The sequence below is a fragment of the Halichoerus grypus genome, chromosome 1 (assembly GCF_964656455.1).
Source record: "Halichoerus grypus chromosome 1, mHalGry1.hap1.1, whole genome shotgun sequence".
Lineage (NCBI taxonomy): Eukaryota > Metazoa > Chordata > Mammalia > Carnivora > Phocidae > Halichoerus > Halichoerus grypus.
Genome location: NC_135712.1, coordinates 9,239,925 through 9,361,192, shown reverse-complemented (window position 1 = coordinate 9,361,192; position 121,268 = coordinate 9,239,925). Strand labels below are relative to the sequence as shown.

The 121,268-nt window shown below is 42.1% G+C and overlaps 2 protein-coding genes across 6 annotated transcripts; both read left to right on the top strand.

Moving 5' to 3' along the window:
- The first annotated feature begins 12,770 nt into the window (after window positions 1-12,770).
- MORC3 (MORC family CW-type zinc finger 3) lies at window positions 12,771-53,073 on the top strand. 2 transcript variants are annotated; one of them, XM_036075277.2, is made up of 17 exons: window positions 12,771-12,880; window positions 22,447-22,519; window positions 24,454-24,586; window positions 25,675-25,889; window positions 26,478-26,625; window positions 28,074-28,221; window positions 30,676-30,804; window positions 31,218-31,337; window positions 33,901-33,998; window positions 38,503-38,607; window positions 40,402-40,524; window positions 40,631-40,705; window positions 41,705-41,750; window positions 42,905-43,071; window positions 46,486-47,374; window positions 48,758-48,915; window positions 51,574-53,073. In XM_036075277.2, the coding sequence occupies exons 1-17, from the start codon at window positions 12,842-12,844 to the stop codon at window positions 51,725-51,727; spliced, it is 2,820 nt and encodes a 939-aa protein (XP_035931170.2). In that variant the 5' UTR covers window positions 12,771-12,841; the 3' UTR covers window positions 51,728-53,073. The 2 variants fall into 2 exon arrangements, with proteins under 2 accessions (XP_035931170.2, XP_077931061.1); XM_078074935.1 differs by lacking the exon at window positions 12,771-12,880 and adding an exon at window positions 13,648-13,666.
- A 10,454-nt stretch (window positions 53,074-63,527) lies between these two features.
- Window positions 63,528-81,904, top strand: CHAF1B (chromatin assembly factor 1 subunit B). Of its 4 annotated transcripts, none has more exons than XM_036075274.2 (14): window positions 63,528-63,636; window positions 64,411-64,546; window positions 64,982-65,114; window positions 66,853-66,970; window positions 67,606-67,709; window positions 70,281-70,377; window positions 71,890-71,974; window positions 73,517-73,610; window positions 75,802-75,871; window positions 75,969-76,060; window positions 77,986-78,151; window positions 79,355-79,735; window positions 80,289-80,383; window positions 81,120-81,904. In XM_036075274.2, the coding sequence occupies exons 2-14, from the start codon at window positions 64,421-64,423 to the stop codon at window positions 81,209-81,211; spliced, it is 1,653 nt and encodes a 550-aa protein (XP_035931167.2). In that variant the 5' UTR covers window positions 63,528-63,636; window positions 64,411-64,420; the 3' UTR covers window positions 81,212-81,904. The 4 variants fall into 4 exon arrangements, with proteins under 4 accessions (XP_035931167.2, XP_035931168.2, XP_035931166.2 ...); XM_036075275.2 differs by having other exon boundaries at window positions 63,567-63,640; window positions 77,989-78,151; XM_036075273.2 differs by having other exon boundaries at window positions 63,567-63,640.
- The last annotated feature ends 39,364 nt before the right edge of the window (window positions 81,905-121,268 follow it).

Genomic DNA, 121,268 nt, shown 5'->3' with positions numbered 1-121,268 from the left:
TTCCACATTTTAAAACCAAAGTATATTATTTTCTGAAAATAATAATTGCCCATTACCATTGACTGTTTCAGCAGTGGTAAGGGCTTGAAGATATTGCAGTGTATTTAACTCTTAACCATTAAAATCACATGGTAGGGGCGCCTAGGTGGCTCAGTTGGTTAAGCCTCTGACTCTTGATTTCGACTCAGATCATGATCTCAGCGTTGTGAGATCAAGCCCCAGGTCGGGCTTCTTACTCAGAGAAGAGTCAGCTTGGGATTCTTTCCCTCTCCCTCCCCCTCTGCTTCATCCCCACGCTGCCCTCCCACCCCTGCTCTTGCTTGCACTCTCTCTGTCTCTCAAATAAATAAATAAAATCTTAAAAAAAAAAAAAAATCACGTGTTAAGGGGCACCTGGCTGGCTCAGTCGGTGGAGCATATGACTCTTGATCTCGGGGTTATGAGTTCAAGCCGCACATTGGGTATAGAAATTATAAATAATTTTTTTTTAAATCACATGTTAAAATCACAGTGCATCCAGCTTCGAAAGACATACATAGTTTGCAAAACTGACAGCTGTAGCCTTAGTTTTATACCATTATGTGTTCTGCCAGCACTTTCCATCTAACATGAATGAATCGATGTTGTCCTGGAGCCTTTAATGCCTGAGGCTACTGTCTGGGACACTGACCCTTTGGACTCTTTCCTCGCCCTCTGTCCTTTCTGGGATCTCTTTCCCACTTTGTAGACCTCCCCATTCATTAAAATAATCCCTTTCTAAGCACGGACTCCTCTCGCCTGGCAGCAGGTCGCCCCACTCTTTCCGAGCCTCTCTGTCTTCTGCCAGCTACCCTATTTAGAGTCCTGGCTTGGCGCCCCTGCTCTGCCGTGGGAGCCTTCACTCTGCCAGTGAGCGTGGTTTGCCTTCCAGACTTGCCTAACTCATGTCCCCTTTTCAGCCTCCAGAGCACTGCATGGAGTCTCATTCCGGGCCAGATGATGCATACGAGGTCTAATGCGTGCTCTCATGTCCATCCTTTCTGTAAACCAGGGTGTTCTGGAATGAGGCCAGCATTGGTTAAGTTTCTCCTAACATCCTTCTACTTACTACAAACTAGTAAGTTTGTGTGCAGTGCAGAAGAAATGTGCATCATTAGCCCCAATCTAGGATTTGGGGAGCACAGAACCACCTGATTACCTAAGTAAGGGCTGAAGATAAGAATAAAAAAGCACCACTGGAAACATGGGTATTCATACAAATGTGTGTGAATATTACATGAAAATTACGGTTTTTTGCATGTAAGGGGGTATCTTAAAACATTTGCAAGTTGGGTCACTGAAATTTTATTTTATTTTATTTTATTTTATTTTATTTTTAAGATTTTATTTATTTATTTGACAGAGAGATGGAACACAAGCAGGGGGAGTGGGAGAGGGAGAAGCAGACTCCCCGCTGAGCAGGGAGCCCAATGCGGGGCTTGATCCCAGGACCCTGGGATCATGACCTGAGCCGAAGGCAGACGCTTAACGACTGAGCCACCCAGGCGCCCCGGTCACTGAAATTTTAAATATTGAAGTGTAGACTTATAAATCCTGTGTAACTTACACTGTGAGTTAGCTGTAATTCAGATTGTGAGGAGATAACCATCGGCTGATTAATAGTTAACATCCAGGTGGGTGCATGTGTTCATATATCAAAATTTACAACAAAACTAATAATGTCATCATAGCTATTATGCCATGGAAGGCAGTTCTTGTGTCTCTACTTAGATTTACAAATTTTGTTTTTCATTTTTTTTCTCCCCAGTATCTAAAACAGCTTAATGGTTTCTGAAAATATCATATTAAATGGAAATCTTAAAAGACAGGGATTCAACAACACATCCCTATGTTTCTCCTACAACACTGAGGAAGTTTATAAACATGAAGTACATCTAAATCTTTAGTTAGCGTGTACCACAGCAGTTGAGGGTTTAAGCTCCAAAGTCAACTTGCCTGGGTGTGACACTCAGCTTCCCCACATACTAGCTTGGGCAAAACTTTGTGCCTCAGTCTTCTCATCTATAAAATGGGAATATCGAATGTAACTATATCTTAGGGTTGTAGCAACTAATCATCTCCGTGCCGCCTTTGTGATCTATAAACAGTTTTGATCAGGCACCCTTCAGTAAAAAAAGAAGGCTGTGCCCACCCCAATGTCTGGAAGCATGCCGAAAAGCAAGATTGATAGTTCTGATATTTTCTTCTTACTTCCCAAAGAGGCCCTTCTGCACCCCTCTTTGCAGCCAACCGCTCTGACTCCATTCCTCCCAGAGGAAGCTGGTGCTCCGTGTTAATAAGCCCTGAGTCACCGCACGGAGGGCAGGGAGTGTGCTGGGAGAGGTGGGGCTTGCCAAGGGCAGCCACGGCAAAGCGGAACAGACTGGTGCTCTAAAAGCAGAGTTTTGGACACCCAGAGCTGCGGGCAGTGTTGGTGGGAGAGGGGTGCGTGTGCGTGGGGATGAAGTGATCCCCACTACTAGGCTGCTTACCAGGGGCCAGGCATGGTGCCAAGTGCGTTACCTGCCTCATTTGCTTTCTTACCACCTCCTTAGGAAGTAGGAGCTTACCCCATTCTACAAGTTCAGCAGAGCCAGGAAACAAAACCTAGGTCTGTCTCCCTCTAGAGCCCTATGTTCTCAACCGCAGGGCTGAGAAAGTGAGACAGGAAACCCCTGAGGTGGCTGCTGCTTTCTGGTAATGTGTGGAAGACAGTTTCTGAAACTACCCCGCCCATTCATGACTTCCTGTAAAACCAGCTCGTATTAGGGCCACACACAGCTCCTAGCTTTGAAGGGGTGGTGAGATGTGTTGTGGAAGAGAACAAGCCTTATTTCCCATTAGTTGTACATTATGCCCGTTTAAATTAGGAGTAGAAGTAGCTAGATTTGTGGAAATAGTTGATGAAGGTTGTACTTAAAAGTTTAGAACAATTACCCAGGAGACCAGAGAGAATTCTGCGCTGTTGGAATAAAATGCTCCGTTGTAAGACAATGCCCGCTAGGAGGTATTACTTGCAGTTCAGTGAGACAAACCAATGAACAGGCAAAACCAACACCTTCAAACAAGAGAATATGATTCGGAGCAGGAGGATGTGGGCCAGCTAAGGAGTCTCCCCATTCTGCATGAAGGAACAGCTGGGCTTGTGTTACATGAGTGTCCTGTGTGTGATCGTGTGTCCATATTTTGTTAAGTCTTGTTGTAATCATTCCAGACCATTCAATCTTCTTCAACCAGACTCAGTGCTGTCTCTGAAGTTCAGAGTGAAGGGGATCCCTTCAAGCATTTTTGAGAATGGATATGAGTATCCTGAGGTTAGAAATCTGTCAGTTATGGCTGGAATCCTGCAAAGCAACTATGCTTAGCAAGGGTCCTCCCATTCATCTGTGCGGGAGACTCACCTGGAGAGCTTGCTAACTTGCAGAATGCCTAGCCTCCTCCCCAGAGCGTCTAGATCAGTAGGTGGGATGACATTCAGGAATTTGCTTGTGTAACAAGTTGTTTTTGTCGCAGGTGCTTCCTGAACCATTCTGGGAGAAACCCTAGTTTTCAGAGCAATGTATTCATACATATGGTGACTTTTATGGAAACCAGGAGGAAACTAGCAAAGCTGAGCTTGTTTGGTTACTTCTCATCCCATATAGGTAGCTCCTTCCAAGTGGTTCTCCATCTAAATCAAGGAAGTCCACCTTTAAGCCAAGGGGGAAAGGAAATAGACTTTGAAATACTGTAGGTCTAGGACAAGAGTAAGGTAGTGTCTCAAAGAGTTAAAAATAGAATTACCATATGATCCAGCAATTCCCCTAAAAAGAACCGAAAGCAGAATCTCAGAGGCTTGTACATCCATGTTCATGGCAACATTTCCACCATAGCCGAGAGGTGGAAATGACCCAAGTATCCGTTGACAGATGACTGGATAAACAAAATGTGGTCTATACACGCAATGGAATATTATTCAGCCATAAAAAGGAAGGAAATTCTCACACATGCCACAACATGGACGAACCTTGAGGACATTATGGTAAGTATACCAGTCACAGAAGGACAAATGTATAATTCCACTTGCATGAGGGACTGGAAATAGCCAAATTCATAGACAAAGTAGAAGAGTGGGTACCAGGGGCCGGGGGCCGGGGGGGCTGGGGAGTTGGTGTTTAATGGGTATAGCATTTCAGTTTGGAAAGATGAAAAAGTTATGTAAATGGATGGTGGTGATGGGGACACAACAATGTGAGTAAAATTAATGTCACCGGATCATACACTGAAAAAAATGGGTAAAATGGTAAATTTTATGTTCTGTATACAATACAATTTTTAACACAAAAACAAAAATACTGTGAGTTTAAAGTGAGGGCATGGGAGACAGCTGGGGTTCCCCCTTATGTGATGAGCAAACATCTGTCTCATTCTGGGTTTCCCCCGTGAAGTCAACCAGAAGCAGATGGGAGGTGGAAAATAAAGGAGAAACTTGCCCTTCAATGTTTGGCTCTAAAGAAGTCAGTTTACATGTTACCCTAAATTGAAATTGTAATAATGACTCTTTGGACCTGGAGGCCTCTCATCTGTCTCTTCTGTCTCCTCCAACCACTCAGCATTTCTCATCTCTTGCATTTCTTCCATATGTCGTTCCAACTGCTTGATACTATTTTCTCCTCTTCTTTCACCAGGCTCAAGTCATTTATTTAACAAATATATGGGAGCCAGGGGCTTCTGGGTGGCTCAGTCGTTAAGCGTCTGCCTTCGGCTCAGGTCATGATCCTGGAGTCCCAGGACCAAGTCCCACGTCGGGCTCCCTGCTCAGCAGGGAGCCTGCTTCTCCCTCTCCCTCTGCCCTCCCCACCCAGCTCATGTTCTCTCTCAAATAAATAAATTAAAAAAAAAATATATATATATATATATGTATATATGGGAGCCAATCTTTGAGACCCAAACTCCTCAGTCTTGCTCCTTTCTACAGTTCTCAGACACAGTGAGGCACTTTGTCACAGGGCAGCCCTATTAAAGCTCGTACTGATGTCATAGCCCATCACCAGCTTCAAGGCAAGTGCCCCTTTTGTGGAAGAGACAGAGCCCGTATCTTCAGTTCCTTTGGGGTCCGGCATTTACAAGCAGCCCGAGGTAACTAAATGAGAAACATAAAGTTGATTTTTCTGATAAAGATGGGTGCTGGGCATGTATCATATGACCTCACTGATATGAGGAATTCTTAATCTCAGGAAACAAACTGAGGGTTGCTGCAGTGGGGGGTGGGGTGGGAGGGATGGGGTGACTGGGTGATGGACACTGGGGAGGGTATGTGCTCTGGTAAGCGCTGTGAATTGTGCAAGACTGTTGAATCTCAGAACTGTACCTCTGAAACAAATAATGCAATATATGTTAAGAAAAAAAAAAGAAGATAGTAGGAGGGGAAGAATGAAGGGGGGGAAATCGGAGGGGTAGACGAACCATGAGAGACGATGGACTCTGAAAAACAAACTGAGGGTTCTAGAGGGGAGGGGGTTGGGGGGATGGGTTAGCCTGGTGATGGGTATTGAGGAGGGCACGTTCTGCATGGAGCACTGGGTGTTATGCACAAACAATGAATCATGGAACACTGTATCTAAAACTAATGATGTAATGTATGGGGATTAACATAACAATAAAAAATTTTAAAAAAAAAGAAAAGGCAAAAAAAAAAGATGGGTGCTGGAGGAGGAAGAAAGGACAGTAAACCCAAGTTTGAATGAAGTAATTTATAGGACTAGACAGCTGGGGGCTCAAGGAATACTGGGTTTTTCACCCTAAACTCAGAACCCCCTTCACTCTAGTAACCACCTCCCTGAGGCTCATGCTGTCTCACTGACCACCCAGTATTGGCGCATGAGGATGCTTGGCTTGGCTTGCTTTCCCCACCCTTCCCTGCTGGTCCTTGAACTGCCTGATTCCATTAAGAGTCAGCCCAGCCCACCTGAAAAACATGTGAAGACTGCTTTTTCTGTCTTCACTGGGCTTGTCCTCAACTCTTATTGGACACTTTGACAACAAAACACCACTGTACTGTCCGGAGGGTGAGCACTTGACCCTGGGCACTACTGTACTGTATGGAGAGAGCTCGCTGTGTTATAGTAAAGATACTATCTTAACTGATAAGCACGTGATTGTCTATTCTTTCACGTTTCCCTTGTAATTGTTTTATGTTTGTTTCTGAATCTAAGCCAGGTTAACAATCTAATTGTTAAGGAATCTAAATCCTTCAGGAAACAGACAAATGGTTTACTATGATTGAAAGAGGCTTGTGGCTAATTGAAGCGCATGATTAGCCTAAAGGCAATCAAACTCAATGAAAAGTTAATATATATACAAATCAAGGGGTGCCTGGCTGGCTCAGTCAGTAGAGCATGTGACTCTTGATCTTGAGGTTGTGGGTTCGAGCCCCACCTTTGGGTGTAGAGGTTACTTAAAAATAAAATCTTTAAAATACACATATACACATCAAGGCAGTTTTTTGAGATCAACATCTCTATATCTATCTACCTATCTAAATGGCCAGTTATGAGATAGATGAAATCCCACTTACAATAACAACGATAATAAAATATTCAGGAAAAAACTTCATAAGAACTCTTTGAAGAAAATATTTCCAAAGGAGTAAAGAAGACTTGAAGTGAAAAGAAAGGCTTAGTAGGTCTTGAAGGGTAAGATCCAACATCACCAAGTTGTGAATTCTAAGTCAATCTATAAATTTAATGGAATCCCCCAGAAGCAACACTTAGGTTTTTTTTTGAACCAGAAAAACTCATTCTAAAACTTATATGGAAAAAATAGGCAAAAGTAGCCAGGAATTTTCTGAAAAAGAAGAGAACTAAATTGAGTAGATCTTGAAACATATTACAGTGCTAAAATAATTGGTACCAGTGCAGAAATGAACAGCAGATTAATAGAAGAAAACAGAAAGTCCATCAATGGACACAAATGCCAGGAAGAATTTAGTATATAATAAAAGTGACACTTCAGATCAATAGGGAGAAAGAAAGGTGGCTTATTTGATAAATGATATAGAGATGAGTGGGTAACCAACAGAAAAAAAAAATAAATTGGATGTATACCTTCCATCTTTCACCAAAATAAATTCCAAACAGATCAAAGATTGAAACCATGAAAAAACCATAAAAATACTAGAAGAAGTCAAGAGAAGACATCTATATAAGCCAAGAATGGAGATGATCTTCCTTAGATGAATATAAATTCCAGAAGCCACAAGAGAAAGTTCAATAATTTTGACTATACAAATTATCTTTTAAAAATTCTGCATAACAAAAATAATAAGCAAAGTAAAAGACAAATGGTAAACCAAGAAAAATATTTGAGACTCCTATTACAAAGGACTAATTTCTCTAATACTCAAAGAACTCCTATCAAAAAGAATAGTAAATGGGCAAAAGATATGAATGGGGAGTTCTATACACAAGAAAAAACAATAGGCTTTAACATATGTAAAAAGGTGCCCAAATTTACAATATGAGGAAAAAATTAAAATTTCTCTGAAACATTATTCATTGACCGTTTCAGCAGGTGTTAGTAATAGAGGAAACAGGTTCCCTTCTACTTTGCTGTAAGAACTATAAATTGCTACAAGCAATTTCAATCAAAACTATGAATGGATGTATCTTTTGACCCAACAATTCTACTTTCAGGAATTTATCTAATATACATACATATGTGTAAAATGACTTACATACAAGTTTTTCATTGTAGTCTTATTGATAATAACAGAAGTGTAGGGCGCATGGGTGGCTCAGTTGGTTAAGCGACTGCCTTCGGCTCAGGTCATGATCCTGGAGTCCTGGGATCGAGTCCCGCATCGGGCTCCCTGCTCAGCAGGGAGTCTGCTTCTCCCTCTGACCCTCCTCCCTCTCATGCTCTCTGTCTCTCATTCTCTCTCTCTCAAATAAATAAATAAAATCTTTAAAAAAATAAAAAATAAAAAAAATAACAGAAGTGTAGAGACTACCTGTGCCCACAAGCAGAAGGATTGGCTAAAGAAGTTACAATACATCAATAAAATGGAATGTTATTGGGGCACCTGGCTGGCCCAGTAGAGCATGTGACTCTTGATCTCACTGTGAGTTTGAGACCCACACTGGGCATAGCGATTACTTAAAAAACAAATAAATAAATAAAGGAATGTTATGAAGTTGCGAAATAACATGAGGAAGCTCTTTATGTAGTTATGGAAAGATCTCCACAATACACTGTTTTACGTAAAACTCAAGATGCATAAACTGTATAAGTTTGTGAAAGCAACCAGATTTCACGTTGTGTTGATTTAGATCAGGTGGAGGTTTTGTTTTATCTGGCTAATATTCCAACCATTGTGTGGACTTTTAAAAAATTTCTCTTTCCCTGACTTAGTCCATTTGGGCTGCTATAACAAAAATACCATAGTCTAGGTGGCTTAAACAACAAACATTTATTTCTCACAGTTCTGGAGGCTGGGAGTCCAAGATCAAGGCGCCTTCTTGGTTCTTCTTGCCTTGTCCTCACATGGCACAAGAGCTGAGGGAGCTCTGTAGGGCCTCTTTTATTATAAGGGCACTAATATTCATGAGGGCTTCACCATGTGACATAATCACTTCCCAAAGGCTCCACCTTCAAATACATTGGGGGTTAGGACTTCAACATATGAGTCTGGGTAGAGATGAACTTTCAATCTACAGCCCTCCCCAAAGAAGATAGTTTCTATCATTAAAAAAAAAAAAATCACATCGGGGTGCCTGGGTGGCATAGTCAGTTGAGCATCTGACTCTTGGTTTTGGCTCAGGTCATGATCTCAGGGTCCTGAGATCAAGCCCCACCTCGGGCTCCATGCTCAGCGAGGAGACTGCTTCAGATTCTCCCTCCCTCTCTCTCTGCCCCTCCCACTCGTGCTCACTCTCTCAAATAAATGAATACATTCTTTTAAAAAAATCACCTCAAGTTAGCTTTGACTTTTTTTTAAATAAAGATTTCCATGCAAGCTTGGGTTTGTCTGATACAAGCACCAGAGGGGTGTGGTGGAGTATTTACTTTCTTGTAAAATCCCCTTTTATACCAACCTGGTGTAAGCTTAGCCTGTACGTGTTTGCCTCAATTTTTTTTCAATATGAGTAAGCCTTGGGAATGCAGAATTCCACAGTGTGCTCAATTGTGTGAAAAAGGGGGGAGGGGGACAAGAATTTGTATGTTTAGGTAAGTACTTGCTTGTACATGAACATATTGTCTATGCCTTTTGTTGCCCTAACAAATTATCACAAACTCAGTGGCTTAAAACGACAGAAATTTCTTCTCTTCCAGTTCTGGAGGCCAGATGTCTGAAATAAGTTTCACTGGGCTGAAGATGTCTCCTCTGCAGACTCTGGGGGCTCTAGAATGGAGTTGCCTGGTCTTCTCCGGCTTCTAGAGCTGCATTCTTTGCATTCTTTGGCTCCAGGCCCCTTCTATATTTTCAGAATTAGCAGCATAGCAAGTCTCTCTCTGCTGCAGAGGTCAAATAACCTTTCTGTGACCCCATCTCCCTCTGCCTCTGTTTCATAAAGATACTTGGGTTTGCATCTAGGGCCCAGCCACATAATCCAGGCTAATCTCATCTCAAAATCAAAGTAATTTGCTGAACAGCACATAGCTAGTAAGTGAAGAAGTTGGATATAGTCCTAGATTGACATTGCACTATACTATTAAATTAAAATTCTATTTTGTTTTTCACAAAGCTCTAGTAGAGACTCATCAAATCGATTTCACAACTCACAAATGGGCCACAATTTAACAAACACAGCCTTGAGATCATAAATTCTCTATTTTGTTCACCACTAAATCCTTAGAGCCCTGACACTGACAGACACGAAGAAGGCTCTCAATAAAGAGTTGATAAAAAAGCCTCTTACATAATAGTCTTAACGCTGGAGGAAACCAAGAAATTATTCAGTCCAGGGCGTTACAAGTGGTGTTAACTAGCACTTTGACTTAGGTGATTCACATTATGTCATTTGCCCAATGGTGAGTGGCAAGAGTGACAACAAAACACTTTTTTTTTTTAAGATTTTATTTATTTACTTGAGAGAGGGCAAGAGCAAGAGAGAGAGAGTACAGAGGGAGAGGGAGAAGCAGACTCCCCACTGAGCAAGGAGTCCAATGCAGAGCTTGATCCCAGGACCCTGGGATCATGACCTGAGCTGAAGGCAGACGCTTAACCTACTGAGCCACCCAGGCACCCCTAAACATTTTCTCATTCATGTAGATCTTCCTTGACTTACGATGGAGTTACCTTCCAATTAACCCATCATAAATTGAAAATATTGTAAGTTGAGCATAGGGCTCCCTGCTCAGAGGGAAACCTGCTTCTCCCTCTCCCACTCCCCCTGCTTGTGTTCCCGCTCTCGCTGTCTCTTTCTCTGTCAAATAAATAAATAAAATCTTTTAAAAAAAGGAAAATATTGTAAGTTGAAAATGCATTTAATACACCTAAACACACTGACCGTCATAGCTTAGCTTAGCCTCACTTTAAATGTGCTCAGAACATGTTAGCCCACAGTTGGACAAAATCATCTAATGCAAAGCCTATTTTATAACAAAGTGTTGGATATTTCATGTAATTTATTAAATACTGTCTGAAAGTGAAAAACAGATTGTTTGGGTGCAATGGTTGTAAGTGTATATAGGTTATTTATTTTCCCAATAGCATGGCTGATTGGGAACTACAGCTTGCTGCTACCCAGCATCACGAGAGAGGATCATACCGGATATTGCTAGCCCAGTGTTAATTTTAAAAATAAAATAGGGGCGCCTGGGTGGCTCAGTTGTTAAGCGTCTGCCTTCGGCTCAGGTCATGATCCCAGGGTCCTGGGATCGAGCCCCGCATCAGGCTCCCTGCTCCGCGGGAAGCCTGCTTCTCCCTCTCCCACTCCCCCTGCTTGTGTTCCCTCTCTCGCTGTGTCTCTCTCTGTCAAATAAATAAATAAAATCTAAAAAAAAATAAAATAAAATAAAAATAAAAAAAATAAAAATAAAAACTGCCAGTTATTTTACTAGTAAAAATGGACTTACTCAAGAATAAAAGAGGATTGTAATCCGGGACAAACAAGTTGCGGCAAAACCCATAGTCGAGTCCAGGGAATAAAGGGGAGGTACCCTTTTTTAAGGAGAAAAGGAGTAGGTTGGGAAGGCTGTTATAAATGAAAAAGTCCACTGGAGTAGATCGGGAGTTCAAAGTATAGCGGCTTCTTGGCTGAGCTGTTTCAGGGGTGTAGGAGATAAGGTAAGTGTTTTTTCTTTCCCCCAGGGATAGTAAAGTAGTACAAGGAGCAAGGTCAAGTCCAGGTAATGTCGTCGGTCTCTTCTTGTTGGGTCTGCAACTGATAAGGATGGGTAGGGCAGGAGAGGTCACCCTGTGGAACCTCCAACTCCACTTCAGTGAGGTTTCTGGCTATTAATTTTCACACCAGCAAAAGAGCAAAATTGAAAATTCCAAGTACAGTTTTTTTTTTAACATTTTATTTATTTATTTATTTGAGAGAATGCAGAGCAAGAGAGAGAGGTATCTCGAGTGGGGGGAGAAAGGTGGGGTAAGGGCAGAGGGAGAGGGAGAAGCAGGCTCCCCGGTGAGCAAAGAGCCCAGTGCCAGGCTCCATCCCAGGACCCTGGGATCATGAACTGAGCTGAAGGCAGACGCTTAACCGACTGAGTTACCCAGGCGCCCCCCAAGTACAGTTTCTACTGAATGCATATCATTTCCACACCATGGTAAAGTTGACAAATCCTAAGTGGAACTGTGGCAAGTGGAAAGTTGACAAATCCTAAGTGGAACTGTGGCAAGTGGGAAGGCCATCTGTATTGGAAATAATATTTAGTATATCGTAAGCCTGGATTAATGTATACCAAATTGTTTATATGTTCTGGTGAAGAGATTGGGGGTAAATTTCATGTTTTATATTTCCATATTATCTGAATTTTTACAAAGAAAATGTACTACAGTAAAAAACGCAATAGGTGGGGAGTGGGTGGGAGAAATGGGTTAACCGGGTTTTGGTGGATCTTCTTTTTTTAGTTAAAAAAAATTAAAAACAAGTGTTGGAGACCTGACATGTGCTTAAACTTCCCAAAAACCAGGACAAAGAGATAAAAGGAAAAACAAAAAGCAAAAAACCTAAATGGATATTTAAAAAACCCTTTCCATCCTCTGTTTACCTGCAGTATGGAACAGCCCTAGACTTACTCATTTCTATATCCTACTCAGCCCAACATCCGGCACAAAGTGGACACTAAGCGTGCATGAGCGGAAGGACTCAATAAATGTGCACGCAAGAAAGGACTCTTCTCCAGGCCGAAGGATGATAACTTCCAGAGCAAATCCAAAATGCACAAAGTCTGTATTTCGTTAACAAGGTTTCAAATCACATTGACACAGGTGGGCATAGGCGGCTTGTTTTAGTGCAATTCACGTCCAGCCAATCAGGCGCCTCGAGTTCACCTCTCCGGACCCCAGCGCACGTGGGGACAGACTTCAAACTCTCCACCCTCAAGTTTCCAGATCCAGTAAACGCAGCGAGCGACCCTTTCGCGCCCGCCAGTCTCACGCATGCACCCTTTCCCTGCAGGGCCCAACGCTTCGAGCCCAGTTCTCCCAGCTCCTCCCGGGAATTTACTTCCCCCACACTCTTAATACAACTGTGCCTGAGGCGGAAGTGGGCGGGCGGGGCAGCCGCGCGCCCCGCCCCGGAAGTGGGCGGGCCCAGCGGGGCCCACAGTCGTCCAGGCCGCCTCCCAGTCGGGTTGCGGCCGAGGCCGGTCCTGGCTTTGTAGCTCGCTCAAGATGGCGGCGCAGCCACCCAGCGGGATCCGCCTCAGCGCGGTGAGCAGCCGCGAGGGGTGGAGCGGGCCGTGTCCCAGGAGGGCGGGCAGGCGGGCAAGCGAAGGGGGGCCGGCAGTGGGCGGTGGCGACTCGTCGGCGCGGTGCGGCGCCTCGGGCCGCGGTGGGGCCAGGGGAGGGGGCGGCCATCTCGCTCCCGTCGGCGGAGTGACTCGGCGGCGGGCAGGGTCGGGCGGCACGGGCCGGGCTGCGTTCCGTTTCCTCCGCGCTGGGTTTCTGTTTTGCCCCCGCGGCTTTGGGGCGGGCCGGGGCCGCGGCCCCTCCTCCCGGCTCTCTCCTGGCTGCTTCGCCCCTGTCGGTCGAGGGCGAGGCCTCGGTGGCGGGACCGCCCGCCCCTCGGACCGCAGGGCCCCTGACCCTTCCCGGCCTGCGGGCCCGCGGGGCGCCCCGGAGGGGGAGGGAGCGGGAGCGGCAGTCCGCGGCCAGAAATGCCAGGCGGCCTTGACCTCTAGGCGGTGGGACGGGGTGAAGCGAGCCGGGACGGGTCTTCCCGATTCGGTCACATTCCTGCCGCTTCCCTCCAGTTAAGCCCTCGGGCCCAGATCACCAAGTCACTGGGTTCTCCCGTTTCCTCTAGCCTCTCCGTCGTTTCTGTTTTGGGGCGTTCTTGGAAATCCTCCAGCATTTCTTGTATCTAGGAGTCTTAAGTCGTAGGGAGTGGTCACACACAAGAATTGAAATTTCATCTCCTGAAATGTGGGCGTGGCTTTCCTACCTGATTATCCTTAAAAAGTTGGTGTTATGCAGAAGTGTACGTCCTCTGTTGAGGTTGGTGACTCTTGCCAGAGAATGGCTACCATAGTCTTGTTAAATTTAACAATCGAGTGGTAATACCATTGCTTTAAAAATGGTGCACTGCCCGTGACTTCTTTCATTTAATCATTCTTACCCATACCTGATATTGTTGGACTTTAACAATTTTCCTGTATGGTGAATGTGAAATGTATCTGGGTTTATTTTGCATTTCCTTAAAAGTTATTTAACTTTTTTAAAAAAACACCTATTTGTATCCTTTGCCCATTTTTCTATTTTCTCTTGGATCTTTATTGATCTATATATAAGCGTTCTTTACCTATACTGAATAAAGGTCCTTTGGTTACGTAACTGGCCTCTTCAATGAGATAGTATTTAGTAGTTTGAATATAGAGAACAACTTTATTCTTTTACCACTGGGTTTAGATATTGTTTGCTAATGGTTCTCTTCCACGCTTAGGTGAATCTGGGCAGATGTAAGGCTTTCCGGTTAGCCTCAGGTATTGTGAAGTCTGGCCTCATTTAATTTAAAATATCTTATTCAATTTAATGCCCTGCCCTCCCCCCTCCTCAGATTGGGCCACATTCTGTACCAAAATCCTGTAGTGGGGGAAAGGAGTGAACTGGTTTCATCCTGTTTCTGCCCTTGGATTCTCTTCGTTTCCTGCCCCCCCCCCCCTTGTTGCTGTCTCAGGTTCTTCAAGATTGAGGTGAGAAAGGGAGCAAAGATAAGGGTCAAAACAGTGTTAAGAGACCGGTATTGTTGTTAGCTGGCTTTCTGGGTGAAGCAGCTGTCCATGTGCTAAATATTTCTTTTGTGGGTAATACGGGCTGTGTGGAACCTCATTGACGGTAATCTCCCGTCTGCAGCTTCTGGACTGTGTCCCCACCCATCTTTTTGCTTTAGGACAGGAATTGGCAAACTACAGCTCATGGGCCAAATACAGCTTGCCACCAGTTTTTGTATGGCCCATAAGCTAAGAATGATTCTTAAACATGATTCTTAAACAGTTGGAGAAAATCAAAAGAATATTTTGCCATATGAAAATTATGTGACATAGTAGACATTACAGTTTCCATAAAGTTTCATTTGAATACAGCCATGCTCGCTGTTTGGGTGTAGCTATCAAATGCTTTCATTAGGAGTCTAGGAATTAATGAGTTTATGCATTTGTCCGAAGTCATAAACCTAAGACACAAGGGGTGAACCATAATGATGTATGCAAAATTTTAATTTAGGCGGGCAAGAGATCCAAGAACGGAATTCAGAGTGACAAAAACATTTACATTTTTGCTTTCTGCTTTCGTATTTCTAAGTAAAGTGGTGGTACCATTTTGTTGTTTTCCAGTAGTCCTGCTGTGGATTTAGCTGACACGTGCACACTCTTTTCACCTCGTCCCATCCTTCCAATGCACTTACCTCTTTTTTGTTGAATTACTGTATGATTTATCACTCTTACCATTATTCACAAATGAACCAACCAGAATTATGATTGCATTTTCTTTGTTGTACAGCTTTTTGTTTTTCTGAAGTTAATAATTGTATTTTGTTTGCTTAGATTTGCTCTTTTGTCCAAACTTTAACTGGAAAATCTTTTCCAGATGTGCTCAAGCACACCCAATATTTTGTCAGTTTTGTTGGCTCACTTGTGTTTTGGGGATTTCCCTTTATCATCTTTCTGGAAATTTCCTTCCCCTTTCGTTGTGTCTCCATCCCACATATTCCTCTTTCGGAGTTTACTCCCTTGGCAGGCGCAATAGATTAATGACTGAGAGCATGGGCTCTGGAGCCCACCTGCCTAGGTTCAAATCCTGACTGACAACTGGATATGTAACCTTGGCAAATTACTTACTCTCTCTGTGCCTGAGTTTCCAATCTGAAGGATGGGTGGGCACCTCAGAGGGTGGTTTTAAACAGTAAAGGAGCAAATACATATAAAAGGTCTGTGCATGCAGTAAGCACTCAGTAAATATTGTTATTTTTGTTCCTGGTAGTGGTGGAGCCCATCCATCCTTCCAAAAACAGGTATAGCTTCCTGAGAGCAGAGTACATGGGAAGAAAAAAAGTTTATGTCATTTCTTAGAAATAGGTTTATGCTACCATTGCTTGCTCTTTACATATCATTTATCTGGAATTATAATTCTAAATTAGGAATGATTTCTCTTAGAAATTTAAAAGGATGCTTTTAGAGTCCTGTGTATTGTATTGGGCACTTAGGCTGGAAACTCAAGTTCTTAATAATCTGGAAAGATTTCTCATTTATTTGACATATTTCTTCCCTGTTTTTCTGTTTTCTTTTCTCTCCTGTTTTCCTACTCATTGTTTCTTTCCTGTGAGATTTCCTCCACATGTTCTCCTACCTTTCTCCTACTATTTAACTATTATAATTAATAATTATATTGACTATATATAACTATATCTTTTTTTTAAAAGATTTATTTGAGAGAGAGCGTGTGCACACAGCAGGGAGGAGGGGGAGAGGGAGAGTCTGGAGCAGACTCTGAGATCAGGACCTGAGCTGAAACCAAGAGTCAGACACTTAACGGACTGCACCACCCGGGTGCCCCACTGAATGTCTTTTTAAAATCTTCCCTGGAGAGGGGTGCCTGGCTGGCTCAGTCAGTGGAGTGTACGACTATTGATCTCAGGGTCATGAGTTCAAGCCCCACATTGGGTATGGAGCCTACTTAAAAAAATAAAATAAAATGCTATATATATATATACATACACAATCATCTCCCCTGGACAGAATATTTGTTATCACTGGACATATTGATCAAAGTATTTTTCAAGTTTTCTTTTGCTCAGTGCATCACCTCTACTTTCTTTGTTCCTTTTACTTTGTGTTTTCGACTTCTGATCTTACAGTCTCAAATGTCTGGAGATGGTTAACCTGATTACATTTCCAAGTAAGACACACAGCTGACTAGAAGGTATTCATATATGAGTAGAGCTCCTTTGGTGGGCTTCAGTGTTGGGTGATCATATAGGTAGGAATCAGTTATGTTTTGTTGGGGGCACCCTATGTCAGTATTTGTAAGAGCCTAAAGAATGGAAGTGTTAGAAAATAAAATAGGTGTGTTTAAAGTAACGTAAAAATTTGTGATGAGCACCGGCTGTTGTAATGAAGTGTTGAATACTATATTGTTGAATCACAATCACTATAAGTGTTGAAACTAATATTACACAGTATGCTAACTAATTGGAATTTAAATAAAATCTTAAAAAAATAACTTAAAAAAATTTTTAAGTAATTTTTAAAAAGTGGGAACAACAAAAATAAGATGCTATCCAGAAAGGCCTGACACAACTGTAAAAGAAGCAGATGGAACTTTTAGAAATCATTTGGTTTTCCAGAGAGGAATTCTGCATCTAATCTTTTGCCATGGCACAGATAATTCTGGCTGCTAGCTCTTCTGAAAGCTCACCTGGGAGAAAGGAGATGGGAGTATCACGTTGTTCAGTTTGCTGACTTGGTATTTATCTCTTTATTATTGTGGTAAAATACACTTAACATAAAATTTACCATCTTGACCATTTTTAAGTATTTAAGTCAGTAGTGTTAAATACATTCACATTGTTGTACAGTCTCCAGAACTCTTCTCATCTTGCAGAACTAAAACTCTATACCTATTAAAAAATAATTCTCCGTTCTTCCTTCCCACAGCCCCTAGCAACCACGATTCTACTTTCTGTGAATTTGACTACTGTAGGTATCTCATATTAAGTGTAATCATCAGTTACTTGTCTTTTTGTGACTGGCTTATTTCACTTAGCAGAATGTTCTCAGGGTGGTTCATCCAGTTGTAGCATATGTCAAGGGACCTTTTCCTTTTGAGGCCGAATAATATTCCCTTGTATGAATATAACACATTTTGTTTATCCATTCATTGATGGATATTTATGTGGCTTCCACCTTTTGGCTATTGTGAATAATGCTGCTATGAACAGGGGTGTACAAATAATCTCTTTAAGATCCTACTTTCATTTCTTCTCAGTATGTACCCAGCAGTGGAATTGCTGGATCATATAGCAATTCTGTGTTTAATTTTATAGGACCATGCTAATAAGTATGAGGTGGTATCTCATTGTGGTTTTGATTTGTATATCCCTAACGATTAGTGATGTTGAGCATCTTTTCTTGTGTTAGTGGCCATTTGTATACAATCCTTGGAGAAATATCTAAGTCCTTTGCCCACTGTTTAATTAGGTTTTTAGTCTTTTTGTTGATTTGTGCAGGAGTCCTTTATATGTTCTGGATATTAACCTCTTACCAGATACTTGATTTGCAGATGTTTTTCCCATTCTATAGATTGCTTTTTCATTCTATCGGTTGTATCCTTTATTTTTTTAAAAAAATATTTTGTTTATTTATTTACTTAGACTGAGCACGAGCAGGGCAAGGGGGGGCAGAGGGAGAGGGAGAAGCAGACTCCGCACTGAGCAGGGAGTCTGACGCTGAGATGTGGCTTGATCCAGGGACCCTGGGATCATGACCTGAGCCAAAGGCAGATGACAAACTGAGCCATCCAGGCGTCCCAGTTGTATCCTTTACAGTTGATTTTGTTTTGTTTCCTCTACTTTTGGTATCATATCCAAGAAATCATTGCCAAATCCAGTGTCATGAAACTTTTCCCCTGTGCTTTCTTCTAAGAGTTTTATAGTTTTAATTCTTTATGTTAGATCTTTGATCCATTTTAAGATGTTCTTTTTTTCTCTATACGTTGTGAGGTAAAGGTACAACTTGAGTCTTTTTACATAAGGATATCTAGCTTTCCCAGCACTATTTATTGAAAAGGCTGTCTTTTTCCTACTGAATGGTCTTTCCACCCTTGTGGAAAATCATTTGACCATATATGTGAGGGTTAATTTCTGGGCTATTTGCTGACTTGCTTTTAACCCACCTGTGTTCCTTGTCCCTGAACCTGCCATCATCACTTTCTCCAGAGAACAGACCTCCAGTTTTCTGCCGGCTTGCTTCGAGTAGTTGGCAGGGTGAAAGAAGGAACTGGAGGGGAATCTTTACTGCTTCTTTAAAGACTTTGAAGCTATCTTGTTTTCATACAATCTCTAGTACCTTTGACTTTGGAGGCATGAAAGTCTAATTCCTAAGGCTTTCTGGAGTTCTGCCAAGGTTCCTGGTCTTGTTTTGCTTCTTGTTTCGTTTCCCATCTCTTTTAGGTTTTGGATTCCGCTCTTTACAACGGCTGTTAAATCAGTTGTCACTATCTGTGCTTTCCAATTTCCAGACTACTGTTTTATCTCCTATTATCCATCACTTCTCTGATTATTTTTGTTCTTCTGGGTTTATTTCTCTTTTTTTTCCCCCTTCATTAGAAAACAGTTTCAGGCAGGAGCACAGGTAAACATATTGTGAATAATGCTGCTATGAACAGGGGTGTACATGTGTTCAGGCTTCCAAAAAAGTTTTATATTTAACTGATTTTTAAAATGTGTGACTACTTGTTGATTCTAAAAGTTATATTAATTCTTTAAAAAAATCTGTGTAGTCTTCAGAGCATCTCATTTGTGTGTATGTGTTTCCTAACGTTTAGGGGTGGGAAGTGATGTCTAATACTATTGTATCTTGTCTGCTAACATTTTCTCCTGGTGGATTGTTCCTTAAATGATTGTTCCCTTATTTTAGATTTTGTACTCAAATATTCTCCCAAATAATGAGCTAAGAGAATCCTATGTGGTCTGGTTGAGGTTGTGTCTCCATAGTGTTTCCGCAGGTTATAGAAATTGAAACACTTAACCAAAGTGAAGGCATGCCCCTTTTTACAGAGCTTCCTGTTACACTTTTTTTTTTTTTTTTTTTTAAGCATCTAGACCAAAACAGACAAGCTTCCCATTAGAGAGATTCCTGCTGCCTCCAACTTCTTATTGAGGTGTGGAGAGGGGCACTTACTTCCAAATCTCCTATCCCTGAATCACCGTTAAAACCAAAACCTTAAAAAAAAACAAAAACAAAAAAACCTTTGTATTTCAGTTAAGCATCTCACTCATTGCATCCTTATTTTCAAATCTTATTTTTGTTGTTAATTCCTTCTTTACTTGAAGCCCTTAAAGATTTTCCTTTTTAAAATATTTTTAAGGTTATTTATTTATTTGAGCGATCCAGAGACAAAGAGTGCGCATGACTGGGGTGAGGGCAGAGGGAGAGGGAGAAGCAGACTCCCCGCTGAGCAGGGAGCCTGATGCTGCTCACTCCTGGAACTCTGGGATCATAACTGGAGCTGAAGGCGGATGCTCAACTGACTGAGCCACCCAGGCTCCTCTTCCTTAATTTTTATTTTTATATGAGCTGAGTTGTGCCTTTAAGGAATACTTAAAAAGCAAGCACACACACACACACACACACACACACAGTGCTTATTATGTTCCAATTGGTCTTCTAAGCATTTATAAATATTAACTCATTTAATAGTCTTAATACCCTGGTAAGCTGATACAATTATCATCCTCATTTTTATAGATGACAGAACTTGAGACACAGAGGTTAAGCTTTTTGCTCAAGGTCACACACCTAAACATACTCTGCTTCGCGTGCATGTTTGTGTGTCTGTATGTGTGTCTGTGTGTGTATTACTGCTTTGGCCGTTCAAGCGTGTTTTTTTCCCTCCACAGCTAATGACATGTTCTAGAGATGAGAATTCAGAATAGTTGAAAAAGCCACTGTTTACCATTCAGTTATTTCTTATTGATGCCTTCTTTGCTTTGCTCTCCTGGGGCTCTTATGCAAGAACTATGTGTACCATTGTCAATTTGGAATTGATATACAGGATGAAGACATTAAATGAAAATTGACATTCCCACTACCACATTCTGCCAGTACATCTAAAATTCACAGTACCCCATTTCCAATTCCAGATTTCACACCTAACAAAATGCATAAAATAGAGCAAAGACAGATATTCTAAGGGTGTCTTCTCCTTTGGTAGCCAGAAGTTTCATACTCCAAAGCCATGCCGCACTGTAAAATTTATAACAGGTGAGGAGTATGCCATTCTATAAATGGTAGTGTGATAATTATGCAAAGGCAGACGGCTGGGACATAAAGAGCCTCCTGATGGCTGACCCCTGGCACTGTCTCAGGTAGATTAATTTGAGAAAGGCCTCTTGTGCAAGATGAAGATCTGGAAATTGATTTTTATTAAAAAAACTTTGTAACATATGCTGTAGAAAGGCTGAATTAGGGGCGCCTGGGTGGCACAGTCGTTAAGCATCTGCCTTCAGCTCGGGTCATGATCCCAGGGTCCTGGGATCGAGTCCCACATGGGGCTCCCTGCTCAGCAGGAAGCCTGCTTCTCCCTCTCCCACTCCCCCTGCTTGTGTTCCCTCTCTCGCTGTGTCTGTCTCTGTCAAATAAATAAAATCTTTAAAAAAAAAAAAGGCTGAATTACTTCATAGTCATGAATGTGTGCCATACTCCAGTTTGAAGACTGCTCTTCTACAGAATTTCATTTCTCACATGTGTACTTCAGTCTAATGGTGAATGAATGCTTGGGAATTACCTAAAACCAAGTGTGGACAAAGGAAAAATAGACCTCTTTCTGACACCTTGTGGCAGCAGCTGAGCACTACAAACTCAGTTGGTTTCATTTATAATCTCATCACATTTCCAGAGCTCTTCACATTGAATACTTGAAAGTGCCCCCTCTCTGTTTTTTCCTAAATATAAGATAATCTGTTCAAAATGAACACAAAATGCCCATTGCATGGAAACTGTCTGAAATGGAAATTTTTCAGCCTCAGCCTTTGAAGGCCCCTTGTACATTTTTATGTGTTTGATATCTATATTACTCAGGAATTTAGAGAGTTCCCTATAGCATGAGGTTGATTGGCATAGTCTTTCATACTGTATTACTGTGAATAAAATCAGACCTAAGGTCCTTGGATTTGAACTTTTATTTGACATTGTGTAAAGGGTTGATTTATTACTCCACTGCCAAGTTTTAACTATAATGAACTGGGAGTAAATAATATAAAAAGTATCAAATACTGACATTCCAAGAGACCACTAGAAAAGCCTGTTGATTAATAAGTGAAGTTAAGTTTATTAAGCAAATGCACTCAGGAAAAAACACCCCCTTGGCAAAATCTTAGTTGTGTCTCACGGTAATTTTGAGGTAGGCCTTGCAAACTGGGTAACTTTCTGATTGGGTGGTTTATGATATCATGGCTTTGGATTGGTGGACCCAAGGAGGCAAGGGTTTTGAAGCAGGTGTTGATGAGTAAACTATTTAGTTGATTAGCACAGCCTTCTAAGAATCTTATCTTCGAGGTTATAACTTCCAGGTATATCCTGAAGCAAGCAGCTATTATTTTTGCTTGGTCTCAATGTTGATTATTGTATTTTTATTATTTTTATTATTTTAAAATATTTCATTTATTTATTATTATTATTTTTTAAAGATTTTATTTATTTATTTGACAGAGAGCATAAGTAGGCAGAGTGGCAGGCAGAGGGAGAGGGAGAAGCAGGCTCTCCGCTGAGCAGGGAGCTGGACGTGGGGCTCGATCCCAGGACCCTGGGATCATGACCTGAGCCGAAGGCAGCCGCTCAACTGACTGAACCACGCAGGCACCCCTAAAGATTTTATTTTTAAGTAATATCCACACCCAACGTGGGGCTTGAACTCACAACCCTGAGATCAAGAGTCACAGGTTCTACCGACTGAGCCAGCCAGGTGCCCCAGTGTTGTTTAATACAGGGACAGAAAATTATATTGGTTTCTGTTCTCAAAAGTATGACTTGAATTAATTTACATGAATCATTGCTTTGTTTCAGCTTTGCCCGAAGTTTTTACATACAAATTCTACTAGTCACACTTGGCCATTCAGTGCAGTTGCTGAACTAATAGGTATGTAAAATTGACATTTCATGTATAATATGTTGCTTGCAATTGAAGTTTTAAAAAACTTTTCATTGAAAAATAATATGCAAATGTGCTGTTTAATAAAACATGTATTTTGAATGATACCATCAGTAAAGGTTATCTAGCATAACAACTATTCAAATAGATGTCAAATTAATTGCTGCTCAACCTTCTCTGTACTATAAAAGTATTTTGCTAAATTTATGAAACATGTTGAAAATAGTTTTATTCTGATTATAAAAGAAATTGACATACTGCAAAAATGGGAATTGTGTTTTTTAATAGCTGGAAAGTACATATAACAGTCGATGTGTTTTTCTGATGTTAGCAATAGGGGGATTAATGTTACATTAGATTTGTGATAATACATTTTTGTTTCCTCCAATAGAATGATTAGGTATAGAATTGTATTTTAATAGTGTTTCAGTGAACATGAGAAGAGGCAAGGTTGTGATCAGATTTGCATTATGGGTCATGATTTTTTTCTATCTGGAAAATTCATGCATGTGAAATTTTTTTTAAGATTTATTTATTTGAGAGCGAGCAGGGGTAGGGGCTGAGGGAGTGGAAGCAGACTCCTTGCTGAGCGTGGAGCCCAAGGTGGGGCTCCGTGCCAGGACTTGAGATCTTGACCTGAGCCAAGAGTCAGCCTCTTAACCAACTGAGGCGCTCAGGCGCCCCTGATTTTTTTTTTTTTAAGCATGTGTTTGAGAAACAGGTAATAAAGGAAAGTATATTCTTTGGAATTCTTAGAAATACTTTAGATTCTTTGTCAAGAAAGGGTTCTATCTTAGATGTATAAGAGAAAAAAAAGGGAGGCACTTTTGAGCACCCTTCTTTTTCTTTGGCATAGTTAGATTTTCCAAAGTCTCCCAGCTAGCATGTGCTATTCAGCTGGTTTTTTAAAAACCCGGAAATGGGTATAACACTGCAGCTATCTAGAGCCATTCTTTTTTTACGGCAACCCAGAGGAGCCACCCAACCTGGGATTGATTGTTCATTCATATATAGTGATTGTCTGGCTTTGGGTTAGAGCAGCTGAAAGTCATGGTGCTCTTTGTGCTATACCAAATTTAAGTGAAACACCATTTCTCCCAACGTTGTTGATTAAAAAGATGATTTTAGTTCTAGGCTGCCTTATGGAAGGATAGTTTGAGAACCATTATTTATATTTAGTCATAAAGACTTCAAAATATACCTCAGCAAGTATTTTTGGTCAGTTAAGGATATTCGAGTAGAACTTAGATAGTTCACAAGCTGATGTTATTGCTGCTTCTGTTGACATTTTAAAAATTTTTTCGGTGTTTTTTTTTTTTTTTAATGTATTCCTTCCTACTTATTTATTCTGAGACAAACAAGGAAGCTAAACAAGAGTGTTAAATGGGGATCTGTACAGAGATCATAGAAATGTAAAAGCCACCAGAAACTTTGGTTAGATTGGAAAGGGCCATAATTTGAAGAACTGTGTAGAAGGTAGACCTTCATCTGTGTATCCAGCTTAGCAGAAAACATGACTGCTTCCTTGGTTATTCAGGAACTGCATTGCATTCCCTCGGTGTCAGCTTGTAGTGCGAGATGACACTCAGCTCTCAGTTGCACTCTTGATAGCCAGGCCGGTTCTTTGGGCAGAGGAAGACCTCCCTGTCTCATTCATCTCTTTGGTACAGTCATTCTTCTTATTTGTACTTTTTCAGTGTAGTGGGTACCAGTGTGACAAATGGAGGGCTTTGGAAAGAGCTAATTCTGTAATGATCAGTGAATGATGTATAGCAAGGTACAGTTTAGTTTCATGTTTTCAAATTTTAGGAGTTCCTAAGCATTTCAATTTTTAAAAAACATGTTGCTTGTTAAAGGATTGTACTGAACTAATTGCTCTTTAAAATGAAAAATCAAAATTTCTCAAAACTTCTGTTTCCCAGATAATGCTTACGATCCTGATGTGAATGCTAAACAGATATGGATTGACAAAACAGTGATAAATGACCATATATGCTTGACATTCACCGATAATGGGAATGGTATGACTTCAGATAAGTTACATAAAATGCTAAGGTATGTAAAAGTGTCACATTTCTCTCTTTTTTTGAAGATTTTATTTATTTGAGAGAGAGAGAGAGAGAGCACGAGCAAGGTGAAGGACAGAGGGAAAGGGCTCAGCAGCCCGACACAGGGCTCGTTGTGAACTGAGCCAAAGGCAGACTCTTAACCGACTGAGCCACCCAGGCGCCCCAAAAGTGTCACATTTCTTAAAAATATTGCTTTTACCCAGTTCAGGGGTTTCATGTGTCCTACTTATTGCCCATACTTTTTGGTTTTTAAATATGATATGCTATACCCACAGCCCACTCCGTTCTCTTAAGTCTTCCCATCATTTCCTCCTTCTATTTGATTATTAGACAATCCCTGCCATTCTCACCCCCCGCATGTCTGACTTACCCAAAATTCCACCATTCCTTTAGAGTTATAGTGCAGTGATAGCAGTTATTTATACTCCAGTGTTCATTAGTTTTAACCAGTATTTCCAGTAAAACGCCACTTTTGGTGGGAAGTCATTTTAAAGGGATTCTGAGGAAAAGGAAGGAAGCAAGATAAAATAGTCATAAAGCCTTGGGCTCTGGGGTCACAGAATAGGATGTCAGTGTGAAGCCAAATGTGCCTGAAAAGGAAACCAAAGTACCTAGTAGAGATACAGGATAGAGAAAATGTGGCAGCAGAGCCCTTTCTCCTGTCCCTTAAATACTTGTTATTCTGCCAGAAACTCTAGTCGATGCCATTGGTAATCATACTACAGTAGGCTTGCTGAGATCGAGGGGGTTGTTTGCATTTAGAAGAAATATCATGGGGTAAAATCTCAAGGGTCACAGGAGCCCAGATGGGAACTCAGTCATTTTGGCATGATGTGCTAGGCAATGAGCTCCTGTTTTAGTGTGTAATTCATACACCCTACAATGCAGATTTAGTTTTCATTTTAGAGATGGGGAAAAACGTCAAAATAGATTAAAAGTAGTTTGCCTAAGATTATGCAGCTAGAGGATGAGGCTAACGTTTATACCCAGGCTTTTTACTTTATAATTTTTGAATTTAAAAAAACGAAGGTTATACATATTTATTTTTAAAAAATTTTCTTTTTTCCTTTTTAGCTTTGGCTTCAGTGACAAAGTCACCATGAATGGTCATGTCCCAGTTGGATTGTATGGGAATGGCTTTAAGTCAGGTTCTATGCGTTTGGGTAAAGATGCAATCGTGTTTACCAAAAATGGAGAAAGCATGAGTGTGGGCTTCTTATCTCAGACCTACTTGGAAGTCATAAAAGCAGAACATGTTGTTGTCCCAATAGTGGCGTTCAACAAACACCATATCCTTTTGATTTTGAAATAGAAACTATGGAGAAACTGAAGAAATACTCCAAACCCTTCCCTCCTCTTGCCCTCCTCCAGATTCTCGTTTTTGAATCACAGTTTCCATGATAGCTGTTGTTCCTACCCATTGCCTCTTACATCTGAGGCTAAGCCTTTGTCTCTTTCTCTCTTCTGTTGGAATTGTGCCATGGAAACCCTTAACGTCAGGTGGTTGCATTCTGTGTTCAGCTTCCTGTAGCTCTCCCCTTTATTTCAGTTGTGTTATGCCTAATAAGATGTGTGGTCTGCCTTGAAATTTCCCCTAAGCCCATGAAAAGCAAGGTATCTTTAGGAGAATGTCTTCTGTGTATAAACACATTCTGTGTATAAACACATTCAGATATTAGGAACCATTAAATTAGTTAGGAATCATAATAAACTTGCTCATACTTCATCTTCCTTGGTGTTCATCTGAAATCAAACTATAGTTTTAAAACTTAGAAATTAATTTAGGAAATAGTTACCTGTTACTGTTACTGTTTGAGTCTCCATATTGCAATTGTGAAAAATATGTTGTTGGTCTAAGTCTTTAACTTAAGATATACGACAGATGATAAATTTATCAGAATCAAAAGCAAGCCTTGCAGCAATTCTGGAACATTCTCTGTTTTCTACGGAACAGAAGTTACTGGCAGAACTTGATGCTATCATGGGTAAGAAGGGGACGAGGATCATCATTTGGAACCTTAGAAGGTAAATGTGGAACTCAGTGAATGGTTTCTCATTTGGAAAGGAAATTGCTTGTGCAGGAATGGTTTTATTACATTTATCCGTTGTCACACGGAGTAGAAATATGTTGGAAGGTACTCATTTTTTGGCATAGGTAACGATTTGTCTTTTCCAAGAGTGTTTTATTGAGGCCACTTTGGCTTCAATTTGAGATAATTTCATATTATTAAAACTAAATTTCCTAGCCCTGCCATTGAGTAACCATAGAGCTCAGTTCTCACTTTCTGTTATTCTACCCCTCCTCAAATAATAAGCCCTACTTGTGTAAGTTAGGAAGAGAAATCTTTGTCAGTTACTTAAAGCCAAGCATAATTTAACAACTGGTGAGAAAAGTAATGTAGATGAGACCTCTGTATTGCTAAAGATTGTAGTCCTTTATCCTTGTGAGGATAAAATCATTTGCAAATAAGGTTTTTTTAAAACTTAGGATGAATGTATAATGTTGAGAAATTTAGACACACAGAATGATAGGAATAAAGCACAAATTGAGTGGTAAGCCTAAAATACTTTACATCTTTTCTGATTTATATTCCCTTTTTTCCTTGTTTTGCTGTCAAGCCCCACCCATTCTCACTCCCCTTTTTTAAATTTACACTTTTTATTTTGAGATACCTGTAGATTTGTGTGCACAAATCTCATGTACTCTTTACCCAGTTCCCCCAATGGCAACATCTTGCAAAACTGTAGTACAGTAGTGTTGATACCGACATTGAGAGAGTCAAGAGACAGATGTTTTCATCAACCGCGATCCCTCATGTTGGCCTTTTATATCCACACCCCCTCCCTCTGTAATCCCTGACAACCTCTAACATGTTCTCCATTTCTGTAACTTCATCATTTTAAGAATGTTACATGAATAGAATCCTATAGTGTGAAAGCTTTTGGGATTGGCTTTTTTCATTATATTTGTCTGGAGATTCATCTGGGTTCCTGTGTGTGTCAGCAGTTTGCTTCCTTGTCCTTGCTGAGTAGTAGTGTATGGCTGGACCATCGTGTGTCTAACTGTTCACCAGTTAAAGCACATCTGGATTTTTATCATTTTGAGTTATTGCAAATAAAGCTGTAAACATTTGTGTACAGGTTTTTGTGGAAATATAGGCTTTCTTTTTCTAAGATAAATGCCCAAGAGTATAATTGCTAGGTCCTATGGTAGTTGCCTGTTCCGTTTTTTAAGAAACTGCCAGAATGTTTTTCAGAGTGGCTCTACCATTTGACTTCCTGCCAGCAGTGTGTGAATGTATACAGTTTTTCTGCATCTTCCTGGATTCCTTTTCTTTTGTTTTTCCCTTGCTTTCGTCTCCCCCCTCGCCCCCCAACCAGGACGGGTAGGTGTTTTGTTTTGTTAATTAAGTATATTTGCTTATCTTGCTGTGAAGTTAAAATTTAGCTCTTTCAAAAAATTGTTTTTATAGCTACAAAAATGCAACAGAGTTTGATTTTGATAAGGATAAATATGACATCAGAATTCCTGAAGATTTAGATGAGACAACAGGGAAGAAAGGGTACAAGAAGCAAGAGAGAATGGACCAAATTGCTCCTGAGAGTGACTATTCCCTGAGGGTATGTATTCAGCTCTCTTTCTGGACATGAGAAGATCATCAAATAATGGAAATTATGTTATCCACTTGTGTTATAAATGCTGTCAGTGATCTCTAAGTAAAAGTATCTCAGACAGGAACCAATTTATTTCACTTTTCATGAGCGCACTGTCAGAAAAGGTTTTTTTGTTTTTTTTTTTTTTTTTTAAGATTTTATTTATTTACTTGACAGAGAGAGACACAGCGAGAGAGGGAACACAAGCAGGGGGAGTCGGAGAGAGAGAAGCAGGCTACCTGCTGAGTAGAGAGCCTGATGCCGGGCTCGATCCCAGGACCCTGGGATCATGACCTGAGCCGAAGTCAGACGCCCAATGACTGAGCCACCCAGGCGCCCCTGTTCAGAAAAGTTTTATAATTGTAAAGTCATCAGGTCTAACAGCACTTGTAGTTCTTTCACTGGGTGGTTAGATTATTTGCATTAGGAATTCTAGAATCAGTATGTCCTATAGTAGCCATATTGATTAATCCAGGCAAAAACACGAAGTTCAATGTCTCTCTTTTTTAGTTTAAAATATTCTAGAACACCTTAATTTGCATCCTAAAGCAAATATAGACTACAGATCATACACATTAATACAGTTTTGTGATAAATATCTCTGACATTTGACCTTATTAATAAGTGTTTTTGAGATTGAAATTAATACTGTTTAAAATGTTGATATGATAATAAGAATATTGTTTCTTAGTCACTATAAGACATATAATACTACCTTCCCTTTATTTTTTTGTGCTAAGATGATTCCATAACCCCAAGTTGAGGATACATGTGACATTTACACATTTATAACTTTCTGATACCCTAGCAGTTATATACCCCAAAACGTTATTGAAGTATGTCCTAGTTGTTAAGAAAATGTTGCTCAATTACGAAACAGGTCCAGAGGCAGGCCCAGCAGGTGGTGTGGATTTAGTGTACCATGAAGTAAAATGTTTTAAATATCGTTAATAAATTTTATAAATGACAAAACACTAATTCTGAAATCAGGAATCAGGAAATAAAGAGAAATGTTCAAATTTTGTGTTGAATCTTCATCTGTCTTTGTGTTATTCAGTTCATTTCTTTAGAGATATATGATGGCTTGGAGGCAGGCATAGAACAGCATATTTATTTTTTAACATGTTTTAGAATATGGACTTCAGTCAAGATTGTAAAGTATCAGGGCACCTGGGTGGCTCACTTGTTAAGCATCTGCCTTCAGCTCAGGTCATGATCCCAGGGTCCTGGGATTGAGTCCAGCATTGGGCTCCTTGCTCAGCAGGGAGCCTGCTTCTCCCTCTGCCTGCTGTTCCCCCTGCTTGTGCTCTCTCTCTCTCTCCCCCCCACCCCGTCAAATAAATAAAATCTTAAAAAAAAAAAAGATTGTAAAGTATCTAAACTTTTTTTTTCTTTTTTTTAAGATCTATTTATTTATTTGTGAGAGAGAGAGAGTGCATGTGTGAGCAGGGGGATGGGCAGAGGGAGAGAGAGAGAGAAAGAGAGAATCTCAAGCAGACTCCCCGCTGAGTGCGGAGCCTATGCAGGCCTCAATCCCAGGACCCTGAGATCATGACCTGAGCCAAAATCAAGAGTTGGCCGCTTAATTGACTAAGCCACCCAGGCGTTCCAGTATCTATATTTTCATACATTAAGAATTGAAAATACATTTAGATTAGTGCTGATTGTTACAGTTCAATTTTTAAAAAATACTAAGCTTGTCTACTTGGCTTAAGTGTTGGTGTATTTATGATATTTTCCTTTTCAGGTGTAGAACAGGCCTTTCTGTCTATATTGGATTTTGCTTGTTATTTTTGCCTAAATAAAATTTATCATTACTTTTAAAATGCAATAGTAATATATATACTTGACAAAGAGTCAGAAATACAATCCTTTTTTGTACATATGTACATTTTTTAAAAATTAAAATGAAATACCACATATGCTGTTTTGTAACTTTAAAATGTTTTATTTGTAATATAACATATTCATATAGGTCAACAGATTGTTTTCTGCAAACCATTTCTCAGGCTATAGTATATTGAGTATATATATATATTTTTTAAAGATTTTATTTATTTATTTGACAGATAGAGACATAGCGAGAGAGGGAACACAAGCAGGGGGAGTGGGAGAGGGAGAAGCAGGCTTCCCGCTGAGCAGGGAGCCCGATGCGGGGCTTGATCCCAGGACCCTGGGATCATGACCTGAGCCGAAGGCAGACACTTAACGACTGAGCCACCCAGGCGCCCCTATTGAGTATATTTTTAAAGAAAAGCAATCAAATACTAATAACAGCCTTATAGTCTATATTGTTGAAGAGTTCATGGGTCCTTTGTCAAAGCAAAGTGGTAGGTTTCTTTTTAAATACACATATCAGTAATGTTGAACAAATGTGTAGGTAATTATTTGGAAAGGACAGATACTGTTGTGTCTTTGCAGGCTTACTGTAGTATATTATACCTAAAGCCAAGAATGCAGATCATCTTACGTGGACAGAAAGTGAAGACACAGCTGGTTTCAAAGAGTCTTGCCTACATCGAACGTGATGTTTATCGACCCAAATTTTTAGTATCCTTTTTTTTTTAAGATTATTTATTTATTTGTCGGGAGTGGGAGGAAGGAGGGAGGGAGGGCACGAACAGGAGGAGCGACAGGCAGAGGGAGAAGCAGGCCCCTGCTGAGCAAGGAGCCCAATGCAGGACTTGATCCCAGGACCCTGGGATCATGACCTGAGCTGAAGGCACATGCTTAACTGACTGAGCCACCCGGGTGTCCTTTATTTTCCTTTTTACGATGCTGTATAAAAATACATTTATAAAGTGTATTTCTCTTCCCCCTTTCTCCTTCTATCCTGATATGGAGTCTAATCCTCTCCAACTTTGCCTTTTTCTTTACACTTTTGGATTCATTAAAAAATGGCTTGGAAAGGATGATTTGAGGGGAGTGAGGTGGTGTGTTCAGAATTTTCCTTAACATTTAAGACTAAAACGGTGAGAATTACTTTTGGATTCAACTGCAGAAATAAAGACCATTATGGGATAATGATGTATCACAGAAATAGACTCATCAAAGCTTATGAAAAAGTTGGATGTCAGTTAAGGGTAAGCTTTATATCTGAAATGTCTATCTTTTATAAAAAGTTAAAATATCTTATTGGGTCAAATGTGAAATAATATGCTTTGCTTAATGACTTCTAAATGTCAGTGTGTTTAATAATGTTGGTATGGCACTTGAATTTAAAATACTTTTATATTAATTTCCCGCTTGGTTCAAATAATCTTATGAGGGGGACAGAATATTTTATCTCTGTTTTACAGATGAGGAAATGGGGGCTAAGAAGTTAAGTAACTTGCCCTAGACTTAAAATGAGTATGGTTCTTAGATCCAGATGCAGATCTTTTGACTGTATTTGGATATGGATCCCTGATTATTTTTGGGATGAAATTGGTTAGTTTTGTTTAGTCCTGACTTATTAGCCAGAAAAACAGGATCATACAGGTGATTTACTTCTTTGGAGTTAATTTCTAAATATATTGGAGCCTTCCTCCTAAACCACTTCCATTGTTGTAGAATTCAATTTAGGATGATGCACATTGCCCACTCTGCTAGTCTGTTCATCCTTTACATGTTTTCACAGAAAGGTTTTTTTGGAGTATATGTAAGAATTCAGTGATAAATTCTGAAAATGAAGTTTGTTAAAGGTATTAAGTCTAGGCATATCTTGTTTTCCAAGTTTATGGTTTTCATTTTCTATTCATCTTGTTTCATTCTAAGTTCTTTGTAGAATGGTGTGAGCTCTACACAGTATGATAGTGTGGGTTTATCTTGAATATTGCTCAACAGGGGTTGTAACTCTGTTACATGACCCAGAATATAGCATTTTCGCAAAAGTAAGCAAACTTTGTTGGATTCTTCTTGGTAACCACTAATTTCAGAACCACTAAATACAGAAATCTGGCAACCATGGTATGAGGTGTCAATAACTTTTATTTAAAATGCTAATTTTCATTTATAATTGGACTAGTAATTTTCATCAGAAATATTCTATAATTAAAGTTACAGGGAATTTCACTGGTAAAATTAGAAATGCATTTTTGGTATTAAGCCTTGTTTCTCAAGTGCTTTGGGATTCAAAAGAAACAATGTATCTGCAACAGAATGTAAAATATTTTTTTCTTTTATCATTTATGAATCTGACTTAAGATACACAGCCCATTTTTCCAACCCAGTTAAATTTGCATTGTGTATAATTTCTGGTTAAGGTTGACCTTGTTAGAAATAGGCTTTTATAGCCAACTCTTACATTGTTTTTCTTTACCAGGTGATGGACTGGGCATAGTATTTGCATTCTGTGGATTCAATAAACAGTTACTAAATAAGTGTCAGATACCTGGTATGATTTGCCGTGCTTGATGCTCAGAATAAGAAGATGATAAGATACAGAGCATGCTCTCAGAGCTCTGGTGAGGGGAAAATGTGGTACAAGTTGGAAGAATCAGAAAAAGCTTCTTGGAGAAAGTGGTGATTGAGATGAGTCTCAGTTGATGTTACTGTGTTGAAAAGTCTGGCAAGGGTTTTCCAGGCAGAGAAAAATCTCTGCAAAGGAGGGGAAAGAGGCTTCATTAAGGGAGTAGCTAACTGCTTGGGGCATATGCAACTAAGTCAGGAGAGTGATGGGAGAGAGACAAGAAGATGAGGCCGGAAAGAAAGTGAACAGGAACTACAAATTGAAGGGTATTGTGGTTTATTAATGGTTTGAGATGAGAAACCACTGATGGTTTTTAATAGAGTGGGATTACGATTAAATCTGCATGGTTTCATCTATATTTCTGAAAATTTTCACTTTTCTTTCACTTTTTCCTTTTGTAGACTCAGCTATAAGTGTGAACAGAATACACTTGTTAATCACATATAATCAGAATATATGACTCCTATACTTTGATTTCAATATTTTAGCTAGCAGCGTTTTAAAAATAACTTGAATTCAACTGGCCTGGGTTTTTACTTCATCACCATTAGCAACTGGATGTGTAACTTTGGATAAATGATTTTAATTTTTATCTAACAAACTTTTGGAATATCATTGCTAAGGTCTTTGCTAGATACTGTGGATATAGAAAGGAGGTAGTTGTGGTTTCTACTATCTAAGAAATGTATCCCAGTAGAGGTGGTCTTTTTTCTTTTGTATAAAAGTGGGGATGATAATACTTGTCTAAATGGATATTTGACAACAGTGGAAGTGGTTTTGGAGGAAGGCTCTAATATATTTAGGAATTAACTTCTAGAAAAGTAAAATATACCTACCAGACACTATTTTTCTTTCTTTCTTTCTTTTTTTTTTTTTGAAGATTTTATTTATTTATTTGACAGAGAGACAGCGAGAGAGGGAACACAAGCAGGGGGAGTGGGAGAGGGAGAAGCAGGCTTCCCGCTGAGCAGGAGCCCGATGCGGGGCTCAATCCCAGGACCCTGAGCCGAAGGCAGACGCTTAATGACTGAGCCACCCAGGCGCCCTCAGACACTATTTTTCAATCTAAATTTCATAAGAATCATGACATAAAATGTAGGAAAATGGTTCATATAAATTATAAATCTGTGTGGAAGGGTAATTATTTTGAGCATCATGTCTTATGCTTAAAACACTGATGTCATTTTCTTTTTCAGGCAAACAATATGGGTGTTGGAGTAGTGGGAATTATAGAGTGTAATTTCCTAAAGCCAACTCATAATAAACAAGATTTTGACTATACTAACGAGTACAGGTATGTTACCTATTGAAGTTACTTTTTACAGTTTATTTTGGAAATACTTTCATCTCTTTTCCTAAACTGAATTTTTTTTCTGTCTTGTGGATGTTTTTATATTATAGAACTTTAAGAAAATTGGTAGGTGAGAGGCTTGCATAGAAAACACATTTAGCCATCTTCTCCCAACCTAGGAATTATATTTTACTCCATTACTGGTAGAAATTCGTTCTCCCCTGTCTTTATTGATGAAGTATTTCTGAGATTTATAGTAAAAATAGAGGATATTTCTGCTTTCTTGGTGTCAATATTTACTATGTAATATCCTGAAACTTTGTTCTTATTAGGTGGGAACTTGAAGGTAATTTAGTCCTGTGTACATTAGACAGAAATACTCCGATCTTTTAAGAGTGGTTAGAAGTCACAGAATGAATATGACCATCAGTTTCACTTGTAGATTTAGGAGGCACACTTTCCTTAATGAGCACATAATGCAAATGCATGTGAACATTGGTGATAAAGACAAAAATAATGTCATAGGCCCTTTTTTCAAATAAAGAACAAATAAAGTAGAATAAATAATAAAGGTAAGAGCAAATCAATGAATTAGGAATCACATATAATACAGAAAATCAGTATATACTCCAAGACTTCACTCCTGAGGCAGAGACTACTCCTGTTAGTTGAACAGGGATAATTTAATATAAGGAATTATTAACTAGGATAGTAGAGGGTGATTACTAGAAGGGATAAAAGAGTAGGTTCCTAGAACTAGCAGATATAAAAGACTAACATTCCCTCAAGGTTGAAAAAGAGGACTAGGAACTAGGAGAGGGCCCCCTGCCCCTAAAGTCAGAGATTCAGATCTTGTAGCAGTCATGACAAACATAGGAACAAGCTACCTGCAAGTTTCTTGCCAGAAAAAGAAGGCCTGGCCAGTGCTGGTCTGTAGATGTGACCTGCTGTTGCCAGAGGCTGTGGGTGGGCTGGAGCTGTTCTGTAGAGGAGACCTGTTTTTGCCCAAGGATGTGGGCACACTGGAACTGGTCTCTTGCTGGAGGTTGTAGGCTGCTGGAGAGCAGAGCATGGCTAGAGAGCACAGATGGAGCTCCTGGGGGCCACTGGGCTCCAGCCAAATAATAATAATATATACCAGAACCTGAGGCACACATGTCTTGCTGTCACCTAGCAGTTTCATTGACCTGTTAATCCAGTTCAGCACTCCTCAGGCTGCCAAAGGATAAATGTTTACGAGATCAAGCTTCAGAATCACAAAACTGAGCAAAGAAGACTGGGTGTGGAGCTGAGAGACAATAAGTTCATAACTGAAAAAATCAAAAAGCCCAGTTTGTTCTTTGATAAGATTAGTAAAGGGGCAATAAAAGGGGAAAGAAAGGAGAAAACAAATCATCACTATCAGAAACAAAAAGGAGACAGATGCAAAAACATCAAAGGAATAGCATGAACGGTTTTTTACCGTCTTAGATGATATGGCACATTCCTTTATAATTGAGTCAATTTTTAGAAAACTTTCCACATATTAAATTCAAACAGTTAAGAAGGAAGTAGTACCAGTCTTACACAATCTTTAAGATTTTATGAGGACATGTAACTTTGGTAGTGAACATGTGAATACATTACAAGAAAGGGATTTATGTCTCTCATGATCAAAATATAAAAATTTTAATAAGATAATAGCAAATACCATCTAGTGATATGTAAAAAGGATAATACATTAAAACCAATTGGATTATATTCCAAGATGACGTGGTTTTAATATTCAAAAATCAATGTAGTTCATCACATTGATGTTAGAAAAGAAAAATCTTATGGTTATTTTCATAGGTACAGAAAAAGCACTTGATAAATCGCAACTCCCATATGTAATTTTTTTTTTTTTATTTGAGAGAAAGCACACGCACAAGCGAGTGGGGCGGATGCGGGGTGTGGGGGTAGGGTGGGACAGAGGGAGAGGGAAAGAGAGAAGCTTAAGCAGGCTCCATGCTGGGCGTGGGGCTTGGTCCTACGACCCTGAGATCGTGACCTGAGCCAAAGCCTTGAGCAACCTAGGCACCCCGCCCATTTGTAATTTAGGGGAAAAAAGGGAACACTTACAAAATCATTAATAGAAGGGCATATTAGCAATACAGAGCATTTACAGAAACACCAAGCATCATTCCTAATGGTGAATTATTAATAGCTTTCCCCTTAACGGTGAAAATGAGATAAGGATTTCTGCTATCCACCATTGTTCTTGAGGAAATAATCAGTATAATAAGGAAAGAAAAGGAAGTAAAAGTTATAAGGGTGAAAAGGAAGAAATAAAACTTTTCTGTACAAGATAGTATTAAGTATATAGTAAGTCCAGAATAATACGCAAATTCAGAATTAATAAAGGAATAAATTAAATGATATATATTCTAGGGTTGCTGGATAAGAAGTATTCAGAAATCAATTGTATTTCTGTTTACCAACAACTAAAAACTAGAACATGAATTAAAAAAAATTCATGAAAAGTTTAAAAAAAAATCAAGTACTCTGGAGTAAATAAAATATGCAGCATATACACTGAAAACTATGAAATATTGTGGAGTGAAATTTAAGCCCCGAATAAGTAGGCAAACCAGGTTCAAGAATTAGAAGGCTATATATTATAAAATGTCAGTTTTTCTCCAATTAAATACAATTCCAGTTTTTTAAAAAAAAAATCCTTGCCAGTTTGGGTGTTGATATTATTAATAGGTTTATTCTAAACTTTATGTGGAAAGTCAGAAGACCCAAGATAGTTAAGACAATCATTAAAGAACAACAAAGCAAGAAAACTTAACCTACTAAATACCAACACTTGGAAAGCTACGGTAACTAAGTGTGGTATTAATTAAAGGATAAGCAGTCTCTTGAAATAGAGAAGCCAGAAATAACCCCCTACTTTTTATATGTTTGGTGACCTGATTTATGACAAAGATTACATCATGTTATAGTGGGAAAATGATCATCTTTCCAAAAATGCTGGATCAATTGGCTATTTGTATGGTTAATATGATTAACCATACAATATGACTCCTACCTCAAAGGAAGCAAAAAATCGATGCCAGATGGATTTTAGACCTAAATGAGAAAGACAAAAACAGAAAATGAGAACAAGAATATTTTAAAAACCTTTAGTTAAGCAAGTTTTTAAAACAAGATGCAAAAAGTATTGATCATAATGGGCAAAATGGAAAAGTTATTTGAAATGAGTAAGACAGAGAATGTTGGCAAGATGTAGAGCATTTGGAGCCCCTGCACGTGGCTGGTGGGTATGAAAATCGATCAGTTTTGAGAACTATTAGATTATCAAGTAAAACCAAACATCAGTGCCCACGCCTATGACCCTGCAGTTTCAGTCCTCAGTATATTCTCAACACAAATGGGTGCAGTCTCTTGGACTGAGGAATAGTGGTGATGAGAGGAAGAGATGAAGAAGACGTGAAAAAGTGAAATGCAGGGAGGATATGTTTGGGAAGGAAGATTCATTCTCATTTGGACACTTACATGTTATATGTTATGTGGTAATGGAGAAAAAATTAGTGGGAGATAACGGGTGTGGATAGAAATGTCTGATTAATCTGCCAGTGTAGAATTTGAAGTCTTGACATTTGAAAGCCTTATTTTAAATTTAGAATGTTACACTGACCGTACCTTGTACACGTGTGCATAGTTCTGGCAAAGTAGGTGCTTAACTCAGATGATTACTTAAGTGTGGACTTAGATCCCACTGGTTTGCTTTTTACTAATATCTTATTGGGGAAGAAGTGACAGTCTTAACTGTGGGACAGAAGCTATTTTGAAATATACTTGCTGGTGATGATAGCATACTTTTATAAACTTAAAGTTTGAGTTCTAGGGGCGCCTGGGTGGCTCAGTCATTAAGCGTCTGCCTTCAGCTCAGGTCATGATCCCAGGGTCCTGGGATTGAGCCCCACATCGGGCTCCCTGCTTGGCGGGAAGCCTGCTTCTCCCTCTCCCACTCCTCCTGCTTGTGTTCCTGCTCTCGCTATCTCTCTTTCTCTCTCTCTGTCAAATAAATAAATAAAATCTTTAAAAAAAAGTTTGAGTTCTTTTTTTTTCTTTAATTTTTTATTGTTATGTTAATCCCCATACATTACATCATTAGTTTAAAAAAGTTTGAGTTCTAATATGAATTGAAGCTTATAAATTTATCGGTTGGGGTTGGAATTCAGAGAGCCTGTGGTACTCCCACTAATTGGTCTGCAACATACTTTCTCAACAGAGGACACAAAATATTACTATTTGTATCTTCAAAGATGATCCTGGCTCTGTTCTGGGAACTTAAAAGTGTCTTTGTAGAAAATTGCCATTAGAGCATTCTTTACTAACTGTACCTTTGGGAGTCACCAACCTCCCCTCCCCTCTAGTGTCCACATGATCCTTACTAAGTCATTTGTGCTTTTTCTGTGTTTGACAAAGATTTAAGCTTTATCTTTTTTTTTCTTAAATTGATTTTGATTTGCTTTTTTAGGCTGACAATAGCAGCGTTAGGAGAAAAGCTGAATGATTACTGGAATGAAATGAAAGTGAAGAAAAATGCAGAATATCCTCTAAATTTGCCAGTTGAAGATATTCAGTAAGTACATTAAAAAATATCAACCCACTCTAATATCAAGATGTGGTGTTGGAGGGTATAGGGATGGTACACAAACTTTGAACTAAGCCAGAGGAAGAAGTAAATTGTACAACTCCAATGAGCACACCATGAAATGAGCCAGTGAATGTATACATTTATATATACACACAAAAGATTCATGAAGCAGTATTTATCCATACATTCATTGCATGCTGATACTTATTTCTTTTAAAAAATGTAAGTCTTGACCCATTAAATTGATTTCATGATCCACTAATGGGTTGTATCTCATAGTTTGAAAAACTCTGGTCTTGTGTAATAGGATCATGAGTCTAAAGCCAGACCTGAATTTAGATTTTAGTTCTGCTTAAATAATGATGTGACATTGAACATGTTACTTGGCCTTTTATAAGCTTCCTTTTTTTTTTTTACTTGTAAAATGGGAACATTAGCACCTCCCAGAGTTACAAGATTTAAAAACTGTGCCTAACAAGCATTCAGTAACAGGATAGCACACAGAACCGATTCTGTGAATGAATGAATAATAACTGTGTACTGATGGAAAGATGACCAAGATGTATAATGAGGAACAAAAAAGATGCAATTCAGGGGCGCCTGGGTGGCTCAGTTGTTAAGCGTCTGCTTTCAGCTCGGGTCATGATCCCAGGGGCCTGGGATCAAGCCCCGCATTGGGCTCCCTGCTCCACGGGAAGCCTGCTTCTCCCTCTCCCATTCCCCCTGCTTGTGTTCCCTTTCTCACTGTGTCTCTCTCTGTCAAATAAATAAAATCTTAAAAAAAAAAAAAATGCAGTTCAATGTATTAATTTCCCACTTTATTTTTTTAAAGTGTTCATATACACATGCATAATTCTGTAAGCATAGAAAATTCTGCCAGGGTTTAAAAAAAATGAACAATGGTAAGCTCCTGAAACAAGGGGTTTGTATTTACTTCATGAATTTCTGGAGCACATCCGACTTTGACCCTCCAACTCTTGATTTCGGCTTAGGTCATGATCTCAGGGTGGTGAGACAGAACCCTGCGTCATGCTCTGCACTGGGTGTGGAGCCCGCTTGGGATTCTCTCTTTCCCTTTCCTTCTGCTCCTCCCCCCTCTCTAAAAATAAACAAATTTATGGATTGTTTCAAGTTTATGTAACTATGCAAATGCATTTTTAAAAATTTAGATATAAAAAGTTATTGGCATTATTCATATATTCAGTGAATTGTTAATTGTTAAGTGAAATGTTAAATGAATACCTAAATTCTTCATAGGATCATTGTAATTTTCAAATGATAAAACTAAAGCATTTTATAAACTAAAAGAATATACAAATTTTAGATATTCAGAGATACGCTTATGGTAGAGGCTAAAATGTAATAGAATTACTAAAAATGCTTAAATTATAGTAATAACAGCTTGTCTGTTTTCTGTACTTGAGCTAATAAATATACTAGATTGGACATTGCAAATGCTAACTTAATATAAATTTCAGAGCAAAGCGTTTGGAATCTTAAGTTTGAATTTTTATTACCAGAGAACAAATTGAATAGTATGCTATTAAACAAGACATTTAAGTCTCTTTGTTTAAATTGGCCTGTTAGCTTTAACCTTTTGAAGGTAACCAAAATTGTTTTTAAAAATTTAACTTGCTGTACAACAATAATTATGTTGCAGGCATTTCAGGAACAGAATTAAATAATAAAGGCATTTTGCGGTAGAAATGATGTAGAAGATCTAATGAAGTGTACTTCGCATCCGTATTTTCATACTAATATTATGTTGTTTTGTTACAGGAAACGTCCTGATCAGACATGGGTTCAATGTGATTCCTGTCTAAAGTGGCGAAAATTACCAGATGGGATAGATCAACTTCCAGAAAAATGGTATTGCTCCAATAACCCTGACCCACAGTTCAGGTACCATATAGTTGGTAGTACCCTTTTTGGAAAGGCAGAAAGTACTGTTCAAGATGTATGAATAGGCGCTGGTGACGTGTTATTCCCATGTGATTTTTCTGACTAGAAATTGTGATGTTCCAGAAGAACCTGAAGATGAGGATTTGGTGCATCCTACTTACGAAAAAACCTACAAAAAGAAGTGAGTATTGTATTAATGTTTGGTGGGGAAATAATGCTCAAATTATTAATAGTGATGGGTGTGCCACATTAATTGGATGCTTCTCCAAGATCAAGCTAGTACAACCCAGAAAAGATTATGACCCCAGAAAAGATTTTGATGTGGATGCATAATACCGGATGCTTTTGTTGTTGTTGTTGTTTTAACTTTATACTGTGGATGTCTGCTCTTTTTTCACTTGCTATTTATCCTGTTATCTACAAGATAGTTTGCATACAGAATAGTTTGTTTTTTGGGGCCACACATAGGTGAATCATAAATGAGTAATGCCTGATATGAGTTTATAGTCTTAACAGGGAAGGTGAGATATGTGCATTATCAGTGAGAAGTTGATGAGTACTATAGAAGGCAGGATCCAGTCCTGTTGGGAAGCCCATAAGGAGAGATGACTTCTGGCTGGGGATGGGAAGGGAAATCTGGATCAGGAAAATTCATGAAGGATATTTGTGTAATAGGCCTTGAAGGATGGGTTAGATGCAAATGTACGGGAAACTGATTTGTTCAGCTTTAGAGCAAATACGTGAATGGGCATGATGGAAAATGAGGGAGGGAGAAGCTGGGTAATGAAGGATAGTCAGCCCTGGTGAACTGTAGGCTACTGTCCACACACACAGGCTGAGTGCATGCAGAACTTCCAGGTGGTTTTGATTTAGAGTGCACGGTTTTTGAAGATAAATGCAGCAGCAGGACTGTGAGTAAAGAGACCAGTTAGAAGCCTGTGTGATGTTCCAGCTCGGAGGTCTGAGAATAATGCTGGTGAGGGTGGAAAGCTTAAGGCAGACATTGGGCATTACTGAGGTAAGAGGTAGAAAGTATTTCCCTCCTAAAGGCTTACAAATGAAATTGAAGCAGAGTTCAGTGTACATATCTGAGTGACTCAGTAGTGAAATGCCAAGTATGTCATTGAGAAACAGTGAAAAATAATTAAATATGTTCACTTTTCTTTCTTTTTTTTTTAAGAGACAAGGAAAAATTCAGGATCAGACAACCGGAAATGATCCCTCGGGTAATTAATGAAACCTTGCATTTTATAGCTGTGTATTATATTGGGTAGTGGGTAGTTTAACAAATAGTTTTAAAGCTTAGGAGTTGCATAACAAATGGAGGTGATTTTGTTCATTCAGTTCACATACTCCTTTTCTTATACCCCTTCTTGCCTTCTTTCCTAGGCCAACAACTTCATTCAAACTGTTCAGTTTTATTATTTAGTCGGGCATCTTCTGAGGAAAGGCAGGCATTAAGAATCTTACCACCCAGGCATCTGGGTGGCTCATTCAGTTAAGTGTCTCTTGATTTTGGCTTAGGTGATAATCGCAGGGTTGTGAGATGGAGCTCCAAGTCGGGCTCTCTGCAGGGCATGGAGCCTGCTTGGGATTCTCTCTCCCCATCTCCCTTTCCCTCTGCTTCTCCCCCTCTAAAAAAAAAAAAGAGAAAAAAATGATGAATCTCACCGTCACATAGGCAATTAAGGAAAAATTCACAGGAAGCCCTAGGGAGCCGTGTTCTGGTACTAACCTGGACTAAAGCTACAGTGTTTTTCTTGACCACTTTCTTAGTGCTTAATGGTGTTAAGGAGCTTTTTCTGAGTGTATGTGTAGGCAGTTGTACTTCTTGTGTAAGGAAGTTTGGTCTGCTGCAGATGTGTATGTTTGCTTTTAGTTACATTGAAATGTTTTCTTAAGGCAAAGGCTGAGGGTTTGGAGGTGAGGACAGAACTGGGTGAAAAAGAATAGTGGGCGTACTTATTCTAAAGGCAGTATCTTTGACTTTATTTTCTATTTCTTTCTTTGAGAAAAAGAAGTTTTTAATTGTATTTCATTAGGTTCTTTATAGCATAGGGTCAGTAAATCTTGCTATAAAAGACCAGGTAGTAAGTATTCTAGGCTTTGTGGGCCACATGCAGTCTCTGTTGTGTATTCTTTGTTCTGTTGTTTTGTTTACACCTTTAAAAATGTACAACCTTTCTTCCACTCACTTGCAGGTTGGATTTGGCTTATTGGCCTGTTAGTGGCTCTCTGGTAATAGACTAAAGAATTTACATGATTAGGATAGTTCTCAATGTTTTCTGGGATACAGGGCAAAGGGAAAATAGTATCTCGTGTTTTGGGGCATGGCACATTAAAAAAAGTCCTTTAAAGTTGATTTTTTTTCTTCCAACAGATTAATGCTGAACTCTTGTTTCGGACAACCCCCGTGTCAGGTCAAAGCTTTTCTCCTGTGAAGGAAAGTGTTCCAAGAGGACATCTTTCAGAAGTGGCAAATACTTATGCAACAAGACTTATAAATAATCATCGAGGTTCACCCCAGTCTGAACCTGAAAGCAACAAGTCAGTGGCTAAAATGTATTTTTCCAATGGGGAATGAATATTAAACAGAGCCTTTACTTGACACTTCTATTGCAGTAATGCACTTCTAAGAAGTTGTAGTTTATATATGCATGTAAAAAGTCTTAAGGATAAGTTAATTTACTTTTTTTTTTTTTGAGATTTTATTTATTTGAGAGAGCGAGAATGAGAGAGAGAGAGAGCACATGAGAGGGGGGAGGAATGGGAGAAGCAGACTCCCTGCCGAGCAGGGAGCCCGATGTGGGACTCGATCCCAGGACTCCAGGATCATGACCTGAGCCGAAGGCAGTCGCTTAATCAACTGAGCCACCCAGGCGCCCCACTTATTACTTTTTTTTTTTTTAAAGATTTTATTTATTTGACAGAGAGCACAAGCAGGGGGAGCAGCAGACAGAGGGAGAGGAGAATCAGGCTTCCCCCTGAGCAGGGAGCCCGATGCGGGGCTCGATCCCAGGACCCTGGGATCATGACCCGAGCCAAAGGCAGACGCTTACCCGACTGAGCCACCCAGGCGCCCCTAGTTAATTTACTTTTATTATCTAAACTTACTCCACCCCACTCATGCCACCCATTTAAATCAATTTTTAAAATATCAGTTGTAATCATTGTGGAATTTGATCAAATTTTAACCTCTTTGAAATTCTGTATAATATGAAAATTCCTGCTTTTAAAATTACCAGTATCTTAGAAAAACATGAAGCAATTAATAGTACAGCACTATAATGTCAAGTGTGACCCATGAGTTCTTAGCTCGTGGTAGGCTGTTTATTTTGGATGAGTGGATGGAGAAGGAAGGGAGAAAGAAAGGTATGAGGGATAGGTAAATTGGACAGTTAGCTCTCTTGACTGGAATGGTCAGGGAAGGTTTGGGATGAGGTAGTACTTGGTTTGGTTCCTGAAATTCTGAAAGCAATACTCTGTGCAGGTGGCCATTCAGAGGGAATAGAATTGAATACAGGTGAAGAAGAAAACACGATGCCAGTGAACTAGGGAATCAGACTGAACTACGCTTGGTCTTTTTTGTTGAAAGATGAACATTGAAACCAGGTTCCTAGGGATAGTGGGATGGGATTTTCTGAGCAGTTTTATAGCCTTCATTAAATTCTCAAAGGGATTTTTGACCTCCAAAAGGATTAGAAATAACTGCTTGCATGCATATATACATCAGGAGGGCATGTTCTAAAATAGTTTGCTGTTTGTAGCCTACATTTTTGGGGCTGGATTGCTACTCAACTAAGAATTTGTGTGAATTTTTAAAAAATAGTCTCTTTAATGTTCTTGGCTTTTCTTCTTAAAGATGGTTCCAAACAAAGTAAGAAAAAGTGAAATCTGTAAAGTTTACAGATAAAAGATAATGGAATTTATTCTTTTTTTTTTTTTTTTTTAAGGGGAGAGGGGCAGAGTGAGAGGGGGAGAGAGAGAGAATCTCAAACAGGCTCCACGCCCAGGGTGAGCTCTGCGGGGGGCTCAGTCTCACAACCCTGAGATCATGACATGAGCCGAAATCCAGAGTACTACGCTTAACCGACTGAGCCACCCAGGTGCCCCTGAAATTTATTCTTTGAAGTGATTTATTCCGTCCAAGTGGAAGAAGAGAATAGAGAAATTTTTCATAAATTTTTAAAGCCTGAAGATTTTGAAGTTTGAATTTGAGAAAAATACAAGTTTTTTTTGTTTTTGTTTTTTATATATAAGCTTTAAAAATAAAGCCAAAGACTGGAAAGGTGTTCCTAAACTAAGTCTTCAGAAAGACAAATGGGAATTAGCTTCATAAGAAAAATAACAGGGCAGCTCCCAGTTAAGTGATTAACTCCATGGAACCCCAGGCGTGCTCCAAACTCGGAAGCATTTCTTAAGGCAGAAAATGGGTGAGAATGGGAGGCTTGTTTGAGAGTTTAAGGAAGAGTAGTTCTCTAAACCTCTTCATAACCTGCCAGGTCTGGCGATGTGGCTTCTCCTTCTCTGTCAGAAGGTAGGATGTTTTCCTTCTGGAGCAGTTTCACTGCTGAAGATGTGGGTGAGCCACTGTTTTGAAAGAGGAGGAGTAAGGGAAAGTGAGTACTAAATGATGAGAAATCCCCCCCCCTTCCCCTCATTGGGCCCCCAGGGGAAAAGCCCTGGGTGGTGCTGACAGTTTGAGCACCCTTAACACCACAGGGCCAGCCCTCACTGCTTCTAGTCGGTCTCACCCTGAAACATAAAGATAGGCAGAGATCACCAGGAGTACAAACTGAAACAAAGGGAGTAGAGGAAGCCCTGTGAAATTTACTGGGAGGTGGGTAGGTGTGGAACAAACACATTTCTTAGAAAAGATAAGCAGGTAGAGGGTAGAAAAAGGAAAACACAAGGTACAGGAGGGCCAACATCTAAATAAGGGAATTTCAGAATGGGAGATCAGAGAAAACAAAGGGGAGGAAATAGTATGACTTAACTTCCACTAAATACACAGCAAAAATGTCTGGAAAAAGATCCAATCTAAGAAACATGAAATTTTCGAACACCATGGAAAATAATTTTTTCAGGGAGAGAAAACACAAGTTACCTTCAAAAAGATCAGGAATCAGAATGGCAGGAACACCAAATGGTACATAACAATGGAATGATGCTTTTAAAGTTTTGAGAAAGTAATTTCCAACCTGGAAGTCTATATAAAAACCAAGCCAGCAATAAAATTGAGAAGTGAATAAAGATACTTTCATCATGTAACCTTTCACATTTTTTTTATGCCCTGTGTACTGTTTCTCAAGATTTTATTGGAGACTATGTTCCCTCGATATGAGGGAGTAAAGCCAAGAACCAGAAGAACCTTTCCTGAGATGGAGGAAACAGGAGGGCTAACACCTAGGGCCTAAACAATAAACGGCAGATAACCCGCTGAGGGGGAGCAAATAGTATCATCTGGTGGTAAATTCACAGAAAACTGAGTCAATGAGGAAAATGAGGCAGTTTTTAATGCCAGGAAAATGGAAGGAGAGGGCATGCTGGTTTAGTTTGTGGCTCACCTTTGATCATCGAGCATTGATAAAAATGAAAGCAAACTGGAAGGGCAGAGCCATTCACTGAGCGCTGGAATGCAAGGAGCAGACCTGGGGGGGAGGTGGCATTCCCATTTGGCCGTGTATATATTGAGGTGCCCAGAGGACATCAAGTGAAGGGATGTTTGGGAGTATGCAGAGCTCCTACTTTAAGGCAAGCTAAGTAGTCTAATTGTTTCCTCAGCTGTACAGGAGAAAATCCTCTCTACTTCATTAAATCATTGAGCAGTGCTGTGTTAAACATTTTTTTAAATGAACATGGACATTTCTTAGAATTTCAAGATAGATTGCTTCAAGTCATCTATTTTGTTCATTTCAATATTTTATAGTCTTATATTTTATATATTAAATTTTTTTCCAGCCTGAAACGGAGACTTTCTACTCGTTCGTCCATTTTGAATGCAAAGACTCGGAGATTGAGTAATCAAGCATTTGAAAATTCAGCTTATAAAGATGATGATGATGAAGATGTCATCATCTTAGAAGAAAACAGTACTCCCAAACCTGCAGTAGATCATGACATTGAAGTGAAATCAGAACAGAGTCACATCGAGCAAAGTGGTCATCAGGTCGAGCCTGTGGCTGATAAGGGACCTTGTGCCCCGGCTGGTTCATCAGGCATCTCATCATCCAGGTGTGATCAGGGAACCACTGCGGCCACCCAGACTGAAGCCCCGAGTGTAGTTGTTAAAAAGGAAGAGGCACTTGAAGATGAGATAGACGCACGAAATGATGCAGCTGTGCCGCCAGCCTGTGTGGAAGCTGAAGGGAAGGCACAGGAAACCCAGGACACCTTTGATAAATCTGCGGGTGATGCTAGTTGCCAGCTAAACGAACTGAAAAATGAGCTGCTTCTAGTTACCCAAGAAAAAGAAAATTATAAAAGACAGTGTACTGTGTTTACTGACCAGATCAAAGTGTTACAGCAGAGGATCCTGGAAATGAACGACAAATACGTGAAGAAGGAAGTTTGCCATCAGTCTACCGAGACTGATGCTGTATTTTTACTTGAAAGTATTAATGGCAAATCTGAAAGTCCAGACCACGTGGGATCTCAGTATCGGCAAGCTTTGGAGGAAATAGAAAGGCTGAAGAAACAGTGTAGTGCTTTGCAGCATGTGAAGGCCGAATGCAGTCAGTGTGCCAGTAGTGAGAGCAAAAGTGAAGTGGACGAAATGGTTGTGCAGCTTGACGATGTGTTTAGACAGTTGGACAAGTGCACTGTGGAGAGGGACCAGTATAAAAGTGAGGTGAGTGTATCATTCCGCATAATGAGAGTCCTGGGAGTCCCAGGGAGTCTGAGCCACAAAGAACTGCCAGTTGCTAGATTGGAATAAATTACTTAGTAATATTTCCGTGTATTGACTGTGTGTTGCCCTGCTGCTTCTCAGCTGGGGAGTGGTCGTCCTGGGGTATATGGAAGTATGTGTTGAGGAGCTGGGCATTGCTAAAATTTAGTGGGTGGTGACCAGGTATTGTAGTTTCCTGTAGTGTTACTGGAAATTACTGTGTAATGAAGGATTATCCTGCTCAAAATACTGTTCTCGTTCCCATCGAGCCAGTCAGTTGCTAAATATAGGGAACATCACATCCATTATTAATAGGCCTTGCAATAACCATGCAAGGTAGGTGATGATGTCCTCATTTTATAGATGCACCCTGTATTAGTTACGATTAGGTCTATTGGCAGGTGACCAAAAACACCGTAGAGCCATGGCAGTTCCACAGGCATCCGAGACAACAGGCTCCTGCATTGTTGCTTCGCTTCTCAGTGTGCCATTATGGTCCGAGGTGGCCTCCAGGTCCAGTCCTCGTAGATCTGTGTTCCAAGCAGCAGCAAAGAAGAGGAGTGCAATTCCTAAAGTTTGCTGATATTCCACCTGTCAGAACTTAGTCACCTGGCTAATGGGTGCTTTGGAAGTGTAGTCTTTATTCAGGGGTTCTTCTACTGAGGAAGAAGGAGAAAAATGGTAGACGTCAGGAGACAGGTAGTAGCCTCTGCATATATCCTCCATTCAGATTTAGAGAGCTCCTTTTAGAAACATGTATTTTATGTATTGTATTAATGTGGTGTTTGAAAGAAGGGTTTTTCGGCTAAAGAATTTGGAAACAACAAGGTGGTGCTGTCCTGCCCCTTCTTCCTGGAAATAATGCTGACATAACAGCTCATCCAAACATTCATCTTGATGTATTGGCTTAGAGTTAGATGGCAAAATATATAAAAATCAAAACGAGCTTTCGGTTACAACTTAGAGCTGCTGAGTGTGCAAGAAATGAAAGCCACTTTGACGTCGACATAATTTAGGCATTTTTATCTTGGTTTTCCAGTTTTTAGGTACCATTTGTTTTCAGTCAAGCGGTAGTTAACATTTCGTATTCTTTGAATGTGACAAGATGTGGAGGTGAAACTAAAATGAAGCTTTGTTTATAGAAAGCTATTGTGGGTGTTTTTTTTCCCCTTTTTTGATGGTAATTTTCATCAAGCAGGATTTTCTACATTTCTTAGCTTAAATTTGTACTTTGGCATTAGTATTTTTAAGTCTCATTTTAGCATTAGTATTTTTAAGTTTTATTTTTATTAGTATTTTTAATTTTTAAATTTAATTTTACAGTTATGAATTTTTTTTTGTCAGGTTGAATTATTGGAAATGGAAAAATCACAAATCCGTTCACAATGTGAAGAACTGAAAACTGAAATTGAACAATTAAAATCTACAAATCAACAGTTAGAAGCAGATGTTTCAACTTCAAGTAACATTGAAGAGTCTGTAAATTATACTGATGGGGAAAGGTAATATTACAAGAGGCACAACTCTGGGGCTACCTTCTGGTTAGCATGATACTTGCTAGCACACCTCGAACAGATACTGTTCTATCAAAAGAACACGATCCTTCCCTTCAAGGAGTGAACAGTTTAGGTTCAACTTAAGTGAAATAGGAATTTGGAAAGAATAAAGCACTTGATCAGTTAGAGTGGTTTGGAATGCTGTTTGGGGAAAAGTGGAAATTGAGTTAGATATCAAAGAAGGTGGTGAATTTGGCCATGACTAGAAGACAGGGGAATATTTCATGAAACATACTTTTTCACCTGGATTTCTTTTACTTTTGTACTTACCATTTCTTTATGGTTTTCTGTCCTCATTTTACTACACGCCATCCCCATTGTTAACTTTTAGGTAATCACAAAATTACTAGAAATTGCCGTAGTACAGGTGATTACTAGGAAGAAGTTCCTCTGTGAAAATAAGAAAAGAGTAAATGAAGTATTACCCTATCTCAGTAAGATATAAAATGGGTTTGGGGTTTTGTTTCGGTTTTGAGCGTGGGGGAGGCAGACGTTCAGGTGGGAGGGGATGATGGTGCTCCTGATGTGTTGATGACTTACCATCTGAAAGTAGCTATTAAAGGCTAAAACTGGGCAACTCTTCCTGCTCATACAGTATGACTTCAGACCTAAAAGGCACTGTTGTTGAGAAATAATCTCCTGCCATCCTCACTTGACATCAATTATATTATTACCTTGTTTTTTAAGTTAAGTTTTTGAAGGGTTTCCATAAATCTGTTCATGGAAATGGAGTAGAGCAGTACATAAAAGCCTAGAAGGCTAAGGTTAGAAGAAAATCCCAGGTGGTGTTTCTCAAAATGGGAACCACAAGAATCTGTGGTGCTTGTAGAAATGTAGATCCTTGGCCTACAGTGCAGCTTATTAAATTGGAAACTTTTAAACAGTCTCAGATAATTCTCTTGCACACTGACCTTTGGGTAACTGATGATCAATTGATTATTTATTTTACTTATTTTAACTGATAAACCTGTGCTTTCCAAAATAGTATAGGAATATGTGGCTATTGATACTTGAAATCTAGTCTGAATTGAGATGTGCTTTAAGTATAAAATAAATAAAATTTTGAAGCCTTAGTAAGAAAAAGAATGTAAAATGCCTCAATAATGTATTTTGATTTTGTGATGATACAATATTTTAGTTACATTGGGTTAAATATATAACTAAAATTAAATTTACAGCTGCATTTTGCTTTTTACCGTGGCTGTGTGAACATTTTGAACTGCGTATGGAGCTTGCAGTATTTCTCTTGGGACAGTGCTGTCCTGTACATTAAAGATCAGAATCTGTGGCCGGCCCAGTAGATGGTAGAAACTAGCCAGGGACAGTCAGAAGACTTAAAGGAAAGGAGATGTAAGAGGACCATTGGGTCATACTAGTCTTCTGTGTACTTTTCATATAGATAAGAGGTTGTGGTTACAACAAAGGGGACATTCTTGGTAAGGATATAGGATGGTAAACAACTTCTGGAAAGCAAAGCAGAAAAGTGTTTGAACCATGAACTCAAAGGTGAGTGAGGAAGCTTGGACAAAAAATGGCTGGAGTGGAAATGATGTAAAATTTTATCCAGGGGCGAATGGAATCTTACAATCCAAGCTTACAAAACATGTTTTAAATCACCGTACTGTGGATTGTCAACGTAGGGATGAGCATCTTGCCTCTTCAGACATTTCCACCTTAGATCAGTATCTAAGCTAAACGTGGGCTGTTTATATTTGGGAGAGGGGCAGAATAAGAGCAACTAACATTCAGTTCCCATGTTTCACTCAATCTTTGAAGCAAAGGCTGCTGAATAGTTGTAAGTCTTCAAAAAGTCTAGGGTGTTGGGGGTACCTGCGTGGCTCAGTTGGTTGAACATCCGACTTTTGATCTCAGCTCAGGTCTTGATCTCAGGGTCGTGAGTTTGGGTCCCACCTAGCCTAGTGTGGAGCCCACTTGAAAAAAAAAAATAACGTCTAGGATGTTGATATTCAGATACATGTATATAAATTTGGAAGGAATGATAATGATCATTTAATACAGGGATTCCCAGTGTTTTCAGCAAAGCACCATTCCCTGTAAATGAATAGTAAAATGGATCATCAGTGAACTTCAGCATATGAAAGGTTCAGAGAAGTCTTGATTTTAAAAACTGTTTAACATTATTTAGCCCAAAATTTTGTAAGCTTATTTGACCACAGAACTGTTTCTCTTTCACACAAGGGTGTATATCTCATAGAACACGTTTTAGAGAACAGTTCAGTTTTTATTTTCCTCAAAAGCTGAAATTCAGGGAGATGCATTCTTATTCTGAGACCAGTGTTCTCACTAGTATATCACTGCTGTTTTCCAGGTGACAATATTTTGTATTATAAATAACACCTTGTAATTGTATGTATTTTACCAGTCCAGATTTCTCCAATAGCAAGTTTAAATTTTATTAGTTAGAACCAAACAGAGCCACTAGTTTTATGAAACACTCTACTTACCAAGAGATGCATAATTATTAAGTTAAATTATGGATTATTAAAGTAGGTGAATTCATGTTTCACTTAAATTTTAGGCTCCACGTGAATATTGAACTGTGTCATTATGTTCATCTAATAGACGTAATATTTGTATTTGCAGCCTCAAACTTCGATCTCTTCGAGTTAACGTAGGACAGCTGTTGGCCATGATCGTACCTGATCTCGATCTTCAGCAAGTGAATTATGACGTTGATGTGGTTGATGAAATTTTAGGACAAGTTGTCGAACAAATGAGTGAAATCAGTAGTACTTAAAGTCTGTTTTATGTGAGATAATAAAAATACTTGCTCAGTCCTGTGGTTTTATAGCTTTCAGAATGGAAACACTTTTGTTTTATAGATATGACAAGTGACAGACTGAAGAACCCATGATCTTTACTGTATTCTATGCATTCAAGTGTGGTCACAAGTACTATGGGCACACTTAATCACACCTTTTGAAATGCCTGAGAATCATTCTTACTGAACGGCTGAACAGCTAACTCATGATTCTGCTTTGAAGTGTAAATACTTGTAATTAAGTCTGCACATATTTTTTTATTACCCTAGAGGACTTAAGTGTTTTTCACCAAGAGCTTTTCAGGTTGCCCCTAACCTTTGTGCAATTTTTTCTGGTTCCCAAAGTGTATTTTTCTCTGAAGTGAGGGCCGTGCCATAATACAGATGGAAATGTTACCTTTGATTTTCTTACAGAAAAGTTTTTAAAAAATGGAATTATGCTCCTGATAAGTTGTAAGTGAATTGAACATTAATGTTTCTTTTCTATAAATTCTTATCTCCTGAAATATTTTATTCATGGAAACAAGGTAAGCAGAAACTCTCCATCCATTTTATCAGGATTTTCCTTGTGCTGAGATTGCCAATCATGGTTAAACGCAGTGTTTTTATAGAACAAAGAAATGATCTTTAGTATAAAAAAGCATCAGAAATATTAAATGTCCCACCACATTTACTTTGAAGCCCATTTTTGGCTGGTTCTTCAGCATGGAGTGGGCACAATAATTGTTTAATATTTCTTTTTGTGAAATTTCCTGTACAGCCTTTTGTAGGATTACTACAGGTTAAGGAGAGTTGAGGAAGACAATCTTTCTCAAACAGTACAGCATACTTTTCATTATATTACAGAGCTAAGTGTTTTATGTCCTGGAGGTAAGCAGCAAACTGCCCTAGGATTATAGTATTACATGCCATAAAAATTATGCTTTATTGGTCCCTTGTTTGTGCAATTTTAAAGAGATGGCTTTCTATTAAGTATAACTATGTATATATAATTAAGAATCGTATTTTCCACAACTGAAATGTGCATTATTTTTTTTCAAAGTTTTATCATTGCTATTTATTTTTACTTTTGTTTCTGAACATTCAATACATGTTTCTTTTGTATGTATGCTTAATTACATGTCTTTCATATACAATATTAAATTTTTACTGTACATTAACTTCTAGAAAAAGCAAATAAATGAAGGTTGTTTTTATTTGCTTGATAAAGTAATTGAAAGTGTATTTTTGGTATGAAGCTGGTTTTCTGTCCTAATTGTATCTGCCCAAATTTTAAAATATCTTGTAATAAAATAAAAATATATATGATGGCTAACTCTTCAGGTACTACTTTTAAAGAATTCTATATTCAAATTATATTTTGGAAACTGAAACTGTCCATTGAGGAACCCTCAAGTTGAGCTCATTTTAAAATCTATATTAATTACAAGTTCTATTTAGGAGACCAAGACTGTTTCCATTAAGACTCTAAAAACTGAGCTCATCTTGAGAGAGTGTGTGTGTGCGTGCGTGTGTACATGTATTTTACATTCAAGAAGAGACTCTGTAAATCATTTAGCCTAAAGAAACCTTGCTTAAATGATAGCAGCAATGTATAGCATGTCTAAGTTTGTGAATATTTATGTAGCAGTTCTTTCTGGAATTTGCTATTTTTCCCTTCCTTTGGGTCAGCTATATTCTTGCAAAAATACATATTTTACATGGCTGTTATCTTGCTTTTAATGGGAAAGTTAGTCATAGGATTAGTAAATTTGCTTGCTAAATTGATTCTTTGGAAGTACTTACATATTTTTCACCCTTTAAGAAAATATTGCCAAGATACGATTCTTTGAAAATGTAGCTAACAAAATTTAACAGAACAACAACATGGGCTTTCATGTATATATCATATTTAGGTAGAGATATCTATCTTTTGTTGTTACGTTAAGTTTGTAAAAGGCTAGTGGGAACACAGTGATGTTTAATTACTACTTTAAAAACAAAAACAGTATGAGGAGGTAAACCAGCATAGTCCACAATCCCTGCAAACAGGACCCACTGTAATTAGCTAAGCATTCACGCAGCAGGAGTGGTGTGGGGCATATTGTTGTGTCTTTTATTTGGGCCTCGAATTCTTAATGTAGGCAGGTACTGCTGGGGACTCTGCCTATGGCCTCAGACACTTAATTCTTGCGATCAACAGCCCATTAGTTCATTATTTATCATTGGAGAATAATTAAAGTGATACATCTGGTGGTTTTCACCCCTGGCTGTCTATTAGAATCACCTGGGGAGTTTTTAGGACTCCCCATGCAAGGATGCACCCCGTACTCATTAAGTCAGAGTCTGGCTTTGGGCCCAGATACCGGTATTTTTTTAAGGCCTCCCAGTGTGCCATCAGAGCCGAGAACCATTGATCTTTACCTTCCTGTGATGAGTGTTTACAAGTGTTGAACTCAGTTGGCTCCTGAAACAAACACAGGATTTGCACGGCTGCTTTCTCACTGGGGTGAGCAAGGAGGGGGAAAGGGAGGCATAGTTGGTGCCTAAGTTAGAAATGTAAATGGGACAGAATGGTATAAAGTGAGAAGACTTACCCACTGCTTCCCTAAAGTTAACCACTATTGCTTTTTGTATGTCCTTCCAGAAAATATTAGCTGCATACATATACACATTCATATATATGCATTCAGTTTATATTCAATTTTATATCTTTATATTTGATTATATATTTGTATCTCAAGTTTTCACAAAGGTGGTACACCATATAATTGGTTATCTTGACATTTCCATGTTACTTTTTTGAACAGGTTTGGTAACAGTCTATGATCTGCATATTCTCCTAGCACTCATTTATTTCTCATGTTTTGACATTACAAAATATGCTACTGTGAAAATTAACACACACCACACACACTTTTACAAGTATACCCAGAGTGTAAATTCTTTGCAGTGAATATTGATAGGTCAAAGAGTGTGTGCTATGTAACTTCTAATAAATGTTACCATGCCAAAATGAATTTAAACTCCTGTGAAAAAGAAATGTATGAGTGTGTTTTTTTCCTCTATCTCTCCATCAAATTTACTAATCTGACATGTGAAAAAATGACAGCCTGCATTCTTGGTCTCAGTTGAACATGCTTTCATGTTTTATTGACCATTGTAATTTCTTTTTCTGTGTACTACATCATATTGTTTGCTTGTTCTTTTCTATTGGGTTCTTTGTCTTAAGTGTTTTAAAGAAGCTAAACGCTGTGCTAATGTAGCAACAAACACCACCCAGATAGCTATCTTTCAGAAAATTCACAGTAGGTTAAATCTTACTTTGTACACTGTCTCAGAAATACTGGAGAGGAGTTAGAGACCCACTGGATTCATGTTTTTCCATATATTTGTCTTTTGGACATTGGCCACAGTTCAGAAAAGGAATGCCATTAGTATCCATCTGGTGTAGAAGGATATATATATATATATATATATATATATATATATATGATATTTAGAATTAAATTTTGTGATCACAGTTAATTTCCATATCCTGGCCTATAGGGAGAAAGTGAAGATCAGAGGAAAGAGTCTTGGTTAAATCAAGCCATTCAGACACAGATGGTTATTAAATGAGTGCAGTCACAGAGAATGAATTAGCTCGTCTAAAACTGGAGTGTGAGTCACAAGTCCATTAAGTTTTGTACACAAACCTTCTAATGAGTTGTGAGTAAATGAAGTTCCCTACTTCACACATGTACAAGTTTAACCCCAGGCTTCCTTGTTAATTTCTTGCAAAGCAGTCAGGACTCCGTATCATGGTAACAATATATAGAACAAGTTTAAATTTGACTCAAAATAACTTTTACCCCAACCTGACTAATATTTAGATTATGAGTGTCTTCACCATGCAGCTATCCAGAATTCGGCTGTAATCTTCGTAACAAAATGTAATGGTGCTTACATTCACCAAGTATGTGAGTCAGCAGCCTTCCTAATCTCCCATGGGTTTCCTGGTAAATGCTGTTGATAGTTGTGGCGGGTGTTTTGAAAGTCAGTACTGTGATCTAAGCCAAGGCCGACTTAAAGTAGTTTGTGTTTATAATGTGGTGCCCATGGAGGCAGCTGAGCTACTGCAGAGCATTGTTTGCCGTAGGACCTTTGGCAGATCGTTCCAGGGGAGAGGTGTTCATAGACTGCGGAATGGAAACTTGCTGTGAGATCCTGAGTTCCAGGAGTGTGAGTTGACTGACCAGCCAACAGCAAGAGAAGTGACGCAGTCTCACAACTACACCTGTTACCTCTTCCTGGTAGAGAAATACAGGGGTCTAGCACAGTAACTTACATATCATTAAGTAGTCATTATAATACATGATCATGTTATAAGCTATGTAATCCTAGTACTACACACTATTCATTGTAATCACTCTTAACCAATAATTTCTCACTTCCCACTAATTTACTGTGTTCTTAAATTGATTTTTTTCAGTATCAGATATTCTAAACTCTGTTATGGGAATTTCCAAATGTATACAAAAATAGAGAAACTGGGGTGCCTGGGTGGCTCAGTCGGTTAACCATCTGCCTTTGGCTCGGGTCATGATCCTGGGGTCCTGGGATTGAGCCCCACATCGGGCTCCCTACTCAGCGGGAGTCTGCTTCTCCCTCTGTCCCTCATCCAACTCAAGCTCGCTCGCTCTCAAATTTTTTAAAAAAATAGAGAAACTATTCTAATGAACTCCCATGTACCCATCACCATTTCAACATTTTCAACTCATGGTCAATTTTGTTTTATCTATACCCCCATTTACTTAAACCCCTTCCATAATATTTTTCATGTGTGTGTTACAAATATTAACTCATTTTTTTTAACTCATTTTTTTAATTGCAGAAAAATACAAAATTTCCTATTTAACCATCTGTTAAGTATGAGTTGAATTAAGTACATTCACATTGTGCAACCGTCACCACTATCCATTTCCAGAACTTTCTCATCCCAAACTCCACGAAACAATAACTCCATTCCTCCCTGCCCCTGGTAACCTCTGTTTTCAGTCTGTGAATTTGCTTATTCTAGGTACTTCGTATCAGTGAATCATAGGATATTCGTCTTTTTGTGTCCAGCTTATTTCACTTTCCATAACGTTTCTAAGGTTCATCTATGTTGTTGCATGTATCAATTTCATTCCTTTCATTCCTTTTTAAGGCTGAATACTCCGTTGTGTGTACCACATTTTGATATTCATTTATCTGTCATGGACATTTGGGGTGGTTTCACCTTTTTACTATTAAGAATAATGCTGCTATGAACCTTGTTGCATACGTATCTATTTGAGTCTGCTTTTAATTCTTTGGGATAGCATACCTAGGAGAGGAATCGCTGAATTATGTGGTAATTTTTTACGTGTTTGAGGAATTGCCAAAATTTTTCCACAAAGATACACCGTTTTACATACCCACCCACAATGCAGAAGCATTCTAGTTTTTTCACATCCTCTCCAACACTAAATTTCTGGGTTTTTTGTTTGTTTCTGTTTTTACTTAGCCATCTAATGAGTGTGAAGGGTTACCATTATGGTTTTGATTTGCATTTCTCTAATGGCCAGTGATGTTACGCTGCTTTTGTGTGTCTACTGGTCATTTGTATATGTTTGGAGAAATGTCTATTCAAGTTCTTTGCCCATTTTTAGCTTGCTTATTTTTTACTGTCGATTTGCAGGATATGATTTTGTAAAAAATGTATTCTGGCTCTTAGTCCCTTATCAGATATATGATTTACAAATATTTTCTTCCATTCTGTGGCTTGTCTTTCCACTCTTGAGTTTTTAGTTTTGGTGAATTAGAGCTTATTTATTTTGTTGCCCGTGCTTTTGGTATCATATCCAAGAGAAATCCTTGACCAATCCAATGTCATGAAGATTTTTTTTTTTTCTGTTTTCTTCTGAGAGTTTTATAGTTGTAGCTCTTATATTTAGGTCTCTAATCCATTTTGAATTAATTTTTGCATATGGTGTAAAATTTCAACTTCTTTTTTGTGCTGTGGATATCCAGTTTTCCCAGCAACATTTTTGAAAAACACTCTCTTTTCCCCATTAAAAAATCATCTCATCCTTATTAAAAATTGATTGGCCATATAAGTGAGGGTTTATTTCTGGGCTCTGTAATCCACTGGTCTGTATGTCTGTCATTATGCCAGTACCACACCATTTTGATCACTGTAACTTCCTAGTAAGTTTCGAAATCAGGAAGTGTGAGTCCTCCAACTTTGTCCTTCTTCAAGATTGTTTTGGATATTCAGGGTCCCTTGAGATTCCATATGAATTTTAGGATAGGTTTTTCTGTTTCTAAAAAACATGCCATTGGGATTCTGATAGGAATTGCACTGAATCTGTGGATTATTTGGGGTACCATTGACATCTTAACAGTCTTCCAATCCATGAACGTGGGATGTCTTTCCATTTATTTCTATCTTCTTTAATTTCAGCAATTCTTAAAAGGATTTTATTTATTTGACACAGAGAGCGAGGGTGCACAAGCAGATGGAGTAGAAGGCAGAGGGAGAGGGAGAAGCAGGCTTCCCCCTGAGCAGAGAGCCCAACAGAGGGCTCGATCCCAGGACTCTGGGATCACGACCGGAGCTGAAGGCAGGTGCTTAACTGACTGAGCCACCCAGTGGCATCCCTTAATAATTTTTTAAAAAGATTTTATTTATTTATTGGAGAGATAGTGAGAGAGAGCATGAGAGGAGAGAGGGTCAGAGGGAGAAGCAGACTCCCCGCTGAGCAGGGAGCCCGATGCGGGACTCGATCCTGGGACTCCAGGATCATGACCTGAGCCAAAGGCAGTCGCTTAACCAACTGAGCCACCCAGGCACCCTTAATAATTCTTTAATATCAAATCTAGTCAGCATTCAAATGTCTGATCATTTCATAATTATTTTTCCAGGTGGTTTTGTTCAAGTTGGAATCCAAACAAAATCCACAAGTTGCATTTGGTTGATACGTTGCTGAGGTTTCTTTAAATCTGGAGGTTGGTTCTTCTTTCTCTGTTTTCTTATTTTTTAGTTGTTGAAGAAATCAGAACAGTTTTCTTTGATAATTTTCATTTTATATATCATTTAATTTTTAGGAAAATCTTTTTCTTGTATTCCTGTAAGCTGGTAGATCTACAGAGTTAATCAGATTCAAGTTCTTTGGTTTTATTTTGCTTTGTTTGGAAGAATCCTTCTTAGGTGGTACTATGTTCTTTGGGTTGCATCATACCAAGAGGTGCATTATATATATTCATCCCTTTTTGTTATATTAATTATTTGAGTTCGGGTGTTGTCATCTTAAACAGTCCTTTATAAAGTTCCCTATCAGTCTTCACCTAATGATTTTAGCATCCATTAATGATTGCACCTAGATCTATTATTTTATTAGGAGTTGTGAAATGGTGGTACTTATATTTTATCAATCCTTCTGAATTGCGGGACATCTAAAAAGAAAACCTATTTAGTTATCCCGAGACATATAGTTCATATAGGACAGGCAGGATAAATGTTTGGCTCATGCCTTGTTTCCCAAAGGTAACCAGTGAGGCTTTTTGTTGTTAATATCATTATGTATGAGTAAATTTTAGCATTTAATGTGTTTCAATCCACTGTGGCATTTTTCCAATGTTAAATTGTCTCACTTTGGCTACAGGTCTTCAGATTGGCTCCTGTGTCCTTATTACATATTCCTAGTAATCTTTGATGATTTTCTTGCTTTCTGGTATCAGAATAAAGTATTCCAGGCTGGTCTAAAACATTTCCTGTTCTAGACCTGGAAACAGCCATTCCTCCAGGAAGCTGTGGTTCTTTTCAAGGGAAATGCTATTTAGAGACCATAATCGAGGCACAGACATACTCACTGCTTCTGGTTTGGTTATTTCTTCTAAGACTTTTTAGTGGACTGAGCTAGGAAATTCTATTCTTTTTTTTTTTAAGATAAAAAATAAATTGAATATATACCAATACTGCCAATTTAGAGAATTTTTCTTCTTAGATTTTATATATCTAGATTTTTACTCTCTTTTTTGCTGGAAATCTTCGTTCCTAACCACATAATATAGTTATTTGCTTTTCCCAATAAGCTTATATGTGTGCGTATACATATGTATCAATACCACTATCACTTCCAACCATGGGATGACTGAAAAAGTATAAGCTTTCTTTGGGATATTATCACATTTCTGTGTATCACTTGAAGTAATTCCTTCTTGTGCTCATCATAATGCTTCATCCATGCTGTTGCAGTATTTCCTTTTGATCTCTGAATAGAATTCTATTGTATGAATATGGCATGGTTTGGTTATCTTTTCTTCAGTTGATGGATATTTGATGTCTCCAATTTGGGCTATTATGAACAAAGCTGCTATAAACATTCTCCTGCAAGTTTGCTTTCATTTTTTCTTACATATACACCAAGAGTGGAAGATCCTTAACTCTAGGAAACAAGCTGAGGGTTGCTGGAGGGGAGGTGGTGGGGGGATGGAGTAACTGGGTGATGGGCATTAAGGAGGGCACATGATGTAATGAGCACTGGCTGTTATATGCAAATGATGAATCACTAAACTCTACCCCTGAAACAAATACTACACTATATTTTAACTAACTTGAATTTAAATAAAATCTTGAAAGAAAAAAAAAAGTGAAATTGCTGGGCCATAGGGTAGACATAATCTTTGACTTAAAGAAACTACTAAACAGTTTCCTAAAGTATTTGTATCTTAGTTCAGGCTGATATAAAAAAGATATAGATTGGGTGGCTTAAATAACATTAAATTCTCACAATTCTGTGGGCGAGGAAGTCCAAAACTCAAGGCACCAGCAGATGTGGTGTCTGGTGAGGACACTTCCCAGTCTGCAGATGGCTGCATCCTCACATGTTGGAGACCTGGGAGAGGGTGGTAGGTGGGGAGGAAGAGAATTTTGACTTTCTTCATCCCTTTATAAGGGCACCAATCCCATGATGGGGGCTCCACTCCCATGACCTCATCCAAACCTTAATTACCCCCTTAAGCCCCACCTGTAGACACCATCACTTTGGGGATTAAGGCTGCAACATAGGAATTTTGGGGTGGGGGGAGGCCCAAACATTCAGTCCACAGCAATTTGTATCATTTTACACTTGGACCAGCAGTGTGCTCGACTAGATCCTGTGCATTCAATTTTTTACTTTCCTTTTCTCCTATTTTTCCTCTTTTTATTCTGATAAAATTTACTCAATATCTGTTCCTAACCCTGTATTGAACTTTCAATTTCTGCTGTTAAATTTTCAGTGCGCTCCTCTTTCCTATTCCTTTAATAATGTTTTAGTAGAACATATTTGACTTCAGATTTTTATTCTAGAGTAGTCACACTTAGAAAAGGGAACTATAATAAAGTGCATTCAGAGAAATCTTTGTTTTTGAAGTCAGATTAAGATTTGCTCCCTTTATATTAAGTTTCACTATTAAAAAAGTTCTCAGGAGACCAAATAACTTGTGGTCCCCTTAGAGTGATGCACTTGTGCTAAAATCAATGCTTGCGGCCCAAAGTGAAGTTCACTGATTGTTGAGGCATCTAGCTGGAATCACTTGCCATAGATCTTGGTGCAAAAGTCTGAGGTCTCCACCAAACACTTGCCTTCCATCTTCCTTCTCTCCTTCTCCTTTCTTCCCTCTTTCCCTCCTTTCTTTCTTTTTGAAAACATTTGACACATCTCAGATCCCCACTCTGGGCCACCATGTGGCTCACCAGGCGGGCACTGACGTCAAGCGCCCCCCCCCCGCGCTCCCCCCCCAGTTTTCACCAAGAAAGCCATCTCCTTCGTGTATATTTAGTACCTAAACCTATGTCTTTTTTTTTTTTAATCTACAGTCTAGAATCCTGGCACTCTAGGAGATGGTCAGAGGATTCATTTGTGAACCAAGAGCATTGTCAGAAACGGGGAGAAACCTGGTGGTTATGAGAGACATTGAACCCCTGGATCCAAACCAGACTCATTATGAGAGAAAATGCAGCCCCTCCAGGGGCGCCCCCTGCTGGATACTCTGAATCAGTGGGCCTAGATAGGGCCAGGAATCTGTACTTTTAAAACAGCCAGGTTACCTATGTTAGTCATTCCCAGTCCAAGCTCTCTAAATCCTAGCCTTGATTTAAGAGAGAAGATCTAAAAGCTACATATCTGGATTAAATTCTCTTAGTTTACTGTAGAAATCAGGCTTAAGGAGTTTCCAGTCATTCCTGTCAACACAAGACATCCATTTATAGACAACTTCTATAACTTTCATAAAATTGGCTAAAAGAATCAACCAGCATTTATATGAGAATCCAGGTCATTCTTTTTCCTAAAAAAAGAAGAATTGGCTCCTTAGATGAACCTATATGTTCCTTTTATCAAGTAAAAGCTATTCAACCCAAGGTCTTTGTTTCCTGGCTTTCTTGGAAGCTCACTGATAAATTGTCCTATTTAGAAAATTATCCCATTTCAAAAGGCCTGCTGCATCTAGTTCTGGCTTCTGATTTACAACCTTTCTTGAAAATGTTAAATTACGTGTTTAACAAGTGTTTATGACCACATCTGCTTATTGCTTTGAACTCTCCAAAACATTCTAAAAGCCAATATATATAAAAAAACAAAATTCTACATTTTTGTTTGCAAAAGGAAGAAGAAACCTGGTTGAGTTCAAGTGCAATGATATCCAGGGAGGGGGCGGAGGGAGAGGGAGGGAGGGAGGGAAAGATAGAGAACAGAGGAAAGGTGGGGAATGGGAGAGCCACCTGGGGGAGGCTGGCAGGCTCTCTTCTGCAAGGTTGCACAGAGCAGCACTCGTTTTGCAAAGCCCCTTGGTCTTGAAGACCCAGAAACCTGCTGTTTGTCAGCACAAAGAGAGTGTCCACCTGTCATCTCGTCTCAACGAAGCTCCCAGACTAATATATGCAGGATTCCAGTTAATTTAGAATAAGAAAACTGCCTTTGAGACACACATGTCCAAATGACCTGCTCATTCACGTCTAAATGCTTCCGGGGTTTTGCCCCATCCATCCTTTCCCATCGCAAGTCCCACTGCTCCCCCATGTGCCTCTGTTAACTGTGAGTTTCTTTAAGCTTAAATTCCCATTTCCCAGAGCTGATCATCCAAAACTCTATCACTTGAAGCCCATTTTAAATGCCCTCTTCTCTTCAGACTTCCCTTGAGGCTTCAGATCAAAATAACCGAGCACATTGTTCCTTACATACTTTTTTTCCCACACTCCTTTTTAAAATAATTACTTGCGTACACGACTACAGAAGGCCCAAAAAGACTTTGTGTTTCACTGATGCTTGAAGCTCCAGAGACCGAGACGGGGCCTGATGCAGGTTACAGCTCTCAAACACTCGCTGTGAAAGAATACCAGGGACAGACGGGGTGGTCTTGGGCGGGTCTCAGAGATACAGCCTCCCACCTGTCCTACAGGACCGCTCTTTTCCTTTTACCGGACTGGCAACTCCCTGAGGGTAAGTCAGTCTGAGTTTCTCTCTGCACTGCTTGTCCAGCACCGGCATAGGGTCCAGCATCTGGCAGATGCTCAGGAAATGTTTGCTAAAAGAGTTAAGAAGGGAAGAAATGATTGAATGAATGAGACGATGAACTCGCCTTCCACAGAGGCGTCGGTCGGGCACGTAATAAGTGAACCGGCGGGAGCCGGCGGGGATTCCGAGGACTCAGCACCTCTGGACCACTCTCTGCAGCCGGAGGAGGGGCGGAGCGCCACGCAATCCCGCCCACACGAAGGCGGGGCGAACAGAGTCCCACCGACAAAGGGGCGGGGCGTCGCGCGGAGTCCCGCCCACCAGGAGGCGGGGGCTGCGGCGCGCGGGAAGAAGCGCAAGCGGCGGCGGGAGCTGGCGGTGCAGTCGACTGACCGTGTCCGTGCAGGTACTGCTTCCCCGGCGCTGGCTCCGGCGTCCCCACGGTCTCCCTGCGGGGCCGGACGGGGGTGAGAGGATCTCGCTGAGGGCGGGCCCCCGGATCCCGGCATAGCTCCGGAGCGGCGTGCATTCGGACGGCCGGTCCCCGCCCCGGCCCGGTGCGGCCTCCACCGGGCCAGGCCTGCTTTCGGCTTCCCGGCCGAGCGCCCCGTCCCTTGCGGCCTGCGAACGCGGGGAGGTCCCCTCCGGCCCCGGTTCCCTCCTTTGGGCGACCCCCTCCTCCTGGTGGCCCCCGCCCCTGGGAGGTGGGTGTCCCCCGCGGCTCCCCTCCCCCCCCACGCGGTCCCCTCCCCCAGGCGGCCTCTCCCGGGCGGCCCCTTGCCCCGGACAGCCCCTCACCCGAGCGACCCGACCCCTGGCTCTCCGGGAGCGCCCCCCAACCCCCACCAAGCGGGGGCGGTCGCGCAGCAGGGCCCGGCCCCTTGATTTCCTCTGCCTGCGTGTTCCATTTTGCTTTTCCGGACGTAGCAGTAAAATAAACCCAACAGCCTCGGCTCAGTGAAGCTTTTTAGGTGCACCTGCAAGGCGATACGTGAGAGGTCAACACTGGCATCCTTTCCCGGTACGGCGTGCATTTTTAATGATGAGCAGGGTTCCGGGCTCATAATAAGCGTTCAGGACCCCTTTCCTGCTCTGATAGTTCATTACCAGCGATTTTCAGCTTTCCTGTCTTTGGGAAAAGAACGGTGCTGGAGGAATTTGTTTTGCTCCCTCAAGGCTCGGGAGGATGAAAGTCATTACTTGCGAAATAGCCTGGCACAACAAGGAGCCGGTGTACAGCCTCGACTTCCAGCATGGCGCGGCCGGGAGGATCCACAGACTGGCGTCCGCGGGCGTGGACACCGCCGTTCGGGTAAATTGGGAGGGATACAGAGAAGCGCTGCTGAAGCTGCCTTCTCCATTCTTTCCTTTAAGACGAGTGTCAACAAACTCCGACTCTTCTGTCATCTAGCGCAGAGAGAGAAATTCTCAGGGCCTTGAATGAACCATGAAAGCAGAAGAAAGCTTTGCTCCTTGGGGAATGTTTCCCAAATTGATAAGCTGGATGCTCATGAAATTAGAATCTCGAGCCAGTTCCTGTTGGGGAACAGTTTGCACTAGAAAGAGGTAGGAGGGAGGGCAGCGAGCAATGGGACTGTTAGTTTACGTTTTAGAAAGAAGTTCCATTTTATGTAGCAAAAGAAAAACTGTTTTCTTCCTGAAAATTAGCCTAGTGTTGTTTTAGTAAGCACAGTATGGTAGGTGCTCACTATATGGTTCTCTGAACGAATGTTTTGGTTCTCAACAGATCTGGAAGGTGGAAAAAGGACCCGACGGAAAGGCCATTGTTGAATTTTTGTCCAATCTTGCTCGCCATACCAAAGCTGTCAATGTTGTGCGTTTTTCTCCAAATGGGGAAATTTTAGCATCAGGAGGAGATGGTGAGTGTTAGTATTAGCCTTCAAAATTCCTTAGAAACCAGATACCTTTGTGTCTCATGTTAAATAGTGAGATCTGAGCTAAGTATGCTTTTTTATTTTAGAGGTCACTTGACCTCTCAATCCGTCATTTAGATAGTTTAGTAAAATAGCGTTCTGAGGAGCATGAAGGGATGGAGGACAGCAAGCTTAACCTGAGAAGAGCTGTTTGTAAATGCCCACTCCACCCCCCGCCAGCGACTCCCCCTCACCCCACTCTGCTGGTGGAGACAAGTAGGGCGCTAACCATTTTGCCAGTGTTCCAATACAGCTGTCCTAGCCTTGTTTGATTGCTGGCTTGGTATCCAAGTGATCACAGTCTTTCCCACGTCTCTCGTAATTAATTAATTCACTTGGGGGAGAATTGTCTGAATGGCCCTCTAAATTATGTTTCCTTGGGCGCCTGGGTGGCTCAGTCGTTAAGCGTCTGCCTTCGGCTCAGGTCATGATCCCAGGGTCCTGGGATCGAGTCCCACATCGGGCTCCCCGCTCTGCGGGAAGCCTGCTTCTCCCTCTCCCACTCCCCCTGCTTGTGTTCCTGCTCTCGCTGTGTCTCTCTCTGTCAAGAAAATAAATAAAATCTTTAAAAAAAAAAAAATAAAAATAAATTATGTTTCCTTGGTGGGAGTAGATTGATTCATATTTTCTGCTTGTGCTTAAATAGCATAAAACTACTACCAAAAAAGTAAATCTTTTTACCATGCTTTGACACCAGAAGAGTCTAGAAGTTACTAGAAAATAAAACACATCACAGGTTTCGTTTGCAGAAGGAGGAAAGCGACCCGGTGAAGTTCAGTGCCGTGGTGTCCAGGGCGTGTGTGCACAGAGGGAAAGGTGGAAGGTGGGGAACGCCACTGGGGGAGGCCGGCAGGCTGTCTTCTGAGAGGTCGCACAGGACAGCCTTTGGTTTGCCAAGTCCTTTGGCCTTGGAGGCCCAGAAACCTGCCATTAGCAGTGGAGAGTGTCCACCTGCCAATGTCAAGGCTGATCTCCTCTCCACCCGGCTCCCAGAATTCCACACTCGTGCCCATACAGCCGGCTCAGTGACTGTCCTGCTGGCATTCAGAGGGAAGCCAAGGGGTGCTCAGACTTGTGTGGAGAGTTGGGGTCAGAGCACAGGGAGTTGGAGCACCCAGACAATGGATGACATGAGGCTGAGGTATCTGGTGTGTCCATATGAGTAGCTAATGCGTCCATGTGTCACCATGTGCTGGGCATTGTGTTTTAAGTGCTTTATGCATATTAACTCATTTAATCCCCGAGAAAGCCCTATGAGGTAGGTATATGCTGTTATCCCCATTTTACAGGTGAGGTCACTGAGGAGTTAAGATGCTAAATCCTGCTGAGGCTAAGATAGCTGGGAATGATTTGCCAATCCTTGCTTGATGGCTCTTGGTTTTTCCCTATTCAGCCATCCATAGGTAATGCCTTAGGATTTGTTAACATAGCGCTTTGTAGTGGTGTTTTGCCGGCCTAGGGACTCTTCTGTTGCATGTGACTCTGGATAGCTCTGATCTGGTATGAGTTTGATTTTGGAGTTTTAGATCAGAAGGCAAACCTGTTTGTCCTGTCCAAATTCTTAGAAGTCACTCATGGTGACCATAGTGTCTATTGAACAACGTAAATAGGGTTTAATATCCTAAAAGCCCAGAAATGGAGCATGCAAAAAGCATGGCTTATCTTTAACCGAATCACTCCACAGATGCTGTCATTCTGTTGTGGAAGGTCAACGACAACAAGGAGCCAGAACAGATTGCTTTTCAGGATGAGGATGAGGCTCAGCTGAATAAGGAGAATTGGACTGTCATAAAAACCCTGAGGTAACTTGGGGAAGGCCCACGGGAGTGATTTATCTAACTGATCTGAATGCATTCAACTCACATGCATTTTTTTATTATTTAAAAAAAATTTTTAAGTAAGCTCTACACCCAACATGGGGCTTGAACTCACAGCTCTGAGATCGAGTCGCATGCTTTACTGACTGAGCCAGTCAGGTGCTCTGCATTTTGACTTAGAAACAACGATTAAAATGGATCTTCTTTCTTTCTCTTTTTTTTTAAGAGAGAGAGTTGAGGGGGAGGGGGCAGAGGAAGAGAGAAAATCTCGAGCAGGCTCCACAGCCAGCCCAGAGCCCAACATGGGGCTCGATCTCACGACTCTGAGATCATGACCTGAGCCCAAACCAAGAGTTGGGCGCTTAACCGACTGAGCCACTCAGGCGCCCCAAAATGGGTTTTATTTCTGCTATAAAATTTTCTTTAGTCAGATTGAATCAATTATAAAGCTATTATTACCCGTGAAGGTAGCAGATCCTAGCTGCAGCTAATACAGTTCCCATGGAAATTTCTAAAATCCTAATGTATGGTCTCTGAGTTTGCCTGTAAATTTTTGATGGTTTTTCTCTTGTTGAGACAAGATTTGCTTTTTCCCCCTCTTTCTCCTCTTTGGACTCCAGGGGCCACTTAGAAGATGTGTACGATATTTGCTGGGCAGCCGACGGGAATTTAATGGCTTCTGCCTCTGTGGATAATACGGCCATCATATGGGACGTCAGTAAAGGTAGCTGACACGTTTCTCTTATTGTCAGGGGGAAGGAATCTTCTAAGTGGCTAAAAAGTCTAATCTGCTGTATGTTTTTTTATTTTTTAAATATTTATTTATTTGAGAGAGAGAGGGCATGAGGGTAGAGTGAGAGGGAGAAGCAGACTCCCCGCTGAGCAGGGAGCCCAATGTGGGCCTCCATCCCAGGACCCGGGATCCAGACCTGAGCCGAAGGCAGACACTTACCCGACTAAGCCACCCAGGCGCCCATAACCTGCTTTATCTTTAAAGGCATAAGAAGAGTTTCTGAGTGAACTAAAATAGCTGTCTGGCTCAGCAGGTGAGGATGCCCCTGTGTCATGGATCCGACTCAGTTTTAGGGTCCCAGTCCAAGTGCAGGAGGCTTAGCCGTGGTGCCGGAGCGAGGTCCGTCCCACATGCATGGGGATGCAGACGTGTTGGGGGCAGGGCTCACCCCTGTCTTCGTGGAACTCAGGCTCTTGGGTTTAGCACGTCGTCGTCATCGATGGGCCCTGAATTCGCCGTGTTGGGAAAGGTAGGGTCAGGTGTCCGTTTGACAGCAAGGACAGCCAAGGACAACCTCGCTCATTTATAGAACCTGTTCTCTGGGTGGGGAGACAGTAGACATGTGAGAATCTGTAGGAATGGCAGCGAAATGCCAAAAGCCGCTTAGTGGCTAACGCTGGGCCGTTTTTGCCCCCTGCAGACCGTGCTCAGCCTTGATGTTTCCTCGTAGCCTCCTGCCGTGCTCCCGCTGGTGCTCCCGGCCGGTCCTCCCGTGGCCCGAGAGCGCTGGGAGGGAGTCAGGGTGGAGGAGGCACCCCCTCCCCGCCCCCGCGCTGCCTGCACCTCTGGATTATCCACTCTGTGAAAGTCTGTTTGTTCTAGGTCCTGCCGTTCAGCCAGACCCCCCCCCTTCTTGCCCCACCTCTGTCCCGGACTTCGGCAAAATGGAGGGCCAGTGTCCCCGTTGTCTTCTCTTTCCCACATCAGGCCATTGCTCCGGATAGTTTCAGTGTCTGTGTGGACAGTCCACCCAGAAGCCCCCTGAAGCCAGGTGGAACGACCTTGAATGTGGCCAGGTCATTACATCCTACAAGATGGAGGCTGCGTGCCAGTGGGGCGTCAGATAGGGGTGTGATGTCGGGGCGGGTGTGACGCCGGGGGCGAGTGTGACGTCAGGGGGCGGGTGTGACGTCGGGAGCGGGTGTGACGTCAGGGGGCGGGTGTGACGTCGGGGGGGCGGGTGTGACGTCGGGAGCGGGTGTGACGCCGGGGGCGAGTGTGACGTCAGGGGGCGGGTGTGACGTCGGGGGCGGGTGTGACGTCAGGGGGCGGGTGTGACGTCGGGAGCGGGTGTGACGTCGGGGGGGCGGGTGTGACGTCGGGGCGGCAGTGCCAGGCAGGCTGCTCCGGCCCGAGGCAGGGGCGGGCCGCGGGCGTTCCTTCGGGGAGGAGGCTCCCGCCTGTGGGAGCAGCAAGGGCAGGGGCAGCCGCTCGAGCCCCAGGGCAGGTGGCTTCCAGAGTCCCTCTCCAGAAACCCCCGCACTCACACACCGACCCAACGACGCAACTGTGGGTTAAAAAGACTTGTAAAACTCAGAGGGCGTCTGAGGAGGTGCCGTCACCCAGCCCCGGGCCACCTTAATGTCACAGACTCCCCGAAAGGACTCGCAGGAAGGCTGGGGGGTGTAGCCTGAAGCACACTCGCTGCGTTTCACGGACATGGGGGGGGCCAGGGGGTCACGGGCAACTTGTGGAGGGGAGCGGAAGCCAGACTGCAGAGGGCTGAGAGGAGGGGAAGATTGGGGGAGGTGAGTGAGCGAGCGTAGACTCCTTTTCAGAGAAGAGGGTTTTGGGGGTTTTTGTTTGTGTTGAATGGCCAGGGCTTCCTAACTCCCTCCTCTCTTTACCCAGCTAATCTTCATGCACTCCTGGCTTAATCTCTCTCCACGGAGTCCCTTTTCCACCCCTGCTAGCTTTGCTCGGCCCCCGCCTCCAGCCTGGCCTGCTGTCCCCTCCTAACTAGGGTACTGCCCGTGTTCTCTGTGAACCTCGGTTTCATCTTCCTCACGCAGGTCGCTTCCCAGTCGAGCCGCACCTTGGATTCCCAGAACCTTTTCCTTGTACACGAGGGTCGCAGTCATGTACCTCCTATCCTCCCTGTCTTGCCATTTTGGCCCTGGACATGACCCTCTGGAATTCTCCCTTACTTATTGCTCCCTGTGCCTAAACTGCCCTCCCTTCCTGCCGTGGATCTGCTCACAATACCTGCTCCTTCACGACCCCCTTCATCCCGCCTGACCTGGAGAGCTGAACTCGCCCCGTCCCCTTCGTGACCCTCACTGCTGCCTCAGCTGCCCCTCTGTGTCCCATGCTGCCCGTCCATGGGGGTGTCTCTTCCCTGAAGCTGTGGGGTCCTCTTTGTCTCCCCAGAGCCCGACACAGAGCGTGGTGCAGAGGCAGAATGGTGGAATGGGGTAAAGGGCGTCATACCTAAAGTGTAGTTGACGCCACTCGTCAGGTTTGAGTAGGTTTCCATAATGCTGTTGTGTGCTTTATTCACAGGACAAAAGATCTCCATCTTTAATGAACATAAAAGTTATGTCCAAGGAGTAACCTGGGACCCCTTGGGTCAGTATGTTGCTACCCTCAGCTGTGACAGGTACGTAAGTATTTGGCAAGTTGTCTTCTCTATTGGCTTAATCTTTCTGCAGAGGTGTTTTCATCACCACTTAACCAATAATAAAGCAAAGTCTAGGTTTGATTCATCCATCTGTCCATCTATCCATCCATCCACGTTCTTGGTTTCATATAAAGCATTTGGCTTTACTGTTATTCTTACACCATAACAAGAAATTAGAAACTAATTAGGGCAAGTGCCTTATATGTAGTGCTTAGTAAATCTTTATTGAATGGGTGAATGAATGCAGAGAGAGCTTTGAATTACTTTGGAATTTCATGGGCAACTTTTAAAGAAAAAGTGTTTTATGTAACTATGACTTAGGCAAGAAGGGGCACCTAACGGTAGGGTTCGATATTTCTTTCTTCTTTTTTTTTTTTTAAGATTTTATCTTTAAGTAATCTCTACACCCAGTGCAGGGCTCAAACTCACAACCCCTGAGATCAAATCGCACGGTCCACCGACTGAGCCAGCCAGATGCCCCTATTTCACTTTTTTTTTTTTTTTTTTTTAAAGATTTTATTTATTTATTTGAGAGAGAGAGAATGAGAGACAGAGAGCATGAGAGGGAGGAGGGTCAGAGGGAGAAGCAGACTCCCTGCCGAGCAGGGAGCCCGATGCGGGACTCGATCCCGGGACTCCAGGATCATGACCTGAGCTGAAGGCAGTCGCTTAACCAACTGAGCCACCCAGGCGCCCCCTATTTCACTTTTTGATTATAGTTTACTACTGCAGGGATTTTAATGATTCCACTTAAATCAATGTAAACCTAGAATATTTTGTCTTTCTTGGAAGGAGCTTTTGTTGCTGTGTTTACTGGTGTCCTGCATTTAATTGTGTTCTTGAAACAAGGAACTAAACATCAGAGGTGCTGGGTATATTACTCACCGGTCAGAATAGTCTTTTTGAGTATTTACCCGACTACTTTTAATCATAACACCTTTGATTTCAGATGGCCCAGCAATGTGGGAGCGTTAGGAGAAGCTATGAAAAATAAACACCTTTATATTGTATGTGCATTTATTTTCTGATCTGTGTGTTTTATTTGGGCCATCAGGAATATAAGGATCTGATTAGCTAGTGGGAATAATATGAATTAGCACCAACCAAATTTATATGCTGGTGTTTTCCGTACTCTTCCAAATCCCTGAGGGCAAGACCGTCTGAAACAAGTATCACCACAGTCTTAGAAATCACCACTGGGCTGAGTGTCCAAAGCCTGAAAAGGCCAGGCCTAAAGCCCGTCTTACTTGATAAGCTGAAACGTTCAGTAAGAAATGAAGTTAGTTAGGACCTATTTCCTCACTTCATTAGTGACCTGCCTCAGTGGCTTGCTTCTGCCACAGTTAATGTGTGACAGGGTGACAGCCGTTACTACCCGTGCTCTCGCAGGCTCACATGGTTTAATCGGTCTTCAGTTTTGGTACTGGTTGCTTCTGTGTGAACCACTTCATTCACTAGAAGGGACCAGTCAGAGTCGTCTTCTTTCTTTAGGATCCTGAGGGTCTACAGCACCCAGAAGAAACGTGTGGCTTTTAATGTCTCAAAAATGCTGTCTGGAATAGGGGCCGAAGGAGAGGTAGGAAATACTTGACCTTCTACTTTAGCAGGGCTTGCGTTGAGATTCGGGAGGTCATGAGCTCCTCCGTGTCTTATGGCTAAACCGCTGGTCTCAGGCCCCTGACGCTTGAACTACCTTGTACTTCCTCAGATCCAGTCAAGGCTCAGTTAGACCGTTGGGCCGGTGTGCATGGGACTGGGGACATCTGGGGGGGGCAGGGGACAGCTGCTGACGGTGGACAGAGGTGTTCAACCCTGGCTCACTGTGGAGTCCCCTGGAAGCATTAAGAAATATGGGCACCCGTCCCCCTCCCCCCAGATGTCATTCACTTGGCTTGAGGTTGGCAGGGCCTCTGGGATCCTGAGGTGTAGTGAGGGTCGAGAACTTCGGACCTAGGGGGACCCCGGCACTGTGCAACAGGAAGGCAGGTGGGTCAAGCATCAGGTTGTCTGGCAAGAGGCCGTATACCATTGTGGCCGGTATGGAGAGAATGTTGCTAGCGGACTACGGAGACCCAGCCATTGGTCCTAGAAGAATCAAGACTACGGACACAGGCACTTAGGCAAAAGGGAGCAGGTCGGTCACTGGAACAAAAAAGGGACACAGTGCGAATCCCGTCCTCAGGCAAGCGGCTACTGGTGACGCGGGCGAGCTCCCCTGTGGTGAGGAGGGTGACGCTGGGTCTTAGGGTCCTGGAGAGCTAATGCTTAGTGTTCATCAAGTGTCAGTGAGTTGGAGCAAAAACCGTCCCACGCAGGCGTTTAAGACATGTTTGGAAAGATAGGTCTACCGGTTTAGTAGCGGAGTGTTTTCTAAGAAGTGTTCATTAAGTTGGAAATTCTCAGTGGACACACACAGATAACAAAGGGCCCCTGGTTGTCGTCTTGAGTCCCCCCACCCCAGTCTCATTCTCCAGACAAACCACTGCTCACGGTGTGCTGTGTTCTCATCGAGGCTTCGTAAAATAACCGTAGAGCCCCCACACACACCCATGTACACCCACAGCTTTCCTTTTTTTTTAAATTTGAGGGGGGCAAGGAGCAGAGGGAGAGGGAGAAGCAGGCTCCCTGCTGAGCAAGGAGCCCAATGCAGGACTCGATCCCAGGACCCTGAGATCATGACCTGAGCTGAAGGCAGACGCTTAACGGACTGAGCCACCCAGGCGCCCCGACACACACAGCTTTCCTTAACAAACACAAATGGGCAGTTAGTCTTCATGAGACTCTTGCAGTTTTTTAAGATTTATTCATTTTTGAGAGAGGGAGAGTGGGGTGAGGGGCAGAGGGAGAGAATCTCAAGCAGACTCCCTGCTGAATGTGGCCTCAGGGCTCGATCCCAGGCCCCTGAGATTATGACCTGAGCTGAAATCAAGAGTTTGGCGCTTAACCAACTGAGCCACCCGGGCACCCCTACTCTTGCAGTCTTGAGTGATTATTTGATTTGTAATATATTTCATCTATTATTTTGTAATAAATGATACTGTGTAAAATTAAAAAAAACTGGTTAGCCTTTCTTGTGAATGTAAAGATTTGGATTAATGTTTAAACTTGTGTGCCACAGGCAAGAAGTTACCGGATGTTTCATGATGACAGCATGAAGTCATTCTTTCGTAGACTTAGTTTTACTCCTGATGGATCTTTGCTCCTCACACCAGGTGGGCTTAACAAGGTTGTTTTTTTTTAAGATTTTATTTATCCATTTAGAGAGAAAGAGAGCATCCCAAGCAGACTGTGCCTTGAGTATGGAACCTGTCGCAGGGTTTGATCTCATGATCCTGAGATCATGACCTGAACCTAAATCAAGAGTTGGACGGTTAACCCACTGAGCCACCCAGGCGCCCCAAGAATAGTTTTAAAAGTATGGAAAATAATAACACTTGAGCAGGTGTTTGACCGAGTGTCAGCAAATACCTGTTGGTACTTCTACCATAAAGTCAACATGGTTATTAGTATAGGAATAAACAGATGAGTGGACCAGAACAGAAAGTCCAGAAATAGGTCCTGAGATCAAAGGGAATTAAATACTGACTTGGGTGGTGTTTCAGTGGGAAGAATGAATTACTGAGTGAATGGTACTAGGATGTCCAGGTGTCTGGAAGAAAATGATACTGGACCCTTAACTTACATATAAAAAAATAAATTCCAGGTGAATTCAATACTTAAATATAAAAGGTGAAAATGTAGGAGGACATCCTAAGAACAGGGAAGACAAACTTAACACTGGAAACCTGGAATTTCATAAATGATAGGCCTTTTCGACTGCATTTGACTGGGGAACCTTTGTACAGCAAACACCCTGTAAGCGAAATCAGTCAACACATAACAGAACTGGAAAATACTGTTTACGTCACAGGAAAGAGAGAGCCTATGTATATCATTGACAATGGCTCTTCCAAATTGATGAGAAAAAAGGAAAACCCAGAAGAAACAAAATGGGTGAGAGCCTATGTATATCATTTACAATGGCTCTTCCAAAGTGATGAGAAAAAAGGAAAACCCAGAAGAAAAAAAATGGGTGAAAGATACAAAAAGGCAGATCTATGCGTTCAGCACACAAAGGAAAAGGTTTGGAAACTCAGTGACAGAAATAGAAATTAAAGTGACACACAATGAGGTATCTCTTTATTCTTTTCAGACCAGAAAAAAGTGAAAATATCGCTGCTGATGGGCAAGCAGAATGTGGGTATTGCTGGTGGGATTGTGAATGGTTACAGCCTATTCAGAAAACAGTCTGGTCACCGTTAAATGCATGTCCTCGTCAGCCAATCTGCCCCTCACCTTAGACTCAGTCTTTAAGAAATGAAAACCTAGTACGAAAAAGTATATTTTCAACCATGTTTATTGCAAGTATTGTTTGTAGCTGTGAAAAAACAATACTGATTAACAAGATGGGTGAATGAAGTATGGTATCCTCATAGCAGTGAATATTAGGCAGCTAGTAAAAAGGTGCATTACCCAAGTTAGCGTTCATGAGTGGTCGACGGAGCAGACCAACGGAAGGAGGTGTAAACAAGACCCCGTTTCTGTGAGCTGGACTGAAAACCGCACCGTGTGAATAGATACGCAGTTGAGTTGTAACTGGTTGCGGTGGGTTGTGTGAGCGTGGGGGAAAGGAAGTAATGATCCATGGCTTGTTCAAATGGGTTAGGTGGGGATGGCAGGCTGGGCTGGGTGGGGGAGGGTTGAGAGTGCTGACAGGACCTCTGCCCGCCCCGGTGGGGACGAGGTGGTCCCAGGTGAGATTTCGCGTGTGTGTATCAAGAAGGTGTCCAAGGGAGCTGTGGTTGGCAGTCATTCTCCGCCCGGGTCTGACCTGGTTTTCAGGACAGCCTGGGGTGCGTGTGGAAGAGCTCAAACGTGGGCTCTCCCCAGAGCAAGGTCAGCTGCTGCAGGGGGCTGGGAGTGTAGCGGAGGCTGGCCGCCCCCCCGCCTCCCCCGTGGCCTCCTGGCTCCCGCGGGCAGGTGGAAAAGAGCAGGCACAGGCCGCCAAGTTCAAATCCAGGGACCGAGCCGGGGGGTCTAGCGAGAGCGCTTCTGCAGCAGGAAGTAGCTGGTCTCCCTGGCGGAGGTCTTCGTCGCAAGGGCCCCCTGCTCTGTTCTTCCTGCCCAGGCCTCAAGCCGCCCTGGGTGGGTGGGCCGCTCGGGGGAGGGGACAGGTGGGTAGAGCTTGGGTGAGAGCCGAGCCCAGACTGGGACTGTTTGTATTTGTCCTCAGTCACAAAAACATTGTCCAGAGCAGACAGCTAGTGGGGGAGAGTATTTTACGAGCCAGGGATGGATGCTCTTGAGTTTATCTTCTTCAGTCTAATAAAACCTTGCCTCTTCTCCCTCTCCCTGCTTCCCCAGCTGGATGTGTGGAATCTGGCGAAAACGTAACAAATACGACTTATGTTTTCTCCAGGAAAAATCTTAAAAGGTATGCAATTGAAGGCATAGTTGAAACGTTTACCCTTTCTTTTTGCTCTTGGTGCGAAACAGTGCTCTTTCTAAAAAGGTCATGACCCATCTTCCAGGCCTATCGCTCATCTTCCGTGTCCTGGCAAAGCGACGCTCGCTGTCCGTTGCTGTCCGGTCTACTTTGAATTGAGGCCCGTGGTGGAAACAGGTACGTTAGAGCCGCAGTGGTCGTGCTACGGGTTGCGGTTTGGGTTTTATCTTGTGGGGAAAGGTATGTGGGTTTGGTTCAGTTTAGTTACTCGGAGGAGAGCTCAGAACGTGTGTCCAGTTTTTGCATTGTCCAGAATACACCTTCTTCACTTAAACTTTAAAGGAAGAAAGGTACTCATATTTTTCTACTGAAGCAGGTCGAATGTCATTCATCCATTTCCTATGCAGTAAAGTTATGTTTGAATTGGATTTTTGTTTTTTAGGGTTTTTTTTTTTTTCCTTAATGTAAACAGAGAAATCTTGTCTGTGGCTTTAAGCAGTCAGATTATGATGGGCCTTTGTGTGGTTTTCCTCAGGTTTCTCATGCTTGGGGTTCACTGAGCTTCTTAGATCTATGGGTTTATAGTTTTCATCAAATTTGGGCAGTTTCGACCATTATAGCATCACATTTTTTCTGTCATGCCCTGACCTCTCCGCCGGGGCCTCCACCTACATGTGCATCAGGTCACTTGATGTCACCCCCTGGCTTCCTGGTGATCTGCCTGCCTGTTGTGTCTCAGTTTTCTGTATTACATATCCCACGTCTCTACTTAACACGCTCCATCTTTCCTCTTCTTGAACATGCAGAATACAGTGTTTGTACACAAAGACATTAAGAGTTATTACAAAGGAGTGGCTTTGACTTTTTTTCCCCCCACCTCATTGTGGGTCAGAGTTTCTTCTTTGAATGCCTGGTAATTCTTCGTTAGATACCAGACATTGTGAACTGTACCTTAGTGGATGCTGGATATATATATTTTAAAGATTTTATTCATTTATTTGACAGAGAGAGAGAGAGAGAGTGAGAGCAGGAACACAAGCAGGGGGAGTGGGAGAGGGAGAAGCAGGCTTCCCGCCGAGCAGGGAGCCCAATGTGGGGCTCGATCCCAGGGCCCTGGGATCCTGACCTGAGCCGAAGGCAGACGCTTAACAACTGAGCCACCCAGGTGCCCCTGCTGGATATATTTTTATAAATATTCTTGAGCTTTATTCTGGGATGCGGTGAAGTCACTTGGAAACACTGCGCTGCTTCTCTTCTGTAGACCGGACCCCAGCGGCATTTGGTCGACAGCTAATCTCCCCCCTGCTGCAGCAAAGTACGCTCATCTGAGCCCTGAGAGCTAGGTTTTCCACCCTGGCCGCAGGGAGCGCCAGTAATGGCTTTCCTGTAGTTCTTGCTCTGTCCTGGGGTGGTTTCCTCACATGCTCGCGCCCATCAGTGCTCTGCTGGAGACCAGAAAGGGCCCCTGCGCGTCTCTGCCCGTGAGCTCCGGCCGCCTGGGCCTCCTGCTTCCAGCTCCGTCCTGTCGGCTTCCCTCTTACCTTTTCCGGGTCTGGAAGCTCCAGGCAGTAAACTGAGGCAGATGTAGGCCTCCCTCTCACTTCCCTCCCCTCAGGGATCCGTGTCCTTCAGTGCCTGATGGTCGGGGTCTGGAAGGCCATCGTTTGGTCTATTCTGCCTGGTGTTTGTTGCTCCAGGTGGGCGAGTGAATCCAGTCCCTGTTGCCCCGTGGCTGGAAGCGGCTGTTTTTAACTCCTTATTCCTTGATGTGAATGCACATAACGAACTGAAGGACCGTTAAAATGTCACTTGACAGGATGTTTCTCGGTGACCCTTATTTTTCCTTCTCCGAAAGCGGCCCCTCAGCCTGCCCTGTTTCATTCACACGTCCGGTCCCATCTTTTTGGACCTCCTTGGTGCCCCCGACGCTCGGGTGAGGACCCAGTGTCCTCGCCGGTTCCTGGGGGGGGGGGGTTCTCCTTAGAACTGGCCTTCAGTAAAATGATGTCATTTATGTCCCCTTACAGAGGGCTTTTGGGGGGGGAATTTGTTGGCGTTTGCTCCTTGTTTCCTGTCCTTTGTCCCCCCCCCCCCCCCCCCAGCAGACGGACCCTCGCAGGAGCCGGGGGTGGAGCTGGTACGCCTGCCCTACCGCCTGGTCTTTGCTGTGGCTTCCGAGGACTCGGTGCTCTTGTACGACACCCAGCAGCCGTTCCCATTCGGCTACGTGTGTAACATACATTACCACACCCTCAGTGATGTGTCCTGGTGAGTGGCCGGCGCTGAGGAGCTGCAGGGCCTGGGGCCCTGGACCAGACCCTCGGGGGGAGCACGTCAGCACGATAGATGGCTTTTTTGGCCCGTATTTACTAATTTCGTTTTTCTTTTCGTTTCTCCTCTCTCCTCTCCCCTCTCCCTCTTCTCCTCTCTCCCCTCTCCTCTCCCCTCTTCTCTTCTCTCTTTTCTTCTCATTTCTTTTTAAGATTGATTTGTTTGAGGGGCACCTGGCTGGCTCAGATAGTTGAGCGTCTGCCTTTGGCTCAGGTCATGATCTCGGGGTCTTGGGATCAAGCCCTGTGTCGGGCTCCCTGCTCAGTGGGGAGCCTGCTTCTCCCTCTCTCAAATAAAGTCTTTAAAAAATAAATAAAAATAAGATTTATTTGAGAGAGAATGTGTGCGTGCACAATTTGGGGCGGGCGGGAGAAGAATCTCCAGCAGGCTCCCTGCTGAGTGAAGAGCCCGATGTGGGGCTTGATCCCAAGACCCCGGGATCATGACCTGAGCCGAATCCAAGAGTTAGACACTTAACCAACTGAGCCACCCAGGTGCCCCTACCAATATCTTTTTAAAGGAATTAACATTAAAAAGAAAGCCATTTCTAATTTGCTATAATACCACTTCCTATGGTAACAGTAACATCTGAATGATGCCATTCCGATGCCCTGGAGATTCCTCTAATTCTCAAACTGAGGGGGTGCCCCGTGGGCTCCCTGGTTGTTGGGGACTTGCCATCCCCCCAGCAGGAAGCCCATACCCGTGAGCTCCTGTCACCCGGAACTGCGCTTGTTGGTGGTGTCACTTTGCACTGTGCCTTCTGCTGGGCTCCTCCACACCCCCGGGGTCCCTGATTCACCCCTAGCCCCCGCCGGGCCTGCCCACCCACCATCTCTTTCTTGCTCTTTATAACCTTTTTCCTTCTTTTTCTTCTTGGGGGTGGGGGGGGGAAGGTCATCACACCTTTATTTGGGTGATTTTGATGACAGTCCTGAGATGTCACAGTGCCTGAGAAAGTCGAGCTGGGGCTGGGGAGGAAAGGGTAGGAGTGAGGAGCACACAAGCTCTTCTCCCTTTCACACCAAGCCTGTGATCCTGTGTGAACTGGCATTTTCTAACGAATAAAGAGAGCCTTAAGAGGGGCCCCTTTGGACTTTGGTACAGTTTCTAACCTTTTTTCCTGTTCGGGGAACAAAGGTCCAGCGACGGGGCCTTCCTGGCCATCTCTTCCACGGACGGCTACTGTTCATTTGTGACGTTTGAGAAGGATGAACTTGGAATACCTTTGAAAGAGAAGCCGGTTCTAAGCATGAGAACGCCCGAGACAGCAAAGAAAACGAAGAGTCAGCCACACCAGGGGTCTTCGCCGGGACCCAGGCTGGCCGAGGGGACCCCCACCGGCAGAATCCAAGACCCCAGCAGTCCCTGCACACCCCCACCTCAGGCGAGACCGTCTCCAGCCCCAGCAGCACCTTCCGAGGAGAAGGCCCTGCAGCCTAGCACTCAAAACCCAAGAGCGCCCCCATCCCGGAGGGTCACTCTGAACACCCTGCAGTCCTGGAGCAAGACGACACCCCGGTAAGAACTTCCGGCGGAAGAAGAACTTGTCCTTGCAGTTGAAAAACAAAATAGAAACCAGAAGGCCCCAACGTTGAACAGGGGACGTCCCGTAAGGGCTTCATAGTGTGGCCAGAGAGATTTCGGGACAGACCTGAGTGCCACCCCCTGCTTCCAGACCTCTGTGGGGTCCCCGTTTCCGCCTGTCAGGGAGGGCATACGGGCAGACGTGGCTGCAGCCCGCCACCCAGTTTCTGGAGCTTTCCATAGTAGAAACCGTGTCTGCTCGCCTTACATACGTGGCATCCATGGGTGTTCATCATGCCATTGGAGATGAACAAAACACAGGTTTGGGGACTTTTAGATGACTAGTTAAGGCTTGACTTGTAAATGTGATGACTGAACTTAGTGCCCGAACATAGTCCTTAGTTCCTAAATAAGTGGGCACATCAACTTTTAGTGTCTTGCATGATATGATCAACTCCTTGGGGTAGTTTTGAAATTTGGTATCCTCACAAATGATTCCTATGACACTAATGAGCCATGTACCCCTTTACTACTTTTTTTAATCAAGGAGGATAAACTTAATACCCTTAAAGACAGATACTCCGCCGAATTCTGCACCAACCAGTATAATTTCCACCCCGCCCACAGAAGAAATTCAGTCAGGTGAGTGACACTGGTCGTGGTTTAATATAAGTAAAGGTAGACTATTTTCTTTTGTTCTCTTGGAAACTAATCACCTAATCTGAAGTCCGTTTTGAGAAAGCGGGGATGCATCTTACTAGACCCATCGTTCAGACTCTCTGGCTGCCGAGTTCTGCCCAGCAGGGAGGCCACCTTCCCGCGCAGCCACTCACAGTAAATGATAGATGGTGGGTTCGGAGGTGCTAGAGGTCAGGGTTCTCCACCTGCAGGGCTGGATAATTCTTTGCTGTGGGGGCTGTCCTGTGATTGTAGGCTGGCGGCCCCCCTGGATGCCGGTACCCATTCTCCCCTCCCCCACCCACTTGGGACATTCTCAGAGGTCACCAGACATTGCCCACTGTTCCCTGAGAGGCGAGATCGCCCCCCGCCCCCATTGAGAACCACTGGATCCTTTCTCTTATATCCATATAGGACCTTGCTAGGCAGTTCAGTTCTCGTCAGGGCACAAAATTTATTTTGTAAACATCACCTTTAAGATTTTAGTTAGCGCGTGGTGGGGAGGTGCAAAGGGAGAGTCTTAAGCAGACTCCTGCACTGAATGTGGGGCTCGATCTCACGATCGTGGGCTCACAGCCTGAACTGAAACCAAGAGTCGGATGCTTAACCAACTGCGCCATCCAGGGGCCCAGTAAACACCAGCTTTTAATTTTAAAGAAGTGTTCACTTACTTGCCAACCTGTGTTTGTTAACGTTCCAGAGATGCCCGGAGACCCTCAGGGCAGTCCTCCGGAGCTCAAGCGGCCTCGACTTGGTGAGCACGAAGGAAGTCCCCAAGGTCTGGACCCTTGATGAGACCTGTCTGGTGCTTGAGGGCTGCCAGGTCTGGGGGCCCCCGTGCGCAGAGAGCGGGGGGCCGGGCCGGAGACACCGGAGACCAGTGACATTAGGCAGAGCCTGACGAACACTCGGGAATGGATTTCTGTAACAGAAGATACACAGGGACCAGTTTTTCTGCAGAACTATGTTTGCTCTTGTGTTCAAGATACATTTTTACCTCGGAGATGTGAACATTTTAATGGACTAAATCCTCTTTTTGCTGAGTTTCTGAAACTGGAGCAGTTCAGCGTTATCTAGAAACCGTGAATCCTCCCTTAAAAATACTTGCAGGAAAGTAGAGACATGATGCAAGCGGACTCCTTCTAAAGCAGGAATGAGAAAGAGAAAGTTATTCGAGGTTTATTCTGTTGAATTGACCTTCTGCATAACCGATTTTTAGGAGTTAGTTTGCTAGTTTGCTTTCTGATTTTAAAGGTAATAACGCTTGTTCTGGAAAGTTAGGAAGTGAGAATAAAGTAGGAAAACCGGGTCAGAGATGGGACCCCGTTAACCATCAGAAGGAGCCTGGTTGCTGTTCAGGCATATTTATTTCCTTGACTTTTTTCTTAGGGGGAGAGTTGAGATTTCACTTTAGCTACAGCTTGGTATCCAAATAGGTGAACTTTTCAGACTGATTTTTCAGAGTAAAAGAACTTGCCTTAGCAATTTATGCCTCTGCCTTTGCTTTGCCCAGCCCGGGGATGAGGACGTGCGCTCCTTTCTGCGGGGAGTGAAGCAGGGCTGTGGGGTGGGGTGCATGCAGGGCCAGGATGGGGTCATGGGCCCGAGGTAGTTCCTGCTTCTCACCGACAGGAGGTGCTACCGATGCATTTCAGAACGCTCGATGCCTGTCATTTGGGCACAGTGACCACCATGAGTCGTGCAAGTGAGGCTCCCACCACCCCAGATTTTGTTCCAGTCTGGGAGAGCTCACTGAGCATTCAGGAGCCCTGGTCAAGTCTGACAGGAAGTGGCTGAGGAGTGGATCAATGTGTCCCCTTTGAACTCAGGTCAGCAGCGGCAAAGGAAAGAACTGGAAAAAGGATCAATGGGTTGCTTAATCCATAACCTAGTTAACCAGAAAAAGAGCTTGCCTCCCTTTCAGGTGGGAAAGTGGCTCACGAGGGATAATGTACGGTGGTGTAGAGAGCTAGAAGATGAACAGATTCTTAGCTGTGATGACCACAGGTGTGGGGCACATTGAACATGAAGACACTTTAAAAACGTCAGACGGTATCTGTTCTGCCCTGTGATTCTCAACCTTCGCTGCGTGCTGAAATCACCCAAAGAACTGACTGGAGTATTGACGCCTGGGTGCTCACTCCACAGGGCGTGGCCTAACGGGACTGGGCGTGGTCAGGATTCTTTAAAGCTCCAGGTAATTCGCATGTGCAGCCAAGACTGGGAAATCCTAAGAGAAAAGCTCTGCCCGGGTGTGGTCTCTTGTGGTTAAACCATTTCCACCGAAAGCTTCCTCTTATTTATTCTCTGCATCCTCACTGATTGGCAGCCTGAGAAGATAATGGGTGGGAGATGCCCTCAGCTCTTCAGAGAAGAAAGATTTTACGTGTCCTGTGGCTGGAGTGGGGTATTCTCTGGTCACCGATCCCTGTGCAGAGAGGCCTGATCGTGGATCCCGCATTCTGGGTGGGTGAGCCTGCCTTCCTGGCCACACTCCGGACTTGTCTACACCTCTGTCTCTGTGCAGCAACCGTGCGGGGGCAGGGGGCACCTACAGCCTGAAGCAGGGGTTTATAGGCAGAACTAGTTGTCTGTCAGCTGTTACTGAATATGAATTCCCGAATCGTCCGTAAGAGCCCAGGCGATGTCAGCCCCGTGTCCTGATCTGAAACGGTCTGCTTCCATCCGAGCACTTACTGCGGAAGCCTTCTGCAAAAGGAGCCTGGCGTGAGTGTCAGGCGGGGTCCCCTCACCCAATGTCACCGTGAGCACGGCCGCCCACGCCATCGTGCCGGGAGCCCCTGCAAGCGGGGCGTCCGCCGGGGCAAGGGCGCTGCAGCAGACACACGGAGCAGGTATCACTGGGGACAGGGTGGCTGTCCCATCCAGTCCCCTTACTCACATCTGCATGTTCACGGCGCTGAGGACCCTTCTTAGCAAAACAGTTGTCAGCGTCCATTTCAGCAAGTAGGTCTGGAAACTTCCAAGTGGGGAGAGGACAACTGGCCCAGCCCTTCCCACCTGGAGTCTCGAGAGCCTGCAAGTTCCCTTTGTCACCGGACTAGTTCAGCGCCCGGCCTCACACCTGCCATGGGCACACCTCGGACAAATGACGTCACCAAAAGCAGTTTCTCTACAGCTCTACCACCTTTCACTTTGCCCACTGTGGCCGGGGACAGGGTGAAGCGAGAGGGCGGAGATGAGACATCAAACCGAGGGGCTTGGAGGGTCGCAGGAACAGGTCCCTGTACTCCCGCACGAGCTCTCGCGGCTGCTGGGGTCGCTGTCCCCGCTGGATGGCCCGGGGGTCCCTGTCCCCGCCGGGCTCGGAGCAGGCTTGGCCAGAGTGGCCCTGGTGGCTGGTCCTAGAGGAGCACGGCTCAGCAGATTGGGGTGGGGGAGTGTGAAGGAAGGAACGTGAGGACCCATCTCTTCGTCCGTTCAAGAAATGCTTAGCAAACAGCCAGGTACCCGAGCGAACAAGAGGGAGCCCTCCCCCTGGGGCTTACCTTCTGGCTGGCGGAGACCACCGGTCAGCAGGGCAAGCCGTGACAGCCGAGCACCGTGGGAAGAGGAGCGCCGGCGGGGTGGCTTGCCGCCTGCAGCAGGACCGGCCCTGTGAGGGTGAAGCGGCAAGCGGGTCAGGCTTTCCAGCTCGTCCGGGGCAAGATCACCTCCGCTCGGGCACAGGCTGGGCGTTTCGGGCTGCCCGGCACTCAGGCTCCTCCTGAGCGGTGGGGGCGCTCAGGCTCTGGGGACGTGGCTCGGGTGGCCCGGCGCCGGCCACGGGTGACCACTGCCCAGTCGTCGGGGCGGTGGGGGGGGCACCTGCCACGTTCCAGGGGCCACGGAAGCTTCCTCAGTCGTGCCTCGGTCTCTTCCCCCAGGCCAGAGGCAGAGCCATATATCACGCAGCCTTGTCTTCCACTTCCTGCATTTAAGCAAATCCCCGAGGCTGTGACAGCTGATTTGTCAGGGTGGGGGCCATGGAAGGCGCCTCGTTGAGCGCGGCCTCTGCGCCCGAAGTCCTGGCCTCCTCAGCACAAAGAGCAGCACGGAGAGCCTGGGATCCCTACCTTAGTCCTGGTTTATTTCCTTGCATTTTGGCTCAGAGACGCTGTGAAGCAGAAGCGGTGGTGACAGGTGCTTAGTAGCAATTGTGTGGGGTTGAGACCCTGGCCTCGTTCCTTAATACCCCAAATGACTTGATGTCTCCTTCTGTCATTGCTCATCAGCTGGGAAAGGCATTTCAAGTGTAATACCAAGACTTTGGAACAACTTGGGGTCTCACTGCCCTGGGTCAGCGCCCTGGCAGGTCCCTGGAGAAATGCATGCTTGGAAAGAAGTCGGTGCTGTCATCAGCCCTTCCAGACCTTCTTTCCCGCACAGGTCCCTCTTCTGTCCCCGTCCCCACCTACCTGCCAAGTACAAGGAGCTGGCAGCACCGCCACCCCTTCCGGGCCCTGCACCGGAGCACCTGTGGGGCTTTACAAACAAAACAAAGCCGACTCAAATCTAGGCTTTGTCTGGACCCCGGAATCGGCTTCTGCAGGTGGGGAGACACCCAGCGAGGCACATGCATTTTTAAAAGCGGTCCTAGAGATTCAGCGGGCAGTGGGCCTGAGACCTACCACGTGGAGGGTTGTGAGATCTGCAAGACACACGGTGAAGGGCAGTTAAAATTCCTTGAACTTACCGATTGTATAAAGAAACTACATATTCAACTACTCAAGAGGAGGCTGAAGCTTGAAGAAACGAGCAGATGCTGTGTTTCTGAAGCCACCTCCAAGCTAGCCACCCACAGTGGCTTCCCCCCTCGATTTGAACCCGGGCTGTGTGAATTTGGGTTCCGAATGAATGAGTACTCGAATAGGCCACTAGGGGGCGATATTGCTAGCCCTTCGCTCCACGGTCAACTACACGAACGAATGTATTTTTAATGGGAGGATTTTTAATCCCATTGTTATGGAAGTAGTATATTACCTCCTGCAAGACATTTTTCATGTTTATTACTTTCTGTATAATTACATGCTATCTTGTTGTTCCAGAGAGTTCTGTAAATCCACATCATATACTGAATCGGAGCCCTCCGTGAGAACTTCCCATACAAATAGCTAGATTTAAAAGGTGTTTTGGTTAAATGTAGCCAAAGGTATAATGAGTTTGAAGAAGCTAACCTTAAAAGGTTTCTTTTTAAAAATTTTTAAGCCAAAAAAATAATGTCTTGGTGACATTTTTCTACATTAGCTACAAACATGATATCCACTGTGCCTTATAACTATACAAAGACATATGCACAGAGTTGTTGCAGTATTTTGAGATGGAAAACAAGACTGGAAATCCTCTAAGTGTCTACCAACAAGGGATCCATGAAATTGCAGGGCGACCATATGGTGGCACGTGATGGAGCTCTGAGCTGGAGCTGTGTGCTCTGCTGTGAGGAAGGTTCAAGTGCAAGACCAAGGAGCAGGGAAGCCTGGTGTGTATATATATCCTCCTCTCCCCGGTGAGCCACCAGAGAACAGAACCCGCGCCGGACTGATGGGCACGCACCGTGCTGTGACAGGAGGGTTGTCTGGCTCCAGGACCTTATCCTCAGGAGTGGAGTGGGGGCGGGGGGCATGCAGTTAGGCCATTCAAGGCCCTTCCAGTTTTAGATCACAGACCAGCACATAATATTAATGTTAGGTCTTATGTCCCATGCTGGTGTGTGGAAAACCAGGGAGGATGTTGTCCTTGATGGTGGCAGGGGAACTTAGGCCAAGAAGCCCACGATTGTGGGGAATGGTGTGAAGTGGGGTGTAGCGGCAGGGAGTCACCAGGAAGGTGGGAAGGGCATGGGCTTGAGAGCCGGAAAGGGCGGGGTTTTAATTCTGCTGCAACTGCACATTCTGCGTCCCTTCCTAGGCCTCAGTCTCCCCGTCTGTCAAATAGGGGTCTGCCTCCTTTGGTGGTCGGAAGGACTGAGTGAGGTATAGACCTTCCTCTTCAGCTGAGAGCTCCAGCTTCTCACGGGAGAAATTTTGTGATTCCTGGGGAGGTATCTGACCACTGGCTAGCATTCTCCAGTGACACCAAACCAAGGGCACATTATATATATATATATATGGGTGGAGATTTCTTATCAAGAATTGGCTCACCGCACGGTGGAGGTGGCAAGTCCAAAATCCAGAGGGTGGGCTGGCAGCTTGGAGAGCCAGGAAAGCTGATGCTACAGCCCTATTCCAAAGGCCCTCAGGTGGAGACCCAGGGGAGCTGATGGTGCACACGAGATCTGAAGGCACCCTGCTGTAGAATTCCTGTGTGCTTGGGGAGACTGGTCTTTCCATGCTATTCAGACCATCAACTGATTGGACGAGGCCCACTTGCATTATGGAGGGCAATCTGTTCACTGGAAGTTTACTGAACTAAGTGTTAATTTCATCCAAAACCACCCTACAAATTGACACATAAAATTAACCATCCCAACCACCACCACCTCAGAGTTGGGAATTGGGAACTCATGTGGCCTGGCAAACTGACCAACAACTGCACTCTGAACAGCAGTGAGTCTGGATCCCTAATGCATGGCTAATTTGACATTTAGTAGGATGCCCACCCTCCACCAGAACATCCTAATCTACAGAATGAGAACACACGGTACTCTAAGGACCTCTAAGAGAGCAACTCAGGAACTGCCAAGGCAGCACTGAAGTGCTCTCCCGTGAGCAGGAACGACCAGTCACCTGTGATTTAACGTGTTGCAGTGGAACCCAGCAGAACGCAGGTTCTCAACAATCATAGGGTTTGAAAGTCCCAGGCTCTGGGGTCAGCCAGCCTGGGCTTGAATCCTGGCTCCGCCACTTGCTGTGTGGCCAAGGGTTGGTTGCTTAACCTTTCTGAGCCTTGTCTATCTCACCTGTAAAATGAGATGACAGCCTCTGCCTGATGGACTTGCAGTGTGGGTTAAATGAGAAGCCATGGGTGGAGTGCATGGTACAGGGTCTGCCCCATAGTGAGCCTCAAAACACATCAGCCATTATTACTCCTTTCCAGATCTCCATTCCCCTCACCACTAAACAAGAGTTTGGGTCCAAAACCAAAGCCCCAACTTCCATTGCTCATCCTAGTTGACCCTGAGATGTCAGAAGCTATAAAATTAACATCTCAAATAGCTTTCTTGACAATTGGATACTTTGCCATGAGAAGCAGGTGTCAATAGAGCTCACACTAAACTGGGGAGGGAGTTCTCTTTCTGGGATGGAAGGCTTCAAACTGATCACCAAGAAAGGAGCACCTGCCATGAAAGACAGGCTGGGTCCTAGGTGTGGTGGGGGAGAAGGAGATGAACTCATTCTTGACCTATAGTCATTGCTCCCCAGGAGATGGGCTTTAGGAATACCTACTAGGGAAGGCCAGGCCAAGGTGAAGTGGCTGGTGACACTGCTTCTAGAGCTATGACAAGATGCTGAGCAAGGTATGCACATGCTCTCACTCTCTTTTTCTCTCTCTCTCTCTCTCACACACACACAATTGCCAGCAAGCATTTAAGACAGTCAGTGCTTTCTTGCTAGACACATCTCCAAAGGCAAGAAAACAAAAGCAAAAATGAACTATTGGGACTTCATCAAGATAAAAAAGCTTTTGCACAGCAAAGGAAACAGTCAACAAAACCAAAAGACAGCCTATGGAATGGGAAAAGATATTTGCAAATGACATATCAGATAAAGGGCTAATATCCAAAATCTGTAAAGAGCTTGTCAAACTCAACACCCCAAAAAACAAAACAATCCAGTCAAGAAATAGGCAGAAGGTATGAACAGACATTTCTCCAAAGAAGACATACAAATGGCCAACAGACACACGAAAAAATGCTCAACTTTACTTGGCATCAGGGAAATACAAATCAAAACTACTGTGACATACATCTCACATCAGTCAGAAGGGCTAAAATTAACAAGTCAGGAAACAACAGATGTTGGCGAGGATGCAGAGAAAGGGGAATCCTCTTACACTGTTGGTGGGAATGCAAACTGGTGCAGTCACTCTGGAAAACAGTATGGAAGTACTTCAAGAACTTAAATATAGAACTACCCTATGACCCAGCAATTGCACTACTGGGTATTTACCCCAAAGATACAAACGTAGGGATCCGAAGGGGCACCTGCACCCCAATGTTTATAACCACAATGTCCACAATAGCCAAACTATGGAAAGAGCTCAGATGTCCATCGACAGATGAATGGATAAAGAAGATGTGGTTCATATATACAATGGAATATTACTCAGCCATCAGAAAAGATGAAATCTTACATTTACATCACCGTGGATGGAACTGGAGGGTATTATGCTAAGCGAAATAAGTCATTCAGAGAAAGACAAATATCATATGATTTCACTCATATGTAGAATTTAAGAAACAAAACAGATGAACATAGGGGAAAGGAAGGAAAAATAAAATAAGATGAAAATAGAGAGGGAGGTAAACCATAAGCAATGCCAAACTCTAGGAAACAAAATGAGGGGTGCTGGAGGGGAGGTGGGTGGGGGGAGGGGGTAACTGGGTGATGGGCATTAAGGAGAGCACTGGATATAATGCGCAATGGGTGTTGTATGCAACTGATGAACCACTAAATTCTACCCCTGAAAGTAATAATAGAGTATGTTAACTAAATTGAATTTAAATAATTAAAAATAAAACGGCCAGTACACCGGACCCTCATGCCAGGTCTAGGAGGCATGCGGAAACAGGCACAGAGAAGGTAAGACACTTGTTTAGGCTTGAAGGTGCAGCTATAACTGATGAGGAGCCATCTGGCTCTGAAGTCTGTGTCTGGACCCCCTGACTATGTTGTCGGGATTCTAGCTTTACGTAGAGAATGTGGCCACATACCTACCGCCAGAACGTGGTTATCTGGGCAAAGAAGAAACTCCAGGAGGTCAAGCAGGTTTCATCCATCATCAGCACTGGCTTCCCTTTCACTAGTAAAAGAATGAAAGACTCCCCACCTGGCAACCCAGTCAGCATGGCAGGCTCGGATCCAGCTTAGCTTTTCTGAGCCTCAGCTGTGTAAAGAGAGTGGAACAGGGTCATGTCTAACCCATGGGGATGATGGAGACGGCCCATGAGAGGGGCCTAAATTTAGAAAGGAGGGTGAGGGAATGTGTGGCTGAGGTCTAAAGTGAAGGAAAGATTTCTTGGCTTGACCTTGGTTCCTGCCCTGTGGACGTGGTCCCAGGGGCAGCAATGGAGAAAAACAGGGTCGGAGTAAAGGGAAGACCTGGTTTTCAAAGCGTGTTCACATAGGCTGACTTGAGGGATGATATTGAAGCCACGTGAAATATGAGGAGGGGTGGGATGCACATCTCGGGTGGAGGAAACCACTGGAGAGGCTCTGAGGTGGGAAGCCCCGATCAACTTGAGGAGTGGATGCACAGACAGACACCCATGTGGCTGGAGCTTTGTGGGCCAGTGGGTAGATGGTATGTGATGGGGACCGTGCAAAGGAGTCAGGGTGCATTCATAATGCAAAGGGGGTGCTTTACAGGGACCTGATTCCCTGTGTTCTAGAAAGAGCCCTCTGCATGCCACGTGGAGAATGGATTGTGGAGGAAGCTGTAGTCAGGAGACTACTGCAGGCATGGGTGGTGGGCCTGGACCAGAACGCTGACACAGGGGAAGCTGAGAGGCAGGCCCACCTGAACGTGTTGGAGATAAAGCAAGGAGGTCGAAAGGAAAATACTTCTAGCTGTTAGATAAGTAAGTCCTGGGGATGCCATGTACACAGTGACTACAGTTAACAATGTTGTATTGTCTATTTCAAAGTTGCTAAGGGAGCACATCTTAGAAGTTCTTATCACAAGAAAAAAATATTTGCAACTATGTGTGATGATGGATGTTAATGAAACTTACTATGGTAATCATTCCATGATATGTGCGTATATCAGATCCTTAATGTCGTACACCTAAAAGTAATACAGTGTCATATGTCAGTTGTATCTCAATAAAACTGGTGGGGGAAACTGCCGTGACTCCGTCTCTAATTACTATAGTTACTGATGATAGAAATTCTAGAACTCCATTGTTAGGGGAGCCTCAGGGATTTGAGTTTCAGAGCTGGAAGCAGGCAGTCTGGTAGGATTGCTCCTATCTGCCCAATTTCCCTTCACCTTTCCTGCAGAAGAAGGAGGGACTGAGGCCTGGCAAGGGTAGGTGCCTATATGAAGGGTAGATGCCAAATTTGCTTCCAGGAAAACAGAGAGCCCAGGTCCAGGTTCTTTACCACACCCCCAGTTCTGCTTATATAATCCACCCTCTTCCTAACGCAGGGATACGGTGCATTGCTGCTTCATCTCACTCAGCCTCAGCTTGAACCCTTCCAGCAACGGAGAGCTCACCACTCTGTGGGGAAGCCTGCTCTATTTCCACTCACTCTCCCATCTATGGCCTCAACCCCAGCTCTGGTTATGTTCTGTGAGCCACAGAGTAGTCGATTCCCTCTTCCCAGAATTTCAGAATTTCCACCTCGCCATTTGGGGCCTTCTTTTCCAGGCTAAACATACTTCCTGACCAGCAGGACCTCCTAAGCTGTAAGTTGCCAAACCACCGTGCTGCCCCAGCGGTAGAAGCTGCTACAGCCGCGGAGGTAAAGACAGCTTCAGAGAGCAGCCTGGCTCGAGTGACAAAACCGGGTCTGTCTGGTATCGGCTCCAGCTGTGAGTCACTGGCTATCCTTATTTCAAGGCCAGCACCTTGGCTTAATCAGGAGCTCCTGTTTCCTGGCTGATGAAGCAGATGGAAGAAACATGAGCTGGCCATCCAGAGGCCTGTGCAAAATGCAAGACCCAGCTGAGTGTCGGGGGGAAGCTGTCTGAGCTTAGTGGGGTAGGCCTGGAAGCCACCTCTGTGCCTCTCACGAGTTCTGGCCAACACTTGGCATTTGCCTTGGTCTTCTGGTTGCTTTCTTGTGCTTATCTGATCAGTAGGGCGGGGAACTGTGCAACCAGTTTTATTTTCTGATGCAATGTGGGGTCGTCATATTGTACTTAACTAAATGAGATCATTGAAAACAGAGCCTTGGTTGAGACACTCCCAAACACTTTTGGTGTCCCTGGGCATTCCCTTTTGGTCTGGCTCCAGGGCTCAGCTCTGTGTGCTGGAGGAGTTAGGATTGGCCCTTCTTCACACATTTCCATCAGAACTTAGAGCTGGTGGAATGTCCAGTAGAGGACCTGGGGTGAGCTCTGTGGAGCCCAGAATGTTCTGTGGAGGGCCTTGAACATAGTGGCTGTCAAGGGGGAGACTGAACTTACCATGCCCCCACTGCCTGGTTTCGCCAAAGACCCCTACCACCAGCTGCTGTGATGGATCTTCTGGGTTTCCATTGTCAGAAAGAGGGCATCCATGGACCCAGAGAGCTGGACTGGAATCCTGGGCCCACCACTGAACCACTATGGTCTTGGACAAATGATGTGGCCTCCCTGTGCCTTAGTTTCTCTTGGGAAAGGTGAGAGTACTGATGACTCTTATCTCCTCAGTTCTGTGAGGATGAAATCAGACACTGCAGAGCTTTCTATATACTAGGCACTAAGTAAATGTCAGTGTTTTGTTTTTAAATTTGGAAACCATTGATAAGAAATCTAAGATTTGGGGAGTGTCCAAGAGGGTGACATAGGAAGACCCTGAACTCACCTCCTCCCATGGACACACTGAATCTACACCTACATATAGAGCAATTCCTCCTAAAGAAAAACTGAGACCTGACTGAACAGCTTCTGCACAACAGAGGATAGAGGGACCTCAGAGAATGGCAGTGGGAGAGACAGAGAACAGTAACAATGGGAACTCCAGCCCTGATGCTGAAAACTACAGTGGGGAGGGATAGCCCTGAGGGACCTGCATGCAGATTTGCCTGCCCTGGGACACAGGAAAAAAGTGGCAGCTTAAAGGGAGATGAGACTAGATAAGTGAAGGAAACTCATTCACTAACTCTAGGGTGTCCACCGAGTGGGGGAACTACTGGAACTCTCTCTGGGTCAGAGATGCTTGCAAGTGCCCTTGTTTATATCCCCCCTCTACATCCATAGCACAGACAGGAGCAGGGTCTGGACATTCTAGCTGGTCTGTTACTTCAGTGAGGCCCAGGCCCCTAGCCCACACCAGCTTCAGCTGCTCCCCCAAGGGGCCCCCCACCTGTATCTGCCCAAGCTCCAGCCATCCCACCAGTGCAACCCCAGCATGGTACACTCTGGGACACCGCCCATCAGTGCCTGCTTCAGCTCCAGCCAACCCGTTCCTGTCAGGGTGCCCCCTGTATAGAACACCTTGGGACCTGGCCTGCACCTGCTTCAGCTTCAGCCATATCACCACAATGGCCCCAGTGTGGAGTGCTCCAGGACCCCCAGCTCATGTCTGCTACAGCTCCAGCCAGCCAGGCAAAGCCAGCTGGCACATGTGGTCTACATAGGTGACGTTCCTACATAAGACCAACTCCTTCAAGACAAGGAGAGGTAGTTATTTTACCTAATTCATAGAAACAAACACAGAAAGTCAAACAAAATGAGGAGACACAGGATTATGCTCCAAACAAAATAAGACAAAACTCCAGAAAATGAACTAAATGAAAGAGAGGTAAGCAGGGGTGCCTGGGTGGTTCAGTCAGTTAAGTGTCTGCCTTCAGCTCAGGTCATGATCTTGGGGTCCTGGGATTGAGCCGTGCATCGGTCTCCCTGCTCAGTGGTAAGTCTGCTTCTCCCTCTCCCTCTGCCCCTCCCACCCCTGCTCGTGCTCACTCTCTCAAATAAATACATAAAATCTTTTTTAAAAAAATAGAGGTAAACAATGTACCTGATAAAAGAGTTCAAAGTCATGGTTATAAAGATGCTCACCAGACTGGAGACAAGAGTGCAAGAACTGAGTGAGAACTTCAAAAAAGAGATGGAAATATTAAAAAGGACCACCAGAGTTGAAGAACACAATAACTGAAATGAAAAAATACACAAGGAATCAGCAGTAGATTAGAGGATGCAGAAGAATGAACCAGCAATCTGGAAGACTGGGTAATAGAAAACACCCAAGCTGAACAGCAAAAAGAAAACAAAATTTAAATTTAAACAATGAGCATAGATTAAAGGGACTTCTAGAACAACACCAAGTACACTAACATTCACACTATAGGGATCCTAGGAAGGGGGCGGGTGGCGAAAACTTATTTGAAGGAATAAAAGCTAAAAAATTCCCTAATTTGGGGAAGAAAACAGACATCCAGGTCCAGGAAGCACAGATAGCCACAAACAAGAACCCAAGGAGGTCCGTATCAAGACACATAAGAATCAAAATGTCAAAGAACAAAGGTAAAGAGAGAATCTTAAAAGCAATAAGAAAAAAGCAACTAGTTACAAACAGGGAAGCCCTGTAAGGATATAAGCTGATTTTTCAGCAAAAACTTTAAACATATTATGCTGCTCCTTTCTGGACTCTAAAGTTTTTGCTGAAAGGAAAAAAACCCAACAACCAAAAATACTCTACCCAGCAAGGTTATCATTCAGAATTGAAGGAGAAATAAAGAGTTTTCCAGACAAACAAAAATTAAAAGGAGTTCATCACCACTAAATTGGCCATACCTGAAATGTTAAAGGGATTTTTTTTTTTTTTAATAGGCTCCACATCCAGTGTGGACCCCAATGTAGGGCTTGAACTCATGACCCTGAGATTAAGACTTGAGCTGAGATCAAGAGTCAGATGCTTAACTGACTGAGCCACACAGGCATCCCTAAAGGGACTTATTTAAGTGGAAAAGACAAGACCATGGCTAGAAAAAAATTATGAAAGGAAGAAATTTCACAGATAAAAAGAACCTATAGTAAAGGTAGTAGGTCAATCACTTATAAAGCTAATATGAAGGTTAAAAAACAAAAGAAATAAAGTCAATTATGTGTTAGTTAAGGGATCCACAAAATAAAAAGATGTAACATATGATTTTGTATACATAAAACATGGAGGGGAGAAGAAAAACGTAGTGCTTTCAGAATGTGTTTGAACTTAAGTGACCACTGACTTAATATAGACTGCCATACTTAGGACTTTCTATATGAGCTTCATGGTAATCACAAACCAAAATCTATGATAGATACACAAAAAAATAAAAAGAAAAGAATCTAAGCATAACGCTAAAGTCATCGATCACAAGAGAGCAAAAGAGAGAAAACAAAGACAACCAGAAAACAATTAACAAAATGACAATAAGTACATACGTAGCAATAATTACTTTAAATGTAAATGGTCTAAATGCTCCAATTAAAAGACATACGGTGACAGAATGGATTTAAAAAACAAGACCCATCTGGGGAGTTCTGGTCCAAGATGGTGATGTAGGAAGATCCTGAACTCACCTCTTCCATGGACACACCAAATCTATACTGATTTATACAGCAATTCCTCTGAGGAAGAACTGAGGGCTGACTAGAACAGTCTCTGCACAACAAAAGATAGAAAGACCACATAGAGAACAGAGACACAATAATGAAGGGAAACCCCACCCCTGCCTGTGAATTGCAGTGGGGGAGGGATAGTACAGAGCGACCTTGAGCAGATTCATCTGCCCTCAGGCACAGAAAAAAACAAAAAACAAACCCATGGCTTAAAAGGGCAACTAGAATAAAGAGGAACCAGCCCTAGAACTCTGCCAAATGGCAGGGGAGCTGCTGAACTTTCTCCGGATCAGAGGGACTGGTGAGCACTGTGGTTTATGTTCTGCCTCCAACTTAATAGTGTGGATGGGAGCAGAGTCTGAGTGCCCTAGCCAGCCTACCACCTCAGTGAGCCCTGGGCCCCCAGCCCATATCAGCCCTAGCCATCCCACCAAGGTGGTCCCAGTGTGGGACACCCGAGGACAGCACTCACTACAGCTCTAGCCAAAGTGACACAGGTGCAAAGCACCCCAGAACACTCCAGGCCCACACTGCTTTGGCTCCAGACAGCTTGCTAGGGCACCCTTGGCACAGCGTGCTCCAGTACCTCCCAGCTCATGCCTGCTTTGGCTCCAGTCACCACAGCAGGATACACCCTGCTTTGAGCGCCCTGGGACTCACTGACCTGTTCATAGCTTTAGCTACCCCGCCAAAACACCTTCTGTGAAGAGAGCCCTGTAACTCCTTGGCTTCAACTTCAGCTACTCTGCCAGGGTGTCCTCTGCACAGAGAGCCCCAGGGCCACCCTGGCCCAAGTCCACTTCAGCTGGGCCATCCCACCAGGGAAGCGCCAGCATGGAGTGCCCTGGGCCCCAGCCCATGCAAGCCACAGCTCTAACCAGCCAGCCAAGGTCACCAGGCACATGCAGTTTACACAGGGAAAGACCACACACAAGACCATTCCTTAAAGTTAGGAGAAGTAGCTGTTCTACCCAATTCACAGGAATGAACACAGAAAGTCAAACAAAATGAGGAGAGAGAGGAATACACTAAAAATGAAAGAACAAGACAAAGCCTCTGAAAAAGAACTAAATTAAATGGAGAAAAACAATATTCTTGATAAAAAATTCAAACTAATGATAATAAAGATGCTCACCAGACTGGAGAGAGTGGAAGAACTCAGAATTTCAACGAAGAGGTAGAAAATATGAAAAATAACCATCAGAGTTGAAGAATACAATAATTAAAATGAAAAATTCCTTGTAGCATATTAACAGTAGATTAGAGGATGAAGAAGAATGAATCAGCAATCTGGAAGACAGGGTAATGGAAAGCACCCAAGCTGAACAGAAAAAAAAAAAAAAAAATTTAAAATTGAGAGGTTCACACCACAACACGTAATTAAGATGTCAAAGTTTAAAGAGAGAGAATTTTAAAAGCAGCACGAGATGGGCGCCTGGGTGGCTCAGTCATTAAGCGTCTGCCTTCGGCTCAGGTCATGATCCCAGGGTCCTGGGATCGAGTCCCACATCGGGCTCCCTGCTCCTTGGGAGCCTGCTTCTCCCTCTGCCTCTCTCTCTCTCTCATGAATAAATAAATAAAATCTTTAAAAAAAAAATAAAAAAAATAAAAGCAGCACGAGAGAAGCAAAAAGTTATGTACAGAGGAAAACCTGTAAGGCTATCACAGCTGATTTTTCAGCAGAAACTTTGAATATATCATTGCACTCCTTTCTGGCCTGCAAAGTACTAAAAGGAAAAAAAACCCAATAGCCAAGAATATACTACTTATCAAGGTTACAATTCAGAACTAAAGGAGAGAGAAAATTTCTCAACCAAGAAATCAAAGAAATGAAAAGTTATATGGGAAAAAATGAAAATGAAAACAGAATGGTCCAAAATCTTTGGGATGCAGCAAAATGGTTCTGAGAGAGAAGTTTATGGCAATACAGGCCTGCCTGAAGAAGCAAGAAAAATCTCAAACAACCTAACCTTACACCTAAAGGAGGTAGAGAAAGGACAAACAAAACCCAAACTCCACAAAAGGAAGGAAATAATAAAGATCAGAGCACAAATAAATGATATAGAAACTGAAAAACAATACAACAGATCAATGAAACCAGGAGATAGCTCTTTGAAAAGATTAACAATATTGATAAACCTCTAGCCAGACTAAAAAAAAAGAGAGGATCCAAAGAAACAAAATCACTAATGAAAGAGGAGAAATAATCACCAACACCACAGAAATACAAACAATTGTAAAAGAACATTATGAAAACCTATATGCCAACAAATTCAACAACTTAGAAGAAATGGATAAATTCCTAGAAGCATATAATCTTCTAAAATGAAAGCAGGAGGAAATAGGAAATTTGAACAGACCCATTATCAGCAATAAAATTGAATCCATCATCAAAAAACTACCAACAAACGGGGGCACCTGACTGGCTCAGTTGGTAGAGCATGTGACCCTTGATCTCAGGGCCATGAGTTTGAGTCCCACGTTGGGTGTAGAGATTACTTAAAAATCAAAAAACAAAATAAAACAAAAAACCTCCCAACAAACAAAAGTTCAGGACCAGACAGCTTCTCAGGTGAACTCTACCAAACATTTAAAGAAGAGTTAATACTCATTCTTCTTAAACTATTCCAAAAAATTGAAGAGGAAGGAAAACTTCCAAATTCATTCTAAGAGGCCAGTAACACCCTGATACCAAAGCCAAATAAAGACACCACAATAAAAGAGAACTATAGGCCAATATCTCTGATGAACATAGATGCAAAAATCCTCAACAAAATATTAGCAAACCAAATCCAATGATACATTAAAAAAATCATGCACCATGAACAAGTGGGATTTATTCCCAGGATGTAAGAGTGGTTCCATATTCACAAAACAATCAACATGATATGCCATATCAATAAGAGAAAGAGAAAGGATAAAATCTGTATGATTGGGGTGCCTGGGTAGCTCAGTCATCAAGCTTTTGCCTTTGGCTCAGATCATGATCCCGGGGTCCTGGGATCGAGCCCCACATCGGACTCCCTGCTCGGCGGGAGGCCTGCTTCTCCCTCTCCCACTCCCCCTGCTTGTGTTCCCTCTCTCGCTGTCTCTCTCTGTGTCAAATAAATAAAATCTTTAAAAAAATAAATAAAATCTTTAAAATAAAATCTTTTTTAAAAAGCTGTATGATTATTTCAAAAGATGCAGAAAAAGCATTTGGCAAAATGCAACATCCATTATGATAAAACCCTCTACAAAGTGGGTTTAGAGGGAACATACCTCAACATGATAAAGGCCTTATATGAAAAACCCGCAGCCAACATCATACTCAATGGTGAAAAATTGAGAGCTTTTTCCCTAAGTTCTGGAACAACAGAGATGTCCACTTTCACCACTCTTATTCAACATGGTACTGGATGCACTAGCCATAGCAATTAGACAACAAAAAGAAATAAAAAGCATCTAAATTGGAAAGAAAGAAGTAAAACTCTATTTGTGGATGATATACTATATATAGAAAACCCTAAAAACTCTAACAAAAAACTACCAGAACTGATAAATGAATTCACTAAGGTCATAGGATACAAAATCAATGTACAGAAATCCATTGTGTTCTTATACACTAATGATGAAGCAACAGAAAGTGAAATTAAGAAAAAAGTTATAGTCAACTAATGAATCATTGAACATTATATCAAAAACTAATGACGTGGGCGCCTGGGTGGCTCAGTTGGTTGGGCGACTGCCTTCGGCTCAGGTCATGATCCTGGAGACCCAGGATTGAGTCCCGCATCGGGCTCCCTGCTCAGCAGGGAGTCTGCTTCTCCCTCTGACCCTCCCCCCCTCATGTGCTCTCTCTCTCTCATTCTCTCTCTCAAATAAATAAATAAAATCTTAAAAAAAAACAAACAAACTAATGATGTACTATACCTTGGCTAATTGAATTTAAATTTAAAAAATCCCATTTACAATTGCACCAAAACAATATCTAGGAATAAACTTAACCAAAGAGGTGAAAGACCTCTACTCTGAAAACTATAAAACACTGATGAAAGAAATTCAAGATGACCAGAAGAAATGAAAAGGCATTCCATGCTTCTGGGTTGGAAGAACAAATATTGTTAAAATATCTATACCACCATAAGCAATCTACACATGTAATGAAATCCCTATCAAATACCAACAGCATTTTTCACAAAACTAGAACAAATGGTACTTAAATTTGTATGGAACCACAGATCAGCCAAAGTGATCCTGAGAAAGAAGAACAAACCTGAGGTATCAAAATACTCAGCTTTCAAGATATACTACAAAGCTGTAGTAATCAAAACAGTATGGTACTGGCACAAAAATAAACACATAGATCAATAGAACAGAAGAGAGAGTCAAGAAATAAACCCACACCTATATGGTCAATTAATCTATGACAAAGGAGACATGAATATACAATGGGGAAAAGACAATCTCTTCAACAGATTGTCCTGGGAAAACTGGACAGTTAAAAGAATGAAGTTGGACCACTTTCTAACACTATATACAAAAATAAACTCAGAATGGATTAAAGACCTAAATGTGAGATGTGAAACCATAAAAATCCTTGAAGAGAGAAACAGGTAGTAATTTCTCTGACATCAGCCATAATAACATCTTTCTAGATATGTCTCTGGAGGCAAGAGAAACAAAGGCAAAAGAAACTATTGGTACTACATCAAAATAAAAAGCTCTGCATAGCAAAGGAAACAATCAACAAAACTAAAAGGCAACCTACTGATTGGGGAAAGATATTTGCAAATGACAGACCCAATAAAGGGTTAGTATCCAAAATATATAAAGAACCTATACAACTCAACACCCATAAAAACAAATAATCCAATTAAAAAATGGGCAGAAGACATGAACAGATATTTCTTCAAAGAAGACATCCAGATGACCAACAGACACATGAAAAGATGTTCAACATCACCAATCATCAGGGAAATGCAAATCAAAACCACAGTGAGATCACCTCACACCTATCAGAATGGCTAAAATATAAAACACATGAAACAAAAAGTGTTGGTGAGGATGTGGAGAAAAAGGAACCCTCATGCACTGTTGGCGGGAATGCAAACTGGGGCAGCCACTGTGGAAGACAGTATGGAGGTTCCTCAAAAAATTAAAAATAGAACTACCATATGATCCAATAATTGCACTACCGGTTATTTACCCCCCAAATACAAAAACACTAATTTTAAGGGATATATGCACCCCTATGTTTATTGCAGCATTGTTTACAATAGTCAAACTATGGAAGCAGCCCAAGTGTCCATCAATAGATGAATGGATAAAGAAGAGGTGGTATATATATACTACTACTCAGCCATAAAGAAGAAAGGGATCTTGCCATTTCCAACAACATGGATGGACTTAGAGGGTATTATGTTTAGTAAAAAAGTCAGAGAAAGACAAATACCATATGATTTCACTCATATGTGGAATTTAAGAAACAAAATAAACAAAGGAAAAGAGAGAGAGGAGCCAAGAAACAGACTCTTAACTATAGAGAACAAATTGATGGTTACCAGAGGGGAGGTGGGGGGGGATGGGTTAAATGGGTGAAGGAAATTATTGATTCGATGACTCCTGAAGCTATTGTATCTTTGGAGCTTAATAAAAACAAACAAAACAAAAAGACCTGCATTTGTGGTTCAGCAACCTTCATGACCCTTAAAGAACAACCCAAGAGAATCACCTAAAAAAAACAAAAACAAACAAAAACCTTCCCAAACAAAAATTAAGAGTTGATCACCACTAAACCAACATTACAAGAAATGTTAAAGGGACTTCTTTAAGTGGAAAAGGGCCATAATTAGAGGAAAATTATAAATTAATATGTAAAATATGACTATATACATGCAAAATATGACATATATATATAAATAAAAGATGTGGAAGGGGGAGTAAAAAATTGTTTCAGAATGTGTTTGAACTTCAGTGACTGTCAATTTAATGTAACCTGCTATATATTTAGGATGTTACATATGTACCTCATCATCACCAGAAACCAAAACCGGTAACAGGTACACAAAAGAAGAAAGCCAAGCATAACACCACAGAAAGTCTTCAATCACAAGAAAAGAGAACAAGAGAAGGAACAAGAAGAGCTACAAAAACAACCAGAAAACAATGAACAAAATGGCAATAAGCACATAGATATCAATAATTACTTTATATGTAACTGGTTTAAATGCTCTGAAAATATATATAGATTGGCAGAATTGATTAAAGACAAACTTTCTATATGCTGCCAACAAGACACCCTTAAGATCTACAGACACATACAGACTGAAAGTGAAGGGATAGAAAAAGATACTGCATGCAAGTGGTAGTGGGGAAAAAAAAAGTTGGAGTAGCCATAACTAGACAAATTAGACTTTAAAATAAAAATTGTAACAAGAGACAAAGAAGAGCATTATGTAATAATAAAGGAATTAATCCAACAAGAGGATATATCAATTGTAAATATCTATGCACGCAACATAGGAGCACCTAAATACATAAAGCAAATATCAACAGATATAAAGGGAGAAATTGACAGTAATACATTAAGAGTAGGGGACTTTAGCACCCCACTTACTTTTCTTTGAAAAAAGTGGATGCTGTTTTGATGGGGATTGCATTGAATGTGTAGATTGCTCTAGGTAGCACTGACATCTTCACAATATTTGTTCTTCCAATCCACGAGCATGGAACGTTTTTCCATTTGTGTCTTCCTCAATTTCTTTCATGAGTATTTTATAGTTTTCTGAGTACAGATCCTTTGCCTCTTTGGTTAGATTTATTCCTAGGTATCTTATGGTTTTGGGTGCAATTGTAAATGGGATCGACTCCTTAATTTCTCTTTCTTCTGTCTTGTTGTTGGTGTATAGGAATGCCACTGATTTCTGTGCATTGATTTTATATCCTGCCACTTTACTGAATTCCTGTATGAATTCTAGCACTTTTGGGGTGGAGTCTTTTCGGTTTTCCACATAAAGTGTCATATCATCTGCAAAGAGTGAGAGTTTGACTTCTTCTTTGCTGATTTGGATGCCTTTTATTTCTTTTTGTTGTCTGATTGCTGTGGCTAGGACTTCTAACTCTATGGTCAACTAATCTTTGACAAAGCAGGAAAGAATGTCCAATGGAAAAAAGACAGTCTCTTCAACAAATGGCATCGGGAAAATTGGACAGCCACATGCAGAAGAATGAAACTGGACCATTTCCTTACCCCACACACAAAAATAGACTCAAAATCGTTGAAAGACCTAAATGTGAGACAGGAGTCCATCAAAATCCTAAAGGAGAACACAGGCAGCAACCTCTTTGACCTCAGCCGCAGCAACGTCTTCCTAGAAACATCACCAAAGGCAAGGGAAGCAAGGGCAAAAATGAACTATTGGGACTTCATCAAGATAAAAAGATTTTGCACCGCAAAAGAAACAGTCAACAAAACCAAAAGACAACCGACAGAATGGGAGAAGATATTTGCAAATGACATATCAGATAAAGGGCTAGTATCCAAAATCTATAAAGAACTTATCCAACTCAACACCCAAAGAACAAAGGATCCAATCAAGAAATGGGCAGAAGACATGAACAGACATTTTTCCAAAGAAGACATCCAAATGGCCAACAGACACATGAAAAAGTGCTCAACATCGCTCGGCATCAGAGAAATCCAAATCAAAACCTCAATGAGATACCACCTCACACAAGTCAGAATGGCTAAAATTAACAAGTCAGGAAATGACAGATGTTGGCGGGGATGCGGAGAAAGGGGAACCCTCCTACACTGCTGGTGGGAATGCAAGCTGGTGCAACTGCTCTGGAAAACAGTATGGAGGTTCCTCAAAAAGTTGAAAATAGAGCTACCATATGATCTAGCAATTGCACTACGGGATATTTACCCCAAAGATACAAATGCAGGGATCCGAAGGGGTATGTGCACCCCGATGTTTATAGCAGCAATGTCCACAATAGCCAAACTGTGGAAAGAGCCAAGATGTCCATTGACAGATGAATGGATAAAGAGGATGTGGTATCTATATGCAATGGAATATTATGCAGCCATCAAAAGGAATGAGATCTTGCCATTTGCAATGACGTGGATGGAACTGGAGGGTGTTATGCTAAGCGAAATGTCAATTAGAGAAAGACATGTATCATATGACCTCACTGATATGAGGAATTCTTAATCTCAGGAAACAAACTGAGGGTTGCTGGAGTGGGGGGTGGGGTGGGAGGGATGGGGTGGCTGGGTGATAGAACACTGGGGAGGGTATGTGCTATGGTGAGAACTCTGAATTGTGCAAGACTGTTGAATCACAGATCTGTACCTCTGAAACAAATAATGTAATATATGTTAAGAAAAAAAAAAGAAGAAGATAGCAGGAGGGGAAGAATGAAGAGGGGGGGAATCGGAGAGGGAGATGAACCATGAGAGACGATGGACTCTGAAAAACAAACTGAGGGTCTTAGAGGGGAGGGGAGTGGGAGGATGGGTTAGCCTGGTGGGCACGTTCTGCATGGAGAACCGGGTGTTATACACAAACAATGAATCATGGAACACTACATCAAAAACTAATGATGTAATGTATGGTGATTAACATAACAATAAAAAACCCAAAAGGCATAAGGTGGCAGAGTGAATAAAAAACAATACCCATCTATATACTATCTACAAGAGCCTCACCTCTGGCCTGAAGACACACACAGGCTGAGAGTGAGGGATGGAAAAACATTTGCCATGCAAATAGAAGTGAAAAATAAAGCCAAGGTAGCAATACCTATATCAGACAAAATAGACTTTATTTTTAAAAGTATTTTATTTAATTATTTGAGAGTGAGCGAGCAAGCATGGGGGGGGTGAGTAGGACAGAGGGAGGGGAATAAGCAGACTCCCCACTGAGCAGGGAGCCCGACATGGGGCTCAATCTCAGGACCCTGGGATCATGACCTGAGCCAAAGGCAGATGCCTAATGGACTGAGCCACCCAGGTGTACCCAGACAAAATACACCTTAAACAAAGACTGTAACAAGAGACAAAGAAGGGCATTACCTAATGATAAAGATGTCAATCCAACAAGAGGAGATAACAACTGTAAACATCTATGCACCCAATACTGGGGCACCTAAATACATGAAGTAAATATTAATGGACATAAAGAGAGAAACTAATGGTAATACAATAATATTAGGGGACTTTAGCACTTTCCTTACATCAATGGACAGATCATCCAGACAGAAAATCAACCAAGAAACAATGTCTCTGAGTGATACATTAGACTAGATGGACATAACAGATACATACAGAACATTCCATCCAAAAACCAAAAGACTACACATTCTTTTCAAGTGCATATGGAACATTCTCCAGAACAGATCATATATTAGGCCATAAAACAAGCCTCAATAAATTTAAGAAGATTGAAATCAGGGGCACCACAAAATCAGTTGGTTAAGCGTCTGCTTTCAGCTCAGGTCATAATCCCAGGGTCTTAGGATTGAGCCCCACATTAGGCTCTCTGCTCAGTGGGAAGCCTGCTTCTCCCTCTCCCTGCCGCTCTGCCTACTTGTGCTCTGTGTCCAATAAATAAAATCTTAAAACAAAAGAAGACTGAAATCATACCATGCATCTTTTCTGATCACAATAGTATGAAACTACAAATAAGTCACAGGAAAGAAGCCGGAGAAAACACAAACCCACAGAGACTAAATAATATGATACTCAACAACCAAAGGGTGAATGAAGCAATCAAAGAAGAAAGGAAAAAATTCATGGAGAAAATTGAAAATGAAAACACAACAGTCCATAATCTTTGGGATACAGTAAAGGCAGTTCAAAGAGGGAAGTATAAAGCAATACAGTCCTACCTCAAGGAACAAGAAAAAGCTCAAATAAACAATCTAACTTTACACCTAAAGGAACTAGAAAAAGAAGAACAAAGCCCAAGGTTCGTAGAAGAAAGGAAACAATAAAGATCAGAGCAGAGGGGCGCCTGGGTGGCTCAGTCGTTAAGCGTCTGCCTTCGGCTCAGGTCATGATCCCAGGGTCCTGGGATCGAGCCCCGCATCGGGCTCCCTGCTCAGCGGGAAGCCTGCTTCTCCCTCTCCCACTCCCCCTGCTTGTGTTCCCTCTCTCGCTGTCTCTGTCAAAGAAATAAATAAATCTTTAAAAAAAAAAAAAAAATCAGAGCAGAAATAAATTACAGAGACTAAAAAAAAATAGAGAAAACAATGAAACCAAGAGCTGGTTCTTTGAAAAGATAAACAAAATTGACAAACCCGTAGCCATAGTCATTAAAAGAGAGAGAGAGAGAGAAGCCAAATAAAGAAAATCAAAAATGAGTGAACTGACACCACAGAAATACAAAGGATTAGAAGAAAATACCAGGAAAAATTATATGCCAACAAACTGGACAACCTAGAAGAAATGGATAAATTCCTAGAAACATACAATCTTCCAAAACTGAACCAGGAAAGAATAGAAAATCTGAACAGACTGATTACAAGTAACAAAATTCAATCAGCAATCAAAAAACTGCCAAAAAAAAAAAAAAAAAAAAAGTCCAGGACCAGATGGATTCACAGGGGCAGTCTACCAGGTGCTTAAAGAAGAGTTAATATCTATTCTTAAATCATTCCAAAATATGGAAGAGGAAGGAAAGCTTCCAAATACATTCTATGAGGCCAGCATTACCCTGATACCAAAACCAGACAAAGACACCAAAGAAAAAGAGAACTACAGGCCAATATCCCTAATGAATATAGAGGCAAAAATCCTCAATAAAATATTAGCAAACTTCATACAATACATTAAAAAGATCATTCATCACAATCAAGTGGGATTTATTCCCAGCATGCAAGGATGGTTCAATATTCACCAATCAATGTCATATACCACATCAACAAAATGAAGAATAAAAATCACATGGCCATCTCAATAAATGCAGAAAAAGCATTTGACAAGATTCAATATCTATTCATGATAAAAACTCTCAATGAAGTGGGTTTAGAGTGAACATACCTCAACATAATGAAGGCCATATATGAAAAGTCCACAGGTAACATTATACTCAATGGTGAAAAACTGAGGACTTTCCATCTAAGGTCAGGAACAAGACAAGGAAGTACACTGTTACCACTTTTATTCAACATAGCACTGGAGTTCCTAACCACAGCAATCAGACAAGAAAAAGAAATAAGAGATATCCATATTGGTAAAGAAATTAAACTGTCACTATTTGCAGATGACATGAAACTATTCATAGACAATCCTAAGAACTCCACCAAAAATAATTTAATTGGGCAATTCAGTGGCATTAATTATATTTGTTGTATTGTACAATCATCACCACCATCCATTTCCAGACTTTTAACACCCCAGACAGAAACTCTGTACCCATTAAGCATTAAGTTCGTATTTCCCCTCCCTTTGTTCCTGGTGGCTTCTGTTCTCTGTTGCTCTGAATTTGTCTATCCCAGATATTTCATATAACTGGAATCATACAATATCTGTCCTTTTGTGGCTGGCTTATTTCACTGAGCATAATGGTTTTGAAGTTCTTCCACATCACAGTGTGTATTAGTGCTCCATTCCAATAATAGCCCATGTTTGGACACACCACATTTTGTTTATCCATTCATTTATTGATAACATTTGGGTTGTTTCAATTTTTTGCACATTGTGACTAATGCTACTATGAACCTTGGTGTACAGCATGTGTTTGAGTCCTTCTTTTCAATTCTTTAAGGGTATATCCCTGGAAGTGCAACTGCTGGGTCTTATGATGGAATGGGTTGAATTGTATCCCCTGGAAAAGATAATGTTCAAATCTTAACCCCCAGTATCTCAAAATGGAATTTTACTCGGAAATAAGGTTTTTTTTTTTTTTTTTTTTTTTAAAGATTTTATTTATTTATTTGACAGAGACAGAGACAGCAAGAGCTGGAACACAAGCAGGGGGAGTGCGAGAGGGAGAAGCAGGCTTCCCGCTGAGCAGGGAGCCCGACACGGGGCTCGATCCCAGCACTCTGGGATCATGACCTGAGCCGAAGGCAGCTGCTTAACGACTGAGCCACCCAGGCGCCCCTTGGAAATAAGGTTTTTTACAGATATAGTGAAAATGAGGTCATTAGGATGGGTCATAATCTAACATGACTATGTCCTTATTAAAAAACAAGGGGGGTGGTAATTTGGTCATGGTGACATACATTCACAGAAGGAAGGCTATGTGAGGACACAGGGACAATGCCATCCATAAGCCAAGGAATGTCCGAGGTCTCCAGAAGTCGGGAGAAGGTATGGAACGGATTCTTCCTCACAGCTCTCAGGAGGGACTAACCCTGCCAATACATTGATCTTGGACTTTTGGCTTCCAGAACCATGAGACAATAAGTGTCTATTGTCTAAGCCCTCCAGTCTGTGGTACTGTGTTATGGCAGCCCTAAGATATGAATACATATAGTGATTCTGTGTTTAGCTCTTGAGAAACTACCAAGCTGTTTTTCCTCAGAGCCTGTACTATCTTATATTCTCACCAGCAACATATGAGGGTTCTAATTTCTCCATATTGTCACCAACACTTGTTTTCCTTTTTAAAAAAATGTTAGTCATCCTAGTAGGTATGAAGTGGTATATCACTGTGGTCTTGATTTTCATTTCCCTCATGACTAATGGTGGCATCTTTTCACGTGCTTATTGGCCATCTGTATACCTTTTTCATTTTTAAATCCCCTGACTGGCTCTTTGCTGGCCTTAGGTTGTAGCTTCAATCTCTACTCCTTAGGTGGTCTCTGCGGACCTCTCTTGCTAGCGGGGACCTTCCTGTCCTCCCTCACTAATCCATGCTCATTTTCTTCATAGCACTGGTCAGTTTATGATTATAAATTCATTTGCTTGTATGCTTTTGTCTGCTTTCCCTAGCCTGTAAGCATTTCCCTTTTATTTAGGAAAAAAAATAGAACTGACATGTTGCATGGTGTGTGACAAAAGCTGGCTACCAAACATCGCTGTTGAATGAGTGAATTATCCATTAAAGTAAGACAGGCGCCGTTGTGTGACTGTACAAATGGCAGCCGGGAAAGGGTGAAACTTGGCTGAAGACCCACATTCTGTGAAGAGTGAGCTCCACAAGCTGGAAAACATCAAACCCGCGAGGAACATGCCTCTCACACTGCTCTAGAGCCAGAGAGTTCGTTGGAGTCATTGCAAATCATGGTTAAGCATTAGTCATTTCTCTCTAAAAGCAATTGTAAAAATGGCTTCTTTATAGTAGCCTCTCACTCATCCACCCACCACCATCCACCTACCCACATCCCATCCAACATCCATCCATCTGTGCACCATCTACTACCCTATAACCACCGCCTACCCACCTATTCCTCCTCCTCTCATCTTCCACTCACTCACCACCAACCACCCTTCACCCACCATGCACCCCTCCATCCTACTTATGCATCCATCCCTGCTGCTTGGGCACGGTCTTACAGCCTCTATTGGTTCCCACTATCACCTGTCCAGTTTGCCCAGCACAGTTCCTATTTGAGGCATCCTAAGGGAAGGTTATATGCATCCCAAACAGTGAGGTTTCTGAGGCTTCCTTCTAGACCTCACTGATTTGGGGATGCAGGAAGACCTAGGCCCAGCTGAAGGTTTGGTTTTTCCAAAGATCAGCCTGTGGATCAGTCTGGACCCAGTGATTCTGTGCTTGCAAATCTTTCACCCATGGAGAGAGATATAGGGTGTCTTAAAGGGCCCCTGGGGTTCCTTGTACTGCATCCTCTTCTGTTTTTTCCTCCTTGCCCCCCAGGGGTGGAATGTGGACTTCAGAGCTGCTGTTGGAACCTCATGTACAGAGCAAACTGAAGCCCTAGCATCTTAATGTTCATCTGAGCCAGGGGCTACTGTTCCCAGCATCCAGCCCGAGACTCAGAATGCTGCCAAGCAGACAGGACATAACTCTGCTGCCTGTGGGCTTTCTGCTGTCCTTCCACCACACTCAAACTAGAGGAGTACCATGCATACATGCCCTGTGGTTGGGAGCAAACAGGGCTATTGTCTTTGTGTCTTCAACACAAGGATGGCGACATCTGTTGAACAAATCACATGGATGCCATCTGTGGTTTTAACTTGTGCTGGCTTATGGTATCCCTGGGTAGCCCCTTTTGGAAGTGTCCACATCAAATGGGAGCCAAAGCCCTGGTTCAGGAGAGAGCGATTTCCAAGAATTAGCCAGGTGGTTTAAGGGCCTGACAAGTCCCAGTAATAGAGAGTGAAATATAACCGTGGGCTCTCCCCATCTACAGCTCTCAGCGTATCACTAACACCTTCTAGGCTGTCCTGCTGAGACTATGTTTGCATCAAAGCATCCTGCAAAAGGTTATTCCTCTTGCCAGACAAACTTGAGCTGTTTCCCAAACTCAAAATCACACCTCAGAAGAGATTGCTTTATCAATTCCCCGGCAAGTACATTTCCCACTCTGCTGCCAACATGTCCCCTATATTATGCTATGGATTTGGCCTTTTGCAGATTTATTTCATCCATTTAGAAAAAAAAAAAAATGCACCTTGGAGATAATAAGTAGGTTAAAGAGAGGAAATGACCGTGGAAATGCAAAAAACCAAAAGGCAGCGATCGGCATGTTAAAAGTCAATAAAATGCCATTTGAAAGGTTCTTTTTCATACTCCCTTGTAACAAGTCCAAGGGATTAACAGAGACCCCCATCTCCCCCCCGCAATGCTAATGCTCAGTGGAAAGAGTGTTTTTGCAAGTGGGCTCCATTTGCAATGACATTCTGAAACATGAAACATTGCAGCTGGTTTCACCGGTCACCTGGACGTGCATATTTATGAGCTTCAGAACCAGGTTTCTCCTGCATGTGTCTGTTATTGGCTCCCCATTTTCCAGCCTGAGGATCAGAGGTGGTGTCAACTGTTGGACAGTTGGGACAGCTCTTAGATTTATGAATTTTCTTTTTTCCTTTTAAAAATCACTCTGCAGCAGACCAGCATTCAGGAAGATGAAGGAAACAGGAGAGGATCCCATGGTTTGCTGAGCTTTGGGGACACCTCTAAGTCTGTTTGCAGCTAATTTACAATTTAGGAGGAGCCAGAAGCCAGACCTGGAAGGCAATAATACGACGACAGCTAATATTGGTCTTCTGGACAAATGACAACGGATCAAGTAAACTTTTCAAAACGTGGGTTTAAAAAGGCACCTCACTATATATATCAAGGTGAATAGCAGATAGTTGGAAGGAAGATTTAAACATAAAAATCAGCCACTTTATGTATGCTGCCTCATGGTGACAAGGTGGCTGTACCCCTTCAGCAACACATCTGTGTTTGAGGCACTGATAAAAGGCTGCTAAAATGACTTCCTGGAAGCCTTAGAAACTTCAACATATATTTAAAGATTTTATTTATTTATTTGACAGAGAGAGACACAGCGAGAGAGGGAACACAAGCAGGGGGAGAGGGAGAAGCAGGCTTCCCGCGGAGCAGGGAGCCTGATGCGGGGCTCGATCCCAGGACCCTGGGATCATGACCTGAGCCGAAGGCAGATGCTTAACGACTGAGCCACCCAGAAGCCCCTCCACTTATATTTGATTGGTCCAAATCTAGATGTGAGGGATGCTAGGAAATAAAAATATCTTTATCTGGGTATATTGCTACTCCCAAACAAAACTGGAGTTCTCTGTTAGAAAGAACAAATAAAAAGGATAACAGGTCCACAACTAGTAACAACTTCCCAGTGTCTTACTAATTGTTTAAGAAGATGGAAACAAGAATGACACTTAGGTTCTAGGACTGTGGGACTGAGAGGCTGAGGACATCATTTATGGGGAAGAGGGAACATGGGGTTGGGAGAAATCAACACTTTTCTTTTCACCATGTTGTTTGAGACACGTAGGAGACTTCTGAGTAGAGAAATTGAGGAGGCAGTCGAATGTCATACCTGGAGCTCCATGGAGTTACAGATTTAAGAGAGCAGAATATGAATGAAATTTTCAAATCATGGATGAAATCACATGGCAAGGAAGAGAAGAAAGTCAAGGAAAGATCTGGGTCTGGGAGGGAAGAAGAGCAAAGAGACTCCACTAGAGCAAGCAGTGAGTGGGAGGGGACAAGGTGACCTAGTGTCTGCAGGCCCAAGAAAGAGGGCTCCGGGAGGAGTGATCCAGCATGGGACACGGCTGCTGAGACAGTAAGAGGAAGATAGAAAACTGACCAACGGTTTTGGCAAAGTAGAAGCCATGTGGGACCCTAAGAAAAAACTTTTTTTTTTTTTTTTTTTTTTAAGATTTTATTTATTTATTTGACAGAGAGAGACAGCGAGAGAAGGAACACAATCAGGGGGAGTGGGAGAGGGAGAAGCAGGCTTCCCGCGGAGCAGGGAGCCCGATGTGGGGCTCGATCCCAGGACCCTGGGATCATGACCTGATCCGAAGGCAGATGCCCAACGACTGAGCCACCCAGGCACCCCAAGAAAAACTTTTAATAGCTGCCTGGTAGATTTCGCATGCTTTACTCAACCATTCCACTAAACATGCACACTTGAGTCATTCTTTTTTTCCTTTTCTGTTTTGCTAATGAAAACAATGCTACAGTGAATATCTTGTGCTATGTTCTTACTCACATGTGACAGTATTTCTTTTGGATAAGGCCTAGAAACTATCGAGCCAAAAGGCATGCATATGTTAAATCAGTCCATATTATCAAATGTCTGCTAAATGGTCATACCGAGTTAAACTCCCACCAATCGTGTACGTGCCAGTTTAACACAAAGTTAAATCTTTGGTAAGCTGGTAGTTGAAAAATACCTTGTTTTCATTTGAATTTCATTAATTTCTTTTTTTATTAGTCATTTGTATTCATATCTTTCCCACTTTTCACTTTTTTCTTGTTGCTTTATCAGAGCTCCTTTACATATGTAATTTTTTTCTAGTTTGTGGTTTTCCTGGATTTTTTAAGTGTTTTTTTCTTAACTATATAATAAATGTAGAATTCAAAGTTGGCTAAGTTTTTTTCCCCCTTTCTGCTTAGAAAGGCCTTTGTCACCCCAAGATTATAAAAAGATTCACTCCTTTCCCTCTAGGTTTTATCTTTTTTTTTTTTAAGAGCGCAACTTTGATTTATGAGATTTATTTTGGTATCAGAAGTGAGGGTGAAAGCCCTGCTTTATTTTCCAAATGGTTGCCCAGCTGCTTCAGTATCATTGCTTAAGTAATTTGTCTTTCCCCAATTAATGTGAAATCACTTTTATTACTTAATACATTTCCCTATATTGATCTGTTTTCTCTTGCCTCATGAACCCATCTGTGAATCTGTCTACTGCTGGGCTAGTACCATACTGTTTTAATTGCTGGAGCATTATATATTAGGATGTGTTTCTGTCGCCAGTGATGGATTTTCCATCTTAAACTGGTTTACATGACAGGGAAATATGTTGATTCAAGTAACTGAAAAAGACAAGGAAGTGTTCAAGTTTCCAAGATGCTTTCTTTTTCCATCACTGGACTTTGTTCTCAGTCTGGCCAGTGACACCAGGCTCATGACTTCTCAGGTTCAAGTCCACCATGCCCCTCTCTGGCTGCAGCATATGCCATGTTGCCCCCTGTTGGCATTGCGGGGTCATGTGCCTATCCCTGGGAAGGCAGGAGTCCATGCAGGCATGGAATCAATTTCTCTCAAAGGACTAAGGGGGAACGTGGTTGCATAAAGGTAAAGTGGGCCGTGTTAACAGAAGAGAAGGATAAAAGTGAGTGGATGTTGGGTGGCAAGAGGTGTCTCCTGTATGTTAAGATACTTCTAACATCTTGTACACCATGAACCCCCTTGTTTCTCTTCAGAAATTTCCTGACTATTCTCACATGTTAACTCTTACAGGTGAATTTAAAAACACGTTTTTTTCAAATTAAAAAAAAAATAGACCTTTTATTAGATTGAATTTATAGATGATCTCAGGAAAAAGGACATCCTTGTCATATTGAGTCATCCCACCCCCCAAAATATGAGGTAATTCTGTTTACTCAATTTTTCATTAATTTCTCTCAGGAGAGCTAAAAAATTTTCATATGGGTCCTGTATATTTCTCAAGTTTACTCCTTGAGATTTTTTTTTTAATAGTCTATTTTTTCCCAGAAATTTTAGGTTAGCAGAAAAATTGTGCAGAAAATAGAGTTCTGGTATACCCCCCTCAGCCCTTCCCCTCTGCCCAGTGCTTAGATCTCCCTATCATCAACATCTTGCATTAGTGAGGTACATTTGTTACAACTGATGAACAATATTGATACATTATTATTAACTAAAGTCTATAGTTTACATTAGGGTTCACTCTCTGTGGTACATTCTTTGTATCATACACAGTGGTTTCACTTCCCTAAAAGTCCCCTGTACTCCATCAATTCATCCCTCCTCCCCTCGGCACTAGCCCCTGGCAACCACTGATGGTTTTCCTGTTTCTTTGGTTTTGCCTTTTCCAGAATGTCATATACTTGTAATTATATAGTATATAGACTTTTCAGACTGGCTTCTTTGACTTAGCAATATGCATTTAAGATTTCTCCATGTCTTTTTGTGGATTGATAGCTCATTACTTTTTATCATTGAATAATAGTCCATTGTATGCTCATATGACAGTTTATCCATTCCTTGGGATTTTTAAATGTATTTTTATGATGGTATTAGAAATGAAAATTTTCAATAATGACTTCTAAGTTTTTGTGCCAGTTATTTACAATTGTCTCTTAACTCCAGAGCTTTGTGGTGATGGGGTTGGGACTCTGGAAACTCTTTTTTGGATATATTTATATATTATTATAGGATTGCCATTGTAGTGATAATTAGCACCTCTGTCACATTACATAAATATTTTTTCTTTTTAGTAAGTAGAATAATTAAGTTCTAGTCCTTTAGCAACTTAGATGCTTGTAATACAATATTGTTGTCTACATTTACCATACTGTGCATTATATCTCTAGGGCTTATTTACTTCTTGTAACTTTTTTTTTTTTTTAAAGATTTTATTTATTTTTGTGAGAGACAGAGAGAGAGAGAGAGCACACTTGAGCAGAGGGGAGGGGCAGAGTGAGAAGCAGACTCCCCACTGAGCAGGGAGCCCGATGCGGGACTTGATCCCAAGACTCTGCGATCAGGATCTGAGCTGAAGGCAGACGCTTAACCAACTGAGCCACCCAGGTGCCCTGTAACTTTGTACCTTTAAACAGTATCTGTCCTGTCCCCTCCCTACTTCCACCCTGGTAACCACCATTTTATTGTTTTTATAAGTGTGGTTTTTAGAAATTCCACATATAAGTGATACCACACAGTACTTATCTTTTTCTGTCTGGCTTAGCTCACTTAGCATAATGTGTTCAAGATCCATCCATATTGTTGCAAATGGTAGGATGTCCTTTCTCATGGCTGAATAATATTCCATTGTATATATGTACCACATTTTAAAAATCCATTCATCCATTGATAAACACTTAGATTGTTTCTGTATCTTAGCTATTGTAAATAATGCTACAATGAACATGCTGGTGCATAGGTCTTTGAGTTAGTGTTTTCATTTTCTTTGAATACCCAGAAGTAGAACTGCTAGATCATATGATAGTTCTATTTTTAATTTTTTGAGGAATTTCCATACTGTTTTCCACAGTGGTTGCACCAATTTACATTTCTACCAACAGAGCACAAGTGTTCTCTTTTCTTCACATCCTTACCTGCACTTGTTATTTCTTGTCTTTTTGATGGGAGGTAATATCTCACTGTGGTTTTGATTTGCATTTCCTTGATTAATGATGCAGAGCGTCTTTCCATGTACCTTTTGGCCATTTGGGTGTCTTTTTGGAAAAAATGTCTATTTCGTTCTTTTGCCCATTTTTAAAGTGAATTGTTATTGAGTTGTAGGAGTTCTTCATAGATTTTGGATATCAATCCCTTATTTAATGTATGGTTTGTAAAAATTCTCCCATTCTGTAGGTTGCCTTTTCATTGTTTCTTTTGCTGTGCAGAAGTTTTTAAGTTTGATGTATCCCATTTGTTGATTTTTGTTTATTTGTTTGGTTCCAAAAAAATCATTGCCAAGACCAATGCCAAGGAACTCCTTCCTTTCATTTTCTTTTAGGAGTTTTATAATATCAGATCCTATGTTTCAGTCTTTGATCCATTTCAATTTAATTGTTGTGAGTGGTATAAGATACGGGTTCAATTTTATTGCTCTGCATGTGTTCATCCAGTTTTCCCAACACCATTTGTTGAAGAGACTATCCTCTCCCTATTGGGTGCTCTTGGCTCCTTTGTCAAATATTAATTGACTATATAAGTAGGGTTTTAATGGGCTCTCTGGGCTCCATTCTGTTCTATTGTTCTATGTGTCTGCTTTTGTGCCAGTACTACACTTTCTTCACTGTAGCTTTGTAGTATAGTTTGAAATCAGGAAGTGTGAAACCTCTGGCCTTGTTCTTTTTCCTGAAGATGGATTTGGCCATTCGGGGTGTTTTGTGGTTCCATACAAATTTAGGATTGTTTTTCCTATTTGTGAAGATTGCCATTGGTATTTTGATGGGGATTGCATTGACAGGGCTTTGGGTAATATGGACATTTTAACAATATTAACTCTTCTGATCCATGATGAGAGGTCCTTCTATTTGTTTGTGTTTATTTTGGCAAAGTCTTGTAGTTTTTGTAATACAGATTTTTCACTTCCTTGTTTAATTTTATTATTTTGGGGGCGCCTGGGTGGCTCAGTCGTTAAGCGTCTGCCTTCGGCTCAGGTCATGATCTCAGGGTCCTGGGATCGAGCCCCGCATCGGGCTCCCTGCTCAGCGGGAAGCCTGCTTCTCTCTCTCCCACTTCCCCTGCTTGTGTTCACTCTCTCGCTGTGTCTCTGTCAAATAAATAAAATCTTTAAAAAAATTTATTATTTTGTTTCTGATGCTATTGTGATTTGGATAGTTTCTATTTCTTTTTCAGATTATTCACCCTAAGTGTATAGAAATGCTACTGATTTCTGTATGTTGATTTTGTATCCTGCAACTTTACTGAAATCATAGATCAGTTCCAACAGTTTTTTCGCTGAGTCTTTGAGATTTTATATATACAGAACCATATAACCTGCAAATATAGTGAGTTTTACTTCTTCCTTCTTGATTTGGATGCCTTTAATTTCTTTGCCTTGCCAAATCATTCTAGCTAGGACTTCTAGTGCTATATTGAATAGCAGTGGTAAGAGACCCATAGTGAGCAAAGAGATTGATTCAGTAATCAAAACCCTCTCAACACAGAAAACCCCAGGAACCCCAGGACTAGATGGCTTCACTGGCTAATTCTCCAAAACATCCAAAGAAGAATTAGTGTCAATCCTTCTCAAATTCTTCCAAAAACTTAAAGAGGAACTACTTCCAAACTCATTCTATGAGGCCAGCATTATCAAAGCCAGATAAGGACACCACAAGAAAACTCTAGACCAATATTCCTGATGAATATAGGTGTAAAAATGCTCAACAAAACATTAGCAAACTGAATTCAAGAACACATAAAAAGGATTATACACCATTGACCAATAGGCCATAAGGATGTTTCAACAGATACAAATCAATAAATGTAATACATCACATTAATAAAATGCAAGATAAAAATCACATGGTCATCTGAATAGATTCGGGAAAAGTGTTTGACAAAATACAACATCTTTTCATTATAAAAACCCTCAGCAGATTGGATAAAGAAAGAGCATAACTTAACATAATATAGACCATATATGACAAAACGACAACTGATATACTCAATGGAGAAAGATGGAAAGCTTTTCCTCAAGATCAGGAACAAGACAAGGATGCTCACTCTTCCATCTCTGCTTTGAAAGCTGTGTATTAGTTTCTGTTAGCAGTGGCACAGAGGGAGACTGAGCCTGGAGGAGGGCAGACTTGTACCTTCCTTGGCTTGCTCTCCTGGTGGCTTGCCTTGCAGGGCCCTCACGCTTGCAGAGTGCTTGGTGCCAGGCTGCACTGCCCGAACCAGCCTCCACAGGCCCCTCGGAGGGGCTAGAATACTGGCTCCAGCCCCAGGGGTCTGAGCCCAGCTCTGCAGACCTGTCCTCTGAGCTTCCAGACCTACAGGGGACAGTAGCTTCCTGCAATTACTTTCTCTGTGTTAACCCAGTGTCCCCCTATTGATTTCCTGCAGCTGCTGTAACAAATCAGCACAAACATAATGGCTTAAAAAAACACAAAGACATTATCTTACAGTTCTGGAGGTTAGAAGTTCAGTGCTGGTCTCCCTGGGCTAAAATCAAGGTGTTGGTAGAATGGGTTCCTTCTGGAGGCTCTGGGGAGAATCCATCTCCTTGCCTTTTCCAGCTTCAAGGGGCCACCGGCATTCTTGAGCTCATGGTCCCTTGTTCCTCTTCAAAGCAGCAGTAACACTGGACGGACTCCTTCTCATGCTGCTGTCTCGCTGGTTCTCCCCTCCTGCCTCCTCCCCCACTTATAAAGACGCTTGTGATTACATTGGGCCCACCTGGGTACTCCAAGCTACTCTCCCTATCTTACGGTCAGCTGATGAAAAACCCTAACTCCATCCACAGCCTCCATTCCCCCTTGCCAGGGAACCTGACATGTGTACAAGTTCTGGGTAATAGGGGGTGGACATCATGGGGGATTTCCTTTTCCTACCACAGTTCCCTGTTGTCCAATGCCCGTTTAGCCAATTCCTTATATTAACTACTCTCTCCTATAATAATGGTGCAGTTTCTGTGTTCCTAACTGGATCCTGCCTGATCTTTTTTTTTTTTTAAGATTTTATTTATTTGACAGAGAGAGACACAGCAAGAGAGGGAACACAGCAGGGGGAATGGGAGAGGGAGAAACAGGCTTCCTGCCGAGCAGGGAGCCCGATGCGGGGCTCGATCCCAGGACCCTGGGATCATGACCTGAGCCGAAGGCAGACGCTTAACGACTGAGCCACCCAGGTGCCCTGGATCCTGCCTGATCTTAATACTTAATGGTTATTGCTTGTTACATAAAAGCTTTTTATCTATCTATCCATCTGTTTATCATCTACCTATCTTCTCTCTACCTACATAGCTATCATCTCTCTATTCTTTAAACAGCCATCTTTTAAAAAAAAGATTTTATTTAATTATTTGAGAGAGACAGAGAGAGAGAGAGAGAGAATGAGAAAGCACTAGCCAGGGGAGGGGCAAGGGGGAGAGGGAGAAGCAGACTTCCCTTGAGCAGAGAGCCTGATGCAGGGTTCGATCCCAGGACCCTGGGATTATGACCTGAGCTGAAGGCAGACTCTTAACGACTGAGCCACCCAGGTATCCCAGCCATTTTTTTTTTAATTGAAGTACAGTTGACACCCAATATTACATTAGTTTCAGGTGTATACCATGGTGATTCAACAACTACTTCGCTGTGCTCACCACAAGTGTAACACACAACATTATTACAACACCATTGGCCATATTCCCTATGCTGTGCCTTTTATCTCCATGACGAATTCATTCCACGACTGGAAGCCTTATCTCCTGCCCCCTCCACCCATTTTGCCCATCCCCCACACCCCTTGCCTCTGGCAACCCCCAGTTTATTTCTGTATTTGTGGGTCTTTTTCTGCTTTTTCTCTAACAAGCCATCTTATTGAACTATATTTTCCAGGCATTCAACCATATTATTAGAAATAAATGTAACTTTCTCTCCATTTTTTCTTATGGATTATCTTGTTCAATAATGTTCAGTAACAGAGGTGGGTGCCCTTGTTTTATATCTAAAATGTGTGTACCTGCTCACACATGTACATAAATTATCATTTTAAAGAAATATTGCCTTTTCCAGCTTCACGGGGCCACCTGCATTCTTCAGCTCATGGCTCCTTGTTCCTCTTCAAAGCAGCAGCAATAAAAAAAAAAAAGTGTTTTATTTTTTTAATACTACTTTTCAAATTTTTAAAACATCTTACAAACACTTCAAACAGTTAAAAATACATTAAAATACTATTTTTCAGATTTTTTAAACTTTTTAAAAAATATTATTTTTCGAATTTTTAAAACAGTTTTATTTTTTAACCTTAAATTTATTAGGTTTTGACTAATCCATTCCCACTGCTCAAAATTCAAAGGACACAAAAGCTATAGTAAGAAGGTATAACAAACCATCTTCCCACCCTTGTCTCTTTCCACAGAAGCAACTGAAGTTATCAATTTCTTGTGTGTCTTTCCAAAGATATTTCATGCAAATATAAACAAAGGAACTTTTTTCTGACTCTGTTTCCTTCCGCTTCCAATTGGAAAAGGCAGTGGAAGCTTATCAAATGTTAAGGGCTCTTTTTGTGATGGTCATATTTTTTTCCTTCCTTGACCTACTGAGACCTCTGAGATCTATTCTGAATGAACTCAATGTATTTTTTTCATTTTTGATCTATTTTGAATGAACTGATCTAATTCATGGTGTATATTTATGTGATCGGTTTGCTAGTATTTTTTTAAATTTTGTTTTTTAAGATTTTATGTATTTGACAGAGACACCACAAGCAGGTGGAGTGGCAAACAGAGGGAGAGGGAGAGGAAGATGCAGGCGTCCCGCTGAGCAGGGAGCCCGATGCGGGGCTCGATCCCAAGACCCTGGAATCATGACCTGATCCGAAGGCAGACGCTTAACGACTGAGCCACCCAGGCGCCCCATGTTTGCTAGTATTTCATTATGCATTTATATCAATATTTATAACTGAGATACTGAGATAGATCTACTGTTTGGTGTGTGTATGTGATATTTTTAACTGGCTTTGTTATCAGTGTTTCTGTTAGTTAGGGTCCAGCCAGCAAAACAGAAGCCACGCTAGGTTGTCAGAGGGATTCAGTGCAGGGCACGACTTGGTTGCCCCTGGCCCCACTGAAGAGGTGCAGTGAGCTTACGACAGGTGTGCCAAGAGAACCCGCATGTCAGAACCAGCTGCGCCCACTGAGGCTCATCTGCCCCAGGACCTCCGGTGGGAATCTGAATGGCCAAGGGGTCCTAGTCCTCGTATCCGGAGGATCACGGAGGGTAGTTTAGACCAGAGAGACTATGTAGGTAAATAACGAGCACCTGAAAGAATCAGGAGGCTTTCCTTGTTTCTCTGTGCCCTTGAATAGTTCCAATAGCCTTGAAAGCATGTATTCTTTCAAAGTTTGAAAAAAATTGCCATCCTTTCTGAGTATGAGCCTTTTGTGGGGGGAATAGTTCCCTGACAGCTTTTTACAATTTTTACCCAAATTACTGAGGTAGCTTTTCCATCTTTTCCTCAGTCCAGTATTATTGAGCTATATCTCCCCGGAAGATAATTAACTGGCATAGAGTTACCTAAAATATTGTTTACAATTACTTCCCTACTTAATCTTGATTTTATGTATTTGTGCTCTCCCATCCCTGCCTTTTTTAAAAAAAGTAATCAAGTTACTTTGTGGTCTTTCTACTTTGTTTTTCGAAAAAGCCCCTAAATCTTGAATTTATGATCAGTTCTTTTGGCTTTTTTCCACTTACGTTTTTTGTATTAATTTTTCTAGTTTTTTTTTTCTCCCAGAATGCTTGATTAATTTGTGTGTGACGTGTTTAAGGATATGATTATTACTTTGCCTTCAGTTTTGACCTTTTCCTATGGGGTTTGATATATAATATCCTCATTATTGTAATTTTCTAGATATGCTGCAGTTCTAGTTTGATTTCCTCTTTGAAACAAGGAAAAACAGACAAAAAAAACATTTCTGATAGCCTGGGTATTAATATTTTTTATTCAACTTTATTATTTTTGGTTTTATTGGCTTGAGAATGTGGTTTCTGTTTCACTTCTTGGAATTTGTTGAGGTTTCTTTGTAATCTAATATATTGTAAAATTGTGTAAGTCTTCTGTTGTTTTTTTTTTAAAGGTTTTATTTATTTATTTGAGAGCGAGACTCTGCACTGAGTGTGGAGCTGGACACAGGGCTTGACTCACGACCCTGAGATCATGACCTGAGCAGAAATCAAGAGTTAGACACTCAACCAGCTGAACCACCCAGGCGCCCCTGTCTTGTTTTTTTTTTTTTTGAAAAGACAGTATACTGTATTTTCTCTTTCTTTTCAGGACACAGAGTAGATATGTATGTACAAGATCAACCTGGTTCATCTTATTACCAGGGCCATCTACAGCTGTTTGTTTGTTTTACTTGATAGGGACTGAAGGAAGTGAATTAAAATATCTTAATATTCATGTGTTTCTGCCATTTTTTGCCAGTTCATGAGAGAGATCTTTTCATTGTGGATTATAAAATCCATCATGATGAAGTGACCTCTATGGGTCACTTAATGAGTTTTCCTTGAATTCAAATTTCTCTGATATTAATATTATACACCTTCCCCTGCTTCCTTTTTTTAATTTTAATTTTTTAAAGATTTTATTTTTATTTATTTGAC

Excerpts from the sequence above, each read along its gene's own strand:
- MORC3 (XM_036075277.2), top strand. The coding sequence starts at position 12,842 with ATGGCGGCGCAGCCACCCAGCGGGATCCGCCTCAGCGCG. Across the intron at positions 26,626-28,073 it reads ATCATTTGGAACCTTAGAAG|CTACAAAAATGCAACAGAGT; the intron begins GTAAATGTGGAA and ends TTGTTTTTATAG. Across the intron at positions 38,608-40,401 it reads TTGCCAGTTGAAGATATTCA|GAAACGTCCTGATCAGACAT; the intron begins GTAAGTACATTA and ends GTTTTGTTACAG.
- CHAF1B (XM_036075274.2), top strand. The coding sequence starts at position 64,421 with ATGAAAGTCATTACTTGCGAAATAGCCTGGCACAACAAGGAGCCGGTG. Across the intron at positions 66,971-67,605 it reads ACTGTCATAAAAACCCTGAG|GGGCCACTTAGAAGATGTGT; the intron begins GTAACTTGGGGA and ends TTTGGACTCCAG. Across the intron at positions 76,061-77,985 it reads GAGGCCCGTGGTGGAAACAG|CAGACGGACCCTCGCAGGAG; the intron begins GTACGTTAGAGC and ends CCCCCCCCCCAG.